Genomic DNA, 141,330 nt, shown 5'->3' with positions numbered 1-141,330 from the left:
ATCCAGCAAAAAGTAAGAAGAATAACTAGCCTATGGATCACTCCTTGGAGGTTGTATTTTGATGGGTCTTGTACTCAACATGTTGCTAGAGCTGGGATTATCATTATTGATCCCAAGGGAATTCAACATTGTTACTCATTCCTTCTGGATTACCAAGATACTACCAACAACAAGGCAGAGTACGAGGCATTGATCATTGGCTTAGAGATCTTGATAGAGTTGAGGGCATCTAAGGTTGAGATATATGTGATTATGAGTTGGTTATTATTCAGTTGAATAAAGACTACAAGTGCAAGCACATCACAATGACAAGTTATTATTTGGTGGCCACTCAGTTATTGAGCTATTGGGGCATTGAAGTATCAGTCAATCATGTTCCCAGAGAAGCAACTTTAATTGCCAATAAGATGGCATAGTTGGCTTCTGGAGTATAGGTTTAAGAAACAAGGTTTGAGATGAATGTAGAGGTACAAAAAAGGCATGTCCCTTCTATCTTTGAGAGAAGGTTCACCTTAGATGTAATGACCAAAGAAGTTGAGACAGAAGATTAGAGAACATCAATCATTCAGTACTTGAAAGACTCTTATTCTCCCACAAGTAAGAAGATTAGGCAGCAGGCAAATAAATTTGTCATGTGGGACAAAACTTTGTTAAGAAAGACTCCAGATGGGTTTTTGTTAAAATGCTTAGGCATGGAAAAAATCAATGAGAGTGACTGATGAGGTACATGAAGGTATTTATGGGGCACATCAATCTGGAACCAAGATGAGATGGTTATTAAGGAGATATGGCTATTTCTGGCATGATATGGAAAAAGATTGCAAAGCTTATGCCAGAGGTTGTGAAGAATGTCAAAAATATGGACCTCTCCAACACATACCCTTAGTACCCTTAAATCTAGTAGTAAAGCCATAACCTTTAAAAGGGTGGGCAATGGACTTCATCTGGCAAATTTACCCAGCTTCCAGTAAGAGGCACACCTTTATAATAGTGGAAACTGACTACTTTACTAAGTGGGTAGAGGCTTCGGCTATGAAGACCATCAATTCAGCTGCTGTAAATCAATTCATTGAGACTAAGATCCTACACAGATATGGGGTAACCAAGACAATTGTCACAGACAAAGGGCCTTCTTTTATTTCAAAAGAAGTAGAAGAATTTGTAGACAAGTTCAAGATAAAGATGATCTAGTCTAGCCTTTATTATCCCCAATCAAATGGTCAAGCAGAAGCTAGCAATAAGATCTTGGTGAACATCATTAAGAAAATGGTAGCAGATAGCCCAGAAAGATGGCATGAGAAGTTAGAGGATACTTTTTGGGCTTATAGAATCTCAAAGAGGCCAGGAACTGGGACCACCCCTTATGCATCAACCTTCAAGCAAGATGTTGTAATCCCCTATGGAAATCAATGTAAGTTCTGTAAGGCTTCAGAACCAATTTGGTCTACATAGTGAAGAATTCATCAAGGCCATATGTTAAAGGATTGAAGATTTGGATCTGGCATGAATTGAAGCCTTAAACAAGATCTAAAAAGGAAAGAGGGTTGTTGCTCGAGCATAAAACAAAATAGTGAAATTGAAAACCTTCAAAGAAGGATAATTGGTGTGGAAGGCTATTCTACCCTTGAGAGCTCAAGTTAGAGGTTTTGGGAAATGAAGTCCCATTTAGGAAGGCCCTTTTATCATCAACAAAATGTTAGACATATGAGGATATTACTTGGTAGATATAGAAGGAAACTTGCAAAGGCAACTAGTTAATGCTAAGTTTTTAAAAGAATATCACCCAACTCCATGGGATGTGAGAGATTATTATATTGACGAAGTCTAAACACTGGGAAGAATGATGAAACCCTTGTATGCATTTAACACAGTTAAGCCTTGGAGTATAAGTACACAAGTAAGAAAATGAAAAGCGAAATGACTTTTCATTTCATTTCATAAGGAAAGAGGTTACAAAGGCCCTAGCCTAACAGTTTTTCATCCCTAGCTAATGCAGTTATCCTAAAGTGATAAGTTTGCATGATGGTGAAAATTCTACCAGGCTCCTCTAAAGCAATATAGTTGTTGACTAGTTGGGCTTCAGGATCCTCCACTTCTAAATTGACCCTATTCACTTCTTCGATCTTCTAATATAGCTGCTCGAGAAAGTCATTTGCTCGATCTTCAACGCATATAGCTGCTCCTCTAACTTCTGAATTTCAGAAGTCACCACCATGATCTTATCTTCCATGGCTGAGCCCTCCTCCACTAACTACTACAAAGAAGTTAAAGTTCTAGAATGCTTGACATCTGTTAAGCCGTGTATAACCTAATAAGTGCTTTCTTAGCTTCTTGAAGAGCCTTGAGGCTGAAGGAAGTAGTGAAGTCCCTCTGCATCCATTTCTTGAAGACTCAATGCAAATCCTGAAGATATTGAAGCTCAGAAGGGTGTCTTGGAGACTTCAGCTTTGTGCTGATTTGCTTGAACTCTCTGACTAGTTTAGGCAAGGAGGCTGTGGATGGGATGGATGCCAAGGGATGAGGTATCATTCTAGCACCTCCAGAAGCAGTAGTGGTGGAAGCAACCTCAGAAAAAATGGTGGGAGAAGCCTCAATTGTGGCTGCTTTCCTAGGCTTAGGATGGGGATCTCTGTGACCCTAAAGGCATTGGGAGGCTGAGGAAAGATAACCTTGCTCACTACAGGCCAAGGGGATTTACCTAAGCCCTTGCCATAAACTTTTCAAACAAAGGTAAAGGCAAGTCAGTAGGTTGATTTATACTTGAGAAGAAAAGAAAGCAGAAGTGAAAAAATTATATACTTGAAAAGACCCTTAAGCTTTGGGAGAAGCCTTTGTTGCTGCAACTGCTTTGGAAGTAGCAGACGGGCTAGCTTGAGAATAAGCTTGAGGAGCATTCGAGCTAGCTACCTTTGAGACAACAAGTATCTTAGGGACTATGGGCTCCCTAAAAGCTGGTGGTGGCTGAGGTGTTATATTGCGCACTGGAGAAGACTGGCAAAAACAATACACAAGTTAAAAGTTATTTGAGGAACTTGAAGAGAAGGTTAAAGAAGGACATAAGAAAAAAAGGGAAAATGGCTTACTGAAGTACTATCATCCTCCACGTAGTGCAGCATCTCCCCAATTGTTGGATTGAACTGAAAAATGGTATATTTCTCTTTCAATCCTGGTTTAGCTGTGCTTTCTAAATTTCCCAAGTTAATTATTTACTTATGTTGTTGTTTAGGCAGAGGAAAGTACTTTAGTTCCCCAAGTCGGGCAGATACCGGTTCATACCTCTTATATTCCCCTTCAAGCTCAATCCAACAACTGGGGATATACTGGATTGAACTGCAATACCACCATAGCTGAAGGGGAATACAAGAGGTATGAGCTGGTATCTGCTCGACTTGGGGAACTGAAGTACTTTCCTCTGCCTAGACAGTAACATAAGTAAATAATTAGCTTGGGAAATTTAGAAAGCACAACTAAACTAGGGTTGAAAGAGAAGTATACCTCTGAGGGCTTGGCCCGATGAGGGGAACGATGCATTGATCGAGCTGGAGGAGAAGAAGGCTCGGGCTGGGAGGTCCCCTATACTTTGGTATCCTATTTTAAGAAAACAACAAAGAATTAGCAAAATGTGTTAAGGAAGAGAAGTTCAAAATCAACTTGGTACTTCAAGTTTGGAAATTATACCTTTAACTCCTCAAGGATGTTGGTGAGGACTTCCTTGGCTTCTTGTTGCACATCTGCGCTCGACTACCCCTATTTAGGAATGGAGGCAGGCTTCTTGGTAGTTGGAAGCCCTGATTACTAATGAAAGGGGGAAGTTAGCTTGGAATTCAGAAAAATCGAGATTAAGAAAAAGTAAAAGAAGACTAAGACTAAGTTACTTACTTGTAGCCTTTTGTTTCTTTCTACTTGCTTCAACTGGGTGGGCTGAAGAAGGTCTGAAAGCCTGAGAAGTTTGAGCTCTAGTCATTTTCTTCAGGCAGTGCAAGCAGGCCCCAAAGAATGCACTCTTCCCTCTTCGAAGAAAATAAACAAGTTCAGGCCAGCCCGAAGGAGATGAAGGTTGTTGAGTCAGCAGCTTAAATTGACGATTCCCTCTCCAAACTCACATGTAGGGCAAAGTTTGGGTGCCATGATTGAATTTTAGAAAGAAAAAGTGAAGGATTGAAGCCAGAGAGTAAGAAAAGACTAAGAATGCAAAAGGGTTATGAATTCTGGAAATTAAGAGAGATGGGTTTGCTGGAAGTGATAGCAGAGGGAATTTAAATGGAAGTTATTTAACGAGCAGTTAGTTAACTTTGGAAATTGTGGGTTAGTGTAAAGGTTTATTCAAAAAAGGCTAAGTAAATGTTGTGAGTCCCGAGTTAAAGCATGCAGTTAATATTTAATCATTATTAATGTCTTGGTTAGTAAACTTAACAATGATTAAAGGGGGCACTGTTTGGGTTAATATTTAAGATTGGGCTTTATGATAATAAGACCCAAGGACGCCAAAGAAAATAGAGAATTGCTCGAGCCCAGATGATAGGCCTGAAGCAAATGGGAAGCCATTTCAGCCAAGGCATAGGCCACATGCATATGATTGAAGTATGGGTGATAGAAAACAGCTCACTACCAGCCAAAAAGTAGTTTTTAATGGCATGAACGAGTAAATAAATGATGAGTCACTGCCCTCTAAAAGATATTAGTTAAAGGAAAAACGAGAAAGGTTGAGCCAAATTGTGCTCAACCAACCAATCAAAAGACATACAAACTTTGCTCTCAAGCCAGTTCGTACCCATAAAGCCGAATTTTGTCCAGATCCAATCTGTTTTAGCTGTAGTCCCCCGACACTTTTTTTCACTGTTCGTGAACAGTAAAATGGCAGAAATACCTTTTGTTTCTTCTCATTTCCACATTTTGTTGTTGGCTTAGTACAACAAAATTATGGTTTTGCCCATCTTCACCAGGTGTCATTCATCGTTTAACCCCTTGCTTTCGTTCCTGTTTCTCGAACTTTCTTTTAGCTTCCGCTTCTTTCTTTGTTGGCCACACGTTTATCATCGGTGTGCCTTTTGGTTGAATTTTATTCCTTTGATACACGTGTTGCTCATTGCAGTAAGGAAGAAAGATGGAAAGGTAGGCTTTCATTTTTGCTTCCATCGAGCCTTTCTCAGGCTCTAAACAGCTAGCATTCCGCAAGAAGGTTTGTCTCTCTCCCTCTCTCTCTCTCTCTCACTTTTTTTTTTTCAATGTGATCGAATTTTCTTTGCATGAATGTTTGATCTGTTGTGCTCTGCATGTTTGCTGTGATTAAATTTTTGTCGTTTGATTTTGATGAATTCTTGGGAAAATCCAAATTGATTCTCGCAAAAGCTTTTCTTGCTCTCAATGCTCACATTTTATGCTCTCCGATCTTGAGTTCTCTGTCTCTGTCAAATACCCTCAAATTTAACAATCATATAAATTAGAGGTTTTTTAGCCAACATGATTCGTGATATTGACATAACTCTTTAATCTGGTCCTTAACAATTAATCATAATCAATAGTAGTATTCTTGAATTTGTTTATTGTAATCATTTTAATCTTTCTTTGAATTTGTCCATCGTGATCATTTTAGTTTTTTGGGGAAAAATCTGTCAATTGCTCTGTTAGTGTAATGATGTGACGCCACGTGGGTCTCACAGATACAATCATATAATGACATGTAGATTAACTTTGAAAACTATTTTTATATTTAAAACTAAAATGATATTAGTAAGAAAAAAGGTGTTGAAGGCATGATTAAAATTATGCTGCTCCCACTTGCGGTAGCCGCGGCGGCACTCAGTGTCAGTGATGAGGGGGTCAAAAGGGATAGGGTTGTGGTGGTGGAGTATAGAAGCGAAGATGAAGTTGGACCGGAGCTTAAGGCGACAGTAGCTAAAAAGCCTTTAATTTATTTTTGATTGTTAAATTTAAGGATATTTGTGTCTATTTAAGTGAAATTTTGGATATATTTGAAACTTTTTATAAAAAGTGACATCTTTGAAATTTTTTTGGCTAGGGAATTGCTATTGGCACTCCAAAAATCTCATTCTACAATCCTCGTAAGTGTATTTTTCTTTCCAAATATAGAAAGTTTGGAGTGTAGAATGAGATTTTTGGAGTGCCAATAATAATTCACTTCAGCTATATTTGATAAATACTCTATCGCATATCCTTCTTCCCGTTTTCTCCCAGAAAGAATCAACACAGCCAGCCTCTATACATCAACCACTGCTGCCTACTCACAAGTTATGTATGTCTCTCATATTTCAAATCCTTTCTTTTAATTGAATATTTTTTAGATTGTTGTTATTTTTTTTGTGTTTGTATATTTCATTTTTGGTTTAATGTCTTCTGGGTGTTTATCAATTGAATTGTTCCAACTAATTCAAGGATGTAAATTTGGATTCCAAATGGGTTTTCAATGCAAATTTTGTTTTAGTCTATTCGAATTTTGATTCTAGGAAGATCCTGAACGCATAGCAGAGTAACCCTCTTCTTTTCATTTCTTCTTCATCAATACTCTAATTTGATTTTATTATATCTACTTAGATTTGATGCGATCAATTTATTATGTTGTAGGTTGACTTGACCTCTCATATAGTGAAGGTTTTCTTGGCGTTTAGGGTATGGATTTTTCTGTATTGTTGAATTTTTTTTTGCGGTAAATTGAACCCGGTTTGTAAAAATTTCAGAACTTGTTGGGTTAGGAATAAATTTTAAATCTTTGTCATGGTTTAATATTTTGTACGCTTTCATTTATTGTTTTTGGCATGAATGGGGATACTTGAGTTTAGGTTCAATCGTTGATTTTGAATACTGGAAAATACGGGTCGTTACATTTACAAATTGGCATGTTACACTTGCATAAAAAATTCGTTTTCATTTTCCCCTTAAACCCTAATCTCTCTCCTCTCTCTAAAATCAATCTGAACAAGGTATAACGGGCATTGTTTCTATCTGCAGGTTGCACTCAGAGCAGTCTGTGAAGGCCAAATAATGGATTAGAAGATGAACCAAGCAGGCAAAGGAATCAAGGGACACGGAGCTCAGAATATCAGATGTATAAATTTGGTTCCGTGATTTTTTTTATTTAATTAATTTCAACAGGGATCTGAGAAATTCTTAGTCATGGATCTATGAATAGTGTTTGTGTTGAGTATCTGAGCACCTCAATTTTTGGTATGAAATGGTCTATGTAATGTCTCTGTGTATTGGTGTATCCATGTATGAATATGATTTGTTTTATTCGTTCTTTCCTATATTTGATAATAAACTTTCATAAATAGTTTGAATGGATTAAAGATTTGGTTTTGATGGTTGAAATGTTTGACTGAAGATTTTAGACTCAATCAAATAACCGTTTATAAGAAATTAACACACATAAAGGACCTATTGTAAAAGAAAAATACTGAAAATATGAGTATACCCCTTGGAATTCAATTTTCATTAACTAAAACCCACAATTGTAAAATTTTCTAATAAAAGCCCAATGACTAGGCTCCAACTAAGCAATATCTATAATTAAGTATGACTTGGCAAAATTGGTATTTTTGTATGTCTAAATTACCCCCCTAATATCATTGACTTTGGGTCTATTACTTGTTATCTACATTTATTTTATATTATTTCATTCAATTAAACGTTTTGAAATGTTTATGCAGATTTGGAAAAGAAAAATTTTAGTGTCATGATTTCAACATATTAATAACAAAAGTTACATGATATTAGAGTTTTGATTCCTTATATAGTTGTTTTCACATTTATGTAAAAATGAGCATTTTTTTTTCTTTTCAAATAATTGTAACCGGTAAATTAGTATTTTTCACAAATATACAAATGTTATTTTATTCAAAATTACCAATATTTTACATATATAAAATAAAAATATAAGTTTCAGGTAAAATAATATAAGCAAAATAATTTACCTACAAAATAAATAAATAAATACTATTTGATTCAAAAGTTAATTAAGCTTTTTGCATACACATATATATAATAATATCAAAACGTGCCTAACATATGTAATAATACATGCAAAATAATTTACCTACATAATAAATGAATGTTGATTGATTGCAAAAAACACATAATAATAACAAATGTGCCAAGTATATGTAATAATACATGCAAAATTATTTACCTACAATGTTTTTAGCCAATTGATTCAAAGTTAACTAATTACCTATATTCTACTTAAAAATATAGGTAATTTATTTCACATAGATATAATAATGATAATAACAAAATGTGTCTTATGGTACATGCAAAATAATTTACCTATAATGATTGTCAAACAAATATAAGAAATGGAACAGATGATGGCAAGACAAGTATAAAGTAGATACTTTTGTAATTTACCTACAAAATAAATGAATGTTGATTGATTGCAAACAACACATAATAACAACAAATGTGCCTAGTATATGTAATAATACATGCAAAATTATTTACCTACAAAATAAAAGGATGTTTTTAGCCAATTGATTCAAAGTTAATTAATTACCTATATTCTACTTAAAAATATAGGTAAAATATTTCACACAGATATAATAATATCGAAATGTGCCTAATGTATACATGCAAAATAATTTACCTACAATGATTGTCAAACAAATATAAGAAATGGAACAGATGATGGCAAGACAAGTATAAAGTAGATACTTTTGTAATAATAAAGCACTTATTTGTCATAATTATGGTGAATAATTAAATTCATCAACATAATTAGGGTGTTGTGGCACAAATGTAAATATTTTGAAAATAATAGTTATTTATTTGTTTACATGACAATTTATTTCAAATTTGGGTTTTATTTGGATGTATAAAACAAAATGGGTTTTTGTCAAGAAAATAAATGTTGCATGGGCTTATATTTAAAGAACTAACAAGGGTGAAATCATTGCTACGACTATGATTTGGTTTTGTCATTTATAGATGATATTCCTTGATAATTATCAGATAAAATCTAATTTTGACATGTCTACCGCTTACATTATACTAAAATGTCTTAAATCTTTCACTTTTATACCAAATTAAGTATTAGGCTACTCCAATGTTTTCTAATGTACATCCATGTGGCATTTAGGAAACCAGAACTTTTGGGGTTTGAATATTTTCCATTTTTAGCTTATTTTTGGGTAAGGAATTTTGATGAATTTATGTTTTTTTTTTCCCCTCTGTTTTTCGATATTTTCAAGCGGTCGGAGCTGAATATGGAGAAGGTTTTGAGACTTCTAGACCTATTGGACCTCTCAAGGTTTATGTGGTAAGGAATTTATGGAGTTTTATGTATAGTAGTGAAATTGTTTATGTGTTATATTGAATTTAATTTAATGGTTATACTTTACGCTGTTATGAATTACTATTGTTGATTTTTATTCTGAGTTTGCTTTTTTGAACGACAGACTGCAAGGAAGTTTTCATAAAATGATACAATATGCCATGAAACTGAATGAAGCTTATAGTCGTATATTCTCTTTTGACAATTTCGTGGTAAGTTTTTATAACACTCATTAGTTATGTGTTCCAGGTTCTGATGGCTAAAGGAATATCGTATCTATGACGCTTTAACTGTGCAATTAATAAAAGATATCTAAATGCATATCAGTGAGTTTTTCTAGCAAGTGTTTTCAAGTTTTTCGATGAATTTCTCTATCTTCATTTTATTTTTTGAGTTGCATGTAATAGTTTATGGTCAATGTGATTCCATATCTATTTGATTAATTATATTGTTAGATCGTGTAGGAAGACTAGCAAGTAGCAATGATTCTTCGTTTTAAGTTAGTTACTCCTCTTATTGCAGACAAAACTATTGGGATAATAACCTTGCTTCTTGATATGAGCGCCCTTCATTGGGTTAGAAAGGTTTGAGAAGAAAAATCATTACCCTCTTTCCTTTTTTTGAATTAAAAAAATGAGGGTTTAATTTTTACTGTTGTTTGGGTGAGTGTTGTGTTTTTAGGAATTTAGTATTTGGGTTGGTGTTAACTTCTCATGTGTGTTTCAAAGTAATTAAATTTTGTTATGAATTAGATACTTATTTATTGAAATTTTTTCGTAATTGGAGTTACGAAGATCTGAGTTTTTTCCGGCCAATTCCAATTGGTGGTGTTATTCTGAATTCGTTGACTTTGATGAGACAAGTAGCCCAAATGAGGTATGTTGTTCTCACCCTAATTATTTGTACTAATATTTGTTTGGTTTTTTTTTTCTTCTTCCAGATTATGAATAGACAACAGAAGTAGTAATGGTTTGTGAAAAAGTATTAACAAACTACATTTGAAACATTCATTCATTTACGTTATATGTGGTTTAAGGTTGATTTATTTTTCCATGTAGCCTTATGTACAACGAAAAGATTCCTAACACTCATAACAACGCGGTTGATGAATTTCTTGAACTAGGATTTCAAGATATTTATGTTGGTGAATCCACACCAGTGCGGTATGGTTCTTGAATAAACTTTTTACCACTAATATGTCTTTAACAAGCTTTTCGTTTAGCAGAATTTCTCTTTCTGTTGGAATTTGATGTTTTTTTCTCATTTTTCTTCCATAGTACTTGCACTTTAAGCTACAACGAATAATTCGTACGTTAATGTCGAATATAGCTGGTCTATAGAACCAAAGACGAAGCAACCATTGCTGTCAGCTTTGATTATTTTATCACGAATGCACTGAGGGGTCCCGGCTTCTACCAAAAGACTCCCATGGGGATTCAACTCCTCGAAATGGTACATTCTTCTCTCTCTACCTTTTACCCTTTCTAGGTTTCTCTATTTTAGCTATTTCCACTGTTTGGTTGCCTAGAAAATTTTGGATAATAAGAGTTATTTAAGACCCTAGATTGTGAAAAGTTGAAATTTTTGTTCAATGTTAGGCTATATATGATGGGATTGGCAACAAGTGGGATGACTACTCGAGATGTAAGAAATGACTTATGTAACTTATTTTTCCTTTTGGGTAATGTTTCATGGCTTCGTGTATATCGTTTTACTATTTAAGTTCCAGATTTTTTTTTTCTTTAAAACAATTGATTGTTTGGCGTATGAGTTATTTTATTTGTAGTTGAAGTTGTTCTAGGTTTTTAATAGATATGGTTTTTTTTTAATTGAAATGAAAAATGATAATTTATTTGTTATCCTTGCTGGTTATGCGAAATTTCATTGCATGTAAAAACTTACAATTTGATTGGTTGGCTATTTGCTCAGCAGTCAAAGTGCTACAATTTTTAGAGTGCATCGCTCTATTTTGAACAAATCTTTATGTGTAATAGAGTTGTAAACAACTACTATATATTATACGTAAATAATTTTTACGTATCTCAATGCTTACAACGCATTTAATCCTTTATTCTAATGGTTATATTTCATACCTATAATGATGTTGACTTTCCAAAAGGTCTTGCAGTGCTTCCAGAAGGCTTTTAATGAGATACTTCGACTTAAAAATCTCAAAGAAATTGTATTGTTTTTTAACTTTCGATGTCCAATAAGTATCTTATGTTTTGCAAGAGCCAGGTGATTTTGGGTCTGTAGATTGTCACTAATTTCAATATTTGATTCCTTGTTGGGTTTGAATTTACAATCAGCTCATTTTTCACTCGCTTAATTGTGTGTAAGATTTTAATCTCAATAGTCCATATTTTTTGTTTTTGTATCACCTAAATATCTCATAATTGTTTTCATTTTGGCTACTTCATTGTGGATCATTCCTTAATGTCATTTGGTTAGTATGTGAGATTTGACTGTCCATGCTTCATCTGTGTATTTAATGAATTATTAGGGGTCTGATGTATCTTAATATCATGTTGTTGATGCTAATTATGGACTGAATTCATCTTTATGATATGTTTGAATTTCTTGATTGAATGGACTTCAAAGTATGTTCTGATGCAATTGGAGGAAATAAATAAAAAGAATAGTGAGATTGACTACATAATTTGTAATTTGGGTTTAGTGACCTATAAAACTGCATAATTTTTAGAAATTCATGTACAAAGTAATTGATAAATATAATGCTATTGAAAGTTCTTATTGTTGTGATTGTGTTGTGTTTACTGTGTATTTGCTTAGCTTAATTATAAATTAAGGGTGGTTGAAAATTAGAATTTTATTCATGCATGTTTTTTCCTTTATTCCCAGCTATCAATTTGTTGTCGGGAGCTTCAATTTCATTCATCTTAGATAAGAGTATCTCATTACAAGGAACTCAATCCTTCTAATTTTCATTTATTTTTTGTTTCTTAATGTCTAGGTGGTTTACATGGTTTGTAACCATTAAATGGCCTAACTTTATATTTGCAATTATGTTTTTGTTTGTTGATATTTAGGTTATTAAATTTTATCATATATGTTAATATATTCATTTTAATAATTATCGCTTGCTTTGATATATTGAGAATACTAATTTTGTGACAAGAAAGTCATCTTATTCCCTATTTAATAAAACTGTGTAGTAATTGGAGGAAATGTTTGAAGATAATGAAGTTACATAATTGTTCGTGTAATTTGTAATCCCGCAGCAGTGCGCTGGCATTACTATCTAGTTGTTTCTATACATAGGCTAGTGGACTCATTTATAAATCACAAGGTATATAACATAAAGTCAGATTCATGAATGATAAGATTTTCCCTTTTAGTAATTTAATGAGGGAATTGTTATTAGCACTTCAAAAATCTCATTTTACACACCTTACAAGTGTATTTTCTTTCTAATTATAGAAAGTTTGAAGTGTCAAATGAGATTTTTAGAGTTCTAATAACAATTCATTTTAATAAAATGAAGTTGTTATATAATATCAAATATTACAAAGTTAGCTTTTAGGGTCCAAATCCAACACTATTTCATGTTCTCTAACAGACTAGATTTAAATTTTTAGATCCAACATGGTTTCATACTCCCCCAGACTATGTTTGATTTTCTTTTCTGATGCAATTACCCCGTACCCCGAATGTTTCATAAAAGAACACTATTGAGCACTAAGGGAAATCTTAAAGAACCGAGTGATCTATGTGATTTCCAGCTCGAGATTACTAATAGGGTCCACTCGTAATTTTCTTTTTCAAAGATTTGAATAGTCTATATGTGACAGTCCATCCCGAATTAATTGTACCGCATGTGCGAAATGACTAAAATGCCCTTGGACGTATTTGGTGTTGTGGGGTGTTGTTTTGTTGTTTTGTTGTTTTTGGTGTTGACTCTACAGGACACACACACACACACCCATACCACTCCTGTGTCTCTCTCTTTCTGTCACAAACACTCTCTCTCTCTCTCTCTCTCTCTTTCCTTCTTCTTCTTCTTCGTACAGACCATTTCGAAGAACACCATCTAAGCACGGATCGAAGGTTTGAAGGTGGGTTTTGGACTCTTAGCAAGCTCAAGAAGTCATCCATACCATTTGTTGGACGTGAAACCCTCGAAAACCCGAGAACCAAGGAATCCCGATTCTGTGCACTGTTCATGCACTCGTGATCGTGAAGTTTTTAGGAGTTTTTAAGGTCACAGGGAGCTTTAGAAGGTCTTCACAAAGCTTGGGGAGGAAAGTTGAAGTGTTTTGGACGTCGGGAAGCTCATTTTCAGTGAGTTGCAGGTTTGGCAGGAATATCGTGGGTTTTTCCGGCGAGATTCCGTTAGTTTTAGGGCTCCAAAGTGGTAAGGTTTTGTTCTACTTGTTGTAAGCTTCATTTTGGTACCAATTTCGTGGAATTTGGTTGAGAAGTTTTGAAGTTTAGAAATTTTTCCCAGTTTTCGGCAACACAGACGGCGGCGCTGACGGCGACGGATGACAGATGGCGGCGACTCCAGCAAGACTCACCGGAGAAGACAGGGGAATATTCCGTTAAGTTAACAAAATATTCTTAACGGCGTCAGGTTAGTTTTAACGGAATATGCTTACTGTTGGACGGAATATTCCCTAACTCTGTTAGGGATTCCGTCAGTGTGTCAGGCACGTGCCTACGCTTAGGCGGCGCGTGGGGGCGCGTGAGACGTCGAAAAATTATTTTTAAAATATAGGGATGTTCATGAGGTTGAGTAGATCACGACCCCATTTAAGCATGTATGAGAAGTTATTACCTAGTTTTGGTTATGTGCTTTAAATTGACGTTTTTATAGTTGTTTCACATATAGGTGAGACCTATCCCGAGGACAAGCGTTGTCACTCGAGGCAAGGGGGTTACAACCCTTCCACATACCAGTGAGTGGGTTTTTGGTTTTCCGTATATACCTATATACTTGTGATTTTCCCAGAAAATGATATGGAATGTTTATATGTTTTAAAAGCCATGCATTGCGTTTGCCTATTTATTTATGCATTAGTAGTTGCATATATGTATGTTTGGTGATGCGGACACACAGGTAAGTGTCAAGTAAGTTATGGTATGATCGTAATTAGTAGTTACGTGATGTGACAAGTTACGTGATGTTCATCTCTCGCACCACATGCTCATCTTAGATCCAAGTTAGGTGTACACTCCTGTCGTACAGACCACTTTAGGTGGTTCCGACTCGTAGGTGATCCGCGATTATTCGCCCAGTCTTCACGTGATCATAGCACTTGAGCGTATTTATTTACACCCAGTCCTGTCGTACAAACTATTTTAGGTGGTTCCAACTCGTGTGCAGGTATAGTTAGTGAGTTGGGGATTCGAGCTCTAGATTCAGCCGTACAAGTCACGTTAGGTGACTCCGGCTGACAAGTTACTTGCATTGATTGGCATTACCTGGTTTACTTACATTTTATGTGGTGGCATTCGATATGGCATATTTCTGAGCATGTTTTCTATATATGTGTATATTCTATTTTCTGGGAAACTATACAGGTTTTACGGTAAGGGGTTAGAACTTTTGATAATGAAATGATTTTGAAAAGCTTTGTTTTTGCCCACTCACACTTTCTGTTTTGCACCCCTCCAGGTTCTAGTTTGGATTGCCCTTTTGGTGACTCACGAGGAATTCACGGCATATCTAACAGATTATCACCAGTGTAGGACCCCCTCTGGGTGTGTTTAGTTAGTATTTGTTCCTCTGAACTGCACTAGGTTTTCTGTGCTCTAAATATTGTTTTTCACACTTACGCTTGCACATGTATGTAAACTACTCTGTATGTAGTTTGATTTTTATTTGTTCGTACTTTTATTATTATTCTTAGCTTCTGCACTGTGTACATGGTTACGTTATCCTCACGTGACAGTCAGCACGCCCTAATTTCGATCAGGGTATGTCACTATATTTCAATTCATCATTCGTAAATCATCCTTGCAAAAATTAGATAAATACGTAACCATTAAGACATTCATTTATAGTCAAGAAAATGGACAAATATGGTTCTTCAAAGAAACACTAAAATGACTATCATTTAATTCAACGGTCATATGGTTTCAGATTTATATGATTTTTAGTAGACACAATCTTTGAGAGAAATTCTAAAATATAAATGGTTGGATCGTTGTAGTGTATATATTTGGTTCTAATAAAAAGACAAGTCCAACCACTCAGTATTACGGTCTGGTGGTATTCATCTTTGCTTAAAAATGAAAGGTCTTAGATTTGAATCTCGGGAATGACGAATTTGATACCAAATTAAAATGTCTTTTTAAAGTAAAAATATCAAAGTACTAAAAATAAATAAATAAATAAATAAAGAAGACGGATCCAGTGTAGGCAATGGTTGATTTTGACACTAGAGTGAGAATTATACATGGTAATGAGATCTAAAAGTATCAAGTGATGCAAGTAATTTCGAACGTGAAATTTTCCGATAAGGAAATTAATCTTAATATATACACAAGTTTCAAAATTTGGAAAATGAAAATCCTTAATTTCCATGATGATAATCCTAATCAAGGAAATGTTGAATCTAACATGCAAAAGAATTTCATATTAACTTTCAGAGAACTAAAGTATTAGATTTACCCAACCGTTAAACCTAGTATATATAAGGTCACCAATTCTGTAATGTAAAACATTGAAATTACTCATCATATCGTTCCAAGTTCCAAAGAAAAAGAGAAAGAAAATGAAGAACGTTACATCAAAGGCATATATGATCTTCGTCTTCCTGGTCATCGTATCTTGTGAGTTTTCTCTTCCCACACTACTGTCTAATTTCTCTTCCCTCTAGTGGTGTGTAACAAGCATCCCCATTATACATAACTCTCAGGGCTTGTTTACTAATACGTAATCAGATTAAGAGGAATTGAATTGATAAGGAATTGGATTGAGGAGGAATTGGAATGAGATGGAATCAGAATCAAATTCCTGTTAAAGTTGTTTACTAAAATTGGCTAGAATCAGAGTATGAATGATATTGATTTATATAAACTGTTTACTAATTCATATGAATCGGAATGAAAATTAATGTGATTACTAAAATACCCCTATTGTAACTAATTTATTTTATATCTAATTATTTTTAGTAAAATTTATATTCTTTCTTTTTTCAGTAGACAGAATAACTATTTTTCTTATTTTCTAGTAACTTTTATTCTTTCATTGCTCCTTACCACCAACATAAAACAAACCCCAAAAAAATAAAAGAAAATTCATTTCTTGTCCTCTCTCTCCCCATCTCTTTGCTGCCGTGCCGACCCATCCATTTCTAAAATTTCCCAGCACCTCTCTCTCTTCCCTTATCTTCCCTATCTTTCTCTACTGACCCACCCCTTTCTAAAATTCCCGAGGCATCTATCTCTCGTCCTCGTCTCTTCCCCATCTTTCTCTGTTGTCGACCCACCCCTGATCGCAAGATCACCATCTTCCCTATTCTTTGGTCTTCATCGGGAACGCAAGCCTTGTAAAGCAACGACTTGAAGGCAGCACCTATGGCCAGCCATCACCATCGCTCAAAGTGGAACTTTTCATAAGCTATCTGACATCTCACATTTTAATATCAATTCTCATGCCAATATTGTAAAATATTATGCTAAAAGTATAAAGTGGCAAGATCTATAGAGAGTCTCCATAACATTTCTTTTTCGATTTATATTGAGGAGCGTATTAGCAATAATGGCAGTTTCTATTTGCAGGTGCACCGTTAATATTATCGGAAGAACAAGTGAGATATTGTGGAGATGACATTAATGACCCTACCTGCAAAGATTTTCCATGTCCTTGGGGTAACTATAGATCGTGTAATACGTATGTCGGGGTCTGTGAGTGCGGCGGACCAGATTATCCTAAAGTGTGCTCCAATGCTACTGACTGCGCCGGAATTAATTTTGTATGTCAAGGGGGAAAGGTCGACTGTACTGTTGGCAGAAGATGCAGATGCGTTAAAGGTTAAACTTCTTTGATCTAGCTATTTATAAATTAGCCATAAGTGGCTAGGTATAATGTTGGACTACCAAAATAAGCATGTACTAATCTTCTTTCTACAATACAGAATTAAAATGAATAAAACGTTTTAACAATAAAATGTTGTTCATTAGTTCAGCTATGAATAATATATATGTACATACATAAGTATTCAAATGCTAACCAGTCAATAACTTAATATGATGTTAATCACATTTGGGTCTAGTACACTATTATATCATGATTCAAAGGTATCTTGTTGCGAAAGATCAAACGGGTGGAAATCACAATTCCAAGGTATCTTGTTGCAAAACCGAAATAGATACATAGGTATTCAAACGCTAACTGATCAGTAACTTAATACGATGTTAATCACATTTGGGTCTAGTACACTTATATCATGATTCAAAGGTATCTTGTTGCGAAAGATCAAACGGGTGGAAATCACAATTCCAAGGTATCTTGTTGCGAAACTGAAATAGTATAAAGTACCATAGCATCAATAACAATCAAGTATAACTGAAAAACATGCACATCATAAACCATCAATAAAACAGGTATGGTATGCTCATCAAACAATGGAACGAGCTCATGTAGAGATACTCTAACATGAACAGGCTAGGTGTATAAATTTACGTTGTTACTACACTAGCCAGAAATTGGGAATTCGGCCAAGATTCTTCTACTCCTCGATGTGCCATCGTCCTTGCTCCATTGTCCGATCCAAGGATTCTTCAACTCTTCGCTGTGCCGTCGTTGTTGCTCCAATGTTAGATCCAAGGAAATATTCCGACTCTTGGAACTGAGATAAATCAAATGGTGGTAGCCTCGAGGAACGATTCCTTGCATGCCTTTGTCCTCTCGCCGGATCCTGGGATTTCTCCGAAAAACACAAACTTCTCAATTTTGAATCAGCTTCATTTCTAAACCAATCACGACATAAATACATAAAATTGATCTACTCAACGTGAGGAATCCAATGGTAGTAGTTGTGGAGCCAAAAATAATCACAAGGCAACACGTGGATTTTTGGGTTAAAATGACAAAATTACCCTCGAGGCACACCGGGATTCCTACGCACAAGCAATGGGCAATCATCCCTCAACCAAGTCAAAAGTGCCCAAAATAGGTAACAATTAAACCTATTTCATCCATCCTCATCAAATCCTCTCCACAAGGTAACTCCCAAATCATTCCTCTTTTATTGTATTAATTAGCTAATTAATTGATTTATTATTCAATTATTCCTAATTAGCTACAAATCATGAACCTCACCCAAAATACCAACCAAGTGGCCAGTCCTCCTCCTCCTAAAGGGGCCGGCCACACCCCTATAAATAGTACCTCATTCTTTCCAAAACTCAATTCCAATTCTCTCGCTAAATTCTCTAAATTCTCCAAACATTTTTCCCTCAAAATTCTAACTTTCGCATCGGAGCCCCCCCTCCCCCCCCCCCCCCCCACACACACAAAAATTCATCTTGGGCGTGTGAGGCTCATGGCCTTGACCTAAGGTGTTATTCATTTTGTAGGTGCAATTTTGTCCAAGAGCAAGGAAGAAGAAATTTGCATCCACACATTGGTGCTTTCATTGAGAGTTGAGTCCCACACTCGTAGAAGACTCTCGTATCTAAGAAAAATACAATGGCAAGAAATTTGGAAACTTCAACAAACAAAAATTCCAATGTTCAAAAGATGGGACCACGACGATCCATGAGGCTAAACGTGACAATAAGTGGAGCGGCACCACCACCATAAGGCTCAACCATGGCAACCACCATCCATGGTGAGGTCCATGGCACCGCCACCATGGCCCAAGCTGTGTCATCAAAGCTTGCCGTGTCGTTCGAAGCCCAAGGAAAACCGGCTTGTGTCGCCCAAATCCAACTCGTTGCCAAGCCGAGCCCTAACCTCGCACCCACATGCGCCACATGCCGAGCAGCCCACTCCTGTTGCCCAGCCTGCTCCTACGGTCTAACCTGCTCCCATGACCAAGCCTGCTCCCACGGCCCAACCTGCTCCCGTGGCCCAACCTACTCCCGCCAAGTAACCCATTCCAGTGGAGTAACTTTTTCAATTAATTGACTGGAAAATCGGACGGCAATACCGGAAACCAGCGATAATTGAGGAATGGTCTAAATCAAACAAAAAGTATAAATATGGGGTGAACTATAAGCAAAATGTTTATGTGTAATTATTTAGGGCAAAGAAAATAGAAAATAATGAAGGTGGAATTAAACGATAACTACCCCTGCATACTTTCAAGCTTTTGACAACCTGTGAAGTAAATAGAAAAATAAAAGTATTTGTGCAGAACAAAACGTGCTAACGAGAGAGAAAGATGAAATTAAGACTCTAATAGAAGAGAGTCCAAACTTAATTTATGATATTTCGTTAATACTTCATTAATAACTTTCACCTTTAGCTAATTAATTAGCTTATTGGAGAAAATCATTACATTGGCATTGTCCGTGGAGACAGATAAACTGTCCCGATGTGCATGAAAAATTAAGTTTGTCACAATCATTCTGATTGGAACACTGGAGACCATTTTGATTTGGTTGCAGGAGGCCAGAGTCATGAACAGTTTTTGAGGATAGTTGGCACGAGCAATGGTTGTCAAAACAAAGCTTTGCGAAGCCTGAATGACATGGAAACGCTTTGCAGTCGGCATTGGACGAACAGCGTTGCTCACTCATCCTGGCTGCCGAGAATAAAGGTACACCTGCAAAATAAACAGAAACACACTCATAAAATGCTCCATTTAGAGATCTACCGTTACCGTGTAATTATACAAAGCAATAATACTATTTAGATATACAAAATTAACCTTGTAATCGCCACTTCGAATAAATGTATGCATGAAGATAAATTAGCTAACTAGAGTGAGAAAACCCACAAGATGAAATGACCAGGAGGACGACCATCATAGCTGCTTGAGATGTAGGCTTCTCCATATTTTTTTGATAATTCTGTGACGCCTGGGAAGATTTGATGCTGAATTCAAGGTTTGTTCTAATTTGCACTGTTGTATGTAGTGAGCCCTAGCTTAACGTGGGATCTATTTATAATACAGTTTTAGCGGTGAAGAGGATATCAAAGTATCTGAGTGATGTAAGTAATTTCCAACTCTAGATTTGCTGTTCAGGAAATTAAAATCGATATTTACAACAATTTTATAGTTTGGAACTAAAAATCCTTAATTTCCATGTTTATTGTAGAATCTAAAATGGAAAAGATTTCAAATTAATTTCAGAGTAATATATTTTTTTTATCTTAAATTCTATGTAAATACTAAAGAGGATCTTGTTTGTAGAGGACGTTGGGAAGTTCAATTCACAATGAATTAAATTATTTTAGTTGAATGAAAATAGTGATTGATAGGTTGTGATCATTCATGAATAAAGTTATGATTTTTCAGTTAACAAGGATTAATTGAGTTGGCAATCTCGAGTATTTATTTTCTTTTATAAACAAAATAAAATTCTTGTTAGCGTGTCTATTTCTATTTTTCTTTACGACTCAAAGTTAACTTAATTTCATGGTGCAGTGCACATTTTCTTGATTGAAAATTCCAATTGATGAAGTGGATGTGTGTACAAAAGTGAGATTTTGGATTTGATCAGGGCCAGTCCTAAGTTTTTGTGCTCGGAGAGAAAGCTTAAAATGTGTTTTTTTTTTTTTTCAATACATGAACATATATTAAAAAGAAATATTTAAAGAGGGATAGTACCTAGTGAAAGCTGGGGGCTAGGCCCTCACACCCATATTGTATTACTTGAAGAAAAACATACCACAGGGGGTCATAGTAATTAAACCTAGATGATCAAAAGCAAATCATATACAACCACTCCAAACAAAACTCCTTCTTGAAATTTCAACCTTTAAGAAATCATCTTCTTGCAATTTTTGAAGCAAATCATCAATTATATCATCATAATCCAAGTCTTCAACCTCGTCATTTTCAATGCATAAGATTGCTAATCCATTTAGCCTATCTTGAGTCATAGTGGTCCGCAAGTAAGATTTTAGTAATTTCAATTTTGAAAAACTTCTTTTTGCAAATGTCGTGGTCACATGTATAGTCAATCATACACGATAAGCAATAACACATTTGGACACATACCAATTTCTTTTACAAGTTTTGCCATTTCCATGGCTGTTCAAGGGTTATCAGATTCAAATGCTTCTTCCTCATTTGCAAAATCTGTAATATGGGACATAAGACGACTCCATCTACATCAATGACATTGCTATGTTTCAAATGTTCTTCAAAATTCATACAATATTCTTTTAGCTCCTGACCATCCGATGAAATTAACTTTGATGCATCAAACAAGGAGTCAAAAATAAATTCAAAAGCCTTCAATTGTTCAAACATGTGTTTCAGTTGAGAAAGAGCAATATCTTCCAATTTTATGTATTTGCTTGTTTGTATTTTTGAATTTTGAAACTTGGTTTATTTTTAATGTACTTAATTTATTTAAATAAAAAAAAAGTTAATGTATACTAGCATAAACCCACCTGCACAACATATGACCAAACTCAAAGAACATGAGTAACTAATATACCTATAAGCAAGATATGAAACCTAACTAAAAACTACAAACTTTAATATATATGTAAGCAAGACATATTAATTTATTATATACGTTGATTATGAAAAAGAATCTATCATATATATAATATAGGTTGATTATAAAAATTAAAAATAAAATATTTGAAAGGTTAGAGGAGGAAGAACAAAAAGAAAAAAAAATTAAGAAGAGATTTAAAGACGTACTGAAATAAAATAAAAAGATTTAATGGCTATAGTAAATTTTATCATTAAAAAATAATTATTTATAACAAAATAGGTCAAAACGATAAATGTGACATCCCACATCGCCCAGGGAAGTGATCCGCCTGGGCCGGGATGTGACAATTTGGTATCAGAGCCTAACCCTGGCCGCGTGTGTGCCGACGAGGACGTCGGGCCCCTAAGGGGGGTGGATTGTGACATCTCACATCGCCCAGGGAAGTGATCCGCCCTGGGCCGGGATGTGACAATTTGGTATCAGAGCCTAACCCTGGTCATGGTGTGCTGACGAGGACGTCGGGCCCCTAAGGGGGGTGGATTGTGACATCCTACATCGCCTAGGGGAGTGATCCTTATATGTATATTCCCATCTCTACCTAGCACGAGGCCTTTTGGGAGCTCACTGGCTTCGGGTTCTATAGGAACTCCGAAGTTAAGCGAGAAGGGGGCTAGAGCAATCCCATGATGGGTGACCCACTGGGAAGTTGCTCGTGAGTTCCCAAAAACAAAACCGTGAGGGAATGGTAAGCCCAAAGCGGACAATATCGTGCTACGGTGGTGGAGCGGGCCTGGGAAGTGGTCCCGCCCGGATCGGGATGTGACAATAAATAATAAAGAAAATAATACAGAACTTAATGTAAACTAAAAATAAAATATATTAAAAATAAGAAGATTTAATGGCATGTTGATTTGAATGCCTTTATATTTACAATATGAATTAAATTTCTTCCTAATAATCTCTTTAAAATGCAAACTAAAAATAAAATATATTAAAAAATTCATAGGTATGTGTAAATATGCGTATTATAGTCAAATTTGCTAAATATGTCCAAAAGACAAATGGATCCAACGGGTGGGTGCAGTGGGTCAGTGGGTTCCACTCGAAAATGGACATTCGGATAAACATATGCAGAGATCGATACGCATCTTTGGTCTCATTATACTCCCGAGTGGGGCAGGCACTGGCACTTCTCAAGTCAGCTACATTTCCTTCACAATTCATCCAAACACACAAGCAAAACATGTTGCAGCTTTCAATTCCCAATGGTACGCAAACGAATTCAATTCAATCCAATAAGATTTTGATTTTGATCCATCGATCCGAAACATTTTCTGAATTTAATTGTTGTTTGCAGTGAGAAATTTGGAGGGTCTTCGGAGGGCTTCCATCTTTGCTTTCCGAAGCTCTCACTTCTCCACAGCCGCCGATCCGTTTTCCAAGCAGCCTAATCCTCCGGTAATCAATCTTACCTACCCTGCCTTATCTCCTGTTTGTTTCCTCGGAAAATTTAGCGCTTTCTTTCTCGGTAAAAAATGATGTTCCACGTCTATGTATTTATTTGTGGTTACTCAGTACACTTGGTTCCTATAATCTGTTTAACCTTGCTGATTCAAATATTTACCCATTTTATTGGAGTAGATTTCAGATTTTACAATTGATCCGAGACAATATATTAATCTCATTTTAATCCGTTTTGTTGTATCAGAGCGTTCCCAATCTAATTGGTGGTGCTTTTGCGAAATCACAATCATCTGCGTCCATCGACGTTATAAACCCTGTAAGTGCATGACATGTATCCAGCAATTTCTTGGTTTTTTTTTTTTTTTTTTTTTTTGTTTCACTTGGTCCTTTATAGAACTCATTGTGTTTGTCTTGTATTCAAAATTATTTCGTAGGCAACTCAAGAAATTGTCTCACAAGTTCCTTTAACCACAACTGAAGAGTTTAAAGCTGCAGTGTCTGCGGCAAAGAAGGCTTTCCAATCATGGCGTAATACACCTGTTACGGCCCGTCAACGTGTCATGTTCAAGCTCCAAGAGCTTATACGGAGAGACATTGTAAGTGTGCTGGGTTTGGAGTCCTCCTCTTCTTAGTAAAAGTACAGTTGATTGAGCTATGAAAACTTCTTTATTCATGTTTCAGGATAAGCTTGCTTTGAATATTACTACCGAACAGGGGAAGACATTGAAGGATGCACATGGAGATGTGTTCCGTGGGCTAGGTTAGTGTCTGTATTGTGTCGTCGAACTGTTTCTGCGATTATTGGATTTCAGTGGGTGACAATGAAGCTCTGAGAATTTATTTTTTCTTATTCAGAGGTGGTGGAGCATGCTTGTGGTACAGCAACTCTCCAAATGGGGGAGTATGTTTCTAATGTATCAAATGGAATTGACACATACAGTGTTAGAGAGCCACTTGGTGTCTGTGCCGGTATTTGTCCCTTCAACTTTCCCGCAATGATTCCCTTATGGGTGAGTGAGCCTTCTATGCTTTCCCTGTTATATGATTGAAATGCTCACTACTTTTTTCTATTCTTTTTCATATGAATGATTTACCTTCAGGGTTGATGTATCAAAAATGTTATTCCTTTTCCCTTCTATGTTTTAGGTTTCTTGTTCAAAACTTTATTGGGCATTGTATGCATTCAGTCATCTAAGTGCTTAGGCTTGCCATTACTGCCAAAACGCATCTGATATGCATCCTTTTATCTTGTTCTTGAGAGTGTCTTCTCACAAGTAAACAAACACTATGTCATTTTAGCAAATCTTTTTTATGCTCTAGTCCTTTTATGCTACTGCAGATGTTCCCAGTTGCAGTTACATGTGGGAATACCTTTATCTTAAAGCCATCAGAAAAAGATCCAGGTGATTATCATTTACTTTGACCTCGTATATCTACTCGTGGAACATTAGCCCCCTCAAGCTTTTGTTTTATAAAATTATATGAGTAAGAACATTACAAAAAGTTAATTTGCGGCCTAATGTTTGTGTAATTTTTTATCAACAATCTTTCCTTCCTTTCCCTTCGTCTATTCTCGTCTCGAGAGGTCTTGACAATACCCTTCTGGAGAACTGCCTAGGCCCAGTCACAGGATCAGCCCTTTAACCTACGTCAAAGGAAGGACATTATATTATGTGAAGAAGTCCCGTTTGGCATGAATGATTCCCAGCAGGGGCAATGATCCGAATGAGGAGTATTTTTTTAGTAACATGTTTGCTTATATATCATAATAAGTTTTGCCACGAAAGGTATTCTTTTGATTTCAAGTTGTTGAATTTATTCATGAAACAAGAATTTTGATTGCTAGGAAACTTGGAAGAATGATATTCCTAAGGACCTGTTTGATAACCCTTTTTTAGTTTAGTTTTCATTATTTTGTTCGTAGAGGCTAGAGGGAGAAATGAGGGACAGGATGGTGGGAGAGATGTATAAGGAAACACGCACAAAATGAAAACTAAACCAAAAACCAGAAACTGTTTAAAGTTGTTTCACTTAAAAGAATTTTTTTTTCATTCATTCTTCTTTGTTTCTTGCTCTCTCTCTCCCACCACCCTTCTTCATCCTTCCTTTTCCCCATAGGGAATTGTCATTAGCACTCCAAAAATCTCATTTGGCACTCCTAACTTTCTATAATTAGAAAGAAAAATACACTTGTGAGAAGTGTAGAATGAGATTTTTGGAGTGCTAATAACAGTTCCCTTCCCCATATGCTTTAACCCTATATCAAGCACAAAAAGTGAACTAAAACTAAAAACAACACAAGCCTAAATGATTAATTTTTGTGATGCTTTCTGATTAACATATTAGTTACTATTACTTGCTAGAATCTATCAAATGGAAGGATTTAATGAAATCACTGGTCATATCCTTAGATACCATCTTGATTGTCTAACATGCTATTATTTTCCGTAATGACCTATGTACATTGGCTGGGTCTGTACATGCCGGCAAGGATACAATTTAATCTTCATGCTTAAACTTTGAAAGTGAGTTGCTATATTTTAATATGTGCAGGGGCTTCTGTAATTCTGGCAGAGTTAGCAATGGAGGCTGGTTTGCCTGATGGTGTCTTAAATATTGTTCATGGAACCAATGTATGGCTCAGACTACTTTTACAAGCACTACTGTTATTGTCTTAAGTTCTGCCTAACTAGATGGCCAAATACTTGCTAGGATTCACGTAGGATCTTTAATTGATATTCACTTAGAAGATGTGGAAAATCTTTGATCAATGCATTTTAGATATATTTGCCATCTCATGGGTCATTGGTAAGAAGCAAAATAAAGAGATCCATAAAAAGAAAACATGTTTTCATTGTTTGGCTCTGTAGATTTATTTATTTAATTATTGTGTAAATCATTTGAAGGCCCCAGACATTGATTGCTGCTGACCTTAGAAATATAAATGTAGTTCAGTAATGAGCTTCAGGTTAGGGATCCCCCAGATAAACTTATTTTTTGGGATACATTTGTAGGGCCTACTCACATTGGTTTCAACAATCCTAACAATCTAGTTTTTAGGCCTCCTTCAAAGATCATCCTTGCAATTAACCACTCAAGTAAATGGTTGTCAATTTAGTGTTTTAATGATTTCCAAAGTCTCACAGATTTTGCGCATTGACACTAGAAGTAGTTTTTATGTCTTTCTTCGGTACAATTGGATGTCTTCATGATGTCCAATAGGTTTATTCTTTTGCAAGGATGATCTTTAAACCATGAATTTATGAATAGGCGGTTAGGATCATTGAATTTTATTTGGAACGTGTCCCACAGGGTGTCCCTCTAGTAAAGGTTGTTTGAGGGATCCCTCAATAGAAGGGGACTTTGTAGTTTGGTTGCATCTAAGTGTGAGAAAGAGAAGCTAAGAGTTTTGCACCTATAAATCTCAACAATGCTATATTCCATGTGTTGTACAGTTGTGTTTATGACTGCTTGAAATACAACTTTTTTAATTGGACGAAGTGATATTAGAAGTTTGCTACCTTTAGAGGATTTGATTTTCCTAAATGTATGTTACTTTGTGGCAGGATATTGTTAATGCAATTTGTGATGATGATGATATCAGAGCTGTATCATTTGTGGGTTCTAATACTGTAAGTTTACTCATAATGATCACAACCACCTTCCAATTTCTTTTACTTTTATAGTTTTCAGATTGTAGCTTGCAGTCTCGACAACCCTAATAGCCTTGTAGTTTTAACATTATGGATTGCTTTGTGGTTTGAGTTTATATTTAATCTTATAAACAAAAGAAAATGCCTGAGCATTAATTTTTTGTCAGATTATGTAGTTAATTATTGTTGTTTTCATGTATGTGCTTGCCTGCATATCACGTCACTGAGAATAAATATAATATTATAGTTTGTTCGTAGAAGTGAATTTTTTAATCAGATGGTTAGAGTTTTGAAGTATGAAGTTTTTTATTTTGAGTTTCTTTATGCATCTGGATGTTTTGTGGTTAGACAAGTTTGAACTGTTTCTTGTAGGGATAAGTTTGTTGGTTTCTGTTCAGGCACCTTTAGTTGGTTCCAAAATTTTGCAACTTAAAATTATCCAGGTTTAATATTATGCTTTTGCATTGGTTGTGAACTGTTGTTCAAATTTATAAGTTTGCATGTCTGTTTAGCAGTATAGTTGCTGATGTAGCCATTTAAGAGGACCGATATAGCCATTTAAGAGGACCGATGTAGTTCTGGAACAAAAGAACATGGTTTTACCAAATTCTCCCTTTGAATAACAAAAAATTAGATTTCTACCTTTTGCAATTTTTTTGTTCATGTCGTATCAGTTGACCCTAGCTGTATCCTTACACAATGTTCCTATGTTTACATCAAAAGGCTGGCATGCACATATATTCAAGAGCTGCAGCTAAAGGGAAACGTGTTCAAGTAAGTCCGCTTCATATATAACAGTTGGTGCTTTTGAGCCAAATGGTAGCTTTCATGCCCTTGAAACAGTTGAGGGTGAAATTTATTGTTTCCTGATTTGACTATTTCTCCAGACCAATATGGGGGCAAAGAACCATGCCATTATCATGCCTGATGCTAGTGCTGAAGCTACTTTGAATGCTTTAGTTGCTGCGGGCTTTGGTGCTGCAGGACAAAGATGCATGGCACTCAGCACAGTTGTCTTTGTTGGAGATTCAAAGTCATGGTATTATTATTACTATTATTTTTAAATTTCATAAGGTTTAGCCTTTTAGTTCATCATTAGTGTATCCTTTTTTGATTGAAGGCTGAAAGCTTGAAACTTACCTTCAGTGTTACCAAAGGAAGGTTGACCTTCAGTGGCCTGACCTTTTGAATCCATCTCCACTTACTGCTATCACAATGTTCTAGCGAATCCATCTCCACTTACCGCTAAGAGACAATGTTCTATTTGCTAGAAGGCTTCTCCAATATGTTCCCTGGGGCTTGAGAAGGATGAAAAACAATGCACACCCTTAATTCTGCTTTCTAGAAGACTCCTCTGGAAAAAAAAGAAAAAAAAAAAAAAGAAAAAAGAAAAAAACCAAGAAACGATTTTTGTAAAAATTGATTTCTTGTCTGTGTCCATTTTGTTAGTGTACACATCACCTAAAACCTTGTCACATTTCTCTCTTGGTATCCCAGATGTCTTGTTATTTCCACGTAACCTAGGTTTTAATTTGATTACTGTCATTAAATTTTAGCTATTTAACTTTTTCAGGGAGAACAAACTTGTGGAGGCTGCCAAAGGTCTGAAAGTAAATGCTGGAACAGAACCTGATGCTGACCTTGGTCCAGTAATTAGCAGACAGGTAAGCAAATTAAAGGTTTTTTTTTTTTTTTTTTTTTTTGTCCTGCCACCAATCAGATTACCAAATAGTAATGTTATTGAAGCCTAATTTTTATATATTATCCGTCATATACTTGAATGAGTAGTAACCAAGTAGCATATTTGTTGTTAAAGTGGCAACTCCTTGACAGATAACATCCTCTTTGCTCTTGACTGACTGATAACAATTGTTTACCGGGTTCATTCACAGGCAAAGGAACGGATATGTAAATTAATCCAATCTGGTGTTGAAAGTGGTGCCAAGCTATTGCTTGATGGCAGAAGTATAGCGGTATTTTTTTATGCTTTCTGACTTAATGCTTACTTGCTGCATTAGATGCCTCTGACATTTTATTGCAAGTGTCGGCATGTGTTCTGTTAGGTAACAAGTATGCTTAAATGACTCGATTTTTTTCAAAGATAATCACTGGTCAGTTATCTACTCATTTATGGGTGACAAAACAGGTCCCGGGATATGAGCTTGGCAATTTCATTGGTCCTACAATCATATCAAATGTTACAGCTGACATGGAGTGCTACAAGGTATTGTCTGTAGCTATGACATCCACATAATTTGGAGAACTTAATGGTTTCAGATATGGTCCCTGTCACTTTTTTGGGGTGCTTTTTATTGGCACTCCAAAAACTCATTGTGCACTCTTGATAAGTGTATTTTTCTTTCTAAACATAGAAACTTTGGAATGCACAATGATGTTTTGGAGTGCCAATAACAGCACCTTTTATTTTTTTACTCAAATTCGATGGAGTTTCTAAAGGAAAAAAGTTACTTAATTTTATGCTGGGATGGACTTGATTGTTTTTCGACCTTGTTTTGTGCAGGAAGAGATTTTTGGTCCTGTTCTTCTTTGCATGGAGGTATGTTTATTGAATCCATTCGTGTTTCTCTGCGATTCAACTTTCTCATTGCCTGGTATGGGTGTTAACAAATTTGATTTCTTCTTAATGTCAGGCGGACAGCTTAGACGAGGCAATAAGCATTGTTAACAGAAACAAGTACTCATTGATTTTCTTGTTGCCTTAATTAGCTTTAGTGGAGAGGAAAAATATGTTGTTCATGTGAGTGAATTATTTTGAGCAGATATGGCAATGGAGCTTCTATATTTACTACGTCTGGGGTAGCCGCAAGGAAATTTCAGACTGAGATTGAGGCTGGACAGGTAAGTCAAGTTCCTAAGCATCTGTTGCAGCTGAGTTAGCAAGAAAAGTAATATGAACTATGGAGATTAGTTGACGGTAGTATATAACAGCAGATTTGTTAGTTTGGCTCTGGTTGGCAATGTTTTACCATTTTAACTTCGAGCTATATTCAGTTAAACTGTGATGGCTACATTGATACGTTTAATATCAATTTCTAACTTGTTTTACCCGCTTTGTATCAATTTCTAACTTTGCGCATGAAATAGGTTGGAATCAATGTTCCTATTCCAGTTCCCTTGCCCTTTTTCTCTTTTACTGGCAACAAGGCGTCTTTTGCTGGAGATCTGAATTTCTACGGTAAAATATTTATCACCTCTTACGCAAAGTTGTTATGATAATAGCAATATTTTCTCTCGTTTCAATAGTTAATTGTTCAAAAGCTGGTTGAATACAATCAATTACCTGGATTTGGTCAATTGTAAGAGTTTGTTTGCTCTGAATTACAGGCAAAGCTGGTGTTAACTTTTTCACACAGATCAAAACAGTTACTCAGCAATGGAAGAATCTACCCGGCAGCAGTGCGGTTAATCTCGCAATGCCAACTTCTCAGAAGGCTTAGTTTTCTTCATTACAAATGCCCCTTTCTGGAACTCGTCTGAACATTGCAATAAAATCAATGTCAAGTTCTTCAATATATTTGCTTTCTTCCACATTTGTTTCTCTTTTCACACCCCCACCCCCTTTTTTTTTCTTTTTCCTTTCAAAGATTGTAGTGCATCTTACATCACAAGATTTGCACCATATTCTGGTGCTTCGTACCGTTTGAGGTGAGATCCCTTGATAATCTCACTATGGCAGTGCACGTTACAAAGATTGCAAGATAAAGTTTACTTCTTCGTCATTGGAAATTTGGAACTTCATCTTGGTTCTTTTGTTCGGTTTTCACCTTTTCCTTAAAACTTGCGACATGGTCCTTTTCATTCCATTGTTGGATGCACTTGATGCACAAAATCAATAAGACTTTGGAACAACGTGAAATGTCAATTTTATGACCTTCGTTCGGTTGTTTCGGTCATTTAGTGATGATAATATATAAAGAGATAGAGGTAGGTAAGCAAACACAAGATGCGCATTGTTCACCGTCCACGGGGTTGAGGAGTTCTTATTAATAGTGAAGAGATTACACAATACATAGGTTAAGGGTTTAGTGTTACGTTCACGGGGTTGAGGAGTTCTCATTAATAGTGAAGAGGTTACACCATACATGGATTAAAACATAATCATCATTAGTGGATTCTAATGCCAAGTTTAAATACAGTAATGAGATTAGGGATTAATTGTAGGAAAATGATCTTCTTTTATATTTGTGGAGAGTTTTTGGCTTTCGTCCGCAATCGATGTGACTCATGGAGTTTTATTCTGACATTGACATGTGTCGTTCTATGATTAGCCTTTTGGTTGGAGGAAAACACTTGTGCTTCGTGAACCTCTCAATGAGCCCTTGAAGGTATAAAGTTGACCGCTGCTTAATAGTTTCGGGATTGATCAAGTATGGCACAAACACACCCTTTTTGGATTTATCAGAATTTTTTGAAGTGTCACTCGTTCTACTATTTCCGGGCTCCTCATTAGGCCGATGAGATTGCTTTGCAGTTGAAGCCGGTGTAATTTGTGGCGTAAACGCCTTGTCTCCTGCTTTCAGTACCACAATCTGCCAAGTGTTTTCTGGACTATTTGTCCGCCGCGTGAAGGGTCCTTGATCAGCTTCATGAACCAGGTGCTAAAAGTTGGGGGATCCGCGGTGAGGCATGGACAGAGCATCGCCAACTACAAGTCTAGAAGGCGATCATTCCACTAAAATGTGACATAACGTATTATAGCATTATCATTGGAAATAATTAATCCCCGAAATAATAATCCGTTTATTGTTAGGCAATGTGCACTCTCTAATGTTGAACATATTCTTCACTAATGTCGGTTTTGAATGACTAAATAATCCTCTGATTTTGATGAAGCACTAATAAGAATCTTCTAAAAAGATTTTCATTGTAGAAGTGAGGTGATTCCCACATCATTTTTTTAACTATTTTTAGCCGTTAAATTAAATAAATAAATAAAAGTGAACTGCAAAATAAAATCAGGATAAACTTAAAACTACCAAGAGAATCAATACCACTAATCTAATTCGGGTTAACTGGAGCTCTACCCGGGCCAACCAGACCCGTCTCCGCTGTCAGTAACAATAACGCGGCACGCACACCGTTACTCACATTGCGTTTGCTTTGCTTTGAGAATATGAATGCTCTTGGCGGTGGCGGCTATGGCGGCCTCTGGGGTTGGAACTCCTCATCCCCCAGAAAACCCAAGCAGCCAAGCAAACGCCCATTCGATTCCAAATCCCAGTCCTCCTCCAATTCCAATTCTGTGGACGCAACCGGAAGAGCCCGTCACTGGTTCCCCTTAAAGCAAGCCGCCACGGCTGGCTCACTGGCTCTGACGGGAGATACAATTTCTCAGCTCACACAGCGCTGGAGAAAAGCAGAGGCGGAAAACCAACAGGTTTGTCTAATTTAACGTCTCTTTCTTGGCTTTATTTAGCTGCTTGGTTCCTGAGAACATGTAGGATAAAGATAAATCTTGGAATTTTATAATGTGTTTGGTTGCTGAGAAAATGTGGGGTAAGGAAAATGTTTGGTTGCTCAGAATATTTTGAGGGTTTATAAAGTTTGAGGCTTGGAATTATTTATAGTTGGGGTTTGGAGTGAAAAAGGACCAACTTTTCGGTCTCTGGCTGTGTAAATTACTCGATCCATTTCCGTATCGCTCATGATACATACCCAGGCACCCCCTTGAAATGCGTATCCCATTTTTGCACAGCAGGGTTATGAAACTGGCCATATTGTACGTGCCAATTGCATTTTAGCTTATAAACGCGTGGATATCGAGGTTTGTAACTGAGAGTTGGTTATGTATTTCTGAGTGCAGCAGCTACTTATTAATTTGCTGGAATGTTGTTTCTTATAACTGTACCAAAGTTGGCGCGAATGCTAAACTGGTGCTCCTTGGTTGTATGTGTTGTGTTAAATGAAGGAAACTCTTGGATCTCGTTGTGTTAAACTGACTAGAAAGAACAAGTGCCTCATATGGTTGGATGGCCCTGTTAGACTACAATGTCCCAGCTTATAGGTTGTTACCCGCTAAGCTATTGCTTAGCCGAAGATTGTGGATTCAAGTTTGTAGCAGGTGAAATGATGGATCAACACTTTGGGCTGTAGATCTTGAATTTCTTGTAGATTTTTGGCTCCGCTAGTGAACACAATTCTAGGTTCGAAACATATTACCTTAATCCTTTTTGCGGTGACAAATCTTGTATGGGTTCTTAAGAAAAGGAAGCTGTCCATTTTTCGGGAGAACTCTTGCATGGAAATGGAAAAGAATCAAGTCTCTTTTGGAAATGGTAAGATCTTTGGTGCAAGGAGGAGTTGACCTGTATCATCTTGACTGGGTTCTGTCTTCGAAGGATACCCCTCATCGATGAATAAGTGGAAAAGTTATCTTGTCAGTTTACGGCAACATCATTCTTATGTGTGGTCTCAACCAGGAAGGATTTATGTAAACCAATTATCCAAGCATTCACTTAATTTTTTTTGGGTTATTTTTCAAGTATGTGACCAAACATCTCTGTGGTGCGGAGTCAAATGCTAGAAAATTCATTTATAATGGATAATGCTATGAAGATCATGGTGTGCCTCCTAGTTGATTTGTGTGGTCCATCCGCCAAGCTTGATGACTCTTTGTAGCACCGTCAATTGGTCTCGTCTTGTCTAATCTTTATAGTTAATGTCTTGTAAGGATGCTTTGGTACATTAGTACTTGTGTTCCTTTGAGTTTAGTGACCAAATTCTCTTTGTTAGGATGTAAAACGTGCTCTCCTCTCAGACCATGATTGGCTTCGTGCACTGCGGATGACTTCCTATGGGTTTCTTTTGTATGGCCCTGGTTCTTATGCCTGGTACCAGTATCTTGATCATTCTTTGCCTGCAAAAACTGTCGAGAACCTACTGCTGAAGGTTCGACCTCTTTTACATCAATCTTGAGGTATTATGACTGTAAGGAACTCTGAAAAACCCCAAAATAAATTTTGAGGAAACAAAAAATGAAAGTCAGCCTAGTTTGGAAGGTATCTCACCTAATTTGGAAGGTATCTCATAGCTTTTTTCTACTTACAGGTTTTGTTAAATCAAATTGTGGTTGGTCCATGTGTGATTGCTGTTGTTTTTGCATGGAACAATTTATGGCTAGGGAAAGTGTCACAGCTTCCAGGGAAGTACCAAAGAGATGCTCTTCCCACTTTACTTTATGGTAAACTTCTTTTGATTGTTATTTGCATTCACTTTGCAGCTCAGATTTCATAAACTCATATTTTCAATTTTCGTTATATTAATTTGTGCAGGGTTTAGGTTCTGGATACCTGTCACTGTATTGAATTTCTGGTACACCATTTTCTTTTCTGCGATTTATTTCCTCTTTTTCCGTCACCTTTGGCAAGGGAAATTTGGCTGTGCCTCCATTAGTGCCATCATAGATAGTGTTGGAAATCGTTTATAAACTACTTATTTTCTACAAAGATAATGAAAGATTTTTTGCAGTGGGTAATGGAAAAATTCTTTTCCTATAACATCGTACTCTGGCATATAATTCACTTTTAAATACCAAATTAAGTGGTAGCTTTGTGTAAAAATTTGACCGGAATAGCTTTCTATACAGGGTGGTTCCTCTTCAAGCTCGTGTAGCTTTCATGTCTGTGGGTTCAATTTTTTGGAACTTCTGCTTGTCTTCAACTATGAGCAAGTAACATCTATGCATTTTATCAACAGTTGTTGTCAGCAAGCAGAACTTTGGTCACGAGGTATCTTCTACATCTCCGATTGCTTACCTTGCTTTGAGCTTCATAGTTCTTCCTGTTTTATGCTATTTCTTTACTCGCTGCAGGTTGGTTTGGGAGTCTGACATCCGGTGGACCACAGGTTTAGAAGAAAATGACGACCTGAAGCAACTTTTTAGTTAAAAAATGAAATTCAAGCCCTTCGAATTCGAGGATTGTTATAACAATGTGGACCTTAAGTTCTTTTTCTACTAGCCATAAAAGAAGAAAGGAAAGCCGATATGTTTCTTAACATACCTGATCATTACCTTCGTCTTACACGTAATTTTTCATATGCATGACTCATACTGAATCATACAACATCCTCCGTGAAAGAAAGGTAAGAATGTTTAGAAATGAGAAGCCTTGAGTTAGCTAGTGGGACCAAAAGGTGGCAACTGAAAGCTGAGACTCAGAGGAATAAACTTTGAGAACTGGCGAGTGCACTACAGTGGACAAAATCCAAGGCGCACGAGCATCTGTAAACCGTTGATTGACTTGTAAGAATGAGTGATTGATTGTTCGGTTGTGTGAATGTGTGTGGCCGATGCTGGGAAACCTCTGCCGCAGAGTGCGTTGTTATCTCAATCACATCGCGGAAACAGGAAAAGATAGAATCTGAGACAGATTGGAATCGATTCCTACGTTGCTCTTTTTGTCGAGTCTACGGTAGCTTTTCTTGCACATCGCAGCAGAAAAAAGCATCTACAACACAAAAGATGACAATCTTAATTGACAAGGATATATGTATGTAAACCTTGAAGAAGAGGAAGGAATAAAAACTCTTAAAACCCCAAAACCTATCAACAATATTGCATAGGAAGTTCAAACTCCGGAGATAGAACATAAGACATCATGAGCAGTACCAACAATGCCTATTCTCCTCCTCTTCCTCTTCCTCATCCTCGTGTAACCTACCATGAGCCGCTTGACTTCTTCTTCGGGATTTTTGAGGACGATGATGGTGAATGGGCTTTTGGGAACCCTGTTGCTCCCCTGCATGATAATTTTCAAGACACTCAAGTAAGTACGGTTTCTTTCCCTTTTTCTTTATCAAACCATGTATGGGTTATGACATAAACTATTTTCGTTGCATAATCAGGTTACCAGAACGGGTGCGTCGGATTCAAGGCGACCATTTGAGGGAACGCTAGCACTTGCAAGACCTCCAGGCTTAGCAGGGTAATCGCAGTCAAGACCACACTTCACATGCAGCTTTTTCTTTTCATTTTTTCATGTCATTGATTCACATATCAATCAAATGATTTATACGCATATGTATTTGGTTTAGCATCAGTTCATATATGATCTAACCGCTAATGTGCCTCATTCGAGCACAGCCATTACTCTTGCATTTTATTTGTTATCCCTCTCTTGATGATTTGCAATTAATCGCCTTCTACTGCTGAAAAATTTACAGTTCAGCAGTAGCACCAAGTTCCCGAATTCATGTTCTGGTCCATGAAATGGCAAGACAGGCAGACCCTAGACAGATGATCGGCAGACAATGGAATGCGGCCCCCCCCTAGACTTGAAGCAGACTCCAGATTGACCCGTAACGAGCAAAAGATGGCATTGCAGAAGCTGAAGAAAGAGATATACAATCCTTTTCGGAGAATATCGCAGAGGGTGAACTTGTATTACAGAGACACAGTTATGAATGAGAAGGAAATGGAGACTGATGAAAATAGCAAGAGGTGTGCCATTTGCTTGGAAGACTTTGAGCCCAAACAAGAGGTTATGCTCACTCCTTGTAAGCATATGTTTCATGAAGAATGCATTGTGCCTTGGGTGAAAAGCAATGGTCATTGCCCAGTCTGTAGGTTTTCTATATCTCAGTAAACACTAAAAATATCTATGTATACATATATACACACGCTTTTCTTTGTACCAAGATAGGAGGCGGGTTACGAGCTTGGTACCTCTTGCAATATCAATAAGGAGAATGAAAGAGCAAACACATAGCTCTTATCTCTTGAATCATTCTAAATTCGGGCTTCTTTTTGTACGCATGATTAAATTGTGGCTTATTTTAGCTACACCTTCTAGAACTCAATTTTAATCTTACTTTACTCCCTATAACTCAAAAGTCATAACTTTACTCCTTGAAACTCAAAATTTGCTTCACTTTGCCCCTAGAACTCGAATTTGATCCCAATTTTGCCCTCTGAAACTTGAAAGTCGTCTGTGTAAAACTCAAAATTCACTCCACATTACCTTAGATCTGTTAACCTCTTATGTGTGTTTTATTAGTAGCAGAGAAGGTCAAATAGGTCTTTTCCAAGAGATCCTTTTCCATCAAAGTTTCGTTACAAAACTTGAGAAGTGATCAGATTCGACAAACTTCATAATTATATATTCATTCACAAACTTAAAGTCTTGGAAGCGCAAATGCAGTCAATCATGTCTTGTTTCAGGCTAGAAGATGTCCTTTTGGTGATCAAAGCGATCAACCAAAGTGACCCATAATGCTCATGGATCCTCCTCAGTAAGGTACTCGGTTTGCAAATATGTCTTCAAATAAAGATCATGGTAGTGGCTTTCTCAGCTTCGGCAACCAGGTTGTCCATCTCATCTTTAATGGTGAGACGCAAATTCTTTGCAGTGAGGTGGAGCTTCACATCTTGGACCCACTTAAGGTAGTTCCTTGCAGAGACCTCTAAAGCGGTGAATTCGAGTTTGTTCAAATTCGACATGTTTCTATCACAAAATAGATGGACAAGATGTGGTTAGTGAAATGGAGAAAAAATATCAACCCATTCACATAGGAGTACAACATTCAGGTTTTAATAGACATGCATAAGTTAAAATTCGCATAAATAAGCTTCGAGTTTTCATGGCTGATGTTTTTAAGGAAAACTTCAAGTTTTCAAACAAGGCATGTTTATAGAAACTTCAGGTTTCGAAATAATTATGAACTTCAGGTTCATATGCTCCTGCAAACAAACGCAAATATATATATATACAGAAATATGCAACAAGAAAATATGCAAATAGAACTTCAGGTCTATAATTATAATTGAATTAATTATTTGGACTTCAGCCAAATTGAAGTGTGGGTCAAAAAAAATATAAAACCCATTGAGCCTAAAATAATTAGGCAATTAAACCCAGGGCCCAAAATAATATGCCAAAGCCCACGAGTGGGCTGAACAATTTTCTGCCTTGAGGTTTAGGCCCAGGAACTGGGCTAGAATGGGCTTGGGTAGGTTGCAAGTCCAAGGCAAAAAGGAAAGGAAATGGGCTCGAGTAGCAGGCCCAAAAGTGTGGGGTAGATCCAAAAAGGGAAAAGCCCATGCATGGGCAAGGATCCTGTGCTATGGGGTTGCAGGGAATATCGGGAGCGCAAGTAAGGTGGGGTTCCACTATAGTGGGGATACGGGAACACTAAGCATGGGCTGGTGTTGCAGGGCCGGATCCAACAGAAGGCCAGCTGAGCTCTATGATGCGGGCCGAGGAGTTTGTTCAAGCCTAAAGGGATGGAGCATTGCCGAGGGATAGGCCAAGCCCAAGTGGGCTTGGTTTTGCTACGACCCAGACACCCTAAAGCAAGCTGGGTGAAATCGCCGAAGAAGAGGACCGGTGCCACCGTTTCAGGCGGTCATGTCGTGGTGCAAAAATCACGGCAAAGGTTGTGGGTGCAATAGCAACTCATAAATTTGAACAAAGAGTGAAGAATTCTCAACGTAGTGAAACCCTAGAATTTTTTATTTGAATTTCAAAGAAAAAAAAATCGTTTTCAAACAAGAACTCATTGGGGATGACTTTCAGGTCATCGGAGGGTAGGTGAAGTGGATGGGCATGGCTGCAGGCCATGCTACTCGATGGTTTCACGGTGGGCAACGCCTTCTAGGCGTCAAGTCTAGGTTTTGGGCCTAGAGTCATGGCTCCAAGGTTGGGTTCTTGGCTTAGGAAGGTAACGGGGGTGGCTCATCGACATGGGAGCGTTTCGACGAAACCCTAAACAAAATCCTTCATATTTTTTTTCAATTTCAAATTGATTCAATGTATATTTATATAATTTAATGCATGAGCAGTTATTTGATGCGATTCATGGCAATATCAAATTCACATAATTCAACAATTATGAATATAATGCATACACAATTTATGTAGAATCTAAAATTTGAAAAATGTAAAATTGGGTCATGCATTATGGTGAATGTTCATGCTATCAGGGCTACAAAAATATCGAGATAAAAACCGTTGTTTTGGAAGAACCTGATTGCATGATGATATGGATGAAGTGGTTTGATGCAGAAAACTTCCACGTCAGATTCCTAAGCGCAACGGTAGGAGCGCATTGATAACGTGTTATAACCTATTTTATCTTACTAAGGGAACATGGTCTGTGGCAAGGAGAGGTTGTAGAGAAAGATGTGTTTGTAGAATTGTAGGGGAATGTGTGTGTTATTCTCTCCTACGTAGTGTCTTTATTTATATAAGAGGGAGAAGAATTTATTCCTCCCCAAGGAATACAAGTCTATATAGGAAAGAATAACTAGAATCAAATCTAATCTAGGATTTACACAATCACACTTAAACTAGGAAAGTTTACAACAAATATGAAATTGTTGGGGTCTTTTTCATCAATAGGCTTTGTTGGGCTTGTATTGTAAAAAATGTTGATGAAGCCTTCATGTCCTCCATTTCTGAGTTAATGAGAACTAGGTTCAAAACATCCCTAAAGAGAAGCAAGTCCTAGGATATGCTATGTTGGAGGGGATTTTATAGTGTAAAATTACGACTTTTGAGTTCCAATGGGCAAAATAAGATCAAAATAGAGTTCCAAGGAGCAAAGTGTAGCAAAGTTTGAGTTTTAAGGAGTAAAATGTCGACCATTGAGCTACAGAAAGCAAAGAGAGATTAAAAGCTTAGCTAAAAATAAGTTTTTTTAGCAAAAATTAAAAACTAAAATAGTTTTTTTTTAATATTTTATTTTTACAAACGGTATTATCTACAATGAAAGGAGTAGGCAAAACCTCACAATGGCTAGCAATAATGTAGTTTCAATTCACATTTGACGAGAATCGAACCTCTTATTTATAAATGAAGAAAAATATTACACCATAGTTACTAAGTGACAAAAATAAAATATTATTAAATAGCTGATCATTTTTAGCTTTTATGTTGTAAACTTGTACTGGTACAAAAGCTTGCAAAGGAAAAGTTAGCTAGACAATGATAGAATGCTCACATTAAAACATATTATTTCAATTCTCATCCTTCGATTTTTATTTTTATTTTCTTTTATCTTATACACTCTGTAAAAGAAAACAAAGAATAATACTAATTACTTGGAACCATAAAAATGTAGACTGTCAGTAATTTACTAATCACAATTAAATATCAAACTCATCGTAAATATATTGTTTTCATCGTTAATGAGAGTTACTTTTAAATTGAAATCTCATACAATTAAGTACATGATCGCGTATACCACCACAACAACAAAGATTGTCGGCGAGCGAGAAAATGATGGTGAAAGGTTTGAATGTTTGATTGTGCTTGTGTCCAGTCCACACTCCACAGCTAATCGAAGTGAGTGACGTGCCCCTTCTTCCATTTTGTGTACAGTCAAGTGACGTGCTCTTTTCAGATCCCCAGCCTAGAAAATATGACCAAAAAAAAAAAAAAACAATTTAAAGCAAGTAGTGAAAAACATCGAATCTTTGCATGATGACGTAGATTCAAACTTTGCTGATGATTAATGTAATAAAATTTATCGTTTGACAAGAAAAAAAAACTTAAAACGACTTCCAAGTCCTTATACCTTAGAGATTTTTTAATACGATAAGCACACAAAATGATACACCATCTTACTATAAAAATGATAAGATACGTACGTTAAAAGGTTAATAATTCCAAAAATAAGTAAAAACATGTTCCTATTAGCATAAAAAATTTCTCCTCCTGCCCAGCAACGATAAGCCACGTAGGGTGCTCTAAAACCACATCCACTCCTTGGAAAAATCCCATTTGGCTTCCCCGATTCATTGGAGCTATTTATGTAGCTCGCCCCTACCCTAGAATCCCCGTTCTTTCCCTCACGAAATCCCTCCGTTTTTCAAGGTACGCGCTTCTCCTCTTGTGCTGCTGCTGGTCGTCCATTAATCTTTGCTTTCAGTTACACTCGAGTGCATATCAGTATTGCTTATTGGTTCTGTATATTTCTTGGATTACTATCGATATTCTACATTAAACTATCCTGAGGGAGGGGAGGGTTTGAACCCCGGACGGAGTGGGTTGAGGAGGAAAACTCTAACAACCACTTGCGGTTCGTGTATTTCTGTATCTATGGTTTCATACTTGTACTTGGAAAACAAATCAAACTAGGCATGGGTTTGATGTACTTTTCCTGAATTTGATTTTTTGATCTGTAAATATCAATTGTATGCTTGTTTCTTGAAGATAGCTATGTTTTTGTTTGCATTTTTTGTTGTGAATTTATTGAACCAGTTTTAATTTAATTTATTTTTTATTTTTGGCTTTTACCTGGTTCACATATGCTGTATGCTATTGCTTTTGTTTTGGGTTGAATGGAATTTGATAAATTTAGGGCCTGTTCGGTGTCCTTGAATCCATTTTTTGTTTAAACTTAAGAGTACTGACTATTTTAGCTAGATTCATCGTTTTTGAAAACTATAAATTGTTTTCAAGTTAAATACCAAACAATCCCTTAGCTCCTGTTGAAAATTAATTCTTTGTTTTAGCTACTTTTCGGGACTGAGATGCAATCAAATATTAAGCTGACCTCATATTTTCTTTTTTGTTCCTGCATAGGTTGTTGAACTACTCAAATTCGTTTCCAGTAATCTGTGATTTGGCATATAAACTTACAGGTGCCTTTTTTATCGTACTTACAGATGGCAGCATCATCAGCATGCCTTGTGGGGAATGGGTTATCTACCCACGGTACCAGGCCAAATTTGAGCAAGGACTTTTGTGGCAGGCATCTCTTGCACCCTTCAGCTCTTCCATCGTTGGGTAAAGTGACAAAAACAGTTCTCACAAAGGCGTCGCTAGACCAAAGGAAAAACGAGGGAAGAAGAGGCTTTCTCAAGTTGTTGCTTGGGAATGTGGGAATAGGAGCACCAGCTTTACTTGGAGCGGGGAATGCTTTGGCCGCCGATGATCAAGGTGTCTCTTCTTCAAGGATGTCTTATTCCAGGTTCTTGGAGTATCTGGACAAGGGCAGGGTGACTAAAGTTGATTTGTTTGAGAATGGAACCATTGCAATTGTTGAGGCTGTTTCTCCTGAGTTAGGGAATCGATTGCAGCGGGTTCGTGTTCAACTTCCGGGGCTAAGCCAAGAGCTCCTCCAGAAGTTCAGGGAAAAGAACATCGACTTTGCAGCACATAATGCTCAAGAAGACTCGGGCTCTCTTTTATTTAACCTGATTGGAAATCTTGCTTTCCCACTAATTTTAATTGGGGGCTTGTTCCTACTCTCAAGGCGTTCATCCGGGGGCATGGGTGGTCCAGGTGGGCCTGGATTTCCTCTACAATTTGGTCAATCTAAAGCCAAGTTCCAAATGGAACCAAACACCGGAGTGACATTCGATGATGTTGCTGGGGTAGATGAAGCCAAGCAAGATTTCGTGGAGGTGGTCGAGTTCTTAAAGAAGCCTGAGAGGTTCACAGCTGTTGGGGCTCGAATTCCTAAAGGGGTTCTTCTTGTTGGCCCTCCGGGAACCGGAAAGACTCTGCTAGCAAAGGCAATTGCTGGTGAAGCTGGTGTTCCATTTTTCTCCATCTCAGGTTCTGAGTTTGTTGAAATGTTTGTTGGTGTTGGTGCTTCCCGAGTTCGTGATCTTTTTAAGAAGGCCAAGGAGAATGCACCTTGCATTGTATTTGTTGATGAAATTGACGCTGTTGGACGGCAAAGAGGAACTGGAATTGGTGGAGGGAACGATGAAAGGGAACAAACCCTTAATCAGCTTTTGACAGAAATGGATGGTTTTGAGGGCAACACTGGTATCATCGTGGTTGCAGCGACTAACAGGGCAGATATTCTTGACTCTGCCTTACTGAGGCCTGGCCGGTTTGACAGGCAGGTGTCTGTTGATGTCCCAGACATTCGAGGAAGAACAGAGATCTTAAAGGTTCATGCTAGCAATAAGAAGTTTGATGGAAGTGTTTCTCTTGATGTTGTGGCCATGAGGACACCTGGCTTCAGTGGGGCTGATCTCGCAAACCTCCTTAATGAAGCAGCTATATTGGCTGGTCGACGTGGGAAGTCAGCAATTTCATCTAAAGAGATTGATGATTCGATTGATAGAATAGTGGCTGGAATGGAAGGAACAGTAATGACAGATGGAAAGAGTAAAAGTTTGGTGGCATATCATGAAGTTGGGCATGCCATCTGTGGGTAAGTGATATTTTAGTCTTGTATTGGGTTGTTCTTATGAAGCTCAAGTAACTCAAACTGTAGAATAAGAAACTTAAATGACCCAAAATAATGTTTTGTATTCTCCTCAATACAGGACATTGACTCCAGGGCATGATGCTGTTCAAAAGGTGACATTAGTCCCTCGTGGTCAGGCTCGGGGTCTAACATGGTTTATTCCTGCAGATGATCCTACCTTGATCTCCAAGCAGCAACTGTTTGCAAGAATTGTTGGTGGGCTTGGTGGTAGAGCCGCAGAGGAAGTGATCTTTGGCGAGCCTGAGGTGACAACAGGTGCAGCTGGTGATTTGCAGCAGATCACTGGTTTGGCCAAACAGGTAATTGAACATATTTGTTATCTTCTTATAGAAATTGAAAATGTCGGATGACACTATTAGTTCTATCATACCGAGAAACTTAATTGGCATTGTTGCAGATGGTCACCACCTTCGGAATGTCTGATATTGGACCATGGTCATTGATGGACGCGTCTCAGAGCGGTGACGTCATTATGAGAATGATGGCAAGGAACTCAATGTCAGAAAAGCTTGCTGAAGACATTGATACAGCTATTAAGAGATTATCAGATGAAGCATATGAGATTGCGTTGACCCACATAAGAAACAACCGCGAAGCCATTGACAAGATCGTGGAGGTCCTTCTTGAAAAGGAAACAATGACCGGGGATGAATTCCGGGCACTCCTATCCGAATTCACTGAAATCCCAGTTGAAAACCGGGTCCCTGCTGCAGTTCCATCGCCTGTAGCTGTTTAGATAGTGTAACTCATACCGTCATCGACACTAAGCTAAACATCTATGGTTGGTAAAGGTGTATAAAATCTGTAATTTTTTGTATTACTTGTAAAGTAGTGTAACGTGATGACCAAATATACATGGGCATGAAATTCCTCCACACTCTGCAGTCTTTTATTGGTCTTTTTGTTTTCTACATCGTTGGTTCCAGCCTGATATTTAAACTCCATCTTCTACAGTGGTAAAGAGGAGTGTTGTCATTGCATCATGGTGTGGGTTCAAACTCCGTCAACTCTAATCTAACAAATTTATATTTTTACCAAAAAAAAAAAGAAGAACTCTAATTTTGGAATTTGTGAACTGAATTGAAAACAAAGAGACCTGGTATGCAGGACACTTTATACATAAATTTAGAGCTCGTACATGTACATCACGGTCAGATATATGCGATAATGGTTCGATGATATTGCTATTCTACGTGTTATAACGGTTGAGAAAAATAAAAAGAACTAATAGAAACAGAAACAGCTATTATGTTAATAAAATAGTCTCACAAACTTTTCTTTTGTGTATAAACACCTAATGAACTTTCTTTCGTGATAAGGACAAGAGGCAGTGGTAGTATTGTAATTAAGTTGAGTTTGGTTGCACCAACAACAGTTTCTTCATAAATTTTCAGTTATGAAAAAAAAGTTGCCGGTACTACCAAAGTTTGACTTAATTATGATACTGTCACCATCACGCTCAAACTATTATCACCGCTCACTTGTTATTGTCAATATTATTAATAAAAATCATAAAGTGTTTTTCATTAAAAACTTCTTGTCTTAAGCCCTTTTAATTCAAGCTACCTTATATTAAACAGCTCACAAACTTGTTTGGAAGTATTTTTAAAATGATTGAAAGCTTTCACGGAAACTGGAGGTGGAGATACTGTAACGTGGAGTTCTATGATTTCTGCCTATGGGTTTCATGGCCGAGGAGAGGAAGCCATTAAGCTGTTTGAGGAGATGGAGCAGGAAGAACTGGGGGCAAATGATGTTACTTTCTTGAGTTTGCTTTATGCGTGCAGTCATTGCGGAAAGGACTTGAGTTTTTGGATTCTATGGTAGAAACTGCATCCTAAATTAGAACACTATACATGTGTGGTTGACCTGCTTGGCCGGTCTGGCTGTTTGGAGGAAGCCGAGGCAATGATACGATCATTGCCTGTTAAAGCAGATGCTATCATATGGAAAACTTTGTTATCTGCACATGTAAAACCCACAAGAACGCAGACATGGCAAGAAGGATTGCTGAATAAGTTACTAGGCAGGATCCACAGGACTCAGCGTCCTATGTGCTACTCTCGAACATCCATGCTTCAGCTCTAAGGTGGCATGATCTTTCTGAGGTGAGAAAAGCTATGAGAGAGAGAAAGCTAAAGAAGGAGCCGGCTCTGTTTTGCATGATATGGATAATGAGGAGAAAGAATATAACTCGGCACACCATAGTGAGAAGTTGGCGATTGCTTTCGCCTTAATGAACATTCCTGATGGTGTACCAAAGAAGGGTGATGAAGAATTTGCGTGTTTGCATTGATTGTCATGTTGCTGTTAAGTACATATCTCTAATAAAAAACCGAGAGATCATTGTACGCGATGCTAGTAGATTCATCACTTTTATACGGGTAAGTGTTCTTCGTCTGATTTATGAATGCTTTTAACTTTTCCTTTCATTTTATTGTAGCACAAGATTCAGAAATAGTCATAGCATGCGTACATATTGGAATTCTTTGAATAAATCACGATGTTTAATATACATAAGCTTGAGTCCAATACAACGAAGAATCCTTATCTTCAAAATTTGTATTCGTATCAGTCACTGCAATAGAATCCGGTGGTTTTGGTTTTCCCGTCCTTCATTTACTGGTTTCATATCCTTTGGTTGCCAAGGAACTAGTGGAGGATGGCGAACACAATATTGAGTGAGTTATTAGAATTCTCGTCACGAGGTTTTCACAGAAAATTTCATGGAATAACTAGTCAGTGGAGGCTTTAGTTTTGTGTTCAAAGGAGTTCGTAACGGAAGTTGAAACAATTGAGAGGATTCACCATTTTAATCTTGCAAGGTTGATTGGATTTAGAGTTGAAAATTGATCATATTTACCTAAACAATTTTATTTTTAATTTATTTTTTACAGAAATAATCTTTACAAAATGATTCATAATATTAACAACTATAATAACAACACATAGCTTCGTAATACAAATTAAGTAAGATTTCTACTAATTCATAGGTAATCAAGCATTATTTAGCTTTAAAAGTTTAAACCATATTTGGTGGGGTACGCCGAGCCCATGCTATGGTGCAACACTTGGGCAACACTCAATAAGCCTAATAGCAAGCTATTATAATAATCTTACCCTACAAAAAATTAATTTAATATCATATGAACCATTGGTTTACGTATCAAAATTAAACTAATACAAACAAATGCTACACTTGATCTTAGCCAAAAGGCTGAAAAAGGTATGGTTCAATCTCAAGTTTGGCTTCTGTTTTTATATGCCACTTCACTAGCGTACTTCTGCCACCAGCCAATGTGGAATACAAAACCTCTATGCAGTATGTCTTTGTTGTTATATTCAAATCAAAGGGAGTTGTCAGCACAAGTTTGATACAATTGGGAGTATATTTTAACCTGGAATATGTCACGTGTTGGTAAAATTAGTGATAGTTGTTATATTTACAATAATTTTGAAAATATATTTTAATTGAAATAAATATTTAAATAAATTAGAATAGAAAATTCGAGTAAGAACTTTACAAATGACGGAGTCAGGAACTCGGTTCTATATCCTTAAGACGAAATTGCCTCCTCACTGGTGCTTTTAAGGCCTCGTTTGGCAAATTGCCTCCTCATGACTCCGCAGTCTCTCTGTCTCTCTCTGATTGAACTGTGTGGCCTCGTTTGGTAGCTCGGACTGTACTGACTATTTCTGTCGGATAGGATAAATAGCCACCGGATAGTACTGACTAAATTAGTCGGGTGTTTGGTGCAGTATCGGACTAGTGACCGTATTATTTATACTGTATTTGATATTATACTAAATCGGAGGCATCAAACTTTAAAAAAAAAAAAATTTAAAAATGAAATCATTTTTTTGTTCCTAGGTCTCTCCGCACCCCCCAAACACCCTCCCTCTCTCTCCCTTCTTCTTCCCCAACGATAGAAGAATCCCAAATAATTGTTCCCCAGCTCTCTCCGCCACACCCCCCAAACTCCCTCTCTTTCTCTCCCATATTCTTCTTCCCCGACTAAATAATCCGGACGTTTTGGTTGGTTTTATTAAGCGGGTGTATACCGTATTATCCTATCCGACCGGTTAAATTAATCCGGTGCTTATTTAGTACGAGTGAACGCCAAACACCCGGGTCCGTATAACTAATCCTATCTGATCCTTTATCCGATCTGCCAAACAGGGCCTGTGTGTTTAAGTACTCTTTCTAATTTGTGTCGCATATGGCTCTGGTGACAAGCAGTTGATTTCTCCCACATCATACAATACGAGTTGTTGCATGCTAGTTTATAAATATGACTTCTCTACTGATGTATAACTTGTATGGTTTGGTTGCTCTAATTTTGTTGTGGTATTAGAGTCATGTTATTCGCACAGTACGTATCGCTCGTGTAAATAGGCTCGTGTAAATAGCATGGCTCCTAATACCATGACAAAATGAGAGGTGTTGTAATCAACGCTAACTTTTTTGGTTTATTTATTTTCAACGAGCTAGGGATAATTACCTTACCATGATAGGTTTTGTAATTTGTGAAATTCACAAAGAATCTCCTTTATTTCATGTTGGTAGTAAAGGTATGAATTGGAGTATCTTCAAGCTTCATCCACGTATTACTGATATCAACAATTTAACACAAAAAACACTAAAATTCAGATTGACAGATTCAAATTTGGTGTCACCTCTCCCATATAATTGGAGACTTAGCACAAATCTGCCTCCCATATATATACACCGTAATTTGTAAATCGCATGATGTGACGGTTGATATTTGAATTTCTTATTTAAATCATTAATCCACATAACTAATAATCTTAGCCAAAAGGCCGAGATAGGTATGCTTTTTCTTATGTTTGGCTTCTGTTTTTATATGCCCCTTCATTGAAATACCTCTCCCATACAGCCGATGTGGTGCCCATGCATTTGCAATTATATCCTCTGTGATACTAAGGAATAAGGACGACCAAATCTCTGTGATACTGAGGAATAATGACGACCAAATTGGAGGGAGGGGGAAACAACATATACTCTGTCTACACTCAAAAGACTTTATAGAACTTCAAAGCATTCTCTCTAAAATGTTCGGTTTTGTTTCAACCTTATGTAGCATTCATGCTATATGTGTTAATTTAGCCGTTACATTTAATTTTCACAACTATTTAAATATTTTATTTTTAATCTTAACCATTCATTTCTCGTATCACTCCATACTACATACCTTTGAAAAAAAATTGGAAAATTTCAACACCAAAGTGTCACATCCCAGTTCGGCTCCGCCGTAGCACGATATTATTCACTTTGGGCTCTGGTCACGCCCTCATGGTTTTGTCTCTGGGAACTTAGACGAGAACTTCCTAGTGGGTCACCCATCCTCGGATCGCTCTTGCCCGAACTCGCTTAACCTCAGAGTTCTGATGGAATCCGAAGTCAATGAGTTCCCAAAATGCCTCGTGCTATATGGAGGTTGGCATCTACATATAAGGTATATCACCCCCTCTCTGTTGGTTGATGTGGGATGTTACACAAGGTTTCTTAATATTTTTTTTATTTTTTGGTTTTCCAAGCTGATTGGAAGAGATGCGAGCCCGAATTGGAGGAACTCTCCAATATCGTGCCCTAGAATTAGGGGTGCAAGTTGGATTGAAACTCAAGGTTCTAAAAGACGTTGGGCCAGGGGGCTCTAGGTTTTTCTTTTTTAATTAAATTTATTATATAATATATTAAGTGTATTTATACTTAAAAATATATAATTATATTGAAAAACATAAATTTAAAAATAGAATGAAATATAAACTATAAAGTACTAAAACATTAAAATATATATATGTATATATATATATATAAAGTGCTAAAACATATTAAAAATATAAGAAACAAACATATAATAATAGTTATATAATATGTAAAATAGAAATTATATATCAATACGTTCATACAATTTATTAAAAATATAAAATGTAAAATAGAAGTTATCTAATTTTTAGACAAGTGAGAGTCGCAACCAGCCAAAGCATACAATCCAACTATCCTTTCAAACACATGACGCTAACTAATCCATTATCCTAAGCCTAAATGGCAAGATATATATCAATTCAGCTAACCAACACAGATAAATAAGAACACATGATGTTCAGATCAGAAATAATACAAACCACTGACACTTATTTAAAAACTGGAAAATAAATATATGAAATTTATCTTCACACAAAGTCCAAAGCTAGTACAAAATATTAAAAAACTTTGTCCAAGCACCTGCTCATTGCGGTGACCCCTGTCATCCATATCCATCTCTTTTTTCTTTTTTTCTGCAGACCACTCTTCACAATAATTGTACACTCTTCTTGTGCCTTTTTTATTATTTCAATGTGCGTAACTGAGCTCTAAAACCAACCATAACATAATTAAAACGATGGGTGAGGCCGCATTTTTTAATTATTTAGCTTCAATTAGCAATATTTTTAAATTGATTCTCTAAACTTTGAAAGCTTAATTTGAGAGTTTGAGGAAGAAACTTATAATATTTTCTTTCAACTTTATCATCAACAGTCCGTCTGGGGAGAAACTTATATACAAAGAAAGGGGGAAGCATGCAAGACATAGGAAAATCTACCAACTTCATACGCTATCCCATGATATCCTAAACATGGTAAGATGCCCTCCTGCCTAATCTATATGCTTGTGTCTCAAAAAGTATTAACTTTCTTATTGAAACGAAACAAAACGAAACGAAACGAAACGAATCGAATTTGATTGAAACTTTCACGGAGAGCTTTCGTATCCTTCTTCAGTGGGTGGCAAAGACTCAAACGCTTCAGAAAGAGATTCAAGCATGTTTGTCACTTCCGCTGTATCGTCCAAATAATATGTAGCCTTGCTAGGCTTTTGCCCAACTGTGCAAGCAAAAACCGAAGGATTTGGAGACAGAACTTTCTTCTGCATCGAGTTACCAAATATCTCAAACATGTCCTCGTCGGATCTGTCATCGCCAATACAAAGCACAAAGTCTGCGTGTTTTCCATTTTCCGCCATTGATGAGAAAATCTTCTCTGCTACATGTCCTTTACTAACTCCCTAGAATCATACAAGAAGGAAGCAACCAAAATATATGTTGGATTGAAACGAAAACAAAAGCGAGGGGAAAGCGGAAGTAGAGATTGATGAATCTATATACACATGTACCTGAGGCTTTACTTCTACAATGAACTGACCGTTCTTGACAGCAACAGGTTCATTTGCTAAGACACTCTCCAGATGATCCAACATCTCCTTTGCCTGGGAGGACCCGAAACCAGGGTCTGCGTCACGATATTGCCAAACCAAAGCACTTTCCTTTCTTTCAATAGAAGAACCATCAGTAGCCTCCGTATACAATTGCATCACCGGTTCAACAGTCTTCATCCAGCCAAATTCAAAACCCTGAAGACAGGTTTCCCATTCCTGATTTTGTGACCATCTGAGAAGTAGCATATTGATCGGTGTTAAAGCTCCATTAACGTTCGAGTTTTTTTTTTTTAAGCAGTATCTTTCAGTTTTCACATCATTAGCACAAACACAAGCTATAACTTAACTGACATTTGAGATAGTTTTGACTAGAGACAGAGAGCGAGAGAGAGAGAGAGGCACACACCTTAAGAAGTAACCATGCTCAGCCGCAATTCCCATCCTCTGACAGGGAGAAAACCACTTGCTTAAGCACTCCCTCCCTCGGCCAGTGACAATGAAAACTGTGTTTTTCGGGTCCACACAAAGTGTGTTCATAATTGAGATTACCTTCTGACTAGGGGACTTGTCAATTGAGTTCTGGGGCATCACAGTACCATCGTAGTCCAACAGAATGGCCCTATTTTGTGCCCCTCTGTAGGCTGAAACAATAGCATCAATTGAAAGTTTTCTGAAATTAGGATCAAGTGCCACAACTCTGAATCCAAAGCCAAAACCAATTCCCCAACATCTTCTCTTAAAATGGTCTGCACAAGCTCTCTGCATGTCTTGCAAGAAACTGCGCGACCAATAAGCCACATCGTGTGTACTAACATACCGATAATGCTTCTCATGTCGCAGTTCTTTCTCTGAATCAAGCACTGAAATCGCCACATTCAGTGCCTCCCCAGTTGTTTCAACATTCCATGGATTGACACGGATTGCCCCACTGAGTGATGGAGAACATCCAATAAATTCTGACACCACTAACATGCTCTTCTTTGGACCACTGAAATTTGAACACGATTTAGAACCAGATATTCCTTGTCTGCAGACTACATATTCATACGGAGTAAGGTTCATCCCATCTCTAACTGCTGTCACAACGACACACTCAGCAATGTTGTAATAGCAAATCTTCTCGTTAATGGAAACAGGCCTGTCAATAATGATTATTGGCTCATAGCCTGGTTGACCAAACTCTGCATTGATCCTCCTGCAGCTTTCTTGTATTTCTGCTCGTATTTCCTCCAAATCTATCCCTTTACCTCTCACAGGGTTTAGAATCTGGACCAGCACTGCCTTTCCCTGCCAATTTGGATGTTGCTTCAGCATCTGTTCCATTGCTAGAATTTTCAAATTGATTCCTTTAAAAATGTCCATATCATCTATACCAAGCAACATTGTTTTCCCTTCAAACTGTTGTGTAAGTTCCCTCACTCTACTCTCGTCATCCGCCACCTTCATCACCGATTCTATCCAACCCATATGAACCCCAACTGGCATAATCTTGATCCTGATGTTCCTTCCATAATATTCCAATCCTAAGTAACCCCTCTTTGACTGATATACCAAGCCCAACATCCGACTGCAACAAGTCAGAAAATGACGAGCATAATCAAAGGTGTGGAACCCGATAATATCTGCATTGAGTAAAGCCTTAAGTATTTCTTCTCTTACAGGAAGAGTTCTATATATCTCAGACGAGGGAAATGGACTGTGAAGGAAAAAGCCCATCCTAACTCGATTAAAACGCCTTCTCAGGAAAGTTGGCAGCACCATCAAATGGTAATCATGAATCCAGATATAATCTTCATCCGGGTTTATAAGCTCAACCACTTTTTGAAAAAACAACTTATTAGCTGATATGTAAGCTTCCCACAAAGACCGATCAAATCGGCCTCCTTGATCAGCTGAAAACGGCAACATGTAATGAAAAAGTGGCCACAAATGCCTCTTGCAGAAACCATCATAGAATTTCGACAGAATGTCAGGGGGTAGAAAAGTCGGAACACATTTGAATCTCTCCAGTAAGACCTGTGACACATCATCCTGCTCTTTAGGATCAACGGAAACCTTCAACGAGCCAACATATAGAACCTCCATGTCTTCTGGCAGTCCATCCTTAAGCTGCAATAGCAAAGAATCCTCATTCCAACTGAAAGTCCAACCTTTATTATCCTCCCTTCTCTTTGCTTTCACAGGAAGTTGGTTAGCTACAATGATCACCCGATCGGAAGCAATCGAGGAAGGTTGATCAGACGACACACTACGAGCTTGGTCATCGTCAAGATCGGACAAATTTCCCGGAGCCGTGTTCACCCTTGGGAACCGTCTTCTTTTCCCCTCCATTGTAGGGAAATTCCCTGATGCCAAATCCAAAAGATTTATGTATGACTGCGACATCATTTCCAACTCTGTTTGTAAATGGATAATCTCACAAGACTCTTTTCTCAGACAATCTGCATTTCACATCAGTAAAACATAAATTCCAATCAAAAGTACAATAAAAGAAAAGAATTAAACAAAGTTACAAACCAATCAATGCAGTGAAAATCAAACACACAACTAAATTAACCGCGGAAAGAAGAACGATCCACATTCCAAAAATAAGAGAATCTGCTGACAAAAAAAAGAATGTTTCCTGTACATATGTTCTAATCTTGACGATGCAAAAAAGCCCCAAGATTCTTTTTCCCTCTCGATGGGTTATGTTACACCACAGAGTCTTCTCAAGCACCCGACATTTCTCCCAAAAAAACACAAAACCTAAACACTGAGATACCACATTCAGAATTCATATCCACATTTTACAAAAATCGAATGAAATGCAAAAACAGAGAGGACCCCAACAAGATTAATGAGGCAAAATTGCAGTAAAACACAAAGAACATCAAATCTAAAGCCCACCCAGATCCCAAAAGGGTCCATAAACGATAACCCAATTCTTCACAAACCCTAATCATTAAAAATAAAAATGAGATCAGGAGAAGAAGATTGGAAAACTGACCTCTGTCTCTCTATGTAGTATTAAAACCAAAACGATATGTGTGTCGAGGGTTTGAATGTATACATGAACAGGGGGTTTGATTTGCTTTGAATTTACATAATCTTGTAGTGTTTGATTGACATCTACAATTTTCTTTCCTGAATTGTATTGGGATAATTAGGGCTAATGAATATTATTCAGAGAATTCTATATATCTCAGAAATTAATTAGGCAAAAAATTGAAGAAAATATTAACCTGCCTTTCATGTAAACGTGGAACAAATTCAAGAGGAATTATACGAGCACCCGCTAGCCCAACACGACAGCCAATGAGAGAGTGGGATTTCACGCGGCGAGCCAATAAAACGCGATGAAGGTGACGGAGTGGTGTGCATGCGGGGTGATGTTATCAGAGCTACGTTAGAAAATTGGATAAGGTCAGCCAGCTGGCATCCCGCGGCGACTAGACACACGTTCAACACGTGAGCTGTGAGAACTGGACACGTGAGACGAGGATAGTAGGGAGACCCGGGAAGGGTTTCAGCGCGTTGAACTGCCTCGGGCTTTGGTGCTTACGGACTGACCAATCAGCGGCGCGAGTTCAGTGGTGACTGGGATTCACAGCTGGGATGCTGCCACTTGGGAGTTTTTCAATTATTCGCGCATCTTGAACCCTCTCTCTCCTCTGCTCTCCCTTCCCAATCTTTTTTCCTCCGCCGCTGCAACTGCATGCCTCCGCCGCAGCCTTCCTCTCCACTTCTTAGAGCTACTCCCTGCCGCTGCCGTGGGTTTCCACTTTCCACCTTTGACAGGGACAGCTTGACTCCATTGGGCGCTGTGAAAAATGAAATGATTCTACAAATTGGATGTCACCCTTTCGATGTTGAACGGAACAACTTGGACTTCACCAACATATGGGACAGCAGTGACTTTTAACGTCATTCTAAATTAATCTTAATTTTTTTAACCTCTCAAACAAGTACACAACTTTTTTTTTCTTCCAAACCATATAATCACATCCGTTAAGCTCCATTAATTTTTTCGTTGAATGTACAGGTAACAATAATAGGTCTAACTTTTTAACTTACTTGAACACTAAAATAATAATAAAAATAATTAGATACTAAAATAATAATAATAAAGGCATAAAGATGAATAAATAAATAAATAAATTCACAAATAAAATAGAAAACAAAAATAAAGATTGGGAAATACCAAGCCCCCACCACCTCCAAGCTCAACTTACGACCACCGGAACCACATCCCAACCTTTATATATATAACTCACCAACTGGGTATATTGTGGTCAACATTAATAGTAATTGTCTCAAAAACTAATTTCAAATAGATCATATTATATGAAACACAATGATCAAACGGGTATCTAATTGAAACTAAAACGTACCCAAATTGAAATTACATCACGAGCTTAATCTCCTAACAAAGAGGGTTAAGAATTCAAGTAGGATTTCAAGGAGCTTGTTTCTGCTCATATGATTTCTTCATTCGTTGATTCTCGACTTGAAAAGCTTTTAGTTCTTCTTTGAGGACATTGAAGATGGTGGTGGCCACATCATGGCAGTTCATACCAAATCAATAACCTCCATAACATTATTCACAATGTTGGCGGCTTGAGTTATAGCATAGAGTTGGTGGTTGAGCGTTGGGTTTGGAGGTGATGGTTTGATAGGGGTGGTGATGACTGTTAGTTGGTGAAGGTTATGTTTCCATGACCTTCTATTGATTTTGGAGACAAAGTAAGCCTTAGTTAATTTAACAAACATTTAATTGAGATTTAACGGAAGTGACATTTTCAATAAGTTGAGTATTTGTTTAAATTAACACTAAAAGATTGAGAGATTTTAGGTACTTAATCTTCTTTTATATATATATATATATATATATATATATATATATATAATTTTAAAAGACCTGTTTACTTTGTGAAAAAGCTGCAAAACTGAGATTAAATAATTCAACACTTCTTGAAGAAAAACGATATTATATCATTGATGATAAACACTTCTACACCTAATGGATTTTTAATCTTGGTACTAATGGATTTTGGCTAAATTGAAAGGTCAACTAAATAATTACCATAGATGTTAAACTTTTATGTTTTTATGCGATTCGTCATCCATGCAATTACTAAAACTTTGCCCTAGCTTTTTGTTTGTACGCTTTTAAAGTTGTATGATGCATGCCATGGGTCGGTGCCACAAATTTATATATCTCAAATTGTGATTGAAATACAAAACTTTATGGATGTACTTTAAAACTTTCCCAAATTTGGCTTTATCTTTTGTAAATGCAAAATATTAATGCACTATAGTACACATACCATGTCCGTTAACGCCTAATTCGTTTCGACCCTTGAAAACTGTGCATGCTTAAGAAAAAGCCTAATTGAGGCCCATAGAAAGAAGAGATGACCAAGGCCCAAACAAAGAGGGGAGAACAAAGACCCCAAGAGTTAAGAGGAGACAAATCTTTGGCAGAATTAGGCGAAGTGCTGGTCGTGCAATGTTAGGCGGAGTGCTAGGCATGCAGTGCTAGGCGGACCAGGATGCTCTGCTAAGACTACTAAAGAAGAGTACTCTAATCAGACCACCAAACCAGGATGCACTTATTTGACCTTTCTTAGGAAGGTGGGCTTTTTTGCCTATATAATGAAGAGAGAGATTAGTGAAGAAAGAGAGGCTTGTTAGGGTGGAGGGAGCATACTGCTCTTCGGCTTCACCATACCAACTGAGGGCTTTGAGCCAATTCTATGTACAAATTGTAATCTCAAATTCTACAAATACATAAACAGGCTACAATGTTGTAGCCCTGTTTATGGCGAACCAATATATTTTTGTGTTCATCTTACTAGTATTTTTTATTATATCTTCTATGTTAACCTTAGAATATGTGAGCGTCAACACACAACCCTCTGAATTTGACCCGCAATTTTTTAACGTTAACAATGTCAAATAAAAACATCTGATTGTATTGTAAAGTGCACTGAATGGTGGCACGATTTGGATTGCATTGGTTTGGGTTTTGGGTATGGCATGGAAATCATGTATACGATTGAGTTTCAAAATCCCAGACCCATATCAAATTCATGACATACTTAACTCTACCAAACAACAGACGTAATTCATGTCAAATTTAATTGCATTTATCCTATTTAATCTGGCCAACCGAAAAAAGCATCAAGACAAATTATTCTTCTTAGCTTTTAGCATTACAGTTTCAAATTTGCACGCTGCCACATATCTAGTTGTGTAGGCATAACGATTCAGCAAACAATGCGCACAAAACCGACCAATTCATAGTATTTCTATACAAATTGAACCCACAAGAATATATCAAAAATTTAGATCTAGAATTTGTAGGGCTCACTCCGAAAAGAAAGCCCTTCCAAAAATTCTCAAAGGCACAAGGCTTAACCAAGGCCTAAGAGGGGGTTTGGAAATAGTTTTCAACCAGCAATAGACGCGTCTCGGTTAGAACCTCATTAACTGCGTCATTGCCCCAAGCGCAAAGATGTTTGTTCACCTTATTTTGATTTCATTTTATATGCCTTCACTGCCTGACAACTCCACAACCCATCGATGTGGGACAAGAAATAGTTGCCAAAAGTCCATGATTTCTTTTCCAAAAGCAAGAACAATCCAATAAAATTTCTTATTTGGAACAATCCATGCCTAGCTTTGAGAAGATTTTATGGTCTTCTTTGCCCTAAAAATTTTAATTCAAGTCAATTTTGTTCACCACCATCTCAATCACCATTGTGCTTAGCTAGTGAAGCTGTTGTAAGAAGATCGAAATTCTGAATTGAAATTCATTGAAACTTCATTCAGATTATCGAATAAGTAAGCTCACGACATACCAACCTATTGTTAGTAGAGCGTTTTAGACGATGTCCTCTACCAACAACCGTTCTTAGTGATTGGCGGATTACTTGGACATGATAAAGTGGATGATCTCTATCTAAACAACTAACTAGGCCAAGAGTATTATTTGTTCATACTCCTACTCCCTACATAAATAGATTTAACTAGCCCACTAAAGACCTTCATCAAATCAGTGATCAAAGCCTATATTTTTTCCCCTTTTTTCCCCTTTTTTTCTCCTCCCCTTTGAGTCTCTAACAAAATCCTAGTTCCACATGTTTATGTATGTTGTTCATGTGAACTTTGTTCAACAACCCCATGAATTTTACACAACCTAGCAATTAAGGCAATCTTAGTTATCCTTAGTTGCAAATTATACCTCTCGAATAATTCAACAGGTTGGAAAATACTTAGCTTTTTACATATATTTATCCAAGAAAGGTCAATTGTGTTTACTAAAATTCCTCCTTATTGACCTCTATTAGAATCACCAAAATGTTAATTGATCCAACCATAGTATTAAAAATATTTTGCAAGCTTACACAAATTACCTATTAAAGTTCCCTTAAAGTAATTGGCTTGCATTTGTGGCACGGTTGGTAGTGTCCATCAACGACATTGTTGTTTCTTAGTTTTAGATAAAGGGGTGTGCTATCCACACACCCTATTTTACTTCTCATACACCCCTTGATAATTTCTATCCGTTGATTTTCTTCAATTCATCCGATATAATGGCCGAAAATTAAAAAGATGTGTGAAAAGTAAAATGGGATGTGTGAATATCACACCCCTAGATAAATCTGCACCATGTGTGTGAGAAAGAAATGTTCGTAGGTTTGGGCCCTTGGTCGGCCGGTCCAGCAGGATTTTAATGGGTTGCATGGTTACGAATGGATCCTTTGTAAGAACATAAAAAGTATTCGTCTTTGCATTCGAGTTCTCAAATACAATTATTGTTAATATTATACTAGTATAACAATGTTATATGTGTTAAACCACAAGACAGTATGTCATATTTAGTAAGTTGGATGAGATAAGTTGTGACTAATTAAAATGGACTTAACTATGAGCTGGTGGCTTAATGGTAAAGGACGGATTGCAAGACTTCCTTCAAATTAAAAATTGGAGATCTTGGGTTCGAAACCCACTGCTAGTGTGGAAGCCAAACTTGTGACTAGGGGGAGGTTGAAATGCCTCTGTGAGTCTTCCCCTCCACACCCCACCCCCCCTCCCCCGCGAAAAGGGGTGGATAACTGTGGCTTGCCACCAGTTGTCCCCCTTTAAAAAAAATTAAAAGGGACTTAAGTATAGTTAGTTATTTGTCGTGTCAAAATGTGAGATGGAAATGTTGGACATGATAGGTTGTAAATCCACAATACAATAGGTTATCTAACATATCTTTATACATGGTTTACAAGTGCTGTCTTATATGTAACATCCCACATCGTCCAAGGGTAAGGATCTTCTATGCCTTATATGTACATGCCCACCTCTATATAGCACGAGGCATTTTGGGAGCTCACTGGCTTCGAGTTTTGTAAGACCTCCAAAGTTAAGCGAGTTTGCGCGAGAGCAATCCCAGGATGGGTGACCCATTGGGAAGTTCTTGTGTGAGTTCCTAAAAACAAAACCGTAAGGGCGTGGCCAGGGCCCAAAACAGACAATATCATGCTACGGTGGAGTCAAGCCCAAGATGTGACATTATAAGTCCCTACCAATCCAGTCATATACCTAAGATCCAATCTCATCCAACCCACCAAACAAAGGGATGATATACAACTCAAGGCAAAACATGTACATCTCATTGGAACTTCAACTGCGTCCATAGGGAGTTAAAAGTAGTGGTGTTGGTGCGGTGCACCTGAATATAAACCTTATAATCGTATATGTTTGTAGAGTTGCTCAACCATTGTATTCTAGTCCATATTAATAATTAGCTCTTGGTCTAATGATACATTTTTATTCCAAATATCAACATCAGTCTCAAGTTCGAATTGCCCATTCTATATAAGAAAATGATGTTTGAATCTAGATGTTCAAATCTGAAAACAAAACCAATCTTGTTGGAAATCATAAGCACAAAATACGTCGTTAATTACACTCTTATTCAAAAATGATGTTTGAATCCGCTTAAATTTTTGCGCTGGAATGATCTTATCTAGAAACGCTTTATTCTATTGGAAATCATAATGATGCATATTTCATTATTGATGATTGCTGAGGTCGAAACTGCAAGTTTTAGTGGAGTTGGTGACGGTTGAGGTCGTTCATAGCTGAGAATTTGAAAATGATGTTCATTGTTAGTGTTATGACAGAAAAAATTGTCCTTTAATTTTACCTTGGACTTGGTGTTAACAAAAAAAATAGAATAGAAAATAATATTAAGGACACCAAATTTTTAAAACAAAATTTAAATTTTTTGTGTCACTAATAAAAAATATTGAAGTAAGTAATCTTGAGGTCAATCATGAGAAAGAGAGGAAGATGTTGAAAAATTGAACTCAACTATGGACTGCCTACGACACTTTGATTTTGATATCGGTCAATTCGAGCCAGTCATATATCTTTGGCTTTTTATTCACTTCCTACATTTTGGTGAACCCTATCTTCTTTTCTTTTTTTATTTCAAAACCGTCCAAAAACCTTTTACTTTACTTTTGCCTTTGAATTTAAATTTGGATAATGCTGCCATTTAATATTATAATTTAGAAGTATTTCTTTCATTTGTAAATTAGAGGTGTTAGGTTTAATTATCACCAAATGCAAATTTGAACCAATTATTGCAAGCTCATTGTGAGGTTAAGCCACCCCTTCCCCTTAGTATAGCTAATATCATTTGTTCTAAAAAAAAAAAAAAATTGAGTAATGCTATGGAGATCAATTTTTTTTGGTTAAATTACATTTTACCCCCTCAATTTTGAGTGCAATTGCAATACCATACAACATCTTTAAAACATTTCAATTTCATACGTCCATTAGAAAATCCGTTAAGTAAACCGTTAAGTGATGATGTAGTAAATATGGGATCCACATTTGTGCTGATGTAGCTGCCAACTTTGTGCCACGTGGCAATTTTTTTATTATTTTTATGTATTTAAAATATAATAATTTACCCTATTATTAAATTTATAAAAATTAAAAAAATAATAAAACAACCCATCTTCCTTCCCCGACCCCTTCCTTCTTTCTCCTTAGAAACCCACTCCTCCCTCTTCACCTCCCCGACCTACCTTCTCCCTCTCCTTCACTCTCTTCACCTCCACCTTCTCCCTAAAACCTAGCTCGTTGAACAACTCGGCCCATGGAAGCTCCACCGAGGCTAGGAGCCTAACCATATCCGGAGATCCGTGGATTGCGACACCATGACTCCGGCTGAAGAACGAAGGTGAGAAAGGAGAGATTGTTGCAGCCATGATGACCCGCTCCACTCGAAAACAGTCGAAGTGGTGGATGTGGTTCGAAGAACTTGGGGAGAAATCGGACATCGGGGAACCAGCTGGACAGTGGCAGCGTAGTGGTGAATCTGGTTCAGTGGAACTAGCTGGACGGCAACGACAGGCTTAAGCTAGGCCTTTTAGGCCTAAGAGTGGTGGCGTGAGGTGAGGTAGAGAGAGAGGAGGAATAGGGTGATTGCCCAGATCCCCTTTTCAACTTGGGGTGGGGGGGGGGGGGGGTTGTGGGGGAGGTGAGGGTGGGGTGGGGGGTTGCGGGGGAGGTGGGGGTGGGGTGGGATGAGGGGTTTAGGTTGCAGGGAAGGGAAAGAGGTCGGGGGTCGGGGAAGGAAGATGGGGTTTTATTTTGTTTAGTTTTTTATTTATTTAAATAATAGAGTAAATTAATATATTTTAAATCCATTAAAAAAAAATAAAAATTTGCCATGTGGCACAAAGTTGGCAGCCACATCAGCACAAATGTGGATTCTATATTTGCCATGTAATCACTTAACGATTTACTTAACAGATTTTCTAACGGATGTATAAAATTGAAATAAAATGATAAATAAATGTCTGAAATTGAAATATTTTAAAGATATTGTAAGGTATTGCAATTGCCCTTAAACTTGAGGGGGTAAAATGTAATTTCCCAATTTTTTAAAACCAAATTTTAAAATTAAATAATGTGATTGTAGATGATTAAATTACTAATTAAGTATCAATTAACATACTTAATTCTTATTAATACACTTCATTTGATTTAAAATATTTGACCCGCATTTACCTTTAAATTTCGTAGGCTGCCAGTACAGTGAAAACTCTTCAAGTTATGGACCAAAGTCTTTGTCTTTCTTAAAAATAAAAAAATAATTTAAAGACCACCATATCCCCGATGATGCCAATCTTCAACGCTTGTTAGACCAAACCAAGAAAACAGCTGTCTTCTCTCTCTCTCTCTCAAGAGGCAAGAAGAAGAAGTATATATACATACATACACATATATATATATATTATGCATTGATTTGAATATTTGATATTGAATCATTAGATGGCGGGATACAAAGGTGACGACGAGTATGATTACTTGTTTAAGCTGGTATTGATTGGGGATTCTGGGGTGGGAAAATCGAACCTGCTTTCCAGGTTCACCAGGAACGAGTTTAATTTGGAGTCCAAGTCAACTATTGGGGTTGAATTTGCCACTAAAACTTTGACTGTTGATGCCAAGCTCATCAAAGCTCAGATTTGGGACACTGCTGGCCAAGAAAGGTGACTGTTTCTCCTCTTTCTTTTTTCCTTTTTTCCTATCAGTATTCTCTATATTGTTTGTTCTTGTGCTTTGGGTTTTGATACTTTTTGCTGATTATATATACTTGGGAAAATTTTGATATATAATATCTTGGTTCGAGTTTGATCATATTGCATGCTCAGTAGTTGGTTGGGTTACTCTTTCAGTTCCTTCGGATTATTTATTTGTGAAGACTTGGCAGATTATTTTGTATGAGGGTATTGATATCTGAGGTGAACAAGAGAAACCCGAAACTCGGTTTTGTCAAAAGGGTTTTCCAATTTTTTTTGGGAAATTTCATGGGGTTATGGTGTTTTTCTCTTTGTCTCCCTAAGTATTAGACACTGATTTTGAATTTGTACCTGTAGTTTTGTGGAGTTTTGCATACTCCGATTATTGCAGTCCTATTGTTCTTGGGGAACGGATAGTTTGATACATGTATATAGAATTGGTTGAGGAAGATATTCTGTTATATGAAAGTGAAGAACTTGATACTAAACGCGCTTATGATTTGAAATGGTGCTTGCTCTAATCATATAGTTGTGAATAGCCTCCTATACGGTTAGCTACATCTCCTACTGCCTTTAGTTTTGTTTCTGCCTGTCTGTTGTTTTCATTCGTCTTTTGTTTGTGGGGTTTTGGTATCTACTATCTAGGAGTTTTGAATTTCGTATCTTCATGTTGCACTTTACATTTCTTATGGATAGTTTAACATACAAATACAATTAATGATTATATTTCACTTAGTCATGCATAAATGTGTTGAAATTCAGGTGTAATTTATGGCCAATTTCATGAAGCCCAGCAAACAGTTGGAATCATTCAGAACTGTTTTATACAGTTTCTTCTTCTGTTAATATTAAAGCAATATGCGTCATAATATTTGGACAATTTATATGACATTAAGTTGCGTAATCGTTCAAGAAATTGGTTTTCTGATTATAGGATAGATCAGTAAATCTTTACTATGCAACTGATTAGGAATTAGGATGACATCTAACTTATTGTTTACTGTGCTTTCGATATTCTTAAGTTTCTAGAACACAAGTCCGCCACCTCCCTCTCGGTCCTTGATATGTCAATGCTGTCTCTTTTGTACATTGAAGAAGAAGACATCAGCGGCAACTTAGGATGTTAGATTGTGTTCTTTAATCCTTCGAAGGCTATGAACTGGAGAGAAACTGAGATTTCTTAGGATATTAGATTGTGTTCTTTAATCCTTCCAAGGCTATTAACTGGAGAGAAACTGAGATTTCTGGTGATATTATCTTACTCTTTGAAAATGTATTAATGGTAAACTTCCATGCCACGTGCACCCTGATAAGTGTTTGTTGGGCAAATTACTACGAGTCCTATGCAAAGCACTATAATATGTCTTAGTGGATATGTTATAGGCGTAAGGCACCGAAAAGCAGCTGGCAGCATGTTTAGTGGTGAGATATATTAGGATGTGAAGTAAATACTACGCAATTGGTTACTAGAATTGCACCATTTCTTACGAGGAAAATTGAGACTAACAGTAATTTCTGTTTCTGTCAAAGTGTATGTCTAACAGAAACAATTCTACTTTTTATCTTTTATCATAGCTTATTGGCAATGTATGGAGTTTTTTCATTTATTCAATTGCTAGTGTAGATTTTGTCTTTTGATTAATCAGTTGATCCCAGTTCTCGAATATGATTGAAGCATTTACTTGTCTCCATTATGCTACGTAATTGGTTGTCGAACTAGTCTTGAAAGCTTTGATTGGCCTACTTGGTGGTTGGAAAATATTAAGTCCTAGGGTGAGTGAAATTTGATAAGATGATCAGGGAGGAAGACTCGGAAAGGAGGGGAGAAAGAACCTAGGCTGATATTGATGTATCACCATCATAATCTTGATATTAAAGGAGAAAGAACAACCCTATCAAATAGCGGCCACCGTCTACAAGATTGAATCTGGTTCTATTTCCAGTTCTTGAAACCTGTTGTAAGACCTGAATTAGCAAGTGTATCAGCCACCAGATTTGCCTCTTTGATAACATGTTGAAGTTCTATTTGATCCGTGTGGGTGATGATGTGAAGTGGTTACCTTTCTTGACCACTCTCAGCCTCCAAGCATATTTGTTTTGGTCGTGCTTGGAGTGGCTGTCTGTTTGAATCTTCTTCCAAACTTGTTTCACTTTGCATTGAAATCCCTCCTTCAAGGATTTACATTCTGCGATTGGGACAGTTCCCTATTCTAGGTCTCGAGACATGGCTTAATTGCTATTCTAAACTGGAGAATCCGAATTGTGTTCATTTAAGTACTCCTTGAGGGGTTGCCATGATCCCCTTTGTGGGAGGAGCAGGCTCGGCCCTGGCCCAGTGCTCATAGTGCACCTGTCCGGGGCCCAAATCTGATTGGGGCACCAAATTTTTTTGGAGTAGAAGATTTATAGTATCTAGGTCTGTTTAAAAAAAAAAATTTGATTTCATGGTTTGCTAGTTTGGTTTCTTATCAGGTAAATTCCCGTTTTTTCAATTGGAATGTTCAATATTTGATAGTATTATATAGATTAGTTTCATTGTAAATTGGAATGTTGAACCTGGTTTGCTAGATTGGTTTCATTGTTTGATAATTGATATGTTGGTAATTTTTTATAATATATATTTTGAATAAGAAGTTTTTGTTATCTGGCGTGTAGATAATTATCCGAAGAAGATTATTGAAGCCATGTATTTTAGGAAACAACTCTCTGGCAATATGAAAATAAAAAAATGGCAAAGGATAAAGAAATTGTTGAAAGTTTAGGAGGATCTCTTAATAATTTCTTCTTTTTTTTTTTCTAAAAAGAATGAGCCTGTTGAAAATTTTATAGAAAGTGATGTTGGTGAAGAATTAAGATGTTAGTGATGACCATATTGATTTAGAGGAAAATGTTGGTGATTTAGAGCAAAACGCCCTCATGGGCTTTAGGGCCTAGCCCCCTCAACTTCTACTGGGTTCCAAACCTCTTTGAATATTTTTAAAAATATATTTTTTTGTATTGAAAAAGGCACATTTTTAGCGTTCGCCCCAGGCAACAAAAAACTCTGGGCCGGCCTTGGGGAGGAGATGTGTTTGGTTTTTCTGTATTGTGTGGTGTTGTATCTTATGGCAAAGTTGCAAGACAATTATTAGCAACAGTATTACTGCATATTTCCCATAGCTGCAGTTTTTCCGACAAATTAATACTCATTTCCTGCTTCTTGTTGCTTGTTCTTTCTATGTAGAACCCAATCAAGAAAAAGGTAAGTTTGTGTTGAGGGTGTTTGGGCAGGCCATTTCAACACATCCCGAGACCTCTCACAAAATGATACTATTTGAAAAATGGTCAACATCTTCCATCACCTCACCACAGAAGAGGCATGCCTGAACTATATTTGGATAGAATATTGCCTACAAACCAATCCTCAGAGGAAGATAAAAGGAATTTGAAAATTTTCAGTTTTGAGTTTTTTGTTGAATTGTAATGCAACTCTGCAGTGCTTTGATAGATAATTATTTTTGCCTAATTTCATGGAAACGATCTTTGGCTTATGACATGTTTGCTTTGCGAAAACTAATTGGTTTTGAGCTCACTGCGTTTCTAGCTTTAGTTGTGACCAGACTTCTGACCTATGAGTTGATTGTCGTGGTACAAGGAGTGTTTGCCCAAGTATCGTTCTCAACTGCTTTTGACTTTCATAAAGTTTTGCTGAAAATTGGAAGGTTACCGATTAGGTTCATGTCATATGGATACACATTATGGCTCACAAGGTCCAGTGAGGGAAAGATAAATCAGCTGGCTAATCTAAATATTGATACTTCTCAGGATTGGTGTTTTGTATATTCCGTCGTTTGGTATATGCTACACTGATTACTGCGAGTTACTGTAGCGGTTGCTAGACCATAGAGGTCTCTAATACTATGTGCATTGTTGTTTCCCTTTTCAGGAAGCTAACTGTCATCAGGGCATTTTATTTTCACCATTTCAGGATCTTGTTTTGGTATGGTATCTAAAAAAAACCTGATTTTTCATCCCAATTCTCATTCTGCTTGCATAGCTGTAAATAGTTCTTGACCAAAAAAAGAGCTGTAATATTTGGAGTTATTTTTGGGTAAAAGTGGTAATTGCATATATATTGCCTTGGTCTGAATCTCCCACACATTGGGCGTCATGTTCAAGCGGAAATTACATCCATTGCAGGGTCAAATGGTCCCTTAGCTACATTTGAAGTTGTAAAATTGCTGTTTAGTTTAAAAAGTTTCCACTAAATTCCTCATTGTTATAGGTACCGTGCCATTACAAGCGCATACTACCGAGGGGCCGTTGGTGCTTTGCTAGTGTATGATGTCACTCGGCATGCCTCATTTGACAATGTAGCAAGGTGGTTGAAGGAACTGAGGGACCATACAGACCCCAACATCGTAGTGATGCTCATTGGCAACAAATCAGATCTTCGCCATCTGGTGGCTGTCTCAACAGAGGATGGTAAATCTTTTGCCGAAAGAGAGTCCCTCTACTTCATGGAAACTTCTGCGTTGGAAGCAACCAACGTAGATGGTGCATTTACCGAAGTCTTGACTCAAATATACCGGGTGGTAAGCAAGAAGGCAGTCGAGGCAGGCAACAATGGAAGCGCTTCTGCTGTTCCATCTGAAGGACAGACCATAAATGTCAAAGATAATGGTTCTGTTTTAAAGAGAATTGGATGCTGCTCAAACTAGAATTGGTAATTTTCCCGCTGGTGCTTTTCACATTTTTTTTCTTTTTCGGGTTTTCCTTTCATCTTGCACGTTGTATATGATCACCGGTAATCTGTCGTTAGACTAAGAAACTAGTTATTTTCAGATACATTGTTGGCTAGATGTGCCTAATAGGCCAGGTCAGGGTCTGTATATTGAACGTTAGGTGGCTTCGTTTCTTTGTATACCAGAACTTGTGGCCTCCGGATCATATTTGGCAGCTTGTTATAGTAATTTAGCTAATTCTCACCCATTCGTGTACTTGCAAAAATCATGAAACTTGGTTCTCTCAGGAGGAAAAGAGCGAAAAACGAAGAAAAAAAAAACCCCGTAATGAACCAGACTGGGCCCCAAAGACCTGTGCTAGAAGACCTTTCGAGCAAAACTATGAATTCATGGGGTTCAGTGTTATCCCAGAGTCAGTTGCGTATGCGCGTATGATGCATGATCTCATGGATGATATTATTTAGATTATAAGAGTGTTATCCTTAGGATCCGGTCGGCAATCATATAAAAATCTAGTACACAAATGTGGAAGGACAAGTATTGATAACAATAAAAATCACATGCGGAAAATGATGTTCCAATTTTTCTTCTTGTTTAGGGAAGTCCTTGTGTTTGTCATTTTAGACTTGAATGATAACAAAACAAAACAATACATAAATAAAATAAAATAAAATAAAAATGTCTTTTATCTCAATCAAGTGGCTAATAACATTTATTTTGGACCTTAATTGTTGTATGTAATTCCCTTCTTATCCAATGCCGCTTGTGTAGAAACAAGAATTCAAGAGTAATATTGCCACTTAGTACTACGATTTAATGATATTTTTCTTCACTTATAAGTATGAGGTTTTAGGTTCAATTCTCGCCAACCAAAGATGAATTTGAACCACATTATTGCTAGCCCATTGTGAGATTTAGCCCACTTCCCACTCCCTTAGTGTAGATTTAAAAAAAAAAAGGTGGTGATTTTTAAAATTTACACACCATGTTGAATCCAATCCTTAGTCAACTTAATTCTTAGAATAAAACCTTGTTTGTTTAAATAGTTTGAATGAGGTCACTAGAATCATTTAAGGGATTTAACTCCTGCATTTATGCATTCAATATCTCATAAGGATGAAATTTAAACAAATTCCAATAAAAATTTTATAGTAATTACATAAAAATTAATTATAAAGTAATATTGTTCACATAGTTCTAGCAAAAAAAAAAAAAAAATCGTACTAATGTGATTATTAATATATTTTAAGAAATTAGTTTTTTTTTTTTTTTTTATAGGAAAAATATGCTTTAAAACAAGAAACCATGCTTACAACCACTGCCTAAAGAGTCGAATAAGAAGGCAAAACGAGCAAAATTAGGAATACAATATTCCCAATAATGACTATTGCTACTAATAAGCCCCTCTTTAGTAAAGGCATCCGCTAGAAAATTTGCTTCTTGAAGGTATGCTTCCGAATCACTAACAAACAAGCCGAAGCGGACCATTTAGGCAAGTGTGAATATTCCATAGAGGTTTGACCGTCCCTTGAAGTGCCCCAATGATGAACTTGGAAGCTCCTTCAATAAGAACCTTGTTGAAGCCTTTCCTCTTGATATATTTGAGACCCTCCTTTAAAGCTCTAGCCTCTGCTTCATTGATTATGCTTCTTTGATTATTGCACCATTCAAATTGAAGGCCCCTACTCCAATAACAAGGCCATCTTCATTTCGAACCACAAAACTAGCTCCAGCCTTGGCATTGCTAATAGAACCATCGAAGTTAAGCTTTACAAAGCCTTTGTTCGGAGGATGCCACTTAATAATCGGGAAATTATCAGGGTTCCAAGTAGAAAACACCATAAAGTTAGCTTTGAAAAACTCTTGACCAACGCTCAAAGCAATGATATGTGTCCTTGTAGGACTAGGAGTCTCCTGACGAAAAATTACTTTGTTGCGATCATTCCATATTTGCCAACAGATGGCAAGGACTTTACTTAAATCACTTAACTCATTCCTGTCTGAGGAGGATAGGTTGTCTAACCACTCGTTGAAACCTACTCCCGCATTCGAACTAATATTTTTGTTAAGACTTGGGAAAAGATTCCAAACTAAACGCGCATGGTTATACACGAAAGAAATAGATGAGTTTGATCCTCAGCAGCGGATTTGCATATAGGAAAATCAATAGGGATATCCTTAACGAATTTGTTCATCCGCTTCCTAGTATTAAGGGTTGGTTTGGTATTGATATGCTTTGAAAAAAAAACTGCTTCTGTTGTGCTGTGAGAATAAGCTCATTTTTGCTGCTTCATATTTTCAACTTTTTTTTCACCTAAAACTGTGAAAATAAGTTGTTTTTAAAGGTTTACCAAACACATTTTTTAATTCAACTTTTTTTATACCAATTTTTTAAAAAAACACCTTAGTACTAAACTAGTACCATACCGACCATGAATAAGTAGTCAGTCAAACATCTTGACTTTAGGAGGAATAGATAACTTCCACATCTTATTTAGGACCTTTTGCCTGACTTGATTATGTACATTATTGTTTTGAATCCACGTGCACTCTTAACAGAAAAGTCATCATTATGAGATAGACCCCAAACCATTTTATCACATGTGTTATACTGTGAGAGTAGTGGAGTGGACTAAATTTTATAATGAGCTTGCCACAAGAATGTGGTTCAACTTTACTTTTGGTGAAAATCGAACTTAAGACATCTCACTTACAAATAAAAAAGAATACATGTAATTAGCATGAGTACACCAAAAACAAAATATGAGTACATATTAAATTGAAAAATATGGGTACGTATTCAAATTTGCGCAAGTATGTGTACAAATTATAATTAAAAAGAGTATTGGTACAAACTTATAGAGTGGGTACAAATTAAAAATAAAAAAAATAAAACAAAATACTAAAAATATATAATTAGAAATGATTAACAACATATGAATACATATAAATTATTTATTATTCAAATAATGACATGGACAAAAGTCGAAGGAGTTTGATAAAAACAAAACAGAAATTAGATCTCAATTAATGAGAAATGAGCAGGTCCTTTACCATAGTGATGGAATAGAGTTGAGCTCTTACATGACAACATGGGTTCAAACCCAATTGATGGCTAAACTAACATATAATTTAACAAAATCTATTGTTTGACAAAAAAAGAAAAATTAATGAGAAATGAAAATGAGGAATGAAAATCTAATTTATCCTTGTACCTTCACACACACTAAAAATTTATTAAACAATTATTAAAAAAGAGAAGTAAATAAGGTGTGTGAAAATCACCGCCCCTTAATTGTTTTTGGCTAATTAGTATTAGAAAAAGTTATATGAACCTCGACCTCGAGTAATCCAAAGAGATCACATTTTTAAGCCACTGTTAATATGTGTAACTAGCGTCAGTCATCATAATGGATGTAATAACCATATCATATGGCCAACTATGGTTAGAAAATGTGGTTCCTGGCTTTAACATTACTCCAAAAGGATTTCACTGCCGTAACGAAACTACTAGTTAGTCCTCTTTAAAAATAAAAAATAAAAAAGATTTGACTGATGAAGGTTGTTTACAGTCTTATCCTGTATTACTACAATAGGAAACCACCGCACATAAACTACATCTCGCATTTTGGTCGTCTGATTCCACCATCCTATTCCTATGCCGGAAAATCACTGAACCCTCCGGTAACTCGCCGAGATCAGCGAACAAATACTCGTCCTCGTCTTTCAACCTCGTCGCCACATCATTATTCATGCAACTACTATTTCCTAAGCAAATTGGACTTTCTAGTACAACTGTTGATGACGAATCATTAAACCAACCAAAGTCGCTAAGTAATGTGGGCGAGTCGTCGCTGAGATCAAGGTCGACTTGGCTTGTGAAGACTGTGAGCTCCTCGGTTTTGGCCGGAAGTTCAGATTCAGTGGTGGGTGATGTAGCAGTAGTGGTGGTGGTGGTAGCGGTTACAGAGGAGGATTGGTTGGCTTTGGTGGTGGGCATGGGGTGGTTGTGGTCACAAACATAGGTGACTATGAGCATTGTGGGGTTCAGACGGCTTCTCTCCACTTGTTTTCTTGCAGGGCATCCCTTGGAACTACTACATCGATAATATCCCCTACAAATTTCAAAAGATACCAGCCCAGTGTGGATTCAATTAAATTAGTGGTAAACAACAAGCAATTAAAACAAAAGCCATCCATATAAAAGATGTTAATTTGTAGTTGATTTGCAAGCATATTTTGTGCTAACTACTAAGTTTATATGGCATTTCAAAAAGATTTACTTTTTAATTTTGTTTAGCATATTCCGGTTTTAATGATGATCTTGTACTTAGGTCAAAATTCGAAATCCAGTACATTTCTCGTAAACCTTACACGAGATCTATATTCAAAAGGGTAGTGTTATCCATACACTCTTTTTTAGTTCTCACACATTTCTTTCAATTTTCAGCCGTCGGACCGAATGAATTGAAGAATAACAATCGCCAAAGTTTAACAAGGGTGTGTGGGAGGTAAAAATTGGTGTGTTAATAGCAATTTTTTTTATCCAAAATCCAAATCAAAGAATCATATGCAGAAGCTATAGGGAAGATGCATTCTACTTACTACATATAGCACCAGAATATACTAGATTTAGTAAATTTTTAGAAACCAATTGAGCTTTCTTAAACTCCCTTTTTCCCTCTCAATGCATATACTTGAGATCTACGACATTGTACAACCCATGTGAAATTTATTTACTTTTGCTTCGAACGTATGTGAAAGTTATCTGTTCATATAATTGTACAACTCATTCATATAGCATCATTCTTCCAGGGAAGCAATTTTCATCACTGTTATAAAAATTCTCGTCTAGCGCCGTCTAGACCTCCAAGCCCCGCCTAAACTTGCCTAGATTCCGACTCTCATTTAGACAGAAAATCGATAACTTTCATTTTGCATTTTATTTTATCAATAAATGTAAGAGACTTGTTGAATATTTGAACGAACACTTATTATATGCTTGTTCCCTATATTTTCAACATTATCTAATACTTAATGATCTATATATCATTTTCTTTGTCAATTTATATGTTCCAATACAATTATGTACTTTTTAAAGTATAAATGGGCATTTTTTTTTATATGTAATATATTATAAATTTACTTAAATCCGTCTAATTCGCATAAACCTTGCCTAGCCGCCTACATGCTAGGCTCCAATCAGTTGCCCGACTAACGTCTAACATCTTTTAAAACGTTGATTTTCATACACAATTTTCTCTACTTACATGTCCTTAGATTGAATAAATTAAAACACGGCCAATGGATAAAAATAGACAGCGTCAAAGGAAAAAAAGAGTGAAAATCATTTTCGTTCTCTTAATTCATAAAAGGAGCTCCCAAATTTACGTAAGCAACTATAAAAAATGAAAATGATTGAAATTTATTTAGAGCAATTATTATTTAATTTATTTTAAAAAGAGGTAGAGAATATGTCATTTTCGAGCTGGAATTTAGTGCGTGAGTTTCACGACATGCATGTGGTAAGAGCGTGCTACAACAGCAGGCGCATTTTAGTAGAGCCGCCTCTACACTAAAATACGCCGCAGTGTGACAGATGAAGACACCAAAGAATACATCGCCGGCGACAAATACAAGAAAATTGCACCAAACTTATCAAACTCAAATGCAATGTCACTTAATTATTTTCATCTTAAAAAACATTAATTATTTTATTTTTCTTTGTTTCCTTCAATAATTTTTATTGTGAAATTAACTGTTTAATTTGGATAATAATTTTTTTAATTTGATATCTGCAGAAAAAAATATAAATAGAAGAATTGAATTAATACCTGGGATATGGAGAGCCTTTGATGGGCTTTTGGCCGTACTTTCTCCAGGCCCAAGAATCCGACGGTGGATGCCCCTCCCCTTTGCTCTTGGATCCCTCCACGTCACCGATCGGCACTGACACCACCCTCTTCTGCACTCCCCTCCTAAATTAGAAACAAACCCAGCCAACCCCATAACGGTCAATCCATTTAATTTCCAAAATTATAAATAAAAAATCAACACCAAAAAGAAGGAAAAAAAAAGGAGAAAAAGAGACCTTTTCTTGGGCAGGGGAGTGGCCACCTTTGTGTCGTCCTCTGAGGCTGAGGAGGGTGAGTCCTCCATGAATTAACTGATCACTTTAATTTGTTGGTTATATATGTTATTGGGATGGGACTGGAACATAAGATGGGAGGTGTTTTTTCCCGGAAAATGAGAATAACAAGTGTTTGGCTGGTGAGAAAGTTTTTGGGAAGGGAGGAGAGAGTGAGGGGAAAATGGAGTTGGGAGGGAGGGTGGGTGTTTAATTAATATCGTCATGTTGACAGATGGGCAGCTTACTATTTTATTAGGGACGTGCTAGCAAATTATATATATACTAAACGCCTAACTTCCTGTTAATTCCTTCTGTGTCCTTTTTACTGTTACTTCGCCAGTGTTCTTCCGTTTTTGCCCTTTAATTGTTCTTTAAGTTTTGTTTTTTGTGTTTATTATACAGTAAAATGGCGTTTTTGTCCCTGCTGTGCGATAGAAATCTGTCGATTTCTCCACGCGTCCTCTACTTTTATGAGATGTCGACGCGTTTTCATGGTTCCAGAAGTTCTCGAGCCTTCCTTTTTTGATTTCGATTTCGATCTCCAGTTGTCTGTTTCTCTCTCTCTCTCTCCCCCCCTTCCCTCTCTTGCTGCGTTGCGATCCTCACACCACAATCTCATCCTTACAGATTCGTCCTCTTCGTCTCGATCCCGAACTGTAAGTCTCCTCTCTCTGCTCGCTCTTTCGCTCTCTTCTCTAACCCTAATTTCCTCCCTCCGATCATCATTCCGTTCAATCTCCCAGATCCCTAATTGTTTTTATCATTTATATAAAAATGGATTAAATTTTCGATTTTTCTTTTCACCCCTTATTAAATTGGTCCAGCATCTTTCATTTTTCAGTTTCCTCTTTCTTTTCTTCTCTCTGTCTTTCCGTTTCTCTCTATTTCTCCGTTTGTCTTTCGATTTTGATTCCAATCGGATTGTGTGGGAGGGTGTTTGGCATGTTTTTCTCGCTGTTTTCCACGAACGAATCGCTCTGTTGCAGGTGTGTTTGTTCATGCGTTGCTTTATTTTCTGTTTGGTTAGGAAGAAATTTTTTTATATGATTGTTGTAAAGTTCGGCTCTTCACCTATTTTGCTCAGCGTTTTTTTCTATTTCTTCGTGTTTTACATCTGGTTCTTTCGTTTGATTTCGTTTTTTGGTTGCAGGAAACATTACCCTCTCTCTCTCACACTCAGAAAGCACCAACAACACTGTTTGGCTTGCATAGGTTCGTGAATTTGATGAAAATTAAAATGAATTTAAGGAAAAGAGTTTGAAGAAAGCGAAGGTATGCAGATGCTACATGTTGATTTGGTTAATTTAGTTTTTTCTCTTTTTTTTTCCTCAAATTTATTTGATGGCATGATTTTTTAATCCTCATGATACATATCAATCTTATTTAATAATGAAATAACATACTTATGTTAGCTAAAGTCAAAACAGAAAACTATTTCTTTTACCCGTCCAGTTTAATAAATCAAGTTTACATAATTGGTGTTCAGGTGTGCAATAAGGTGTTAAAAAGTTCGTTTAATATTAACAGAGGTACATATACAAGGATTATTAGCTATACCTTAAACACTAAAGCTTACACCACAATGGTAAGGATCAATGGTATGTGAAAAAATTCAGAGTTTATTAGCTTTCTTTCATTAACGTTTTACATTTCAATTCAATCTTTACTAACCTTTCTCTTCAGTGGAATTGGCTGATTTTGTGAGTTATTTGGTTTTCTTGGCACATGGGATTTCAATTTTTTTTCCGTCGTTTATGTGTGGTTTGTCTGATGTATTTTGATTTTTGATTTTAGAAAAAGTTAAGGATACAATCAAACGTTTATTAATGAGTTTCTATTTTTTTTAATTGTGTGTGATTTAAATTTTTTCGAGCTTTGGGTGTACTTTTCTGATCTGCTTTGATTTTTAGGTGCAGCAAGAGTTGTTGCTCGAATTTCCAATTTTTCTCTGCGGCTTTGCAAGCTCCTTATCATCAAGGTATATAATTTTTTTCCTTTTCCCTTAATCTTTTGTTGGATGGAATGGATTTTTTTTTTTAGTTTTTAGTTTTTTTTTCGGAGGGACTATTTTTTGTTTGCATATGAGTTTTTTGTGGTTTTTGTTTGGATATTTAAGTTTTGGCCATTTGCAAATAGTTTTTCTAAATAAATAATGAAAAATGGGTCTCTGCTTTTTGTGAAAAAGGGAAATGGTGTGTTGTGAGTGATTGAATAATATTTACATTGCAATTAATAAAGTTAGCTTTAATTGTGGTAAAATCAATTGTAAATTATCCAAAATGACTATATGATTGGAAACACTATAGCGACGACAACCAACAATCTTTGATGCTGTGAAGATAACAATTTTAGTCTTTTGGATTGAGAATGCCAAACTAATAAATTTATTGAAGAATTACAAGATCTTAAAAATATGTAGATTTGAAAATGTGTAAAATTGTACACATTTTTTTTAAAAGAAAAGTTAAACAACAAATATATATATATATATATATTTTAAATAGTTTTCGGCATCGAATTTTGATTTGTTTATTTGCAGAGGAAGGAGAATGTGACCCGATTAGCTATAAACTTGCAGTAAACTTTTATATTTGTTTAGGCTTAAAGATTTGAATCTGAAAAGTGGTTCCACAAAACCTGAAAAGTGGTTCCACAAAACCTGAAAAGTGGTTCCACAAAACCTGCAAAGTGGTTCCACAAAAATCTGCAAAGTGGACGGTATGTTGCTTGCAGCAGTAGGTTGTTCTTTTCTATTTAAGTTGTAAGCTTTGTTTTCTAACCCATCGTTTGGTTTCGGAGCAAAAAAAATTTAATAACAAAAACGTTTTTTTTTTATTTTTTTTATTTTTATGCAGAGCCGAAAAAAAACAACAAATATATATATGTAAATTTAATCTTTTGTTGGATGGAATGGATTTTTTTTTTTTAGTTTTTAGTTTTTTTTTCGGAGGGACTATTTTTTGTTTGCATATGAGTTTTTTGCGGTTTTTGTTTGGATATTTAAGTTTTGGCCATTTGCAAATAGTTTTTCTCAATAAATAATGAAAAATGGGTCTCTGCTTTTTGTGAAAAAGGGAAATGGTGTGTTGTGAGTGATTGAATAATATTTACATTGCAATTAATAAAGTTAGCTTTAATTGTGGTAAAATTAATTGTAAATTATCCAAAATGACTATATGATTGGAAACACTATAGCGAGGACAACCAACAATCTTTGATACTGTGAAGATAACAATTTTAGTCTTTTTGGATTGAGAATGCCAAACTAATAAATTTATTGAAGAATTACAAGATCTTAAAAATATGTAGATTTGAAAATGTGTAAAATTGTATACATTTTTTTTAAAAGAAAAGTAAAACAACAAATATATATATATATATATTTTAAATAGTTTTCGGCATCGAATTTTGATTTGTTTATTTGCAGAGGAAGGAGAATGTGACCCGATTAGCTATAAACTTGCAGGTTTTGTGGAACCACTTTTCAGGTTTTGTGGAACCACTTTTCAGGTTTTGTGGAACCACTTTTCAGCTTTTCTGGAACCACTTTACAGGTTTTGTGGAACCACTTTACAGATTCAAATCTTTAAGCCTATTGTCTGCTCTCTCTTCCTCTCTCTCTCTCTCTCTCTCACCCAGATTTAGCTTTTTTCCCTGTTTTGTATCTTTTGGCTCTCTCTTTCTCTCTCTCTCTCTCTCTCTCTCTCTCACCCAGATTTAGCTTTTTTCCCTGTTTTGTATCTTTTGGCTGATTTTGTGAGTTATTTGGTTTTCTTGGCACATGGGATTTCAATTTTTTTTCCGTCGTTTATGTGTGGTTGTCTGATGTATTTTGATTTTTGATTTTAGAAAAAGTTAAGGATACGATCAAACGTTTATTAATGAGTTTCTATTTTTTTTAATTGTGTGTGATTTAAATTTTTTCGAGCTTTGGGTGTACTTTTCTGATCTGCTTTGATTTTTAGGTGCAGCAAGAGTTGTTGCTCGAATTTCCAATTTTTCTCTGCGGCTTTGCAAGCTCCTTATCATCAAGGTATATAATTTTTTTCCTTTTCCCTTAATCTTTTGTTGGATGGAATGGATTTTTTTTTTTAGTTTTTAGTTTTTTTTTCGGAGGGACTATTTTTTGTTTGCATATGAGTTTTTTGTGGTTTTTGTTTGGATATTTAAGTTTTGTGTGTGATTTAAATTTTTTCGAGCTTTGGGTGTACTTTTCTGATCTGCTTTGATTTTTAGGTGCAGCAAGAGTTGTTGCTCGAATTTCCAATTTTTCTCTGCGGCTTTGCAAGCTCCTTATCATCAAGGTATATAATTTTTTTCCTTTTCATTTAATCTTTTGTTGGATGGAATGTATTCTATTTTCTTATTCCCAGCTTTGAATTTAGAAAGCAGTGGCTGCTACAGTACAACTCCAATTGCATATCTTATTTCTGTGCCTTCTGTTTAATCCGTTGTCAGGTAAGGCTCACATCTTTCAAATTTGTCTTCGTTTTGGATTGCATGTCTACATAAGGATTTAACATTTTATAGTGTAGTTTCAATCATAAAAGATAGTTAACTAAGGTTTTCTGAATCATTATTAGGGTTGGTTTTTGCATAATAGTTTCGAAATGTAACCTCTATGTGTTTGTTTTGGTTGATTGTAGATTACATATTGTCAAGTATTTAATAATTGACTTTTTTTCCTAGGGTTCTCATCCCATTATCTGTTGTTTGGAGTTCAAAACAGAATGGACAACCTCCTGTGATTTGCAAGCTTTTAAACCACCAAAAAAACATAAGGGTCTCTGCATGTAAAGTGTGCACAAGTTAAGGCAGGTAAATTTCAAAAACTCATCTTTGTACAAGCTGTTATAATTATTATTTTCTTACTATAATTTTGGTTTTAATGATAAAATTTGGATTTGCCCATTTGGGGATTTTCCAGTTCAGAACCTATGAAACAAGTAGCACTACTGATGCACTGTTGGAGAGATTATGAACCTCTGTTAAGTCACAGTCCAGTGAAGGGATTAGCCCGTTCGACTTTGTGTTTTAGATGAATCCGTTTCGGATTGGGAGAAAATTTAAACCCAGAAAAAGTTGGGTTTCCTGATGAGTTGTCCGGCAGATTTCAGGTGACTAATTTCATGATTACAGATAACTTTGTACCATGACATTGTGGTATGCTATCGAATCTAATTAGCGATTTTTTTGTATGGTTTTTCTGTGGATGCAGGTTGACAACAAACAGGTTGATCACATCTTCAGTTTTCTGACTGATTTATTCAATCCTATCAGTTCTGATTCTGTCCCTTCATAACATTTCCAGCACCATCTGCCTTGCTCTCATCACAGCTTGGCTTTCAGCTCCTCAGGTAAAGTTTTCACCTTTTATTCTTTAGGAAAATAACAAAGATTCCAAATTTATTGAACTATATAGTGATTTTCTGTTGAGTTTTTTCTTAAAATTTTTAATTTAAATTTTTTTAATTTGAATAGGAGAAATAGTGGAATGGTGGATCTGAAAGTTTCTTTTACAGCAATTCAAAGGGAAGAGCTTGACAGACAATGGACTCTTCCCCTATTCCTCCACATTCACTTTTACCAATTTCCAAGAACATATTAAATTCCCTTAAACTATAAGCCGAGGTATGGAAAAGCTTTGAATTCATTGGTTTCCTCCAATTAGTATGCAGAACTCTAAAAAAAGAAAAAAGTGAGGGTTGAATGACTACCCTCATATATACACAGACAGATATGTAAAAAAATTAGAATGGTGAAATGAGGATTTAATGACCTATTACTCATTTGGTTCTATTTAAATAAAGTTTGCTGATTGGGTTCAATGACTTATTACTCATTTGCCATTCATAATTCTCTGTTTTTCACTCAAACATTGTGAAAATTGAACCTATAAAATATTTCATATGATTTTAAATCCCGCAGCATCGCGCGGGTACAAATTTCTAGTAAGCACTAAACAACATCCATATATATAATAATTTATATAATAATATTAATTAGTATAATATATATTAAATTTAAAACTATGGACTGTAGAGTGTGTGATGATATCGTAGGACTGAGTTCACCATTAGGAGCTGTGGGGTTGAGAAATGATTGGATTATCCGACTGGATTGGACAACAAATTAGAGTAAATTGTTGATATAGTTCCTAAATTACTTCTAAGTGAAAATTAAGTTTCTAATTTTTTTTCTTAAATTTTAGTCCTTAAACTCATCAAATTAATATTTGGAGCTGTTGTGGCGAGGTGGGATGTTGGCTGTGATGGAAGAGTTGATGGGTGGAGGTGCTTGGCCAGAATTGGTTTTTATACATAATCACACAACAATTTTGTATAAAGTTCACCAAACACTTTGATATTCCTGTTTTACTCAAAGCCTTTTTACAAACATAGTTTACCAAACGCTTTAATGTTTTATTTCATAACTCATTATTTTCACCGCATAATAGAAATTTTTTTTTTAAAGCACAACAATACCAAACTAGTTCTTATTATCTTCTATGGTTTCCGCTTAATCAAAAGGCAATTTAATTTCTTCTACTAAACTAAGTTCCAGATTATTTTGCTTTATTCTTTCTACTACTTTGAAATTATAAGCTTCTCAACCATGCTTTACATACGATGAAGTTGCTTAATCTTTTATCTTTTTCCAGTTTTTTTTTGGAAGGAGGTGGTCAAATGTCTAGTTGATTGAGCTGAATATAACTATTTTGATCTGGGTGCTCGAGGGAAAACCATGATCCATATTGGTCGCTGGAAAATGAATGAAAAGTAGATAAAAGAATATAATGATACAAATACTTGGAGATACGATCTGTTTACCTTTTGACTTTTTTACATTGTATACATTTGTTGGTTTGATGTATTATGACATGATACATGTGAAAGACAAGCATGAGGAAGTGGTGGCTAGTGAGGAGTCTCAACTTAACGTCCCAGACTCAACTTTGGGAGAGATAAGCAACATTCTGAATGACAATACACAGATCAAAGCAAACTTATGCTGATGGGGTATTGCATGTATGGTAACCCTTGTTGGGATTAAGTGCGCCCGGCCATGGTGGAATCCTTTGTGCCTGATGGATACGAAGAGATTGTTGAGCTAGTAGGTTTGCACTGAATGTCTAGTTGGTTCTACGAATATGGCAAAACTAAATTGAGATTCAATATAAGGTCTGAAAGAAATTTCTGCAGACAATTGTTTGGAAACCAGTGGTGTCTGCATCTTTATGTTGATGAATGATATCAACCGTTTTATTGATGTAATCCTTCTGAAACTAAATTTCAATCACACACCAGCAGCATGAGCTCTATACAGCAAGCACCAGTCCCCTGAAACATTCACATCCACTCCCGCGTATATGATGTAATCATCTTTCGTGAAAAGACCGTTTCGATCCGAGCCACGAAACTGGGGTTTTGGCACCCATAACACGGCTGTCTGTATTTCTGCCGAAATGCACATTGGGTCAGAAGTCCAAATCTCAGTAACATTTGGCAATGTTATAGATGTTGTGCAAACGAACAACTTTCATTAGGAAGTATTTTGATCTGAAACACGTAAGAGGGAGATTTGTTGAATTATAAGTCTATAGCTGATTAAGTATTAGAAATAAGATGAGTTTTAATGTGTGTATTCACTTGAGCATATCTGCCAAGTGTAAGGTTAAATGATGTAAGGCCATGAGTGCCATGTGGTATTTGATCCATGTAATTAGGTTGATGAGTGACTAAGATTAAAAGTAGTGTTTTGTGTGGTCCTAAAGCTAAGGCCATCAATTAAATGTAAAGCAGTGTGAGTGCGCATTGTGTGTGCTGTACAAAGATTATTCCTCTGCAATACTTTTGCATGAGAGAACAGAAAGAAAATTTTTCGGTTCAGCTTCTTCTGTCTTTTGTTCTTGCTTCTGTTCAGCCTTCTGGAAATTAAACCCAGCTAAATAAAAGTAACACTAACATGGCCTCAGAGCCTTGTTTCGATTAGATCTGGGCGTGTTTCTGTGAGCTCAAACATCACCGTTTCTGGACTCGGTGAAGTTTGCCGGAGCTTATCTGTGATCTAAGAACTACGTGTTTCTGGATTCACACAAGCTCATGATGGCTGGATCTGGGAGTGCTGAAGTGAGGACCCCGATCTTCTCCGGTGAGAACTATGAGTTATGGAGAATCAAAATGGTTACCATTTTCAAGTCATATGGACTGTGGAATCTGGTGGAAAACGGGATTCCGGTTTCTGATTCGAAGAAGAAGAAAGCTAAGACTGATGAAGATACAGATGTTGATGCTGACGATGATGAGAAAATGGCTGCAATCTTCATGAAAGATGCAAAAGCTCTCGGAATCATTCAAAACGCAGTCTCTGACCAGATTTTCCCTCGAATCGCAAACGCAGACTCAGCAAAAATGGCATGGGATCTATTATATGGCGAATATCACGGTGGGGATCAGGTAAGATCTGTGAAACTCCAGAACCTTAGACGAGAGTTTGAATACACTAGAATGCGTGATGATGAATCCTTGACTGGGTATCTTACTCATTTAAATGATTTGATAAATCAAATGAAGACGTTTGGTGAAACTCTGTCAAATGAGAGATTAGTTCAGAAGGTGTTAATCAGTCTCACTAAGATATATGATCCTATATGCTTAGTGATAGAAAACACCAAATGTTTAGAATCTGTTGAACTGCAAGAGGTACTAGCTATATTGAAGAGTCAAGAGCAGAGGTTTGATTTGCATTCCTCAGATGTAGCTGAGAGAGCATTTTCTTCTCTTACTGTTAGTTCAAAAGGGCAGAATCGAAGTTATGCTCAGTCTAGTACTTTTAAACCACAGAAAAATTGGAATCAAAAGGGTAAGAAATGGGATTCGAAACCAAAGTTTCAGCAGAAATCATTCACAAATGTTGCACAGAATAGTACTTCCTCACAGATTATGGGTCAAGAGGGTGTAAAACCTCAGTGTAAGGTGTGTTCAAAGTTTCATCATGGTGAATGTAGATATAAGGGGAAATCCAGGTGCCATAACTGTGATAGATTTGGTCATTGGGCCAGAGAGTGTACTGTTGGAAAGTCTGTTCAAAAGGCAAACTGTGCAAGTCAAATGGAAGTAACAGGAAACTTATTTTTTGCAAATTCTGCAGTTGCTGAGACTAAGGTTAATGGAGATTGGTACATAGATAGTGGCTGCAGTAATCATATGACAGGAAATGTTGATCTTCTTGTTGATGTGAATACAAATGTTGCAGGGAAAGTTCAAATGCCAACAGGAGGGTTAGTTAATGTGGCAGGAATGGGATCACTGGAAATTGAGACTAATAGAGGAAGAAAATACATTCGAGAAGTCATGTACCTACCTGGTTTGAAAGAGAATCTATTAAGTGTAGGACAAATGGATGAGCATGGATATTATCTTGTGTTTGGTGGACATATGTGTACTGTTTTTTATGGTCCTTCTCTGAAATGTCAAATTATCTGTGTAAAAATGAAAGAAAACAGGTGCTATCCTCTATCTCTACGGCCTGAGAAACAACTTGTGTTGAAGACCAGTTTTGCTCATTGTTCTCTGACTTGGCACAGAAGATTAGGCCACCTACACTTTGGTGGAATCAAGAAATTGAAGGATAATGACATGGTTCATGGATTACCATATCTAGATGAGTACGACAAAGTGTGTGAAGGCTGTCAATATGGTAAGCAACACAGAGAAAGGTTTCCTAGTGGTCAAGCACAAAGAGCTAGTGCTCCACTTGAATTGGTTCATGTAGATCTGTGTGGACCAATGAGAATCGAGTCTACTGGAGGAAACAAGTACTTCATGTTGCTTGTAGATGATGCAACCAGGATGATATGGGTGTATTTCCTTAGATTCAAATCTGAAGCTTTTACTTGTTTTCAGAAATTCAAGGCCATGACTGAGTTGCAAAGTGGAATGAAGGTAAAATGTGTAAGGAGTGATAGAGGAGGGGAGTTCTTATCAAATGAATTCAAGCAATACTGTGACACAGAGGGAATCCAAAGGCAACTGTCTCTCTCTTACACTCCACAGCAAAATGGAGTGGTTAAAAGAAAAAACAGAACTGTGATTGAAATGGCCAAGTCTATGCTTCATGATAAAGGAATGCCTTACTATATGTGGGCAGAAGCTGTGCATACTGCTGTCTATCTGTTAAACAGATGTCCTACCAAATCACTGGATAGTATAACACCTTTTGAAGCTTACAGCAAAAGGAAACCTGGTATTGCTCATTTGAAAGTCTTTGGCTCGGTTTGTTATGTTCATACTCCATCCGAGCTAAGACACAAGCTAGAACCCAAGAGTATAAAAGGAGTCTTTGTTGGATATGCAAAATGTGAGAAAGGTTATAGAGTTTGATCCACTCTCTAAGAGACTGATTCTGTCAAGAGATGTTGTGTTCGATGAAAACTCAGCTTGGAATTGGGAAAGAAGCACAGAAAGATATATGTCACTGCCTACTTATGAGTTTGACACTGTGGATACACCAAGAAGTGAGAATACAGAAAATGACACTCAAGGTTCAAGTGGTTTATCACCTGGTATATTGGAAGAAGCTGCAAGTGGTATTGATGATACACAGGTCAATTCTCAGTCAAGTGCAGGTGTGAGTGACACTCAGACATTTGATCATACTCCATTAAAATGGAGAAAGCTGGATGATGTACTTGCTCAATGCAATCTGTGCATTATAGAACCAGAGAAATTTGAAGATGCAGTTAAGGATGAATCTTGGATGAATGCTATGAAGGATGAGCTCTCCATGATTGAAAAGAATGCAACCTGGGAGTTAGTAGACAGGCCAAGTAACAAGCCTGTAATTGGAGTAAAATGGGTGTTTAAAACCAAACTCAACCTGGATGGAACTGTGCAAAAGAACAAGGCAAGGCTTGTTGCAAAGGGATATGCCCAGAAACCAGGAATAGACTACAATGAGACTTTTGCTCCTGTTGCTCGGTTAGATATAATCAGAACCCTTATAGCATTGGCTGCACAAAAGAGGTGGAAACTCTATCAACTTGATGTCAAGTCGGCTTTTCTAAATGGTGTTCTAGAGGAGGAGGTTTATGTGGAGCAGCCTGATGGTTTTGTAGCTAAAGGGGAGGAAGACAGGGTATATAAACTTCACAAAGCCTTGTATGGTCTAAAACAGGCACCACGGGCCTGGTATGGAGAGATCAATACATATTTCTTACAATGTGGTTTCACAAGAAGTTTAAGTGAACCAACACTATACATCAAGGCAGAAGAGAAAGACATTTTGATTGTGTCGATCTATGTGGATGACATAATCTATACTGGGAGCAACAAACAAATGCTTGAAGAATTCAAGGAAGACATGACACGAAAGTATGAGATGACTGATTTGGGTCTTCTCCATCATTTCCTTGGAATGGGAATAATTCAATCAACTTCAAGCATTTTCATCCACCAAAAGAAATATGCAAGCTCTCTGTTAGACAAATTTGGTCTAAAAGAGTGCAAACATATGCTTACTCCATTGGTTGCAACTGAGAAGTTAACCACGGATGATGGAAGTGGTGCAGCAAGTGAAGAGTTATACAGAAGCATGGTGGGAAGTCACTTATATCGCACTGCAACCAGGCCCGATATTATGTATGCATCCAGTTTGTTAGCCAGATTTATGCACTGCCCTACCAGTAAGCATGTTGGAACTGCTAAAAGAGTGCTAAGATACATTAAGGGCACACTTGATTATGGTCTGGAATATGTGAAAGGTAAGAACTCAATGTTAATTGGGTTCTGTGACAGTGACTGGAGTGGATCAATTGAGGACAGTAAGAGTACTTCTGGTTATGCTTTCTCCTTTGGCAGTGGAGTATTCTCTTGGGCATCTGTGAAGCAAAATTGTGTTGCTCTTTCCACTGTAGAAGCAGAGTACATCAGTGCTTCAGAAGCAACTACTCAAGCCATTTGGTTGAGATTTGTTCTTGAAGATTTTGGTGAATTTCAAACCGAAGCCACTCCAGTGCACTGTGACAACACCTCAGCAATTACAATCACCAAGAACTCTGTGTTCCATCAAAAGACCAAACACATTAACAGAAGATACCATTTCATCAAGGATGCACTGAAGGATGGCATCATTGATCTGGTGTACTGTCCAACTAATGAGCAACTTGCTGATATCTTCACAAAACCTCTGCCTAAAGATCGGTTTAATTATCTCAGGAGCATGCTAGGAGTGAAATCAGCTCAAGACTTAAAGGGGAGTGTTGAATTATAAGTCTATAGCTGATTAAGTATTAGAAATAAGATGAGTTTTAATGTGTGTATTCACTTGAGCATATCTGCCAAGTGTAAGGTTAAATGATGTAAGGCCATGAGTGCTATGTGGTATTTGATCCATGTAATTAGGTTGATGAGTGACTAAGATTAAAAGTAGTGTTTTGTGTGGTCCTAAAGCTAAGGCCATCAATTAAATGTAAAGCAGTGTGAGTGTGCATTGTGTGTGCTGTACAAAGATTATTCCTCTGCAATACTTTTGCATGAGAGAACAGAAAGAAAATTTTTCGGTTCAGCTTCTTCTGTCTTTTGTTCTTGCTTCTGTTCAGCCTTCTGGAAATTAAACCCAGCTAAACAAAAGTAACACTAACAAGATTTAGTGCATTGAACTAAGTATTTCCTTCATCTGCAGTTTGCACCGCTTGCTTTGTACTCCAATTCGAATCGAAACCAAAAAAGAGCTCATCTAAATGTTCAAACCATCAAGACAAGAAATTTCACTGTGAGATTTCTCCAGATCCTTCCAAACCCAAATCCCTATCTGCTCATCTAGATCAATTTCGCCACCAAATTCCTCCACATGGTTTCAATCTTCAAAACCCCTTGACCGAAACTCAGTTTGCCCACCCAGAAAGAATGACTAGAAAGCTACTTGAGGCAAAGCAGAAACTACGGGAGGAGGAATGGAAATTTTTTTTTTAAACACCCTAAGCCTAAACGACGACGTCTTGCTCCCTTGCCCTGCTGTTGTTTCCCTATGTCGTCTCTTCCACAGTAACAGTATTTTCATAGTTATCCAATCCTGAAATGTGATGATCTAACTCAACATTTTGGGTATGAAATTGAGAAGATTTGAGAAACGTTTGTGTTCGAGAAAGAGGCTGCAAAGAAATCGACCAATGGAAAGGAAAAAAAAAAAAAAAAGCATTGATTATAAAAAGTGATAACAATAAGTCGCGTAGGGTATTTATTTAAATTTGGTTAATTATGAAGCATAGTAATATGTACTAATTTTTTAGGGTATATGTTCAAAATATGTTGGCAAATTTTGCACGTTGCCCATCCAAGATAATATTTATGGAACTGCCATGCATGTATTTGCTAATAGTGTTCAGATTTTCACTTGGTCTTTCTTTTTTTATTAATTCGTGGACCAATTTTAGTTGCTAATCATTGTTGTAAACCCGCGGCAACAGGCGAGCTTTTTTGCTCGTTCTTATCTACAATTGTCAAACCGTCTTGACCTATCTAGCTAGCTCACATCTTCTCAATTACTCCACTTGTTTTTCATCCACATCCACTAACTAATGCAAAAAAAAAAAATGGCAGTAGAAGAAAAAGAAGAAGAAGAAGCACTTCTCAACCTCTTTGATTCCTACTGGTTTATCATGATATTTTGAGCCAGAAATCACCTTCACAACCCCAACAAGCAACAAATAACCCAACTCTCCAAGTGGACGAATCAGCCAAAGAAGAAACCCTAGAATTACCAACCCTAAGGTAAGGTCTCTTAGTGACCAGTTATTAAACACGTCCAGCTTTTCTCAGAGTAGCACACCGAAACTGCAAACAATTTTTTTCCGGTGAACAAGTCACAAACTTCTCCAAAGACGATGAAATGCCGGCTCATCCAACAAAAAGTAGCAGGGTAAGCAGAAGCAGCAGCAGCAGGAGGGAAAGAGTACTAGGCCCAAGTAAGAGCTTGTCAGAGCTCAAAGGTTTTATGGATTTGGGGTTTGTCTTCACTGAGGAAGACAAGGATTCTTCAAGATTGGTTGCTATAATTCCCGGCTTGCAAAGACTAGCAAGTTGTGAGGAAGAAGATGTTAGAGATGATCAGGAGGAGGGAGAGGAGGAGGATCACGGGGTGGTTTCAAGGCGGCCTTGTCTGTCCAAGGTTTGGGATATCTTGGATCAAAGAAAGAAGGAGAACCAAATGTTGATAAAGTGGAGAATACCTGCTGCTACTAATTTAAGTAAGGACATGAAGCATCATCTCAGGTTCTGGGCTCATTCAGTTGCATCGTCTGTAAGATAACAACACTAACTTCTATTTTTCTTAATTTTATTGTTAATTAACTTCTATTTTTCTTAATTTTCTTGTTAATTTGCTAGGCTATATTTCGTTGTTGTTACGCGGAAGAATTATCATTCACTAGATCATATTTTGTGATATTCACAAGTGTAAATTTTTCTCCCTTGGGTTCGTAAATGTAAGTTATGTACCACTCTTTGCGCTAATTTTTTCGTGGGTCTGATTTTTATTCTTTTTCTAATTTCTCAAGGTGAAATTTGTTGGTTCTTTGATATTTTGTTGTAAATGATATGAAAGGGATATTGTCTCATAGGCTGTGATAAGTTGATAATGCTATCCCATCAACCATTGATGCATTTGGAGATTCCTTTGGAACAAAGAGACAAAAGTAGCGAATATGTCCACAACATTTTTTTCTTAACCATTTTGGATGAACTTTTTAAAGTTGAATTCGGTAAACTAAGGTACCCGACCTCAACATTGCATTAGAAGATCGACACTGCTTACATGACGACACGACATTATTTTATCGCACAAAAATTATAATCGTAATTATTCATTCTCATTATAAAACCAAACCATCTCTAAAAAAATTAATTCGATTTGAAATGCGTTACTTTAGTCATCCATGTGATTGAAACAAACTGACTTCATCATAAGGATGTTGCTAAACAAATTCAATTTGGAAGCCGTTACTTTAGCCTGATTCATCCGTATGATTTGTTTGACATATATGGATGGCTAAATAGTTTCTAAATTGAATCAATTTTTCTAGAGTGATCTTGAGATAACAATGAAAAGAATAAACAAGCTTAATTATGACATATGTACTGTAAAATATAGTCATTTCGTAAAATGTAAAAAATCAAGTATTGTGCTTAAAAAACAAAAGATATATATTTTCACTTTACAAACATAAATTATCAAAGAAAGCTGATTCTCACATTATTTTGAGCTTCGCAAATATGAAATCAACTTCTATGACACAAGTATACCGTCAAAGTAGCGTCCCGTACCAATGATACAAGGACACACGGAAAAAGCTAACACATCACAATTTATCTTTAGCATTTGGGATTGCACAAATTTTAGACTCATAGACAAAAAAAAAAAAAAAACAAAAACAAAAAAAAAAGACTAAGTCTTTAAAAAGAGAAAAGAAAGTGTGCGTAAATCATTTCTTCATATATACCGCGTTTGGAATCAACAATTTAAAGGAAAACAGTAAAATAATAATCGATCAAATTAGGCATCTTGCTCAATCCGGCAGCGCTTGCGCTTACAAAGTTTGCTATTTCGTGTTCGGATTTTGGATGGAGTCTTGGAGAAACAAGAAATAACGTCAACCGCGACGCTTTGATGCAACAAAAACCTCACTTGCATACATGCAGCATGCTTCTGTATACGTATATCTTCTCTCTGTTTTTCCTTGATTGAACTTATAGATCCATCTTATGGTAATCTGATAGCTACTATATTGATTACGCAGACTTTTCGATCTCCTTAAATTTTACATGATTACAAATTTACAGGAGCTATAAGCTATAAATTTGTTAATACTTACATTTGATGCTAATATTTTCAATGGGTGTTCGTCCTCTACAGATTAATATGGTCAGTTTTCGTTGTTGGAGATGCCTTCCGGAAGTTTATAGCTCGGAGGCTTATCAGCACCGGTCCTTGAGTACTCCCTCCGTCTTCGAGCTGCTGCTGCTGCTCGCCTTGCTCTTTCTTTCACTTCCTCCTCTGAAAAAATAACTTCAGACTTTGATTCATCTATAACATATGATGACATTAAGGCATTAAAAAAACGTTTTAAGTAGAAACCATCTTTTATGGAAGCTTTAACGATAAAGTGCCCCCCAATCATTACAACCACGTAATATCAATATTTTGATGAGATAGTTGAAGTTAGAGAGGATAATAATTTTATGCTGAAAAGACTATATGAGCTGAGGCAGGATTCAGCAAGAACCACTAGCACAGAAGATGCAAATCTAATAGGCAGCCAAGGGAGATTAGAAATTTTGCTTACTGTTGTTTATTGTTTTGCAGGTAGTCGAGTTCGAGAACTTCCTCCACATACTTACGGTGCTACGCGAATTTGATTCCAACATATTCCATGCCACATGTCGACATCAAGTTGGCCAATGTCTGTCATCTGTTGGATGGAGAAAATAATAATCATGAATATATTATTAATTAAATAATATATTGAGATTATATATAGTATACTTGATTGGATTTGATTGTGATTCCTTCCTTGATTGAGTTGGTTTTCAATAACGAAAGCTTTAAAGATAAGGTTTGGTTATTAATTCTATCTTTAATACCTTCGACTTTTCTCCTTGCTATGTGCGGCGAAGCTTGGAGAAGTCATAGTCAACAGCTCAATTGTTCAAGGGGGTTAAACCGCGCGTGGAACAAATGTGGAACTCACCAGGTGCATTCCCATCATTTGTGAGTAAAATTTCACATGTCAGCTCCATAATTTTCCGGATTATTTTTTGCTCCACAGTATTGCTAATGAGACATCACGCTATAATTTTTTTTTTAAATGCAACGATATGTATTTGGAGAGATTATATTCACACACCACAAATTACTTCCATCAACACTCTTTTAATTTTGTAATATTTTTCTATTAAGTATTAATGGAGTGTAGAATATAAAAAAATATTAAAAAAATAATAATGTGTGGAAAAAGTAATTGAGGTTTGTGAATACAATCTCTCGTATATTTGTACTAAGTTGTGAGAGATTTAGCTAACTCACACTAAATTAATATCAAACTCGGCATCTGCAAAAGCCAAAACTGGGAGCTCACTCTCGCCATCCAGTTGTCATATATGGATATTCTTATCTACAATCGTGAAACCGTCTCGAGCTATCTGGCTAGCTCACATCTTGTCAAAACTCTACTTGTTTTTCATCCACATCCACTAACTCATGCAAAACAAAATGGCTGCCGAAGAAAAAGAAGAAGACGCACTTCTCAACCTCTTTGATTCGTACTGGTTTGGGCATGAAATTTTGAGCCCGAAATCACCTTCACAACCCCAACAAGCAACAAATAACCCAACTCTCCAAGTGGACGAATCAGCCCAAGAAGAAACCCTACAGTTACCAATCCTAAAGCTAAGGTCTCTAAGTGACCAGTTTTTAAACACGCCCAGCTTTTCTCCGAGTAGCACACCGAAACTGCAAACAATTTTTTCCGGTGAGCAAGTCACAAACTTCTCCAAAAACGATGAACTGCCGGCTCATCCGACAAAAAGCAGCCGGGTAAGTAGTAGCAGCAGCTGCAGCAGTGGCAGCAGCGGCAGCAGCGGCGGCAGCAGCAGCAGCAGCAGGAGGAGTAGTGGAAGAAAAAGAAGGAAAAGAGTACTAGGGCCAAGTAAGAGCATGTCAGAACTAGAGTTTGAGGAGCTCAAAGGTTTTATGGATTTGGGGTTCGTCTTCACTGAGGAAGACAAGGATTCTTCAAGACTGGTTTCCATAATTCCCGGCTTGCAAAGGCTAGCAAGTTGTGAAGAAGAAGATGTTAGAGATTATCAGAAGGAGGAGGAGGAGGAGGAGGATCATGGGGTGGTTTCAAGGCGGCCTTATCTGTCCGAGGCTTGGGATGTTTTGGATCAAAGAAAGAAAGAGAACCAAATGTTGATGAAGGGGAGAATACCTGCTGCTACTAATTTAGGTAAGGACATGAAGCATCATCTCAGGTTCTGGGCTCATTCAGTTGCATCATCTGTAAGATAACCGACACTAGCTACTATTTTTCTTAATTTTCTTGTTAATTAGCTAAGCTATATTTCGCTGTTGTCACGCCGAAAAAATACCATTCACTAGATCATATGATATTCACAAATGTAAAATTTTTTTCCCTTATATAGTTGGTATATGTAAGTTATGTACCCCTCTTTGTGCTAATATTTTCTTGGGTCCGATTTTTTATTCTTTTTCTAATTTTTCAAGGTGAAATTTGTTGGTTCTTTGATTTTGTTGTAAATGATATGAAGGGGATATTGCCTCTCATAGGCTGTGATAAGTTGATAATGCTATCCCATCAACCACTGATGGATTTGGAGATTCATTTGGAACGAAGAGACAAAAGTAGGGAATATGTCCACATCATTTTTTTTCTTATCCATTTTGGATTAATTTTTTGAGTTATGAATTCGGTAAACTAAGGTACCCTCGACCTCAACATTGCATTACAAGATGGACACTGCTTATGACAACACGACATTATTTTATCGCATAAAAATTACAATTGTAACTATTCATTCTCCTTTCATCTTCTAAAACCATCTCTAAAAAAATGAATTCGATTTGGAAGCCGTTACTTTAGTCATCCGTATGATTGAAACAAATTGACTTCATCATAAGGATGTTGCTTTTTACCATAACCCTCGATTTGTTCGACACATGTGGATGGCTAAACAGTTTTGAAATTGAATCAATTTCTCTAGAAATAATCTTTAGATGATAATAAAAAGAATAAACAAGTTTAATTAAGACATTTGTACCATAAAATGTTGTTGCTTCGTTAGAATGTAAAAGGTCAAGTATTGTGCTTAAAAGACAGAAGATATATTTTCACTTTACAAGAATAAATTATCAAAAGAAAGTTGATTCTCACACCATTTTTAATGTCTCAAACACAAAATCAACTTCTATGATATAAGTACACCGTCCAGGTAGCATCTTATACCAAGAATACAAGGACATGCGGAAAAAGCTAACACATCACTATTGATCTTTAGCCTTTGGGATTGCACAAATTTTAGAAGAATCGTAGACAAAAATAAAACTAAGTCTGTAAAAACAGAAAAGAAAGTGTGTAAATCAGTTCTTTATATATACTGCGTTTGGAATCAACATTTTAAAGGAAATAAAGTAGGCATCTTGCTCAATCCGGTAGCGCATGCGCTTACAAAGTTTGCTGTTTCGTGTTCGGATTCTGGATGGAGTCTTGGCGAAAGAAGAAATAACGTCAACCTCGATGCTTTGATGCAACCAAAACCTCACTTGCATATATGCAGCATGCTTCTATGTATGTGTATCTTCTCTCTGTTTTTCCTTTATTTAACTTATAGATCAATCTTACGGTAATCTGATAGCTGCTATACTGATTACGCAGACTTTTTAGGTCTCCTTAAATTTTACATGATTACAAATTTACACGAGCCATAACTATAAATTTGCTAATACTTACATTTGATGCTAATAATTTCAATGGTGTTCGTCCTCTACAGATGAATATGGTCAGTTTTCGTTGTTGGAGATGGCCTCCGGAAGTTTATAGCTCGGAGGCTTATCAGCACCCCTCCTTGAGTACTCCCTCCATCTTCGAGCAGCTGCTGCTGCTCTCCTTGCTCTTTCTCTCACTTCCTCCTCTGAAAAAATAACTTCAGACTTTGATTCATCTATAACATATGAAGCATTAAACAAGTTTAGGTAGAAAACATCTTTCATGGAGCTTTAACGATAAAGTGCCCCCCAATCATTACGACAACGTAATATCAATATTTTGATGAGATGAGGATCTAATAGGCACCCAAGGGAGATTAGAACTTTTGCTCGTGGAAGCAAGCAAGTCGGAATGGTAAGATAAAGGACAACAAACATGGAACCTTACTGAGGATAACGGGCAAGCTTTCTGCGTAGCCATGCAAGTATATGACATAGCACAGCAGCATAAGAAAGTAATACTTTTGTTATCAGTTGGCAATCCAAACAAGTTGATTTTAACTCATTGGACAAGGGAAAGGAAGAGACGACACTAGACCTCAAGAAAGAACATAAATCAAAGACTCTTAGAGACAAGGTTTTATTACAGATTGCATTTAATTCTCAGGAAATACTTGAGGGTAAAATGGTGAGACATTAAGAAAGGATGGACGCACTCACGTTAAGTAAGTTCTATTGCGTTCTGTACATTTATATTTCAGACATCAGCTATCATTCTTTCCATGGGTTTGCAATTACCTGAATTTTGGTACTCTTTGGGGTTAGCCCAAATGTTGTCCCAGTATGATTCTGTTTTATCCGTATCCTTCTTCTTCATCATCCTAATTTTAGCTTGTTCCTGCAATAAAACCCAGGTTTGTGAAACGTCATACCTAAAAGTATAAATGTACTTAGTAGTTTTAAAACTTGTAAGCAGCCATCGAATTTTTTTCTGCCAAGAGGGAACAGCACCATAAAAATTGGCAACTCAAGGTTTTTCGTTTTCTTCTTTAGCAGAACAAGTTGGAATTTCATGAAGACAGCTCTTTAGATCAGAATATTGAAGGATTCATCCTTGGTTCATAGTTCATACGACCGATACACCCAATATTACCAATTTTACTTTATAGTCCCTTTCCTTTTTCTCCAACATCGCCTGCACGTTGTTGCAGACGATGTTGTACTTTTAACTTCTCATATTTGTATTCTGGGAGCAGCATTATTAATACTTAGTGTTGCTTAGGTCATAATGACTTCATTAGTTATGATTTCCATATCTGTTGTACCCAGCACATATTAATATCTACAGGGAAAATTGAACATAATTTTAATATGAAAATGGCGTATTTTAGCCTTCAGGAGGATAAGTTTATTACAATTATGTAACCTCACAAAAAATGAAACACATGACTAGATTTTCATATTCAAACAAACTCCATATTTACTTGTCCCGGGCAGAACCCAGAAGCAAAAAATTTACTATTTCATGACTTCATGTGTCCACAATGTAGGTTATGAAAAGGAAAATATTTAGAAAAGAAATTAAAGAAGTAGTTTGCAGCAAAATAAATCACAAAACATAAGATTAGTTGAAGAAAATGAGAGTTCCTACCAAGACTTGTGACTGCCTCTTTTGCCACCGAGAACTTGCCTGCCAGATTAACAAAAATTGCTAAGCTAGTTACGGGACAATGAAGATAGGCTAGAAGTAATTTCATCCCAAAGATCATCTAAGCAGATGGGTATAAGAACCCGTATAATAAATCTTTATACATTCTTCTTTTGATTTGCTACTTGATTATAAGTGTTTCAAGAGCTACAGAGAATAAACTTCTTTGTTCTACTTCGCTTTAGCAGAATTCAGATAATATACCAACACATTGTAGTTCATCGCACAAAAGCAAAGAAAAGTGAAACAAATAATTCGAAAATGGCTTCAAGTCATCAAGAAATCAACTGAAAGTTGCTAAATTCATGTAGAACAATGTATATTACAAAGAACAAGTAACATACCATTCTGAAAACATCCACTGATGAGCCCATACCTGCAAGCATCAGTGCAACCTGAAAATCCACAGCACACTTTTAGCCACTGAAGTGACAAACGAACAATAAAACTATTCACAACTAAGGATTTCAAAATGGTGATATATGATAAAGAAGGTGCATATCAGTAGAAATCTTGGACAATCTGAACGTTATAATGATTGCTTTCCATACATTTACTCTTTCTACTCTGCGCATCTCATCTTCGAGCAATGATAGTTGTGCAGCAGAAGTCCTATTGGATGTGTCATTATTAAAAGTAGGGTGGATAACAGCTCAGCTACTGTTGGTGTTTAGCTGTTGCTTTCGGTCCTCCATCATCTATTGTTTTATCCATTGCTTTCGGTCCTTCTTCACTGTAAAGCTAAAGTTAGATAATAGATTAAGATTAGTGGGATTGGAGGTCATCATTATGTTGGCTTAGCTGCCATGGTCCTCCTTTCTTCTTCACGTTTTTCTTCTCCCATATATGTTGCATCGTGTAATGGTTTCAGATATGAAACATACATCAAACATTCAACATGGTATCAGAGCGGGCATCATCCTGAGCCAGTTCTGTATATCGAACCTGCTGTGTTTATTTTTCAAAAACAATGGTAGATGGAAGTATCATTGCTTCTTCATCTGGAAGCGCTTCTGAAATGGATATCAATCCAAAACAAAGACTCAGTTCAGTATTATTGAATGAGTTTAATTATTTGCCATGGGCAAGGGCTGTTAGTCTTGCTCTCGGTGGAAGATCCAAACTTGGTTTCATCAATGGCAGTCAACCTGCACCAAATGCTTCTTCTCCAGAATATGGAGGGTGGCTATGTAAAAATCAACTGGTCATGTCATGGTTGTTAAATTCTATGGAAAGGAATATTGCTGAAATCTTCAGCTATTCCGAGTCGTCACTCATCCTTTGGACCACCGTGAAGGAGATGTATGGAAATCAAAACAATGCAGCTCGCATCTTTCAACTCAAGAAGGATATCTCCAACATACAGCAAGAAGGTAAAAGCTTTGTTCAACATCTTGGTTCTTTGAGAAGCATGTGGAATGAGTTAGATGTGTACAGACCTCACACAACTGATCTCTCTGTGCTCCTTAAAAGAACTGAAGAAGATAAAATTTTTCAATTATTGTCTAGCTTGAGCTCAGAATATGAGGATTTGAGAAGTCACATTCTCATGAACTCGGAGCTACCATCCTTCACTAGTATCTGTGCAACTATCCAACGTGAGGAAGTAAGGAGAAAGGTCATGAACAATGGTATAAAAACCAACGTGACAGAAGCTAGGGCTTACCTGACAAATGAAAAAAGATATAAAGGAAAAAACCCTCATTTAAAGTGCCTACATTGTGACAACATCGGGCATGTGAGAGACAAGTGCTGGATCCTACATCCAGAACTCAAACCTGACTTCATGAAGGATAAATCCGCACCAAAGACAAGTCGAGCACACCCTCGTGCCAACACTGCAACATCTTCATCTATCAACAATGTTGATACCTATCAACAGTTCACTACAAATCCTGCCATCCTTTTAAATGAGTTCGCAGCGTATCTCCAATAAAAGAAGGGAAAAGAGGATGGATCGGTTGATCATGAAGATGGAAGTACTACTGCATTGATGGGCAAATTTGTAGGTTTTTTAGCTGATGCTGATTATGTACCTCAGACAGACTTGAAAGGTATCGTAACTGCTTTCCAAACTGCTCTTAAAATAAATGAGTTACATGATTTTTGGGTTGTAGATTTTGGTGCCACAGACCATATGACTAATCAAATGTCAAAGTTACATAGATTTGAGAAACTACATAATCCTTCACATGTATTTGTTGCTAATGGTGAAGGTGCTAGGATTGTAGGAAAGGGAAAAATCCACCTGATATCTGATCAAATAGAGTCTATGGCCCTATATGTCCCATCATTTCCATTTCAACTTCTCTCAGTGGGAAGAATCACAAATTCCTTAAATTGTTTGGCCATTTTTTCACCAAAAACTGTCATTTTTCAGGATTGTATAACCAAGAGGACGATTGGTGAGGGGTTTTACCTTGATGGTCTCTATTACATATCAAAAAGCTCTTCCTGTGGGTTCCATGCCAAGTCAAAGTCCATCCATACCTCCATTCAAGCTTCCACCTTGTGGCACCAACGACTAGCTCATCCATCTCAACCTATCTTATCCACCTTATTTCCTGACTTAGGCAAAGAATCAACCCACTGTGAAACTTGTCATTTGTCAAAGGCAACAAGACTACCTCTAGGGTCTTCGATGTCTAGAGTTTCTCATCTTTTTGAGCTTGTACACTCTGATATATGGGGACCAACAAATGAATCTTTTGATGGTTATAAATATTTCATAACTTTTGTTGATGATTATTCAAGAGCCACCTGGTTATATTTGTTAAAATAAAAAAATGAGGTGATGGAAGTGTTTAAGGACTTTCACAACCTTGTCAAAAATCATTTTTCTTCTCAAATCAAAACCCTAAGGTCTGATAATGGCACATAATACATGTCCCAAGTCATGACTCAATATTTGAGCAACAATGGCATCATACATCAAACTAGCTGTGTTCGCACACCCCAACAAAGTGGTGTTGCCGAGAGAAAAAACCGAGATCTCCTTGAAAAAACTAGGGCATTGATGTTACAAATGAATGTACCAAAACGTTTTTGGTCTCAAAACGTCATGACAGCAGCTTACCTGATCAACAGATTACCTAGTAGGGTTTTGGGGTTCAAATCCCCAATGGAGATAGTCAAGAACAGAAAGGTGGACTTGTCTCACCTTAAAGTCTTTGGATGCATCTGTTTTGTTCATGTTTAGTCATTACATCGAGACAAACTTGATCCTAGGGCAACTAAATGCATTTTCCTTGGCTACTCGTCCACACAAAAAGGGTATAAGTGTTATAATCCATAACTTAAGAGATTAATTGTTTCAAAGGATGTTCAATTTCATGAAACTAACTCTTATTACAGTAAGTCTCTGGATAGTACAAGTCAGGGGGAGATTATCTTGGACATGTTTCCACTGCCAAGGACTGAGATACTCAACAATGCGGGTGATCAAACTCACACAATGGATCTTGTGGCTCCAAATCAACCGGATTCATATGACGACAACAACATGCCTGTAGAAGATGAAACTCTACGTAGTATTGGTCCTGAAGAACCTTCAGAAGAATCTCTTCCTACCATACCTCGACGAAATCCAACTTGTGAGAGGCACCCACCAGCAAGACTACAAGACTTTGTTACGTACAAGCTCAAGCACCCCTTATCCAACTACTGTTCTTATCAAAAGTTGTCACCTAATTACACTGCCTATTTGAGTAATATATCTGTGCATGAAGAGCCTCAATCATTTCAAGAAGCTAACCAATCCCAAGTGTGGCAGCAAGCAATGCAGGATGAACTGCATGCACTCGATCAACATAAAACCTGGAGCATTGTGCCACTGCCCAAAGGAAAGAAGATAGTAGGCTGCAGGTGGATATACAAGATTAAATTCAACTCGGATGGGTCTATTGAAAGACACAAGGCACGATTAGTGGCCCGTGGCTTCACTCAAACATTTGATGTGGATTACAAGGAAACCTTTGCCCCCGTTGCAAAGATAAACACAATGCGCGTACTCTTGTCTGTGGCTGTCAACAAAGGATGGCCTATGTATCAAATGGATGTAAAAAACGCCTTCTTACATGGTGAGCTTGAAGAAGACGTCTACATGAGATTACCACCAGGTCACTCTCAAAGTCATAAACAGGATGTTGTGTGTAAACTGCACAAATCAATTTATGGTCTTAAACAATCACCGAGAGCCTGGTATGCTAAGCTCAGTTCAGTCTTTATCAGTGTTGGTTTTGGAAGAAGCAATGTGGACTCCTCTTTATTTGTATGCTCAGGCACCGCTGGTACATTGGTTGTTCTTGTGTATGTTGATGACTTGATCATCACCGGAGATAACCCTGAAGAAATCAAAGAACTCAAGCACTCCCTTCAGCAACGCTTTGCAATAAAAGATCTTGGTGTTCTGAGATACTTCCTTGGCATCGAAATGGCTACATCTCACAAGGGCTTCTTCCTTAACCAGCGCAAATATGTTCTGGATCTCTTTAAGGAAGCAAACATGAGTGATGCTAAACCGGTCCCTACACCTCTTGACATTAAACTTAAGGTCAGCTTAGAGGGTCAATCTCTTCCAAACATAAGTTATTATCAGCGGTTGGTTGGTAAGTTGATATACCTGACCATCACAAGGCCCGACATTACCTATGCTGTCAGTATTGTTAGCCAATTTATGCACTCTCCCACGATGGAGCACTTTAACCTAGTCAAAAGGATACTTCGGTATCTAAAAGGTTCTGTGGGACGTGGTATAATCATGAAGAAAAATGCAAGCACTCAGATTACAGGTTATTGTGATGCAGATTGGGCTGGCAATTCCATTGATCGTAAGTCTACAACGGGATTTTGCACGTTTCTGGGAGGCAACCTTGTCTCATGGAAAAGCAAAAAACAAACTGTCGTTGCAAGATCCAGTGCTGAGGCAGAATATCGGGCAATGGCATCTACTGCGTGTGAACTAATCTGGCTCAAAGGTTTACTGTGTGACTTAGGTGTTTTCAATCATCAATCCATGTCCCTTTTCTGTGACAATCAGGCTGCAATGCACATTGCTTCCAACCCAGTTTTTCATGAGAGAACCAAGCACATTGAAGTCGATTGTCACTATGTTCGTACACAAGTTCAATCTCAGGTTATCCAAACGCATTTTGTAAGGAGCTCGGATCAACTTGCGGACCTATTCACAAAATCATTGGCCTCTCATCAGTTTCAGCTTCTTCTTGGCAAGCTTGGATCTATCAACCTTTTGGATCCAGCTTGAGGGGGAGTATTGGATGTGTCATTATTAAAAGTAGGGTGGATAACAGCTCAGCTGCTGTTGGTGTTTAGCTGTTGCTTTCGGTCCTCCATCATCTATTGTTTTATCCATTGCTTTCGGTCCTTCTTCACTGTAAAGCTAAAGTTAGATAATAGATTAAGATTAGTGGGATTAGAGGTCATCGTTATGTTGGCTTAGCTGCCATGGTCCTCCTTTCTTCTTCACGTTTTTCTTCTCCCATATATGTTGCATCGTGTAATGGTTTCGGATATGAAACATACATCAAACATTCAACAAGTCCAATGGATGCAATCAATAGGGCTGAAACAAAGAAGAATCTGTCAACTAATAATCAAGAGACATCCAGTAATTTCCAGACGTCTGATAGTACAATCGACAACTATCCAGGGACATGAAAATTTCAAACTTCAGATTTGTGAAAGCAGTATAAGTATGAACAAAAGCTTACGAACTGATGCTGCAGAAAGATTTGAAATTTGTAGAAAAATGATTTGATTGATTGTCAAAAAACCAGAACTCTCTCAAGAGCTTAAGGACGACTCTTCTAAGAAGTCAAATCAAATTCTTATTTGCTGCAAAGTGACGCTCTTCAGTGAAGCGTGTCCTGATTCCTAATATTGTAATGTCACTTAGGTGTGTTCTCGTTATGCACATATCTGTCTTAGTTGAACATGTGCCTCGCAAGCTTGAAACTACTCACAGCTCAAAATGACACAATACAATAGACAAAAATAGAAGTAGGACTAGTCAGTTTTCATCTCAAAATGTTCATCATATTGAAAAACCGATGAAGGTGGACCTACCAACTATTAATTGCCTGTTGAATTAAATCTACGTTCCCACACTGACTGTACACTCAGGCTCTTCCAAAGTCTTCCTCGATACCAAAGACATCCTGAGCAACACTGGCACAGTTTTTGCAGCCTATGCAGCTAAATTCATCGACAAATGCATGATCCCTTAATGCAGAGTCGTCCAGGAAGGGATTGATTGCTGTCAAAGCATAGCCGTGAATTTCATCGTAAACCATGCGTTGCACAGGGTCACTGAGAACCTCATAGACCTCATTGATGAAGATGCAGAAATTGGTGGTGTTTGGATTATCACCACTCAAGTCCGGATGGCAAGCTTTCATACAATTATAATACGCCTTTTTAATTTGTGCTGGCGTCGCATCTGGAAGCTATCATTAACATAAAATACAAAATCTAAGCATTCAAACAAACAAACATATAAAAAAAATATAAAAAAAAAAAAAAAACCCTACTCCTAAAAATTCATAACAATATCATTACATAATCATAAAAAAGACCCCATGGTCCAAGTAGGGAAATCGTGGTCTCTCATTGTATCTCAATCCAATGGCGGAGGAGAAGGTACAACAACAAAAGTAAAATGACCATTTGCCGTTGGATTAAAGATCGAATGGTAGGTGACCACCATTTTCTTCGAGTCTTTGATTATGACAAGGCTGTAATTTACCCGGAAGCATAAAATTTTGCAAATTTAACCAAAACGCAGATGAAATTAATAAAAAAAAGCAATAGTATTAGTCATACCAATCCCAAGACGGAGTAGTAATCATCAGCGACGGCGTCTGTTGAAGGTGAGCCGTCGATTGCCACTCTGAGCCTGCCCAAGCCTCTTCGCCTCCTCCCGCCACCGCCATGACCACCCATCGAAGTCAGGCTACTGCTGGGCTTGGCTAACATGCGCCATGGAGTTCTAGAGCAACCATTTGGTAATGGGTTTTGTAACTTGAGAGCTTCAGTGAACACAGGGGAGGGGGACGGTAATTGAGCCATTGACGACCATGCAAATTGCGACTCCAGCTTTTACGTTGGGCTAAATTGAATAATATAAAATAGAGGAAGTAAAAAGTTGGATTTTTTGTTTTTCTGGGAAATAAATTTGAAATATTTGAAAATTCTGAGGTGGAAGCAGTTTTGGCGTGGAAGTGGGGGTTGCTTTGATGGCAGTTTCAGAGCCAAACGTTTTCCTTAGAATCTGGACGGACCCGAGGTGGTTACATGAGCGTATTTTTGCTCATTACCATTTGGTGTAGTGTGTATACACCATCCTTTTTATCATCGTTAGATAAGTTTAAATTTTAAGATTTGCGCTTATCCATTACACGAATCTGAAAATTCACACTTATCTAATAATAATAAATAAGATGGTGAGCTTACACGACAGTAAAAGTTGGTGAGCAAAAATGCTCCATGTGGTTCCATTGTGGGAAGTAGCGATGTGCGGCAAGCAGACAAGGAACACGTGTCACCTCGTGAATAATTGCTGCCCCAACCATCCATCGAACTGGTTACCTTTTTTTTTTTTCATCGAACTAGTTTCTTTGTTTTTCCTAGTACTCGACTAGATGAATGTTTAATAAACTTTTTGAAAAGTGAGACTCTTTATGGATTCTCTTCCACCTCATGTATTTTGCACACTTAAATAATAGTACGAAAATTAACATTAAATTGTCAAGTAACAGAGAGTCCATGAGAGTCATACTTTTGAAAACGTTATACTATAGTACAATAGTATCACGTTATCTATAACGCTTCCATTTAAATTTTGCCATGTGTTACTGTTAGAGTAGAGTTCTAAGGCCATCTTCAACCGAAGGATTGCCAAGGAGCCATGTTTAGCCTTATAAGTTATAACCCTGCAAGAAATTTATATTTTAATGAATAGTGCTAGACCATATTTTATACTATCTACAACCGAGGGGACCAAAAGGTCATAGGCCAAACATAGCCATTTGACAAAAAATCATCTCCAACTAAGCAGGCCAAAGGATCATAGGTTAAACATAACTCTTTCAATAATTTATTATTTTAATTAAATTAATATGGTTAATTAAATTAAACTGCTACATTAAAATAAGGTTTTGGATATATTTTGAGTGTCACTTGTTGCTAAATGAATAAACATCCGGATTTCTTATCTTTATATAATCTCAATAATTTTTCGGATAGTATGGAATGGTGAAAAAGTAAGTGAGAAATTGTGTATGAATGACATAGGTATTTATAGGGGAAAAAAATCGTCCTAAAAAAAAAAAAAATCAAATTCCAACGGTAACCTAACGTCATCTAGACATTGCTAGGTGGCGTCATGCTGACGCCAAATAGCTGTTGTAGAGCAAGTGGGTTGGGCTAGAGGGCTGGCTGGAAATGGCCAGCCCGCTAGCCTGATTTGGGTGTTTTGGCCCAGTGAGGCCCATAAGCCCTTTGACTTAGCCCTCGATTAGAAACTATTTTCGTGTCATTCCGAGCTATTTTTAGCCCTATGGCTCTTTGGCCCAGTCGGTTGGAGATAGCCTAAGCAACCTCATGTTAGGTTGTTACACGATTTTTGTTTCAATTATGTGTGTTGCATTATTTGTATTGGGAGATCTATAATCCTTCAAGACTCTTTGTATAGCTGGTATGCAATTGTGTATTTAAACCACAATTGAAGGAATGAAATTATCACTCCAAAAATATCTCACTTTCTAGTATTCTGCATTCTCTTCAATGTGCAACTGCTATTGCATTTCTCCATGGTATCATCCTTCTTATACGCTTAACACCTTACTTTGATCCTGCTTTTTGCTATGTCTTCATCATCTCCGCTTCTTGGACCTAATGTGGCACAGTTCCTGAAACTCACAGACTCAAACTACCTTACATGACTTCGTCAGATTAAGCCATTTCTCATTGGCCATGATTTATGGAAAATTTGTTGACAGCTCAAACCCACCATCGGCGATACCATCACTGTCACCGCAACTCCTCTTCCAGCCACCACTGACTCTGATTGCACTTCGATTGTTACTACTGCCATCATCACTTCATCCACAATTCCAACCCCGACTTCATCAAGTGGTATCAACAAGATCAATTAGTTGTCAGTTATATTACCTCTACCGTTGATGGAGTCCATTCTCGTTCTCACTATTGACCATGACTCTGCTCAAGCCATATGGGACTGCCTCCAAAGTAGCTTTGCTCACTATTCTATAACAAATTATGCCACTCTACAGTATCAGCTACTCGATTTGTCCAAAGGTTCTCGCCTTATTTTTTATTATCAGCTACTCGATTTGTCCAAAGGTTCTCGACTTCATCACTGTTGTGCTCTGTGGCCTTGGCCCATAATATTTGGTGCTTACTACTGCCATTATTAACATGTTTCTTCTGCCTACTTTTGAGGAATTGCACTTTAAGAATGATGCTTTTGATCTTCAAAGTGATGGAGGCACTGAATATATTAAATATTTTCAAAGTGATGGAGGCACTGAATACATAAACCACTAATTCTCTGAATTTTGTCGTCAGCTAGGGATCCAACATTGTCTTTCATGTCCACACACACCCTAACAGAATGGACTTGCTGAGCACAAGCATCGTCATATCGTCAATATGACTCGTACCTTGCTTGCCGCAGCTCATGCCCCCTCACTTTATGGGTGGAAGTTGCACTTACTTCTGTCCACCTTATTAATCTTCTTCCTACATCTACACTTCAATGATCTATTCTCTACACTATTTTATTTGGTTGGTCACCTAATTATTCTCAATTACGTACCTTTGAATGTATGTGTTTTCCATATCTTGGGAATTATGTTACTGATAAACTAATGAACCATTCTCTTGAGTGTGTTTTTGTGGGTTATAGTGCTTCTCACAAAGGATAAAGGTGTCTTGATCCTAGCACCGGTCATGTTTATATTTCTCGACACATGGTGTTCAATAAAGCTGAATTTCCATAGTCTACATGCCTGTAGCCTGCTCATATCCTTACTAAACCCGTGGTCTCTCCTTAGCCTGCTGGACCTATACCAGGCCTACTATTGCTAAACCCTATAACAGTACCTCTACTTGCTATTAATCTTTTATAATACAACGTTGATCCCTAAGATTCTTCTTTACAGCACAACACTACTTCATTGATGCAGCCACTTGCTGCTTCTTCACGGCCATCAGCCCTCTCCGTCCCTTCTCATCCTATGCAGACGGAACTTAAGTTCTACCCCGTTGGCTGCCAAAGTCGTGCTATCTGCTCATGACGATGCTATCTTGTCATTTCTAACAGAGTACCGCATGATTGTTGGCTGTTTACAATATTTGATATTGACATGCCCTGATATCTTATTTGTCGTGAACAATGTTGCACAGTGCATGAGCAACCCTCGCTCGTCTCACATGTTGACTGTCAAACGTATATTACGCTACATTAAATGCACTATTGACCAAGGATTACTTCTCCATCCACAACCCACTTCTTTTCGCATCTCCATTTATTCAGACTCATATTGGGCTGGGTGAGTTAACACACGCCACTCCACCACAGGCTACTTGATTTATTATGGCACTAATTTAATTTCTTAGTGCTCAAAGAAGCAACTCACCATTTCTAGGTTGAGCACTGAATCCAAGTATCGAGCTTTGTCTCATGCCTCTGGCGAAACATCCTGGTTAACTTATTTGTCTTATGAGCTTAGGTTTAACACTCAATTTCCAGCTTATCTTTTTGTGACAACCTTAGTGCTACTTACATGACGATAAATCCCCTTTTTGATGCTCAAACACGTCACATTGAACTGGACTATCACTTTGTACGAGAACAGATGGATTTAGGCAGCCATAAGGTCCGGTTCATCCCCTTCGTTGATTAACCAGCTTACTTGTTGACCAAAAGGTTGCTCAAGGCACGCCATTCCTTACTTCGGTCCAAACTTGTTCATCCTTTGATGTACAATTTACGGATGGGGGGGGGGTGTTAGACTAGAGTCTTAAGTAACCTAGTCTTAGGTTGTTACCTGATTTTGTTTCAATTATCTATATAAAATTGGGAGATCTGTAATCCCTTTAGGACTCTTTGTATAGCTGCTACGCAATTGTGTATTTAAACCACAGTGGAAGGAATGAAATTATCACTTCCACCAATATCTGACTTTTTAGTATTCTGCATTCTTTTCGGTGTGCAATTGTCGCTGCATTTCTACAATTACAATTGTTATACAGCTGTAATTCAATCTCAATTCTATTTAAAATAAAGGGAGCATTTTTAATTGATTATAATAAATTAGTGAAAATGGCGTACTTTACTACAGAAAGAGACCAAATTTTGAAATTGGGTGGAAGGTTCATCTTCCCCGACTGTAGTTTGCACTCCAACTCACCCCCTCCATAAACCTCTCCTTATCCCCAACCTAACCTTCATCGAAAGCCTCGCCTACGACCATATGCCCAACACTTCATTGTCGGCTCCATCCACCATCGCACCATCCTTTCTTTCTCCACCCCTAATTCCACTCCAAAGCCAAACAAACCCTACACCTTAATTGTCTAACTTTTAAATCAAACTTGGTTTCCACCACTCTTCATTTTCTGGAAAGCCTTAGCTTAATAGACGGAAACAATAAAAATAAAATAAATTAAGTCCATTAACGGGATACAGATTCTGAGTAATCCATGGTATTGCAGGTTTCAGATGGTTGCTAACTATGACTGTATTTTTTCAGCATTGATTGGGTTGCTTGATGGGGTGCTTGAGAAAATTGCAGAGATGGTGCCCCACGCTTTCATTTTTTAAATTTATTTAAAGAGTAAAAATGATATTAAATTCCAGTTGTACAAAAATAATGACAAATGACAAAATTTCAAGGGAAGTATCACGGTTGACCTGGTACTACACTATAATTTTTCCCACTTTTGAGAGAGTCCCTTTAACATTTCTTATTGGGGAATTAGTAATGAAATTGATCTAAAAGTAGATATTGCACCCTTTTAGGAGTTTTATTACTTATTGTGCATGCCAATTCCTAGATTGTAGGAAATTTAAGACTTATGAGGATCTGATTGTGTCTATGTTTGGACCTGATAGCGTATCTTGCGGAACAAGCATGGTCTTTTAGCGGAGTTGCTTAAACTTTGCATATTGCCCTGGAAGAGGGTGATGCTGACACTGCTGCTCCATCTAGCTAGCTTCGCTCGGAGTTGGTGAGTCCATGGTCAGACTTCTAAGATAATATATTCAGATAAGCAGTGTTCTAAAAATCGGCCTAGGTGCTTGGTGGTAGAGCTCCGACCCCATTTAGGCTAAGTCGTTCAAGTAAGGCGATGAGGATTTAGGCGGCTGCATAGGCGCTCAAGGCCATCTAGACGACAAAAGATGCAACTCCCAATCTTGCCTCATATCCGTATGATCTACCACCCACAACTTAAACCTCAAACCCGCACTCCTGCACCCAACATCAGTTGATAAACCCACTAATATTAAGAAAAAACTGAAGAAGAAAACGAGAATTCACGACACCTCAAGTAGATTGAGAAGATGATGGGTTTTTGCTCTAAAGAAAAAGGGATTTGTTGCAGAGAAAAGAGAGAGAGAGAGAGAGAGAGAGAGAGAGAGAGAAAGAGAGAGTCGAAAGAAAAAGGAGGAAAAAAAAGCATAAATGCTAGAGCAACTATTCCACTAACCAATTGATGGTAGATTGGGAATCGGGACTAGCCTTGGAGAAAGTTGTGGAAAAGTAATTGAGGTGGTCTAATTGAAAAAAAAGGGTTTTCGTTCAAGTTAGGTCCATATTGTTTTAAAACTACGCTCACTGTTCTTTAAAATAAATATTTATTTATGTATTTTTTTTAATTTACATTTTATTTTTTTCAAAGTTCTCCAGATAAGTATAGTTTTTCTAAGTGTAAATATATGCTTATTTATATAATAAATTTATTTATTAAAAAAAAATTACAAATCCCCCTAGATCACTTAGGCCCTGTCTAGGCACTAGGCCCCAGTTTGCCGCCTGATTAGCACCTAGCGCTTTTTAGAACCATGTGGATCAACCTTACTCCAGGCCTAAAAAATCATGGTCCCACAATAATCATTCCATTTCAGCCTTTTCGAGTACTCTAGTACCCCAAGACGATTCCACACGCTTTCCATCTCATTTGTCATCATTTCTTGGAACGTATCCTTACTGTTCGAAAAGATTACTTCCTCTTGAAAGTCTAACCCTTTCTTCAAGTTGTTTTCTTGTTTCTAACACTTCTAGTGCTATTTCGTCGAGCCTTTGATATTTGTGACCAATTTCCCTTTCAACTTCTACTATTCCTGTTTCCAAACCTAGAAGGTGCTCGGTAGTGGCTTGGGTCGGTGTAAGAGGACATTAATTTTCATTGAACAGGCAATTCACCACTTGTTTTGGCCTTTGAGCTCTTTCTTCCACCTTCTCCTTGGTCTCTAGAAACTTGTTCCAAGAGGTCCTCGTGTTTTCTTGCAACGTAGTGTTGTGACCATATAGCAAGTTTCCCAGCCTTTACATCTCTTCTACTCCGACAAGGAAGACCTCCATCTTCTTCTATAAGCTCCTTAACCGGGACCTTTCTTTATTTCTTTTTCCTAGTACTAACTTTCTATGGTGTGAAGGGGAACACTGCCCCTTTTAAGCTTTTGTTTATCATAACTATGCAGGGGCAATTTTTTTACTACACTAACCCGAGTGCTTGGCTTAGTGGAGTAATAAGAACGTGACGTTTTAACAGTAGTTGTTCTCACAGACAATGCCGTTAATGCTAAAATCTAGTAAGGTTAACAAAGGTGGTTTTGGCATGGGGTTACAAATATTATTCGAAACGAAAGAGAAAATCTTGGGCTTTGTACACATAAGAGAGATCCAGCTAGAGAAAGTGTGGTATAGGCCTCACTTGATCGGTATTTCTATCCAGGTGTTTCAAGATTTGTAGTAGCTCTCCTTTATTTTCGAATTATTTGATGAACTATCCCTTTCAAGTTTCTTCTCTCCTATTATATAAAGGTCAACAAGTATGCTGACGAATGCCCTTCCATTAGGTTGCAACATCATCATATACCTCTACTCGCCCTTCATCTGTTTCTTGCTTTTCTCTCTTCTAACACTTGGACCCACTAGATTTTTCTATCATATGTCATGGGGGTAATTGTGACATCCCATATCGCCCAGAGGAGTGATCCTTATATGTATATTCCCATCCCTACCTAGCACGAGGCTTTTTGGGAACTCACTGGCTTTGGGTTCCGTAGGAACTTCGAAGTTAAGCGAGAAGGGGGCTAGAGCAATTCCATGATGGGGTCCACTAGGAAGTTGCTCGTGAGTTCCCAAAAACAAAACCGTGAGGGAATGGTAAGCCCAAAGCGGACAATATCGTGCTACGGTGGTGGAGCGGGCCTGGGAAGTGATTCTTCCTGGGCCGGGATGTGACAATAGATTGTGACATCCCACATCGCCCAGGGGAGTAATCCTTATATATATATATATATATATATATATATATATATTCCCATCCCTACCTAGCATGAGGCCTTTTGGGAGCTCACTGACTTTGGGTTCTATAGGAATTCCGAAGTTAAGCGAGAAGGAGGCTAGAGCAATTCCATGATGGGTGACCCACTAGGAAGTTGCTCGTGAGTTCCCAAAAACAAAATCGTGAGGGAATGGTAAGCCCAAAGTGGACAATATCGTGCTACAGTGGTGGAGCGGGCCCGAGAAGTGATCCTCCCTGGGCTGGGATGTGACAATTGGTATCAGAGCCTAACCCTGGTCGTGGTGTGTCGACGAGGACGTTGGGCCTCTAAGGGGGATGGATTGTGACATCCTACATTGTCCAGGTGAGTGATCCTTATATGTATATTCCCATCCCTACCTAGCACGAGGCCTTTTGGGAGCTCACTAGCTTTGGGTTCCGTAGGAACTCCGAAGTTAAGTGAGAAAGGGGCTAGAGCAATTCCATGATGGGTGACCCACTGGGAAGTTACTCGTGAGTTCCCAAAAACAAAACTGTGAGGTAATGGTAAGCCCAAAACGGACAAAATCGTGCTACGGTGGTGGAGCGAGCCCGAGAAGTGATTCGCCTCGGGGCGAGATGTGACAGTAGTGGTCAGTAGATGTTTAAATGTGGTGGTTGAGCTCAGTCTCGGTCTGCTACTACTCGGTATCATGTGTTAAATGTGATGTTAGGCATGAGTTTTTTCCTCCAATCATGCCATGAATGTGTGCTTGGCCTTTTCATTTGTTAGATGTGGGCTTCTGTTATTCTTTTAAAAGGGCCACTGAAAAAGGACCATCTGTTAACAAAAATTACATGAGTTACCAAATAGGTGAACAATGTGGAGAAAGATAAAACCATAAAAATAAAAATAAAAAGTAAATATTAAAGGTGAAAGTAAAGTAATATAAATTTTTGACTACTTGATTTGTCTATTCCATTGGTGTTACACATTTTTATCATGCAAAAGTTGAATAGGCAACTTGTCATGTTAGTCATTATAGTACAATTTTGCCTATTTTGTTTGCCTACACAATTAGATGCTCTTAGGAGGTTGAACACTTACGATATACAATAGGGTCAAAAGGAACAACCTAATGATTTAGTGCTGCACAACAAGATATTTTCAGAAATTAAACTGACAACTAAGTATACAAAGGACATACATAAACGCCAAAATGGGAATTAATCATCACTTGAACTAAGCAATATAAAAATTATGAAGCATTTGATGCAATGCCGGATTAAGGAACGAAACAATGAAAACATTAAGTTTTTACTAAAAGAAATATTATTTTGTTTGTCCAAAAATTGTAACTAGGAGAAAAAGATACAAATACCCAAAATAAAAAGACCTAATTGGATAAATAATCCTCGTAGTGATAGAATATTCAAAAGATAGTCACGTGGTAAAAAATGAAGATTAAACCCTTGTGGGAAAGTCTTTTAGGATTGAAGCGTAAAATTAAAAGTTTTGTCAACTCTCTGTTAGACCATCTCCAAAGGAAATATCAAATTACAAGAGTCAAATTACAATTGATGAGACATGTGATAATTTGAAGTCTTATGTTAAATTTTGTAATTCTTCAACTGAATTGTCAAATGTTATTTTATTATTTAAATAGTGCTTTAAATGGTTGTCATTATTAAAAAATTTTGAAACAAAATTTTCATTGATTGAAATGTTAGTGGAAAAGCGAAAGAGATCATCTCTGGATCTCTTCCACCAAGACCACCTGATCAAGTGATCCGGGCCTTTGAAATTTCATCCAACAGTCCACCTATTTTGATCCCTTAAATGGTGTAATAATTTTTGGTTGTTGGATAAAATTTTAAAGGCATGGATAACTTGATATGATGGTCTTGGTGGAAGAGATCTAGAGAGGGTCTCTTTTCGTGGAAAAGAGACCCGCTATTAAAATAAATTAAAAATAAATTTGAGATGTCAAATTTGACTCCAAATCACAAAGCCTTCAAATGTAGTTAGCAAATAACACTTCGGTTTGAGAGATTTTGATGTTAAATATGCACAGTGACATTCCATCTAGGATTTTGATATCTCCTTTGGAGATGTTCTTAATATCCTGCTTGTGTAAGCTATCCAAAAGTTGACTTGCTGAAAGGAACTTTTAATTTTGTGCTTGAATCCTAACGAAATTAAGATTAAACCCTGTAGTAAAGTCTTTTAGGATTAAAGCCCAAGATTGGAAGTTTTGTCAGCTCTTTATTAATATCCTCCTCGTGTAAGCTGTTTAAAAAGTTGACTTGCTGACGAAACTTTTAATTTTGAATTTGAATCCTCATGAACATTATTATAAGAGTTTAATTTCTATATCTTTTATTACGAGGGTGAATCCCGTGTCACTATGGAACTATTTATCCAATTACAAAAAGTTGTTTTAAATGACCTGGCAAACGATCAATCCATTGGATTAGTTGGAGGATGCAGATTTCATTTTGGGCGAACAAATGCAAATGGCATAACTGTAGAGGAGCCGCATCCTTAGAAAACAAAAGGAGCTCCGCGCTCAGAGAACATATCTTCAGTTGCAGAGAGTAAGGGTTTTGGCAAGTTAGGCATTTCTAGGGTTAGGGTTTTGCAGAATCTGTGACAAAGAAAGAGTAGCAGAAGAAGAAGAAGAAAAAGGAGTCCAGAATGCAGCCCTATGGAATACAATCGATGTTGAAGGAGGGCCACAAGCACCTCTCCGGTTTGGACGAGGCGGTAGTGAAGAACATCGATGCCTGCAAGCAACTCTCCACCATCACTAGAACTTCTCTGGGTCCCAATGGTATGCCCTTTTCTTACTCTACTGACTACAAATCAGAGTCCCTTTTGGTGGATCCGGTACTTACAAGTAGAATTTTTTATTCTTGAAATTTTGTTGATTTTTTCACTAATCAGGTATGAATAAGATGGTAATCAATCACTTGGACAAGCTATTTGTGACGAATGATGCCGCCACGATTGTGAACGAACTGGAGGTTCAGCATCCTGCTGCCAAGATTTTGGTTTTGGCAGGCAGGGCTCAGCAGGAAGAAATCGGCGATGGTGCTAATCTCACCATTTCTTTTGCCGGAGAGCTCCTTCAAAACGCAGAGGAGCTTATAAGGATGGGCCTGCACCCAAGTGAGATAATTAGTGGATACAATAAAGCCATCAAAAAGGTTTGTCAATCCCCTTTCCGATTTTTATCGGTTATCAGAATTCTTAAGTTCTGAGTTTTGTTCGATTTTTTTTAATATTTCAGACGATTGAAATCTTAGATGAATTGGTTGAGGAAGGTTCCGATATCATGGATGTGCGCAACAAAGAACAAGTGGTTTCAAGAATGAGAGCTGCTGTTGCCAGCAAGCAATTCGGCCAAGAAGATATCTTGTCCTCACTTGTTGCCGATGTAATTGCTATTTGTTTCCCCTTGTGTGTTATTGGTTAATTTCAAAATTGTCAGCTACTCGGCTATTTCGAAGCCAAGGGAAGAAGAATAGTATGTCACTGTTTGTTAGCATGTTCTAATGGTAGACATTTTTATTGGACGATATAGGCATGTATACAAGTATGCCCCAAGAACCCAGCAAACTTCAATGTCGATAATGTACGTGTTGCGAAGATTGCAGGAGGAGGATTGCATAATTGTGCAGTAGTACGAGGTATGGTGTTGAAAACTGATGCTGTTGGGAGTATAAAGAGAATGGAGAAGGCCAAGGTTAGTAATCTTTTACACTTATGCTTTTGAACTTTTGCATAAAATATACATGCTGTACCCTTATATGATGAGTTTTATTTCTCATGGTCTATTAAAAACTGTCTGATTTACTCTTTTGTTACTTTGAGTTGTCCTTTTAGCACCATTTTGGGAGTTTTCACTATACATTAGCTCTGGATTTTGATATAAAGGCACAAATTATTGGTATTGTGAGGACAGTATACTGAGAATCTCATTTCAAATTTGGAGCAACTAGTAAATGATGGACGAAACGGACGAAACATCATTGCAACTTTCAGCATGAAATATTGGGTATAGGGAAGAAGAAACTCAATGATTATAAGAAAATGAGCATGATATTATACCTTTTCGTTATCATAAATGTCCTCAAGGTAGTTTGTGTGGGCCAAAGTCAGTTTCCTAAATGGAATTGCTATTTGCTTGTGTTAGTCAGTATGGTTGAATGATATTTTTTAAAAATCTATGGAAATGGTAGGTTTGTTGAATGATTATGATGTAAAATCGATGATAATTGTTCAAAGCAAATACCAGTTAGAATAAGTAAGGTGTTGGTCTGGTGTGAACTTGCAATGCCCTCTTCCCTATTTTTCATACTTCAAACCTTTAGAGCCAGGAAAAATGTTGGCCTGGTTTGTTGGGTACCAGAGAAAATGGTGTTCTTTTAGTTTTAATTGTGATGATTAGGGCTTCTGATTTCATGTTAGTACCTTGATAACACTATCTTTTTGCATATTGCATTCAATAATATGCTATGCTCAAGGTCTGCGGCAGCCTTCTTGTCGTAACATGTAGTTCTTCATGTATTGAAGTTCAGAGAGTTCACCACACAATGACTATTTTGGAATTTAGTTTTCTATAAATTCACATGAGTTCTGTTGAACATTACAAATGTTAAGATTGTTTTCTTGGAATCCTTTTGTGATGTTGGTGCTGATTTTCACAAACTTGATGTACCAGTGGTTTCCTTCTTGTATCTGGATAATTATGTCACAATGAGCCAAAGCTGTTTAATCTAGGATAAAAAACTGAACATAAAATAAGTTGATGGACAGTCACTTATCATCCCAAGGGTTTCAATGGTATTCTCAAACTTAATACAGCTTTAGGGTTTTTTATTATGTGGTAAATTGGTACTTTGATATGCCAGCTTATATCTATAATGTTTAAATTTACCCCAGGGGTGCACTATAGAGATATCGACAACGGTATCTTTTATTTATTTTTGTCAATTTCATTTGTTTTTGTTATGCAGCTGATATTTTAGCACATATTTCCATGATTTGTGCTTCATGGATTGTACATATATCTGCTAACAGTGTGATGCATCTTTTGTTTCTAGATTGTTAAATTATTAAACTAGAATTGGTTTCGTAGGCTAGTAACATGAGTGTGTGTTTGACATGCCGATATGAATACTATTATTAACTTTATAGTGCTTTGGTGCCATTTAACTTTTGAATCTTCTTCTATTGTAGTTTATAATTCTTTCTGCTTGATCATTCCTGTTTTCCATATTGTTATCCAATCGCTATCTTTTATTATAAACGCCCTTTGACCTTTATGTGTTCTAAATATATGTTTCAAAGGTTCAAGTTTCTTAGCTTGTGTATTCTGTTAAACCTTTTCAGGTTGCTGTGTTTGCTGGTGGAGTTGATACCTCTGCAACTGAGACCAAAGGAACTGTTCTAATTCATACCGCTGACCAGGTAATTTTTGAAGAGGAAGGTGATTTCTGGGTTGCAGCTGGTAGTGAGAAAAGTCTTTTATGTTGTATATAGCAGGAGAATAGTCATGATTATCTAGTGATCACTGCTTCTCCCTCTGTGTGTGTGTGTGTGTGTGTGTGTGTGTGTTTGTTGTTCTGGAGGAGTGGGAGATTGTAGTTATATTTAGCAAAAGATCAAATTTTCTCTTTATGTTGCAACCAAATTTTTTTTCTTATAAGCAAGTGATTCCATAAAGGTCAGATTTGGTGGCAGTTTCTTGAATACTTAGTGTCTATGTGCAACTCGTTAAGATCTTCATATGCATATGGTACTCTTTTCTTGAAGTGGTCCTTGGTATTGCTTTTTAGTCTCCCCTTGTTTGTTTTTTGGTTAAAGGGCTGTACATAGTAATTGAGCCCAGCCTTTCGTCTTCCATTGTTTGCTAAGTTGGGTTTAATGTGGTTGATATGTCATTAACTATGATAAGTATTTTCTTCGTCATTTATGTAGCTTGAAAATTATGCAAAAACTGAAGAAGCTAAAATTGAGGAGCTCATTAAAGCAGTTGCAGATTCGGGTGCCAAAGTAATTGTCAGTGGAGCTGCAGTTGGAGAGATGGCACTACATTTCTGTGAGCGGTACAAGTAAGTAGCAACATCTTGTCATATTTTTGTTATTTTCCACCCTTGTAGCACAAACTGACACGTGTGTGTAAAATCAGATAAACCCTTCAATACCCATCTTAAGGTTTTCAATCTCTTAAGAGATCTTTGAGCTCTTGTTCTGTTTTAACTTGTTAGTTCTTGATTCCAGGCTCATGGTGCTGAAAATCAGTTCAAAATTTGAATTGAGACGATTTTGCCGTACAACTGGTGCTGTTGCCATGGTAATCTTACAAGAATCTGATATCTTATGAGAACCTTATTGAATGTTTCTTAATTATGAGAATCTTACAAAAATACCCATTGTATTTTTGCAACAGTTGAAGCTTAGCCTACCTAACCCAGATGATCTGGGATATGCTGACTCTGTTGCGGTTGAGGAAATTGCCGGTGTTAGGGTATGCTGAAAAGATGTTTCCTCATCCTCAGACCTAGTATTGTCTCTAAATTATTTTGTTCTAGGCTATTTTCTTTTTCATCTTCTTGATATATTGAACGATTTTTTATGTAGGTCACTGTTGTGAAGAATGAAGAAGGTGGAAACTCAGTAGCTACTGTGGTTCTACGGGCAAGTACTGATAGTATATTAGATGACCTTGAAAGAGCAGTTGATGATGGAGTGAACACGTACAAGGTAATTTATGTGGAGCATTAAGAGTTTTCTATGTTGTTTGACTGGCTTTGTTTTAGCTCTGCAATCACTGGATGCGTATTGTGCTCCGGAACTCTTGAAGTAGTTCTTTATTCAGGTGTCCAAACCATTGAAAGTAATCTTTCGCTTTCCTAATGCATTTCATTATCAGGCTATGTGCAAGGATAGCCGTATTGTTCCTGGAGCTGCAGCTACTGAAATTGAGTTAGCTAGAAGGGTGAAGGAATTCTCTTTTAAAGAAACAGGGTAAATTGTCTCTATTTTTGAATTATTAAAGTTCAACTGAATTACATAATACACATGGAGATTTCTGCTTGGTTCTTTGAAAACTTTTAGGTACAGTCGGACAAAAATGATCAGCAATAATAATGATATGAGGTGGAATTAGCTATCAAGATTTTGTTTAGAAGGCTGACGTCATGCCATATAAGATATTCTATTGAAAAGGAAAATTGACTCGCAGCAAAAGCAAAAACAAAAGTAAAAAACATATATCATGTATGTTCTGGTCCAAAAATGGTGTGGTTTAGAAATATTCTGAATTTCGATATGATTCATTAGAGTTGTTTCAGGTCGATCTGCAATATGGAATTTGTGCTATGCATGTAATGTTGCCTGACAGCATAAAACTGAATCTGACTGTGAGAAAAATAACTCACTAAAGATACTGACTTTGCAGATTGGATCAGTATGCTATAGCAAAGTTTGCTGAAAGTTTTGAGATGGTGCCTAAAACTCTGGCTGAGAATGCTGGGCAGAATGCAATGGAGATCATATCTTCTCTCTATGCTGAACATGCATCAGGAAATAAGAAAGCTGGCATTGACTTAGAGGAAGGCCGTTGCAAAGATGTGTCAACTATTAATGTTTGGGACCTCCACATAACTAAGTAAACGTTCTTTCTCTTGTTTCAAGTCCCTTTTTTTTTTGAATGTTTTCATATCATTTTACCTTGCTACAAGTTGCAACTGTGATGCCAATGCAATATTGATCCTGAAGATTAAGTTTTGTGCATTAGGTCTAGAATTAGTCTGTAGCGGACAGTTTTATTCCTATGCGCTTTTTGGTGGTTTCGGTAACCAATGAGTTCCTGCTGTGCCTGTAGTTTTTCATCTGTCTGGTTCATTTATTCTTGTGTAGATTTTTTTATATAAACATACAATTTTGCTTTTAGGGTTGGAATAATTTGGTGAATTTTGAAGTTGCAATGTTGATAATAGGCATCTAGGCAGTTTGTCTACGTTTGTAATATTTCATTTAGTCCATGATTGAGGTGATTTTAAAAAATAAATAAACAAAAAGCCTAATGGTTATGTCAAGGCCCCGGATATTTCGGGGTTTTCCCCTTCATTATTGCGTTTGCATGTATCGATGTCGCCACATTTTAAAACTTACAGTTAGTTTTGTTTTCAAGAAATGGTTCATGAGGATAATGCAGTGACAATGCCAACCTTTTTAAAACCCTCTGTCGATTTATGGGGATGGACTCTTATGTTTTTCATTTCTAAAACAATTTGTAGGGTTTTGCATAAGTGAGTTTTGTTATGGTAACTGATGTATAATACTCTGAAATATCTCAAGGAAATACTTGGCTCTTTACATGTAAGGAGCTATTCCTGCTTACAAATCAATAACAGTAATTGGACATTTTCTATTTCCTTCTTATTCCTAATGAACAAGTTGTCCTTGTAATGAGGAATGACTCCTTACATGTAGGCCAAGCGTTGTTCATATCTCCAATTCATATACAATGGATATTTAGTTATTTGTAGATGGTTAGGTTGTTTGAATTATTGGAATCAATCTTTTTTTATTGAACCACTAAGATTTTCAGGAAACTTTTGCCCAATCTTATTTTTCTTTATACGCGATATTAGGCCTCCATATTTTGTCTTAGGATTTTTTTTTTTTTCCTTTGGCCTGACCTTTTTTGGGATGTTTGTTACAGGTTCTTTGCTCTCAAATATGCTGCAGATGCTGCCTGCACTGTCCTCAGAGTAGATCAAGTAAGTAAATTAGTAACCATTGGTCATTGCTTTTTTTACTCGCTAACTGAATCCGTTCAGGGAACTCAAATACTAAGTGCATCGGGTTTAAAGAAATGTCCAAGTTAGGATGGATTAGTGCAGGGTTTATGACTTTCAAATGTATCATTACTGATATATCTTCTGCTAAGGAAGCCGACCTCATCACAACTTTTGCTTATAACCTAGGGTTTGCTTTCAAATATTTCTCTCTTTATGATTAAACCTTAATAGATATGAATAAATCAGTAAGATTAATAAAGACGATAGCTGATATTTTTCTACAATGCCTTGACCGTGTTGCAGATTATAATGGCAAAACCAGCAGGTGGCCCAAGTAGGAGAGATCAGCCTGCAGGGATGGATGAGGATTAACATGTTCTATGCCACAACTATCTCGCTTGTATTTTAGGATATGAGGACGGAGAGTTGTAGAAGCGTGTTTGATTTTCTCGATTTTTTATCATGGCTGGTCCACGAGTTTTTGTGTTCTTGGCCGGTCCTCGAGGTTGTGTTGAAGGCTTTTGTTTTCGTATGTGCCCATGCTAGACACTAGTCGATTGGAATTTATATAAATTTTCCATCAATGATTGCAGCTTGTGTCTTCAATTCATTGTTTCCTTGAGCTTTTGTTCAATGATGCTTCCCTCGTGCTGTTTTCGTCTTTTGTGTTTGCTTGCCATTTTCCCTTTAGCTGTTAAAATGATCATTTAGTCCACTTTGTTTCTCAAAGTTGCTGTAATTCTGGTGTCTGTTTGTCCGAGTGTCCTCTTTGTTATTCTTGTGAGATGAGTTTTTCTAGCCGAAAACTTGGGACAATTTTTTTTTCATGGGAACAAAAGTATCTGATGAGCCTAAAAACTACTAAGCTTACGTGGCACGCAAGCCGAATAATTAATAAGCTAATTACATCCTTCGGTTGATGTGGGGCGTGCCAACTCGACGGTCGAGCTCGGTCGGGGAGTAAAATGTGTTGATGTTGCATTGAGCATGTTGTTGATTTCTTGATCTCGCAATTGTGGTCGAGGAAGGAATAGGTCTTAACCTTTAGGTTCTAGAGCCTGAAGACAAAGCTGCTAGTCTTGCAAAGTTCATGGATCGTCAATGCCGGGTTCGGTCACTATGATTATATTCGTAAGAGTATAAGCACGCCGAACCGGCACCAAACTATACGGATACAAGTACTCAAAAGAGATGTATGTCTTATGGTGAATGTCGTTCGGCCGTCAGAATGTCAAACTCTAAAACTTACTTGTGAATATCCAATCATAAACAACTTGGCGTTCAATGTGCCGAGCCCGATAATCTGTAACACCTCACTTCGCCGAGAAGGCTAATGAGATGGCCTTTGTTAAAAAGAACTCAAAAATTCCTCTTGGCCGAGACTTGGATAGGTAACCAGTCGGCCTCGATGGAGTGCTGTTTATCTAAACTGAAGGTGCTCTGAGGTCGACTGATTCTAAGGTAACAGTGCTGTTTATCCAAACTGAAGATGTCACTGATTGCCTTAACAGTGCTGTTTATCCAAACTGAAGATATGTTGGCAAAAAAGAAAATAAAAATATCAAGATATTTGAGGGGTTTCGCGTAGAGCGAAGGTTTGCGCAAGGCAGTTTGTGTGTTGAATTGGAGGGCTTAGAATGATGCACCCCCATCTTATTTATAGCTGCCAATCTCGTCTTGGCCGAACCAGAACTATACTCGGATTAGGATTCCTCATCCTAATCAAACCATATCTCAGCCAATCCTTCCTCCATTAGGACTTTGAACCAACCTCTTTATCCGGCCACATTCACTTCTCAAATCTCAGCATCCTCATTCCATTGAGACTCCTTATTATACTAGGATTCAGCTTACCCCATCAATCCTCCTTATACTAGAACTCGGCCGATCCTAACCAAGCAGCCCATAATGATTCTAGAAACATACTGCCGGGCCGAGAACCACTCCTAACTTAGCCCACACCAATATTTTGGGCTCAAACAGTATCCTACATATTATTCGATTCAATTGATCTAATAAACCGGTTATTGGTATAAATAACATAAAGAAATGTAACCAAGGTTTACCGGAAAAAACCAGCCCAAAGATTTGGGACCAAAATCGGTTAGCGGTGACCATTGAATAAGTTTCTTCAGCTTGAGTTGGGTTAAAAGCACGGAATGTATTTGCACCATCACCATCTTCAAATAAAGTATTTTCTACGGTAGCACCATGAATAGCGCATAACAGAGCAGAGCCTAACACCCCAGCAACTCCCATCATATGAAATGGGTTCAATGTCCAATTATGAAACCCCTGGAAAAAGAGGATGAATCGAAATATAGCTGCTACACCAAAACTGGGCGCAAAGAACCAACCAGGAAAAAGGGAATAGTAATTTATTCATTTCTAATTTATTCCTATAGAACGTCTAGGAACAAGAAGATTAAATCGGATATATCGATAGATTCCCGCAAAGATCCAATTTCATCTCTATTGAATTTTAATATTAGAATAGTGGATATAATTATGATGCAATGGGTTAGGTCCACTTACTTTTTATTTTGTTGATTTCTAATCGATTTAATTGGAATAATGGAAAAGTAATATTTGAAGATTTAACAAGACGACTTATCCTTACATTCATTATAATATTTAATATAATAATTATAATAATTATATTATTTATTTAATAATAGCAAATTTATAGCCATACTATAATTAATTATAATGTTATAATTTTGATCATATATTTAAATATTAAATTATACGGTTTGTTACCTTTTTCTTTATTACTTTATTACAAAGATCAACAATATCTCATTCACCTATTACTGATGGTAATCAAATCTAGTAAAAAAGAGTACGAGATTTACAATTCAAGTGGTTAAGACTTAAAGAGTTTGTATTGCTACACCCAAAGTCGTGTATTTGAATCCCTCTTATCGTTTGTTTTAAAGAATAGAAAATTTTGATTAAGAAGGGAATAGGACCCAAGATTTACCCTTCACCCCACTCCACCTATGCTTGAGCTTTATGCCAAATTTACTTTAGCTAATTTTTTTTCTTCATTATTTCTCTTCACTTGTAAGTAAGAGGTTTTAAATTGGATTTTCGCCAAATGAGAATTTGAACTATATTATTGCTAACCAATTGTGAGGCTAAGCCAACCCTCCCCCATTTCCTCCCTCTTTTAGAGCAACTCCAGCGTGCTCTTTTGCCCTGTGGACCAACTCTAATTGCAATCCAATCCCCTGCCAAAGTGGCACCAACCCATTTGGGCAATTGGGCTGAGGGGAGCCCATGGAAGAGATTAGGCCATGTCTTAGGCCCTAACGCCTGAGGGGGGAGTGACGTCAACCATGTTATAAAAAATTTTGTGTCAGGCACATGGGGTGGGGGGTGGGGGGAGGGGCACATCATTGACAAGATTTCAGGCTGTGGGGCTTGCCTAGTAACCACTCAGTAGCCGTTGAATTTGGACTGTTTGATTTCCAGATCAACGGTCCACGTTTTTTTTCTTTAAAAATTAAAAAAAAAAGAAATGTTACGGTGGGCCACATGTCACAATCTGATTAGTTGGATTTCAATTAAGTTAATAATCTGATTAATTAAGTTAATAATTTATAAAAAAATAAAAATCCAAAAAAAATTCAATTTTTTTTAAAGTTATAATTTTTTTATTCTATAAATACCTTACCATTTTCTCCCACCTTACAACACATTTCAATATTTTCAACGATTCTGAACAGGTAAGGACACGTTGCTTGACGGAATTGGTTAAAAATCTTATCAACCTATCTACAAAAATTGTACTTTTGGATAATGACACGTGATGTGACGAGATCGGTTAAAAATCCTATCCAAAATTAAAAATAAAATTATTTTTTAGTATTTTATAAAATAAAAAATACTAATATTTTAATACGAATTGCCGGGCTATCCAGTTTAGGGGTGAAGATGCAATAGACAATTACTGTTCATTAAAGGCAGTTACTATTCACTTGATGGGATTTAATTGCCTATTGCCATGGGGAACCTTTACACACTGAAACTGTTTGTTAAAAGAAAATAAATTCTATTCAATATTCACCCATCATGCAACCCCTCATGACCCCAGGAAGCTACGGGAACTTGTATGACACAGACACATGTATACTACTATGATGATGACATCTCGTGTCGATAATATAAGAAGACGTGTTAGTTTATTTTCACATGTCCTTCCATTTTTAACACAGGATAGCACTGTAGTGATGTATCGGTTCCATACATGTCTGTCGAGGAAGAAATCTTTTAGGAGTTGTAAAGAGGGTGGAACTAAAAGATGTATAGGAGGTGGACTTGCTAGTTAAAAGAGAAAAGTAAATGAGATATCAAATTTGTGTCTTTCCAATTGGATAGATTTTTCAGTGTACCTAGAATACAGTTTGGTACATCACGTATTTTAATAAAAATGGATGGATACTTAAAAATAAAAAACTTATCCCCACTCATCTTATAGCATGTGATGTACTAGGCAGTGTTTTGGTAACATAGAAAAATATCTTCTCCAATTGACGTAGTGTGTCTACACCTCCCAAAAATATAAATGTGACTTTTAAATCTCAAATTTGCATTTCTCAACAATATTTCTTTTCTTGCAAGAAATACAAACAAAATTAAAAATACGTTATCGTTTTATGCAGTATCGAGGCGGCAAGAAAAAAACGGAATTAGGCTATCACTAATGTAGCCTGTATTAAAAGACACAAACAAAAACTTCACGTATCAATCCGTACTTGGTATGTAAAGAATGTAGGAGACGTGATGGCTTTTGAATATATTTCTTCGATTACCAAACGATTCTTCGTACAAGGTATTATATACAATATTGTACAATCAATACACATCTGTAATCATGGCATGCAAGCCGTGATCCCCAATTAGTGGGATTGATCTAGGCTAAAATGGTAGGATATAATTATAATGACTTTTCCCTGATCTGTAGGGTTTTAGCCAGGTTAGGAAAGGAATAATAATATTTCCTTAATACTCCCCCTCAAGTTGGAGAGTGAATATCGTGAACTCCTAACTTGTCGCGTAGAGTCACAAACTGGTCCTTTCCTAAAGCTTTTGTAAACACATCTGCTAGCTGAAACCGAGTAGGAACATGTGAAGGACTAATCATTCCAGCTTGCAGTTTTTCTCGTACAATATGTCAGTCAATTTCAATGTGTTTTGTACGTTCATGGAAAACCGGATTAGCGGCAATGTACAAGGCCGCTTGATTATCACAGTACAATGGTGTTGGAGCTACTTGTGGTACCTTTAGATCTTGTAAAATATATCGCAACCAAGTTAGCTCCAAGCATGTATTGGCCATAGCTCGATATTCGGCTTCTGCTGATGATCTAGAGACATTGGTTTGTTTCTTGGATCTCCATGAGATAAGAGAATTTCCAAGAAAAATGCAGTATCCAGTAACTGATCTCCTTGTGGCACGACAACCTCCCCAATCTAAATCACAGAAGGCTTTCAAGGCAAGATTGTTAGAGGCGGGAAACAGCAAACCTTGACCAGGTGTACCTTTGATGTATCTAAGGATCCGTAAGGCAGCATCCCAATGTGTTTTTCGAGGTTGATGCATGAATTGACTAAGTGTTTGGACGGAGTAAACTATATCCGGCCTTGTGACAGTGAGATAAATTAACCTGCCAATCAATCTTCTGTACTTGGTTGGGTCATTGAGCAACTCTCCATCTGTGGGGGTGAGCTTGAGATTTTGTTCCATCGGAAACTTGTCTGGCCGTGCACCTGTGAGTCTTGAGTCTTGCAAAATATCTAGTGCGTATTTTCTTTGAGACATGAAAATACCTTTCTTTGAACGTGAAAACTCAATGCCTAAGAAATACTTCAAATCTCCAAGGTCTTTGATGCGGAAGCGTTTGAGAAGAAACATTTTAAGGTGATTCATTTCTTCAAGATCATTGCCTGTGAGAAGTATGTCATCAACATATATAAGGACTACAGTAAATGAAGTACCTTGTGCCTTAGTGAAGAGAAAGTAATCAGCTTTCGATTGATTGTAACCAACTCTCCAAATGGTTTCTGAAAAGGTAGAAAACCAGTTTCTTGAAGCCTGTTTGAGTCCAAAAAGAGATTTGTTGAGCCGACACACAATGTTCTCCCCTTGTCGGCGAAGGCTAGGAGGAGGCTCCATGTAAACCACTTCTTGTAGGTCACCATGAAGGAAGGCATTTTGGACATCTAATTGGTGGATATACCAATGACGGGCTGATGCAATAGTAAGAAGACACCGGAGGGTGGTGAGTTTGGCAGTTGGAGAAAAGGTTTCTTGATAGTCAACACCCTCAACCTGAGTATAACCCTTGACGACAAGACAAGCTTTGTATCGCTCAATGGTGCCGTCGGACTTATATTTGATTTTGTAGACCCATTTGCAGCCGATGGGTTTATGACCAAGAGGCAGTGGAACCATACTCCATGTGTTATTTTGTTGCAAAGCTTCTAATTCGACATGTATGGCCTGTTGCCAATGAGGATCTTGGATAGCTTGAGCATAGGAAGTGGGCTCGGTAGAACCTGTGATGTTAGCTAGAAAAGCAGAATGGGTAGGAGAGAAACGAGAATATGAGAGGAAATCAGAGAGAGGATAACGAGTACCTGAAGGACAAGGCGCCAGGGTAGATGGACTGACGTGGTTGGACATGTGGTATTCTTTATGCCATGTCGGAAGGTGCTTAGGACGGGTAGATTGTCGGGAAGGTGCTACGGTGGGCTGAGAAGGGAGGGGTGGTGTCGGTCTGGAAGCAGGAGAAGGTGGGCTTGGATCGAGAGTGGGTGTGCTGGGATAAGAAAAAGTGGGGCTGTTGTCATGAAGGCGTGGGCTGGCAGGAGAGGGTGGGCTGGCAAGTGGTAACGGGCCAACGGAAGTGGGTGAGGGAGGAGGGGATTCAATGGTGGTAGTCACGGAAGGGTGGGGTTGGGATGTAGGAGGCACATGGCCTGAGTCAGGTGGGGTCGGGGCAGTTAGTGGGCTGGAGGTGATTGGGTCATCAGGTGGGGCAAAAGGCAGCAGGCCTAATGGTTGGGGAGGGTGTGTGGGGCCTGGTGGTTCAGGAGAATGTGCGGAATGTGAAGCATAGGGAAATGTGGTTTCGTGAAAGTGTATATCACGGCTGACAAAAAATGTATGAGTATCCAAATCAAAAAGGTTATAACCCTTTTGACCATGAGGGTAGCCAACAAAAATGTAACGTTTGGCACGAGTGTCAAATTTGTGTGTGTGACGAACAACAGTAGCATAACAGAGGCAACCAAAAACCCGCAAATGAGTGAGTGATGGCGATCGGTGGTACAAAAGTTCAAAGGGTGATTTATTAGAGAGTAATGGTGATGAGAGACAGTTAATGAGATAGACAGCTGTCAAACCATATTCACCCCAAAATGAGAGAGGTAAGTGGGATTGGAAGCGGAGGGCACGAGCAACAGTGAGAATGTGACGATGTTTGCGTTTGACAACTCCATTTTGTTGTGGAGTGTAAACACATGTGCGTTGATATTCAATGCCATTGGTTTGAAAAAATGATTTCATGGATAAAAATTCTAGCCCATTATCAACCCGGATTGCCTTAATGTTGGCATGAAATTGTGTGTGGACAAAGGATATGAAGGTTTGCAAAAGTTGTTGTGTTTGAGATTTAAATTGCATAAGAAATATCCGTGTGCATCTAGTAAAATCATCTACAATGGTAAGAAAGAATCTAGCCCCTGAATGTGTGGGAATTTTGTGTGGGCCCCAAATATCACAATGTAATAAATCGAAAGCAGCATGAGTTGAAATTGAACTTAAAGAAAAAGGAAGTCTGGTTTGTTTGGCCATAGGACAAATGCCACAATTATTATCAAAAGATAAATTATTTGAAGACAATAATGGAGATACTAATTTAAGATGAGAAGCAGAAGGATGGCCAAGACGCATGTGCCATAAGTTGGAAGGTTGTGAGACTTGGCAAGAAACTGGTGTCCTCTGCACTGGGGACATGTAATAAAGACCACCATGTTGTTTACGCGAGCCAATCATCTTCCCTGTAGCCAAGTCCTGCAAGACACAAAAGGTAGGAAATAGTATGACACAACAATTTAGAGAATCAGTGACTTTGCTGGCAGACATGAGGTTTAAACGGAATGAGGGGACACATAAAACATTATCTAAAGTGATGTCAGAATTAAATTGTATTGTGCCAGTGGAAGTGATTGGGGCGGTAGAACCTGTGGGTAAATTGACTATGGGTGTAGGCGATGAATTTGTTTTAGTGAAAAGTGTGGAATTAGAAGTGATGTGATCTGTAGCTCCACTATCCAAAATCCAAGGCTTTGAAAATATAGAATTTATTGAAGGGATAGAAACAGAAGGCAGACCTGCAGCATTTGCATAAGCATTGTTATTACCAGAAGCATGGTTGGAATTGATCAAGGACACAGCATGGGCAAGTTGTTGTAGCTGTTCATGAGAAAAGGCCTGCAATGGATTGGATGATGATGAGGATGGGGCCCAGTTGGAAACATGAGGCATGCTATTGTCGGCTTGCTGTCTCTCGGCAGCATGGGCATAGGAGTTACGTGCCCTGCTGTCTTTTGTGATGCCTTGATTTCTGCGCGGCTGCTGCCCCTTGTGGTGCTGTCAGCCACTAGAATTGTTGGTGCCGTTTTTAAATCGACATCTTTCCTCAGTATGCCCATTTTTGTCACAATAATTGCAGTGGTATTTTAATGTTCTGCAATTTTCAATCGAATGTCCATCTTTGTTGCAGTGAGTACAATGTGGTTTATTGAGGGAGTCATTCTGTCGACTTTGAACTGCAGCGGCAATGGAAAAATTATCGGTTGTTCCCGACGTCATATGGCGTTGTGTCTCTTCTTGAGCAACGAGTGAGTACGCTTGACAGACATTTGGTAGCGGTGTCATCATGAGGATATTGCTGCGAACTCCACTGTATGTATCGTTGAGTCCCATGAGAAATTGCATCATTCGGTCTTCTTCCGTTTGTTCATTGTGTTGTTTCATTTGGTTGCATGTGGGAGGAGTGCGATAGGTGTCCAGTTCATCCCATAGGCCCTTGAGTTGTGTGTAATAGGTTGAAACTGTCATGGTACCTTGTGAAAGAGAGGCAATAGATTTTTGAAGTTGATAGATTGTAGGCGCATTCTTTTGTGAGAATAATTCTTTGAAATTTTCCCACACTTGGTGAGCACTTTTGGCGTGAACGACACCTTTGGATAGGTTGCTCTCCACGGACTGTGCAAACCATGATAAAATCATGTTATTGCATTGTTTCCAGAGTGCATATTCTTTTGGCTCTGTTATATTTGATGGAGGCTCAATGGAGCCATCAATAAAGCCGACCTTGTTTTTTTGCCGTGAGTGCATGAATCATGGATTTACTCCAAGATGGATAGTTGGAGCCATTCAATTTTTCGGGAACTAGCATATGGCCAGGGTGATCTGAGTGATGGACATAGTAAGGACTTGATGGATCCATACCGAGGTTGATGTTGTTGTCGCTTGAAAATTTTGTTGGTGTTTGATTTTCTGCTATGGTGTTGGTTGATAGGGTTTGAGAATTTTGTTGTGGTGTTTGATCTGTCATGTTGTTTGAAGGCTAGGAATACAGGTACCAAGATTATGCTCTGATACCATGTAAAGAATGTAGGAGACGTGATGGCTTTTGAATATATTTCTTCGATTACCAAACGATTCTTCGTACAAGGTATTATATACAATGTTGTACAATCAATACACATCTATAATCATGCATGCAAGCCGTGATCCCCAATTAGTGGGATTGACCTAGGCTAAAATGGTAGGATATAATTATAATGACTTTTCCCTGATCTGTAGGGTTTTAGCCCAGGTTAGGAAAGGAATAATAATATTTCCTTAATATGGTACGAAGAAAAATGCTCCTTGAAAGCCAAATAGGAGATCGACCGGACACCGAAAACCCCCAAAACCCCAACAAAAAGTCTTAAGCCCTTCCCACTTCTGCGTCCTCCGCTCAATTACTCTCCAAATCCCGCCAACCATCAATGTCCGACCCAAGCTCCACCGCTGACGACGGCAATTCCAACGACGACTCCGTCGTCAAGACTGCCGGCTTAGTGGTGTTCTCCAGCATCGCTATGAGCATTCTCAAGGCTCTAAACCCTTTTAACAAAAACAGAAATGAATAAACTCCTCCACTCGCCGAGTCAACTCAGCCCATTCAGCTTCCGTCCCAGCCTCCTCTCCCTCCCCAGCAGCAACCCATCACTGTCAAGGAACCACACCCTCCTCTTCGGGTACGTGCAATTTACGATTTGACATTTTGGGGTCACCCATTTCCCTGTTTGTTTCGATTTGTCTGTGGATTTTTGTATTTTTATTTTTATTTGAGTGATCAAATCATTTGTGTATTTTACAAAAAACCCTTTACATATTCTGATTTAGTTTTTGATACATTGGTCATTCTATTTCTGGGGATTTTATTAAATGCCAAGCCCATTGACATTGATTTGCTTTGTGGATTTTATTGCAGAAAACCATTACCAGGATGGACCAAAATGTGGAAGTCTCGCCGAAGTCATGGCATAAAATGATAGAGATCGAGAAGGGAGACACTATTTGGGGGCTCTCTAGAGAACACGGGGTAAACTTTTTCAACTCTTTCAACTGTTATGGTATTACACATGATATGGTGTTCTTATGTTTATATTTTTCTTTGAGAATTTGCATCCATACGGTAATTCTTGTGGTGCCGAATTGCGCAGCTGGTATTGACAAGAAAAGATCGGCCTTGCTTAGTTTACGATTTTAAACCATATGGTTTGTGAGAAATGTGTTGCATAGATGTTGAAACCCCAAAATAAAAGTAGCTGCCAAATTTTAGACGGACTTTGAAATGTGTATTTTGTATCTCAATGGCTACATTTCTGTAAAGTGCCCGCCCTTTTATCCTTGAATGTTTGGGAAATTCAACAAGGCCATGTTTTGAAAACCTTGGAATTTGTCACCTGCAAGAAGTGGCTGGTTCGTGATTGAACTAAGGTTGATCCAAGTAACCGGCTCAACGGAGATAAATGTTGGTTATTAGAACAACACGTAACACTTGAATTTGATTCACTTCATTCTGAAATGCTTGAGTGCATCAACCCGAGAAAACGTCGGAGGTTAGGGCAATCTGCATCTCTCTTTGCACAAGGCCTGCTTCAATGCAAATCGCAGCGATATGCCATGTTGTATATCTGTATAATGAAACAGAGGGCGATATTCCATTTGCGTGGGGTAACCTTTGGAAAGTAATATGTTTTGTGTGCTCAAGTATGTGTTAATTTGACAAGAAACAATTATTAGGTTGCCTGTGCAAACTGTTAATCTGTTGTTATGCACGTCTTATCTTAGGTATCCATTGATGCGATCAAAGAGGCGAATGGTCTTACAGGAGATACAATCTACGCTGGCAAGAAGCTTATCATTCCATGAACACATATCTCGTCCCTGTCATGTTTTAGAAACTGGTTTCCAGAAATGTTAGACATGCAAACGCCGTCTGTCGTATGTCTCCCTTTACATCCTCTGTAGTTTTGTTGGTGTAGGCTAGTTTCGGACTTCGCAGACAATTTTATCAGAAATCTTTATCCTATGAATTCTCTGGATTCAGTTTCTTCTGTTTGTTTCATTACCTGTTGCACCCCATAGGACTAGGTTGTACCTATGTATCCTTGATTTCTAAGGAGACGATCGTTTTAAACCCGAACCGCAATGTCACACTCCGAGTCACAACGTGATTTCATGTCTGAAAAATATAGGGCACAACAGAAATCAAGATTAACGCATCATTCATGCTGTGAGGTTTCAATTCTCCCTTGTGTTGCGACAAGTATGAATCAAAGAAACCAAAATTCCAGGCAACTCAAGCCCTAATGATATAAACTTCCAAAAGCTTTACAAGTCAAAAAACAAATTAACATACTTCGGTCCAAACGCTAACTCGAGCTTTGCAAAACTGAAAATGAACAGATGCCGGTCATAGAGACTGATCAAATTAATTTGATGATCCTAAGGGCCTACGAAGCTGAGAGCTGCTGCGACTTGTTAAGAATCACTCCCTCATACTTGACCTGGAACCATTTCATGGCATCATCCTTTGTGACCCTGTGCTGGATCCCGACGCGAGACTTGCACCTGCGACGTCGACCCACACGGTAACCCGGACGCTCCAGAACAACGTAAAAGTCCATTCCATAGATACCTGTAGAAGGATCGTACCTGAAAGAAAATAAATAAAGAGGAATGAGGAAACAACGGACTGAATAAGAACGAAAAGTCAACATATCATGATAGAAACATCCCACTGGATAAATGAAACAGGAAAAGCACCAAAGAGTCCACAATACTGGGCAACGATAACTAATAAGTTAAATGGGATGTCTGAAAACAAAAATCAAATTCACCCAAAGTTTCTATCAGTGATTTCGATATTGGTGGAAATATCGATATGCAAATTTATGAAAATTTTGATGGTTATATCAATATCGGTTGCCTTTGACGAAAATTATGAAATTTTGCAATTAGGAAAAAAGTACTTTCAAATTACACTAACTTGTAGTAAGATAATAAAGGGACCAATGACTCAGATTTAAAAGAGTAAATAAATGGAGGAACAAGTATAGCGGAATAAAACGGCTTACTTGATTCCCAAATCAATGTGCTCCTGGATTCCAAATCCAAAACAACCAGTGTCACTGAAGTTCCTTCGTAGCAACTCATATTCCTTGACCTTCAAACCGCTCTCCAAAAGTTGCATCGCCTTGTCACCCCTGACAGTGACGTAACATGCAATCTTCTCATTACGCCTGATGCCAAAGGATCGAACAGTGTACCTCGCTGATATAGCAAATTAGAAAATCACATATGTATATGGTATGAAATAGATGAAAATATACAACAAATAATCAGAAACCAAATGAACAATTACCATCCAATATGTTGTGGAAAAAGAAAACTAAAAAAATTCATACATTCAAAATACATAATTCCATAAAGCAAAAAATGGAAGAGGCTGGTCTATAAGCAAAAATATTTCGTACCAGGCAAATTTAACCAGACTTACGTCAAACCGCTGTACTCCTTAACAACTAAGTCATTATCCAATACCTTAAACACATCTAACTAGAAGGGCAAAAAGCACAGAAACAGAACGAAGTCCACACTCAGTTCAATTTTCGGCCCTTTGAAGCATTGTAGACAAAATTGCTCAACTGCTGAAGCAATCAAAAAGCAAAAATGTAGACATACTGATTTAACACAGAGGATAAGATCATACGCAAAAACTATCCCACGAATCCACAATACAGATAAAATTAGAAAACTCATATATTGCACTCAAAGTCAATTTCAATTCCGAAAACACGTCAAAAAACCAGTAGTCAACAGAGTGAAACATAAAGATTCTCCATATCTAAATAATGAGAAACCCCAATCCCAGAACACATGAAAAGCATACAAATTTCTAGCTGCAGACAGATAAAACGATGCAAAACTGAATTACCAATAAAAGTCAAACGGGTAAAAAAATTACCTTTGGAGAAAACGGGTGTTTGGCCACTGAGTTGCTCCAACACCTTCAAACGAAAAACAAAAACAAATAAAAAAAAAACAAGAAACCAATTAAACAATTATAACAGTACATATACATTCATATACTATGAGTAAGTAGTACAGGATTTGTGTGGGATGGGTGGTGAGGTTAGCAATAGGGGTACCTTGGCGGCTCTCGTGAGTCGATCTCCGCTCTCACCGACTGAGATGTTGAGGACCAGCTTCTGGACCTTGATCTCCCTCATAGGGTTCGCTAACTTTTTCTCTTCAGCCTGCATTTCCACACCCCACAAAAACCAACTCACGATTACCAAACTTGCTAGAGCTAGGGTTTTTGATGGGAGTGTATTTTTTTTTGGATAAATATCAATTTACTACTATTAAAGTTTCTTGATTTTTAATATTTGGTATATAAAGTTTTTTTATCCCAAAGTTATACTTAAAGTGTTAATTTTGGGACAATCTCATATATCTGTTAAGTTTTCCGTTAGAACTTCTGTTAATTGATGATGTGGCTTCCACATAGACAATTATTAGGCGCCATGTGTCAATATGGACCCACTTTGTGCAAAATATATTTTGTATTAATTTTAGAGTTACAATCTCTTTTACAATTTGATCTGATTCTATCTTCGTAAGGTGTAAATTTGCGAATAAGTTGTTGATCCAAAGGGCCGTCAGGCCTTACTCTAGGAATGAACAGTAGTGCATATTTGTTGATGTTGTTGATCTAAAGGGCCATCAGGCTTGATCTTAGGATAAACGATGATGAACAGATCTTCAAGGGCTTTCTAGCTTGGTCTTGATGAACAGTTGTGTGGATTTCTTCAAGGGCCGTTAGGCTTGATCTTGATGAACAAGGATGAACGGATCTTCAAGGGCTTTCGGGGCTTGATCTTGATGAACAACTGTGTGGATTTCTTCAAGGATTTGACGAAGAACAAAAAGAGCTTTCTTCATCCTTCGGGATTCTTGGGAATTTGGGAGGTTGGATGCTTGAAAGCTTTTAGAGTTTCAAAGCTTCAAGGATTTGGAAAATTCTCTTCCAATTTGGGAGTAGAGAAATGTATATGTCAATTCCTCCTTGATCCCTTGATGGAGAAGCTTATTTATAGACTTTGAGAATGAATCACCACCATCCTTTTTTTTGGTGAAGTAAGTGGATGATGTAAGTGAAATGAGTGGAGGTTATAGGTGAAGTAAGTGTATGATGTAGAAGAAATGAATGGATGTTGTAATTTTAATGCATTGGTCAACATTTATTTTACTGAAATTTCGATGTCTACAAATGCCCCACTTCAAGGCGCGTCGTATACATGCGCTTGTCATATGTAGGAGATGCGTTTTGAAGTCCCTTAATGTAGATGTCGATCCAAAGGCCTTTAAGGTTTGATCCTGAAATGGACTGGAAATTTCTTTAATGGCCGGCTTGATCTTGAATTGGGCTAGAAGTTTTCTTCAAGTGCTGTTGAGGCTTGTTCTTGAATTTTGTTTGAAATTTCTTCAAGGGCCATCAATGTTTGATCTTGAATGAGATTGGACCACAACGAGCTTCATGTGGTAGATGATCTTTGGCTTTGGTAGTGGATGAATCGGCACGTATTTTATTGCGCTTGTTAACTTTCCACAGCTTTGATCTTGAACTGGGTTGGAGGATATTCTGGTTTCCTCCAATTGTTGACTTTCCACAGGCTTATATATTCTTGAACTGGGTTGGGGTTTCTTCTTGTTCATAGACACCCTAAACTGAAATTTTTCTTGTACTTCAAAAAGCACTTGTGCCAGATAAGTTAATGTGGGAACTTTTGCGGAAAGTAGAAAGGACAAGTGACAAGTTAATTTTTCTCCTCATACAATTGGTTTGTTTTCACCAGGGAATATCTTCCTATGGGGGGAAGTGTGAAGATGGTGGAAGACACATTGAAGCTAGCATATGGGGAGAATTCGGAGCACATTAAAGATAAAAGGATAGCAGCAATGCAAGCTCTCTCTGGAACGGGTGCATGCCGTGCAGACTTTCAAAAGCGTTTTCGCACTGAGTCTCAAATCTATATACCAGTTCCTCCATGGGCCAAGTGAGAATTGTTTAGAATTTTTAATGCTTAAAATTCTCCCACTCCCCTCCATTGTAACACTTAACAGTTTATGATGAACGTGGGCTTCTTAAATGAAATATCAACAGCCATCATAACATCTGGAGAGATGCTCATGTCCCCCAGAAGACTTTCCATTACTATCTTCCAGAAAGTAAGGGGTTGGACTTTGCAGGACTGATAAATAACATAAGGGTAAAGGGAAACATATTCTTCTTTTCAAACTAGGTTGTTTTACCTTTACATTATTCCACCTATGTTCTTGTTTAAAAATAATTATTTCCGCTACTAACCCGGTAGATATAATTTGCTTGTACTCTTTACCCTATAGTATCATTCTCTTCATTGACACCCTGTTTCTTCTTCTGCCACTTCGCATGGATGTTTTGTGCAGAATGCTCCAAACAGCTTGTTCTTTCTACTTCATGCGTGCGCTCACAATCCCACTGGAGTGGATCCTTCTGAGGAACAGTGGAAAGAGATCCCAAAACAGATCAAGGTAAATATCTCATAATATTTTCCTTTAAGTTTTTTCTTTTTCTACCTCTAATAACTGCCGCTACTTGGTTGATCCAGGAAAAGGGACATTTCCCCTTCTTTGACATGGCATATCAAGGTTTTGCTAGTGGTGACCCTGAGAGAGACGCAAAAGCCATCAGGATTTTCCTTGAGGATGGTCATCTAATTGGGATTGCACAATCATATGCCAAAAACATGGGACTCTATGGTCAGAGAGTAGGATGTCTTAGGTAATTGTCTGTTTCTAAATACAGACTATTTAATTTGGTAGTTTTAGTCCTACTGCCTAGTGGCTGTTACTGCAATCTTAATGGAACTAGAAGCTACGTGTTTCTTTTGTTCTATCTGCCATATAAACCCAAGACTGAATATTAACTGCGCGATCAATCATTTAGCAGTTATGTAAAGGATGTCATAGACGTAAGACATTTTTGTTTTTGCCCACTCACACTTTCTATTTTGCGCCCCTCTAGGTTCTAGTTAGGAGTGCTTTTGGTGGCTTGCGAGGAATCTACGGCAGCTCTGACAGATTATCACCATTGTAGGATTACCTTTGGTATTGTATAATTAGTATTTGTCCTGTTGGACTGCATCTAGGCTACTTATGCTCTGGTTGTGAATTCACACTTATTTCGTCTTGCACCTTATTTTATTTAGTGCTCTAGTTAGTTTGGTTTTTATTTATTCGCATTTCTATTATTATTATTGCTTCTGCACTGTGCACATGGCTTGATTTCGGGCGAGGTGTGTTAGTATGACCCGTTCTAAAAAAGTCGAGCCATTTCAACTAAACCCTATGACCTGTTCTAAAAAAGTTGAGGCATTTCAAATTGTGTTAACATGGACAAAGTCAAGAAAAACCTTTGAAATTATTTCAATGTTGGACCTTGGACATATAGTGTCCTTTATCCACATCCTTATAAAATGATATTAAAAGAAGTCACTTGATGCATTCCACCTTCCAAACCTCACTTGTATGAAAAATATTTACAAACATATATCATATATAATGGTGGCCACTTAAATTTTTATAAGCGAAACATGTGCCACTTGATGTAAGTTTAGCCTAATTTCACAACAACCCCACCCACAAAATGTCATAATTTGACTTTAGGCCCAAATGAGTGAAGCTGGCCAATTTTAGCAACAAACAATGTGAATCATCTTCCCATTATGCTTTCACTCCGGAGGAAGCTTCAGGAGCCCAAATGCAACCGCAAGCTTTTCTCCCTGTGAGTGGATATGGCATACTCCTTATTTTCAGGTGTTATTCAATAATCATTAGAACCCTTTAAATTTTAGATTTTATTTTAAGGAATTGTTATTAGTACTCTAAAATTTTTATTCTATACTCTTTGTAAGCGTATTTTTCTTTCTAATTATATAAATGCAAAAATAAGAATTTTGGAGTGGCAATAAAAACTCCCTTTATTTATTCAGGCAAATAAATTGACTCAATTTGTGATTTTTAGCAGTTCGATCATCCATTTTTAATTCTAACTTGTATACTATATAAATCATGAACCCTTTTTCTTGGCCATTTTAGGTGACCAAACAATTTTGAAATTGAAGCTTCACAGACTTGACCTTTGAAAGAGTACCTAAAATACAGACGGCTCAAATCATCCACATTAGATTTACGTTCCCATTTAGGTTCAAATCGTTGCAGGTTTTGCTCACTTATTTACTTTTATTTTGAATTTATTATACAAACCTTGGGAGGCAAATTTGTTGTTTTGTTTTGCCTTAATTAAGAAATAAAATCAAAGTTTTCGGAGTATTATTACATCCTCAAGGAAAAATAACCGAGTAGAAAAATACCAAGCAAGAATATTCAATTACACGATGAAGCTCAAAGCTCTGGCTGTCAAACAACATAGATTTGAAATTATCCACAACTGCAGTGTTGGAGGAGACAGTAATCAATAGTAAAGATATAATTTGAGACGATACCGCAACCAGACAGTAGATACAACACAGATAATAAAAGTAAAACACATGCCGCACTACTATTTCGCCCCTCGGGCTCCTGCTGGACTTTTTACATCCACTACTAGCTAGATTTGGATAACATTACCTTGTGCCTTTGGCTTTCTGGAATCCTTACAATCAAAATGATGTACAGACGCAAGAAGACGGTATGTTTAGGCTAACATGACGGTAGATATGATCGACGACTTCCAGGTTAAGCCAGAGAGCCATTGTGTATGTATATCTTTGGAAGGCGAGAACAGCAGATTAGGCCAAAATGCTCAGTTATATATAGACCACAAAGAGGCCCTCTTTTGCTTCACATCCGTCCACTAGTACAAAAGATAATTCCTTGTTTCATCACTTTACGTTTAAGTTCTGACTGGTTGTGGGAATCCAAGTCCAGCCTGCTGCCGCACATGCTCTGGTATGAGCCTCTTGATCAATTCAGGTGATACTCCGTTTAACTGCAAGTCAATTTTGGAGCACGGTGGGAGGCACGAGTCAATTAAAACTTGCAGGAGCAGACTAGAAAATGGGATTGCTAAGAAAATTTTCATTTGAACTTGTGGATAGTAATGAAGGGACAAGACAAAACATATATGTCATGTTCATAGAGTTGGTGCCTCACAAATTTCCAACCACTCAAAAGGTCCTACTCAATTCTTCCAGATTATGCAACCCAACTAAATGTATGGAGAAAATTTGAAGAAATTTCATATATTCAGGACTGATTCAACCAGACATGCACGTTCAAGTGCTGAAAGGCGCAGAATATCTGAATCGGTGGAATTGTTTTCTGGGCAAGTTACCACGATGAACAAGCAACGAATATATATAGTTGAGACTGACATATTTCTATATTTCATCATTTTAACAGGTAAAAGTAAATGAATCTGAAACTCACTTCTTGTTTGAAGTTGAAAAGTGGCGGCAACGGGCGACCATTTGGTAGGCGAGCATTGGGCTCACGGAGATCGTCAAAGAAAGGATGTGTGCATGCCTCTAGCTGTAAACGGACGATCAGTGAAAATTCAGATATTAGAACATATCATGAAGTGAAACAACTCAAAATCGACTGACAAATTATTCAATTCCAAGAGCCAAGTGCAAAAGTTGCAACTCAGCACATAAATGGAAGCTGCCAAACCAAGGGAACTCTTTTCAAATCTTATTTTAATCACATCACAGAGCATGATGTCTTGGCTTTGAAACAGTAGAACTCCAAGTGAATAGAAGTCCAACTCACCGCAGTGCAGCGTAGACTCGGTGAATATTGAAGAAGTCGTGAAGCAAGGTCAATTGCTTCGGGAGGCATTCTCTTGTGGAAAACCTGAATAGAGGAGCACGTCACAGATGCATAACTATAGGATTGATGCAAAACGAAAATAACCGCACAGATAACAGTAATTAAATCCCTACAGTCTGTTATAACTAATAATTTTTTAGTCAGCACAGGCAAATATGGACAATTCAAGAACAAGAATATGTTCAAGAAATAAAAGGAAAGAACCACAGAAACAAAATTGTACTTAAAGAAATTGCATTTTGTGGAGAAGCACTTCACAGCGACAGAGATGAAACTAAAAACTCATTTACTTAAAGAAATTGCATTTTAAGGCCACTCATGATAGCCAACGATGACAACTGCTACTATACTACAGACCCAAGAAAGAATCAACTTTAACATCAACTCACAACCGCCTTCCAATTAAAATTAAATGAATAAAAAACAGAACGAAACAAAAGCTCCTTGAATTCCATCACAACCAAATCCGAAAGAAAGGACCATAAACGAATATTTCCCATAGTTTCTCCACACTCACTCCTTCACAATATCAAAGATTCTTCTATTTCGTTCCTGCTAAACCAGCCAAAGCACAGCAAACACCATACTCCCAAAACCAATTTAGTTTACATAAATGCTAACAATCAACCCAACTCAAATTTTGAACAAAAGGTTTCACCATGTCCAGAACATAGAGACATGTATGCGTATGTCTACACTGCGTACTAACATCCTCCTCTACAAGCACCGCCTTAACAATCAACTTATTTGAAGGGTTATCTAAATTCATACCTTATGCCAAGGATGAGCTTTAATCTGAGGGAACCTAAAATCAGTGTAATTTGGATTCATGCATCGAATCTCTTCTCTAGTTGGAGTGCCAAGAACCTGCAAGAAGACACATAAATAGTAAGAACACACACTTGCATGATCCATCTAATTCAATAAAGATAATGAAACACGACCTTGATAATCTCTACAAGTTGGTCCACTGCATTCTCTCCTGGAAATAGTGGCTGTATAACAGTTTGAAATTGTTTATAAGTCAAACCGTACAAACAGTTTCACCCAAAAGTTAACTTAGGCCAAGAATAAGAACTTTGCTCCCAAAGAAGTAGATAACCTGGCCTAGAAGGAGCTCAGCAAGGACACAACCAGCTGACCAGATGTCAATGGATGTTGTATATTCTGTCGCACCAAAGATGAGTTCAGGAGCCCGATAGTAACGAGAACATATGTATGATATGTTTGCTTCCCCCTTGACCTGATTACAAAGAAAATCATTAAAACAGAAATTATTCAAGGAAACTGATTTAGTTACCAACTTCCCAACTGCATTAACATGAAGCCTCCGGATAAATAGATGACTGATGTATAGCCAGTCTTATACTCAGATTAGCAGAACTATGGGAAAATAGTGAAGAGGACACCATACCAGAACTTTTGCACTTCCATAGTCACAAAGCTTAACTTGGTGCGTGAGGGGATCAACCTGCCAAGTGTACGTGAAAATAACATAAACAATCTAATTCACATTGGGCAATGAAAGAAAAAAAATAAACAAAGAACATGTACCAAAAGATTCTGAGGCTTCACATCTCTATGGCATACCCCAGGAACAGCATGGATATAAGCCAGGCCCCTAAAAATCTGAAAAGGACATTTTTCCATTAATTACAAGGGCATAAGTCAATACAAATGATTATCAACATAAAAAAAAAGTTAGTAGGAAAAAAACCATAACTAACAATGATCCATACTTGATATGTATAAAGTTTCACATAGAGGAGTGGCATCCTTTGGTTCATACTACTGTAGTGCTCCAGAACCCTGTACATAGTCTCAGGTACATATTCCATAACCAAATTCAAGAAAAGCTCATCTTTAGCCGTTGTAGAGAAGAAACAATGCTTCAGTGAAACAACATTTGGGTGATCCATCAAGCGCATCAACTGCAACTCACGATTTTTATACCTCCTGTCTTGTAAGACCTTCTTTATGGCCACCGTTTCTCCAGTTTCAATGCATTTAGCCTGAATTAAAAAAAAATCACCAAAGACTCAATAATGAAAAGAATGCGAGAATGCTTACCTGTCATTAGAGTAAAATATATACCTGAAAAACAATTCCAAACGATCCAGTACCTACAACACGCTCTGCCATGTAACTGATTGTCTGCAATCAACAACAAAGGGAACACTTTAAAATACATAAATAAGTGGAAGCTGAATAATTCTTCATAAATGATATAGGTAAAGGACCTCAACTGCTTGAACTTTATATATCAAGTCTAGTAATAATTGATTATGAATGACAAAAGTGCTCAGATTTTTGTGCTGTAAAAGGTATTAAACAGGATGAAGGAGTTTGATCAAAGTTGTAGCCATCAGATGGATCAAATGGGGTATGGGATGGAAGAAAGAACCAGTACTAACCCGTTTTGGTTCGCCATTTTTACCACCTATTGTTGTTGAAATGATGTGACCAGTGACTGCAGCATTTCCCTCGACAACAGGAGCCGACATTTCCTGCAATTTACAAAACAAAAATTTCAAACACAAGTACAAACTTCAGGCTTTCTTTGAAAAAGTATGACTGGCAAGCTGGTGATTGCTAAGGATTTACCCTGCCTAAATGCAATTGAAACCAGTAGGCCCCTTACAGGAGATGCCCCAAAATACCCCTAAAATAATCCAAATGAACATATCGGCAATGCCTTTCTGTTCTTATACCAATTCTAAGACTTATCACTCTTTGTTCAGCATTTTAGGTAATCTCTATGGGTTAACAAGTACCTTCCAGAAATGATTGCATAAATTTACAAATTTCTATATATATACCATACTGTTTTGTATGATTGTACATATGATGCAGTACATTGTGTGTCTGGTGAAGTTACGAAAGCATGCATACCCCTCTATATTAATGAGAATCCGGGAAAAAAATTATGCTTTGAAACCTATGTACTACACAAAGTGAGAAACTAATGTACACTTAACAACCATCTTAAGAAACAAAAATGTTGGACGCATTGATGATAACAGTAGTACATACATACAAGTTTAAAAGCGACTCAACAAACAAACATAACTGCCGCAAACAGATGGATATTCAGAACGAAATTTAGGAAAGGGGAAAGCACAAAGATCTCAAAAAATACTTAGCAAAACAAGGTGACCCAGTTTACAAGAAAGCATCACATTCTATAAAACTTGCATTCGAAAGAATCAAAGAACATCAGCTTCCTGAAGCAAACTAGAATACTCTGAATAACAATCCACCTCTAGGAAAGAAAAAGCACAAAATGTTGGCAAAAATAACAACATTGTTAAAAAAACTAGAAAACCCAAAAGAGAACCAGATTAACAAAGCCTTCAAAGACCAACAGATGAGTACCAGAACAAGCATGCGATCCAAAGAAACCGAGCCGAGCAGAAAAAACGCACCGGAGTCAAACTTAAAATATGAATATGAACAAAAGGAAACAATTAAATAACAGCACACCCCAATTGCTCAAATTGGCTGCTGAGTGAGAAAGTTAGAGCAATCAGAACTTCTAAATTCAGCTCCTCTTAAGCTTTTATTTCCATATTAATTAACCAACCAGCTTATAAACGCAAATATAATTTAACCCAGTCCCACATTTTCTATAATTCTTTCTCCTAATTTTCCTAAAGTAGCTTCTCGGAAACAAAATTTTACAAAAATTTGTTATACCTGCAAAAATAATAGAGGAAATACAAAAATAAAACAAAAAAATTGAGAATCAAAGCACAAAATCTGGCCGGAGAGAAGCTCCGGCCAGGTGGGTAAGACCTCCAAAGGCACAGAAAGTTGCAGATCGATTAGAATTAGTAACGAAAGTGAAGAGTTCAGGTGGATCAAAGGCGATCTGAGCACCAAAACCTACCTTTACGTAGATGAAGCAAACCTCTAAGAGAGCAGAGCTCGAAGAGGTGGCTGAGAAATGTGAGAGAGAGGAGAGAGAGGAGAGAGAGAGTACCTTGTCGGAGTCCATTTGGGGGGCTCGGCGAGTCACGTGGTTCAGTGGCTCATTGTGGTCTGGCTGTCGCTGTGGCTGTGCCTCTGATTGTTGATGCTTTGGCCCCAAACCCACAGAGGCCATGTGATGTGAGACTGCGAGTCTCTCACACACTCACCATCCCCCACACGCACCCCTTTTCTCTCCCACTCTTTTACTACTGGAAAGAAAGGAAAGTCTCATTTTTCCCTAAAAGTCTCATTTTCTTATAATAGGGTACAAATTAAATGGATTCGAACAGGAGACTTCAAATACAAAAGTGAATGTTCTTAATCAACTGACTGCATAAAACGTTATTATCCAAATCTTTCATTTTCTTTATTTTCATCGAGATCATCTCTAAAAAATTTCTTTCGACTTTGAGATATAAAATTGAATCAATAAATTGTCGGTTAAACATGA

The 141,330-nt window shown here is 37.3% G+C and overlaps 13 protein-coding genes, 1 long non-coding RNA gene and 2 other non-coding genes across 20 annotated transcripts; 9 read left to right on the top strand and 7 right to left on the bottom strand.

Moving 5' to 3' along the window:
* The first annotated feature begins 22,958 nt into the window (after positions 1-22,958).
* LOC103955126 (methylmalonate-semialdehyde dehydrogenase [acylating], mitochondrial) lies at positions 22,959-30,543 on the top strand. Its single transcript, XM_009366998.3, has 19 exons — positions 22,959-23,145; positions 23,235-23,335; positions 23,586-23,657; positions 23,776-23,937; positions 24,023-24,101; positions 24,197-24,351; positions 24,681-24,744; positions 25,895-25,974; positions 26,908-26,973; positions 27,718-27,768; positions 27,882-28,033; positions 28,568-28,658; positions 28,887-28,967; positions 29,141-29,218; positions 29,516-29,551; positions 29,646-29,689; positions 29,775-29,853; positions 30,100-30,190; positions 30,340-30,543. The coding sequence occupies exons 1-19, from the start codon at positions 22,986-22,988 to the stop codon at positions 30,450-30,452; spliced, it is 1,755 nt and encodes a 584-aa protein (XP_009365273.2). The 5' UTR covers positions 22,959-22,985; the 3' UTR covers positions 30,453-30,543.
* A 1,526-nt stretch (positions 30,544-32,069) lies between these two features.
* LOC103955129 (protein Mpv17) lies at positions 32,070-35,010 on the top strand. Its single transcript, XM_048576786.1, has 6 exons — positions 32,070-32,392; positions 33,748-33,903; positions 34,063-34,195; positions 34,287-34,326; positions 34,601-34,742; positions 34,826-35,010. The coding sequence occupies exons 1-5, from the start codon at positions 32,129-32,131 to the stop codon at positions 34,686-34,688; spliced, it is 681 nt and encodes a 226-aa protein (XP_048432743.1). The 5' UTR covers positions 32,070-32,128; the 3' UTR covers positions 34,689-34,742; positions 34,826-35,010.
* Positions 35,011-35,147: 137 nt separating this feature from the next.
* Positions 35,148-36,479, top strand: LOC125467993. Its single transcript, XM_048576787.1, has 3 exons — positions 35,148-35,780; positions 35,860-35,939; positions 36,178-36,479. The coding sequence occupies exons 1-3, from the start codon at positions 35,613-35,615 to the stop codon at positions 36,284-36,286; spliced, it is 357 nt and encodes a 118-aa protein (XP_048432744.1). The 5' UTR covers positions 35,148-35,612; the 3' UTR covers positions 36,287-36,479.
* Positions 36,480-40,671: 4,192 nt separating this feature from the next.
* LOC103955130 (ATP-dependent zinc metalloprotease FTSH 2, chloroplastic) lies at positions 40,672-44,062 on the top strand. Of its 3 annotated transcripts, none has more exons than XM_009367001.3 (4): positions 40,672-40,829; positions 41,624-43,128; positions 43,244-43,484; positions 43,583-44,062. In XM_009367001.3, exons 2-4 carry the CDS (start codon positions 41,624-41,626, stop codon positions 43,919-43,921), a joined length of 2,085 nt encoding a protein of 694 aa, XP_009365276.2. In that variant the 5' UTR covers positions 40,672-40,829; the 3' UTR covers positions 43,922-44,062. The 3 variants fall into 3 exon arrangements, with proteins under 3 accessions (XP_009365276.2, XP_048432703.1, XP_048432704.1); XM_048576746.1 differs by having other exon boundaries at positions 40,680-40,829; positions 41,541-43,128; XM_048576747.1 differs by having other exon boundaries at positions 40,811-40,829; positions 41,600-43,128.
* A 2,159-nt stretch (positions 44,063-46,221) lies between these two features.
* On the bottom strand, positions 46,222-46,415 carry LOC125473653. The gene has a single exon (XR_007255475.1). It is a non-coding gene; the product is annotated as a U2 spliceosomal RNA (small nuclear RNA).
* A 3,269-nt stretch (positions 46,416-49,684) lies between these two features.
* LOC103955131 (probable alpha,alpha-trehalose-phosphate synthase [UDP-forming] 7) lies at positions 49,685-53,619 on the bottom strand. The gene is made up of 4 exons (XM_048576764.1): positions 53,391-53,619; positions 50,808-52,842; positions 50,360-50,633; positions 49,685-50,251 (listed from the first exon to the last, which is right to left on the bottom strand). The coding sequence occupies exons 2-4, from the start codon at positions 52,787-52,789 to the stop codon at positions 49,940-49,942; spliced, it is 2,568 nt and encodes an 855-aa protein (XP_048432721.1). The 5' UTR covers positions 52,790-52,842; positions 53,391-53,619; the 3' UTR covers positions 49,685-49,939.
* Positions 53,620-56,749: 3,130 nt separating this feature from the next.
* On the bottom strand, positions 56,750-56,902 carry LOC125473654. The gene has a single exon (XR_007255476.1). It is a non-coding gene; the product is annotated as a U4 spliceosomal RNA (small nuclear RNA).
* A 4,696-nt stretch (positions 56,903-61,598) lies between these two features.
* On the top strand, positions 61,599-66,950 carry LOC103955132 (ras-related protein Rab11D). Its single transcript, XM_009367006.3, has 2 exons — positions 61,599-61,953; positions 66,248-66,950. Exons 1-2 carry the CDS (start codon positions 61,733-61,735, stop codon positions 66,681-66,683), a joined length of 657 nt encoding a protein of 218 aa, XP_009365281.2. The 5' UTR covers positions 61,599-61,732; the 3' UTR covers positions 66,684-66,950.
* Positions 66,951-70,238: 3,288 nt separating this feature from the next.
* On the bottom strand, positions 70,239-73,052 carry LOC103955133 (probable WRKY transcription factor 69). Its single transcript, XM_009367007.3, has 3 exons — positions 72,799-73,052; positions 72,542-72,685; positions 70,239-70,822 (listed from the first exon to the last, which is right to left on the bottom strand). Exons 1-3 carry the CDS (start codon positions 72,864-72,866, stop codon positions 70,282-70,284), a joined length of 753 nt encoding a protein of 250 aa, XP_009365282.2. The 5' UTR covers positions 72,867-73,052; the 3' UTR covers positions 70,239-70,281.
* Positions 73,053-86,280: 13,228 nt separating this feature from the next.
* On the top strand, positions 86,281-88,937 carry LOC103955134. Of its 2 annotated transcripts, none has more exons than XM_048576782.1 (2): positions 86,281-87,135; positions 88,747-88,937. In XM_048576782.1, the coding sequence occupies exons 1-2, from the start codon at positions 86,725-86,727 to the stop codon at positions 88,897-88,899; spliced, it is 564 nt and encodes a 187-aa protein (XP_048432739.1). In that variant the 5' UTR covers positions 86,281-86,724; the 3' UTR covers positions 88,900-88,937. The 2 variants fall into 2 exon arrangements, with proteins under 2 accessions (XP_048432739.1, XP_048432740.1); XM_048576783.1 differs by lacking the exon at positions 88,747-88,937 and adding an exon at positions 87,222-87,451 and having other exon boundaries at positions 86,282-87,135.
* A 1,609-nt stretch (positions 88,938-90,546) lies between these two features.
* On the top strand, positions 90,547-90,900 carry LOC103955136. The gene has a single exon (XM_018649381.2). It carries the CDS (start codon positions 90,547-90,549, stop codon positions 90,898-90,900), a length of 354 nt encoding a protein of 117 aa, XP_018504897.2.
* A 984-nt stretch (positions 90,901-91,884) lies between these two features.
* Positions 91,885-101,244, bottom strand: LOC103955135 (chaperone protein dnaJ C76, chloroplastic). Its single transcript, XM_048576739.1, is given in 8 exon segments — positions 91,885-92,540; positions 93,133-93,232; positions 93,986-94,024; positions 94,387-94,437; positions 94,594-94,654; positions 99,591-99,623; positions 100,127-100,506; positions 100,883-101,244. Coding segments are annotated over 8 exon segments (1,041 nt in total). The 5' UTR covers positions 101,129-101,244; the 3' UTR covers positions 91,885-92,409.
* Positions 101,245-111,150: 9,906 nt separating this feature from the next.
* LOC103955138 (T-complex protein 1 subunit theta) lies at positions 111,151-118,000 on the top strand. The gene is made up of 13 exons (XM_048576781.1): positions 111,151-111,411; positions 111,525-111,787; positions 111,871-112,017; positions 112,165-112,326; positions 113,976-114,053; positions 114,564-114,697; positions 114,867-114,939; positions 115,036-115,113; positions 115,227-115,349; positions 115,519-115,613; positions 116,047-116,256; positions 117,316-117,373; positions 117,698-118,000. The coding sequence occupies exons 1-13, from the start codon at positions 111,276-111,278 to the stop codon at positions 117,764-117,766; spliced, it is 1,626 nt and encodes a 541-aa protein (XP_048432738.1). The 5' UTR covers positions 111,151-111,275; the 3' UTR covers positions 117,767-118,000.
* Positions 118,001-127,328: 9,328 nt separating this feature from the next.
* LOC103955150 lies at positions 127,329-133,612 on the top strand. Its single transcript, XR_007255466.1, has 5 exons — positions 127,329-127,717; positions 127,954-128,064; positions 132,890-133,090; positions 133,198-133,303; positions 133,503-133,612. It is a non-coding gene; the product is annotated as an uncharacterized LOC103955150 (long non-coding RNA).
* On the bottom strand, positions 129,317-131,339 carry LOC103955139 (60S ribosomal protein L11). The gene is made up of 4 exons (XM_009367010.2): positions 131,180-131,339; positions 130,996-131,038; positions 130,106-130,301; positions 129,317-129,683 (listed from the first exon to the last, which is right to left on the bottom strand). Exons 1-4 carry the CDS (start codon positions 131,291-131,293, stop codon positions 129,482-129,484), a joined length of 555 nt encoding a protein of 184 aa, XP_009365285.2. The 5' UTR covers positions 131,294-131,339; the 3' UTR covers positions 129,317-129,481.
* A 1,833-nt stretch (positions 133,613-135,445) lies between the features above and the next one.
* LOC103955140 (shaggy-related protein kinase eta) lies at positions 135,446-141,082 on the bottom strand. 2 transcript variants are annotated; one of them, XM_009367014.3, is made up of 12 exons: positions 140,797-141,082; positions 139,322-139,414; positions 139,002-139,061; positions 138,647-138,919; positions 138,462-138,536; positions 138,322-138,378; positions 138,010-138,150; positions 137,852-137,902; positions 137,679-137,774; positions 136,848-136,931; positions 136,506-136,607; positions 135,446-136,065 (listed from the first exon to the last, which is right to left on the bottom strand). In XM_009367014.3, the coding sequence occupies exons 1-12, from the start codon at positions 141,010-141,012 to the stop codon at positions 135,970-135,972; spliced, it is 1,344 nt and encodes a 447-aa protein (XP_009365289.2). In that variant the 5' UTR covers positions 141,013-141,082; the 3' UTR covers positions 135,446-135,969. The 2 variants fall into 2 exon arrangements, with proteins under 2 accessions (XP_009365289.2, XP_009365288.2); XM_009367013.3 differs by having other exon boundaries at positions 140,890-141,079.
* Between the last annotated feature and the right edge of the window lie 248 nt (positions 141,083-141,330).

Source organism: the organism of the source record quoted next, unplaced genomic scaffold (assembly GCF_019419815.1).
Source record: "Pyrus x bretschneideri cultivar Hongxiangsu unplaced genomic scaffold, Pyrus_bretschneideri_v1 Contig90, whole genome shotgun sequence".
NCBI lineage: Eukaryota > Viridiplantae > Streptophyta > Magnoliopsida > Rosales > Rosaceae > Pyrus > Pyrus x bretschneideri.
Note: the sequence above shows the minus strand (reverse complement) of the source record. Positions and strands in the feature narration are given on the sequence as shown.

Bases quoted from the DNA above. Each gene is read 5' to 3' on its own strand.
- LOC103955136 (XM_018649381.2), top strand. From the start codon at position 90,547: ATGTCAGAACTAGAGTTTGAGGAGCTCAAAGGTTTTATGGATTTGGGG.
- LOC103955132 (XM_009367006.3), top strand. From the start codon at position 61,733: ATGGCGGGATACAAAGGTGACGACGAGTATGATTACTTGTTTAAGCTG. The intron at 61,954-66,247 runs GTGACTGTTTCT...TCATTGTTATAG, and splicing joins GACACTGCTGGCCAAGAAAG to GTACCGTGCCATTACAAGCG.
- LOC103955133 (XM_009367007.3), bottom strand. From the start codon at position 72,866: ATGGAGGACTCACCCTCCTCAGCCTCAGAGGACGACACAAAGGTGGCC. The intron at 72,686-72,798 runs GTCTCTTTTTCT...TTTCTAATTTAG, and splicing joins ACTCCCCTGCCCAAGAAAAG to GAGGGGAGTGCAGAAGAGGG. The intron at 70,823-72,541 runs GTATTAATTCAA...TGAAATTTGTAG, and splicing joins AAAGGCTCTCCATATCCCAG to GGGATATTATCGATGTAGTA.
- LOC103955129 (XM_048576786.1), top strand. From the start codon at position 32,129: ATGAATGCTCTTGGCGGTGGCGGCTATGGCGGCCTCTGGGGTTGGAAC. The intron at 33,904-34,062 runs GTTCGACCTCTT...TTCTACTTACAG, and splicing joins TCGAGAACCTACTGCTGAAG to GTTTTGTTAAATCAAATTGT. The intron at 34,196-34,286 runs GTAAACTTCTTT...TAATTTGTGCAG, and splicing joins TCTTCCCACTTTACTTTATG to GGTTTAGGTTCTGGATACCT.
- LOC103955126 (XM_009366998.3), top strand. From the start codon at position 22,986: ATGGACATTCGGATAAACATATGCAGAGATCGATACGCATCTTTGGTC. The intron at 24,352-24,680 runs GTGAGTGAGCCT...ATGCTACTGCAG, and splicing joins CCGCAATGATTCCCTTATGG to ATGTTCCCAGTTGCAGTTAC. The intron at 29,552-29,645 runs GTATGTTTATTG...TCTTAATGTCAG, and splicing joins CTGTTCTTCTTTGCATGGAG to GCGGACAGCTTAGACGAGGC.
- LOC103955139 (XM_009367010.2), bottom strand. From the start codon at position 131,293: ATGCAGGCTGAAGAGAAAAAGTTAGCGAACCCTATGAGGGAGATCAAG. The intron at 131,039-131,179 runs GTACCCCTATTG...TTTCGTTTGAAG, and splicing joins GACTCACGAGAGCCGCCAAG to GTGTTGGAGCAACTCAGTGG. The intron at 130,302-130,995 runs GTAATTTTTTTA...TTGCTATATCAG, and splicing joins AACACCCGTTTTCTCCAAAG to CGAGGTACACTGTTCGATCC.
- LOC103955140 (XM_009367014.3), bottom strand. From the start codon at position 141,012: ATGGCCTCTGTGGGTTTGGGGCCAAAGCATCAACAATCAGAGGCACAG. The intron at 138,151-138,321 runs GTATGGTGTCCT...CTTTGTAATCAG, and splicing joins ATGGAAGTGCAAAAGTTCTG to GTCAAGGGGGAAGCAAACAT. The intron at 137,903-138,009 runs GTTATCTACTTC...ACTGTTATACAG, and splicing joins CTGAGCTCCTTCTAGGCCAG to CCACTATTTCCAGGAGAGAA.
- LOC125467993 (XM_048576787.1), top strand. From the start codon at position 35,613: ATGAGCAGTACCAACAATGCCTATTCTCCTCCTCTTCCTCTTCCTCAT. The intron at 35,781-35,859 runs GTAAGTACGGTT...TTGCATAATCAG, and splicing joins ATAATTTTCAAGACACTCAA to GTTACCAGAACGGGTGCGTC. The intron at 35,940-36,177 runs GTAATCGCAGTC...AAAAATTTACAG, and splicing joins AGACCTCCAGGCTTAGCAGG to TTCAGCAGTAGCACCAAGTT.
- LOC103955130 (XM_009367001.3), top strand. From the start codon at position 41,624: ATGGCAGCATCATCAGCATGCCTTGTGGGGAATGGGTTATCTACCCAC. The intron at 43,129-43,243 runs GTAAGTGATATT...TCCTCAATACAG, and splicing joins GTTGGGCATGCCATCTGTGG to GACATTGACTCCAGGGCATG. The intron at 43,485-43,582 runs GTAATTGAACAT...GCATTGTTGCAG, and splicing joins TCACTGGTTTGGCCAAACAG to ATGGTCACCACCTTCGGAAT.
- LOC103955134 (XM_048576782.1), top strand. From the start codon at position 86,725: ATGCCGGCTCATCCAACAAAAAGTAGCAGGGTAAGCAGAAGCAGCAGC. The intron at 87,136-88,746 runs GTAAGATAACAA...CGTCCTCTACAG, and splicing joins CTCATTCAGTTGCATCGTCT to ATTAATATGGTCAGTTTTCG.
- LOC103955131 (XM_048576764.1), bottom strand. From the start codon at position 52,789: ATGATGTCGCAGTCATACATAAATCTTTTGGATTTGGCATCAGGGAAT. The intron at 50,634-50,807 runs GTGTGTGCCTCT...GCTACTTCTCAG, and splicing joins GAGCATGGTTACTTCTTAAG to ATGGTCACAAAATCAGGAAT. The intron at 50,252-50,359 runs GTACATGTGTAT...GTATGATTCTAG, and splicing joins TTGTAGAAGTAAAGCCTCAG to GGAGTTAGTAAAGGACATGT.
- LOC103955138 (XM_048576781.1), top strand. From the start codon at position 111,276: ATGCAGCCCTATGGAATACAATCGATGTTGAAGGAGGGCCACAAGCAC. The intron at 115,614-116,046 runs GTAAATTGTCTC...CTGACTTTGCAG, and splicing joins TTCTCTTTTAAAGAAACAGG to ATTGGATCAGTATGCTATAG. The intron at 116,257-117,315 runs GTAAACGTTCTT...TGTTTGTTACAG, and splicing joins TGGGACCTCCACATAACTAA to GTTCTTTGCTCTCAAATATG.